General features: G+C 39.8%; 2 protein-coding genes across 2 annotated transcripts in view; one reads left to right on the top strand and one right to left on the bottom strand.

Moving 5' to 3' along the window:
* The window catches only part of IRAK1BP1 (interleukin 1 receptor associated kinase 1 binding protein 1), a 14514-nt gene extending 13700 nt beyond the window's left edge, over positions 1 to 814 (top strand). Inside the window, exon 4 of the mRNA XM_084262463.1 lies at positions 404 to 814. Within this exon, the coding sequence (XP_084118589.1) occupies positions 404 to 674 (271 nt within the window). The 3' untranslated portion in view covers positions 675 to 814. The remainder of the gene's footprint in view (positions 1 to 403) is intronic.
* A 25506-nt stretch (positions 815 to 26320) lies between these two features.
* PHIP (PHIP subunit of CUL4-Ring ligase complex) lies at positions 26321 to 132997 on the bottom strand. Its single transcript, XM_084261968.1, has 40 exons — positions 132772 to 132997; positions 132568 to 132626; positions 132351 to 132380; positions 132133 to 132192; positions 122021 to 122171; positions 121811 to 121909; positions 112793 to 112953; positions 103676 to 103897; positions 102974 to 103074; positions 95980 to 96050; positions 95079 to 95179; positions 94924 to 94964; positions 93666 to 93764; positions 90899 to 91052; positions 89701 to 89835; positions 75052 to 75180; positions 69885 to 70110; positions 66786 to 66923; positions 65521 to 65704; positions 64734 to 64857; positions 55701 to 55841; positions 54754 to 54830; positions 53843 to 54074; positions 51162 to 51281; positions 47493 to 47600; positions 46969 to 47093; positions 46683 to 46765; positions 42078 to 42189; positions 41803 to 41864; positions 40691 to 40846; positions 38943 to 39063; positions 36793 to 36918; positions 34868 to 34940; positions 34420 to 34470; positions 33971 to 34120; positions 32080 to 32232; positions 29800 to 29963; positions 29060 to 29340; positions 28724 to 28885; positions 26321 to 27005 (listed from the first exon to the last, which is right to left on the bottom strand). The coding sequence occupies exons 1-40, from the start codon at positions 132815 to 132817 to the stop codon at positions 26362 to 26364; spliced, it is 5472 nt and encodes a 1823-aa protein (XP_084118094.1). The 5' UTR covers positions 132818 to 132997; the 3' UTR covers positions 26321 to 26361.
* Positions 132998 to 144179: the final 11182 nt, after the last annotated feature.

Here is a 144179-nt window from a genome sequence, read left to right as displayed (position 1 = left end):
TGGTGCCATTGAGCAGGCAGAGGGAGGTTTAACCTTGCTTTGGGTTTGGCCTCTTTAAAGAAAAGAATCATGCCTGGTCCGATCACTGAGCTCAGGTAGCTGCTGCGAACTCTTTTGGAGATGTGCAAAGCATATCCCAAAGGTATCCACTCAGGAGCTGGGCAATCAGGCCAGTGAAGTTAAATAGGTGTTGGTGTGTCTGCAGGTGTTAGAAGCGTTTGATGACAGCTGATGAGGATGGTGACATCTTTTCCTCACATTCTCCCTCCAACTCCTAAACTATCACCCAGAAGCAGGGAGACTGCGATGTGCCTTACGTCTGTGCAGTTATGAAGGCTGAGGCAGGAGTATTTGTACATCTGTTGGACCTGCTTGTTACTGTGCTGCTTTTTCTACCTCTCAGCCGTCAGGTATGCGTTGCTGCTGTTGGAAACACACACCGGAAAGCTCAAGAAGTCTGTCGGCTCTTTGGCCAGTCATTGGGAAAACCTTTATTAATAAGAGAAGAGGAAACAAAAGAATGGGGAGGTCACACAGAGGGTCATCTATCGAACGCCTTAGATTCACTGACTCTGCAGGAAAGAATCCAGCATGCTACGGCCTATGCTTCTTGTAGAGTGTTTGCTGTGTTTGAGATAAGGGGAAAGGAAAACAAAAGAAACAAGTTGCTCTAAAACTTTGCAAATCCTACACGTTTTTTAAATAAACTTTTTTATGCTTTGACTTTTTTTTTTGTAGAGTTTGGTTTTTTTACTTTAATCTAGCAAGTAGAGTTAAAAGAGAAGATATTATGTACTGAGCCCAAGTAGATGGTTTCTTAACATATCTGTCCAGGTGCAAAAAGTGGGATGTACCAAAGTTTTATGTTGCTCAGAACTCTTCCTTTGGATGTATCATTTGAAAGCAGTACAAAACATGCTCTTGTAAAGAGAGTAAAGTATTGTTGGGTTTACTACCTAGGGCTCTTCCCCAGGAATATTTCTGTTCTGGGTGGCCTTTATTTAGCTCTATCCCCTAAAATTAAGGTGAGGGTTAATTCTGAAAGTACAGTTCTTACCTGTTTACTTTATTCCTCTGCACCCCTTCTAGAAGGGCAAGATTTTGGTGTTCAGAACCTTTGGTACTGCTAGCTGAAGGCTGAATACATGTAAACCTTTCCTCACACATTTGGAAGGAAACTAATCCCTGCCCAAACTCATGGTAAACTGAACATGCACTGTGTCCTCTTTTATGCTGAATGACTCATTTCATTAGAACATGTTTAGAAACGTTTTAATTCATGATAGGAAAAAATATACATGAGTTTTATCCTGGTGTCTGCTCAGATTTAAAAAGGAAGTGTATTGTAAGTACATCCAGACATGTCCAAACGCGTAAGTTCTTCAGTCATGAGGATAGATTTTTTTCAGCCATGGCTGCATAATGTATTTTGATCCATCATATCTGCTGAAATGGGCTTTCAGATCAGGGTGATGCACCTGAGAAAGTAATATTCAAGTTAAATAATTACTAGAATTAACAGTACTTGAAACCATTAAAGTTCCTATAGCTAACTTTTGGAAAACTCCTAATTAGTTTTTAATACTTACTGTACATAACACTTAAAAGAGTTCTTTCAGTGGGGTTTTCCACATACTTTACCCTAATGTCATCAGAAAGGTAGCTTCCTCAAATTGTAGCAGTACTCTATAAACATTGAGCATAACTTATGAGATACTATGTGTTAAATCTATGCCAGCACCAGTGTTTTAAGATCAAAACTGTTTCCTGTTGAAGTAGTCACCACACTTTGTTGCTGGTAGAGCCATTTCTTTTTTTTTCTTCCCTTCCCCAGTTGAATTAGTTCTCTAGTCCAGCCAGGGAGCAGGAACAGTCGTAGCAGTTGTACTTAGGGAAATGGGGAAGACACACTAGGTTGATGGCTTCAGGTACCACAACATCCAACTTGAAGATGCAATTCCACAAGGATCAATCCAAGTTACATGCTACGTCATGACACCCAAGCCTGCAGTGAGCTGGTTAGAACTGTCACGTGGGAAAGGCTTAGGACAAGTCTAAGCATTTTCTCAGTCTCAATTCTTCAGGCAATTACTCTGCCTTTTAGGGAAAATTAGCCTGTTGTGCAGGTGAATAAAGCAATCTGATCTCTTAAAAGGTAGTTTGCACAGGGTGTACATTTAAGGTAAGGTATCTGTTTCTCCCCACAGACTACAAAACTAAAGGCAGCCAGCTGACTGACATAACAAAAGGTGCATTTTTTTAGACAGAAAATTTAAGAGTGGTCAGAACCTAATTTTAAATAGTTGTGACACTTACCTGGGACAGCATAGTTCCTACCCCAAGTTCAGGCATGCTAGCACATTTTATGTTACTGTCAGTGGCTAAAACAGAAGAAAGGGCTGGAACTAAGCCTTTTCCCAAATAAGAGGTAACAGTGTCATACTGTTCAGGCCCAATGATTGAGGGGGGCCCTTTACATGTGGTGACACAGTTTGAAGAGAGAGCACAGAGAGTCTCTGGGCCAGCCTAAGTTAGACAATTCCTTTGAGGGGTTCTCCTGAAAACCAAAAGATGCCAATTTGAATCTCCTGACTGGACCACACATCTCCTGATAGGTGAACAGCTCAGCTACTTGCTGCTGCTTCAAACCCAGACGCTGTCATTATCCACAGCTTAAAAGAAGGCATCCACAGTAGCTCTGGGTCCCTTGCAATAAGATATTTGTATGCAGCATGCACGCCTGAGGGCTGTTTTCTGCATTAGAGTCTCCAACTCTGAATCAAGTGCACCTTGCATAAGCTAGAAATCAAAAGCTCCTAAAATCATGAGACACAAAACAGAATTTTCAGCTCCAGTTATGGTAGATGTTATTCAGTCTGGGTGGCAGCTGAGCAGGACTTGTTTGAAATGCAGGGTTTTTCAGGGTAGAATTGAGAAACCAACATATTTCACTAGACCCAGTAGAAAGCGATTAAATGACTCATCCAACTTTGGTAGGTCAGTGAAATCCTAAAACAGAAGTCTGTGTCAACAGTATGCACATAACAGAAGTCAAGTTGCTAGAACACTGACAAAATTAGGCAGATGGGTACTTTGAAGTAGGCAGCACCTGGGTTTTGTCATTGATCCCCTTCCAAAAAACACCAACAAATTACTGCAGTACCTTTGACTGTACCTGCTTTCTCTATAACTTTTCACTAACTTTGTGAAATAGATAGTATCTACTAAACCAGAGGTCAGACAAATTTTGAACCTACGGCATAACAAGCAAGTTGCAACTGAACAAAAAACAAATACTACCTCTAATCCCACAATAGTTGTTATCTCTTCCTCGGAAACGTAAGCTGTAGACTTGCCAAATCCGTTTACTTTGTTAATTAGAATTCGATAGTGGGGAGTCTCTTTTAGATCCTGTAAAAATATTAGGAAAATAAATAGCCTTAAGGGAAGATTTTTATGATGTCAGTTTGGAAAATTAACAATAAAGCAGTCAAAACTGTAACACATTAAATTCTTGGCAAGAGTCAAGATTTTAATTAACCTTTTCTCCCACAGACATTACAAGAAACATGACTTGACTATCCCCGATTTTTGTATGTAGGTCCCATAACAATTTGCTGGTTGCCCTTCCTCCTTCACAAGTGGCAACAGAGAACACCAGAAAGAGACAAATTCCGAACACCTCTGACTATCTTGGGTTTGGTCCTGGCTGGAGCTAAAGCAACTTCTGTACGTACGTACAAACTCTGCAGGTGAGAAAGGAAAAGCGTGGCTTACTATTATTTTTACAGTGCCTATGCAAACAAGCCGTGGGCCTGGGTCCTGCCACGCTCACTGCTGTCCAAAAACGTTCCTGCCCAAAATAACCCACCCTCAAAACACAAAAAAGTGGTGGATGAATACAGACTGATGGCTGGGGTGTGCGACGTAGTTACTGTCGGCCAATAGGACAGGCGGCAGCCTCTGCCCAACGATGTAGTAAAGAACTGACATTCAGAGAAAGGCAAAGAAAAAGTTGGGCTGAAAGCCTGGCTGACTTTTAGGGGGGATTTTGCAAGGACTAAGCTTAGCAGCTGCCTCGCAAAGGTCAGAAGGCATTTTTTGTAGCTGATCTATGTAATGTGAAAAGTCAAAGGCAAGTTAAAAAAAACCAAAAGCCAACCCAAAAGGTATGCACTTAAACCACATCCTCACTATTGAAATGAAAATGATAAAGGGGAGCACAAGGACACTGGGAGAACAGAACAATGTAAGGTACATAAAAAGAGCCGGAACACTTGATGGAAATTCATGGATGTTCAGTTGGTGACCACAACAGAGAGAGGAGGAAAGAAAGCAAGGATGCAGGCATTTCACAAGCCAAAGATGAGTGGATAAAAGTGGCAGGTGGATAAAATGACAGTGGGGAAGGAACAAAACATGCAAACCAGAACTGAATGTGTGCTCCCAGCTGAACATGAATTCTCTACTACAGGCAGTTTCTCATTTGCAGTCCTCTGTGACTCATGCTAAGTGCCTTCCTGCCACTTAAGCAGCACGTCCGTGGCCAACCCACAGAGTACGCAGCGCTGTATTACCAGAGTAGCACTGTCAAAGGTTTAGCATCTGGTTTTCAAATACAACAAGGACTTATGCTAGAAAATTTCAAAAGCTTTAAGAATTCTAACAAAATATCCTGATAAATAGATTTACATTCCAAGTGTCCAGATCCCCCAAAACCTTGCTTCCCAACTGAAATTGATCAAACACAGATTAGTCACATTTTTTTAGGTACAATGAAGATGTTACTAATTTTACCTAAGCTGGAATGAAAGATTTAGCAGCCTCTCACCTGGAGAAAACCCTTCAAATACTATAAAGCAGCAGTGTCAGCCAAAACACAACACTGTGTATTAAAAGTAATTTTAATTTGAGACATGCCCAGTACAACCCTAACTAGCAAAGCTTAAACTAACCAGTGATGCAAAAGCAAAGCCCTACTGGGACAACGGCACAGAAGCAGTGGTGATATCGCTCAGCTGCTCAGGTGATAAGGGACTCTCAGGTATTTCCCATTAGGTTGGCAGGAAGTCTGTCTGCAACAGTGTATTTTTTTTAACCTGCCTTATTCTGTGCATTTATTAATAAAGAAAGAGGTTAATACAATCAAACCTGTTTCCCTGGGGGATATTTGTGTTGTAGCCATTCTTCTGGAGCTTTAGCTTTTACGTCCCATCCAACAATGACTCCTGAATAGCCAAGTACTTTGTGAACTACTACCTGTCCCACACTGAACTGAATGTAGTCAGGCCTTGGACTGCGAACGTGAGTTGATTCTAATTTAACAGAGAAAGAGACTGAGTAAAGTTAAGCATTTAATCAAGTATACTAAACATTTAAACAAACATTCTCCTGACTCCTACCAGAAGAAAAATCAGATTAACAGGCAAAGTAAGAAAGGGAACAGGCACTTCCCCCCAGCTCCTCCTCCCCCCCCCCCCCCAGCTTTTACTATGGTATTTGACAAAGCAGCATCCACAAAGGAACATGTTTTTCTATCTATAAGCCTTTGCTATTACATATGGATCTTAACAGAGTTTGGAAAGCATAAACACATGTATGTATTGACAATTACTTTAGCCTTACATAAAATATTTTACGGTGCTTACACACGCCAAGTGATTTTGCCATTAGTTTTTTTTTTCCAGTTTAGGTCACGGGACACTTCAGTCTGACTGCAGGGAATTTCTTTCCAAGAGCAGACTGATCAACCGTTATGAAGTTGATCTAAATCAGTTCATCTGAATCAACTGAAAGCTATACCACTGTTTCATACATCAATATAAATTAGGCACGCTCAGATCTATTCAATAAGACAGATACATGCATATAGCACATCACACTGACACTGTTACACTGCAACAGGTAAAAAGGCCTTGGATTTTACATTTTCTGTTTTGTTTATTATCAATAACATTTAGGGAGAAAGAAAAGAAAAACACAAACCAAAACTACAATTTACAAAGCTAGCATAGAAATCCACTATAGAACACCTTATAGAAGACAGTTATCACAAGCAAAATCCAAAAGGATTGCAAAGACTCCAATACCTGCAAAATAAGAATGGGTTTCTGCTTCACTGTCACCAATTTTAGTTTTCTTTTCTCCATTGTACCAATTCCTAAAATGTAAAATTAATAACCCAACATTCAAACAAGTCCTTTAGAAACTGAGTTTTAGGATAATTTGCCTTCTGAATTATTATTATTAAGCATTTGTCTGAATAGAGGGATACTGCAAAGCCTTTGATGCAAAATTCTTCACAATTTGGTGCCCAAACAGAATGAGAGTTTTCCATTAAAACCATTCTTAAGGATTACAGAAGACAAAGGAATTTGTTCCAACAGGAGGAAAGTGTATGAGCCTAATTTCTTTGGACAGGTAACCCTGCAGTTGCATTACAATTCTTCTATAAGAGGAAACCCATTTATTTTCTGTAGATGAGCAAATGTTCTCTGTCTTTTGTAAGATCTGCTGTGAAACCTTTAAAGATTGGTTAACATTGGTATGGACAAGGTGTCCGCAAAGAGTCCCATCTTAAGCCTGCAATATGTATAACTTCTCCTTCTGCACTGGGCTGAGTTTCACGTGAATTTAAAAGGGTAGGAGCTCAGGGAGGGACATCTTTAAAAAGGGGAAATGGCTTATGGCTTCCATTGTGAAAAAGAGAAAGTGTAAAGAAACAATAAGCAAACTCAACCCTTGGGAAGGTGGAGCTCTCAAATATTCCTTCTTTTGGCAATGTAACAGGAGCAATTTGGGAATAAATGTATTTATTCCCAAACATGTTAACATTCTCCATCCATACCAGTCAGCAACCTGTTGGTGCAAAAGAACTACACATTGTCCTAGTCTCCTTCCTCTTTTATGGTGTTCTTGCAGTTTTACTCCCTTCACACTGCCTGGAAGAAAGTAAGAGTAGATTCCACAGCTGTGAAAACAGTACTTCTTTTGAAGAGTCTGGGTTTAGCTCAAATCTGTAGGAAGACTTAAGGTTGACAAACACCTTTCAGCAGGAACGGGCAAATACCTTGACTTGTCAGACTGCATTGTTGAAAACAGCAGCTAACAAACTTATTAGGTTTGCAAGGTCTCAAATGTCAATATATTTTTAGGATAACCAATTCTTTATAAGAAGCAGCTCCAAAAGATCATTTTGTCTTTGAAGGCTTTGTCTTTAGATGTGCCTGCAGGTTTCCACACAGCTGTAAAGGAATTTACGGTGAACCTAAGAAAAGTGCAGTTTCTGTTTCCATCCATCTACCTTTCCCTTTGGCTTTCCTGTGAGCAAAACAGGCTGAGTCTTCCACAGTTCAGAGCACTTGACACTCCTGACTATTGTACATGGATCTAATACAGGATCTTTCAAGGTCCAGACAAGGTAAAACCTTTGAACTGATTATACTGTACAAGAATTATATCTCACTATACAAGATCATCTCACAAAATAAGCCATTAAAACTCCCCAAATATGTCCAAGCAAGTGTCTTCTTAAATAATGGACATAATCTTATTTTTTCTTGACCAACTCATCATCATGTGTCAAATAATGAAGTTGCCCATTTTTTCCTAAACCCACAGATTTCCCATCCATATTTTCTAATTCAAGTTTTCTTGAACTACCATGCACAGCAGAAGATGTTCATGCCATGTGGTAGGTTCTGATTCTACAAAAATAGCTATTCACAATCATTAATATTTACTCTTCCTGACTTCACAGATACCTTTAAAGAAGAAGGTAACACATATAGAATTACTGCCATAATTTATATTTAGTTTTGCATGGAGTTCACATTGCATGTTTGTGTAGAACATCGGCAAAACGTTTTCTTAAAACTAGTAGAAAGTCCCAAATGAGTTTGAAGAAGAAAATAAGAGACATTTTCTCCTTGTTACCTATTTCACCCCTACAGTACCCCTTCCTGTTAACATGAGACCGTGTTTGAGGAGCAGCTGAGGGAACTGGGACTGTTTAGTCTAGAGAAGAGAAGGCTCAGGGGAGACCTTATTGCTCTCTACAACTACCTGAAAGAAGGTTGTGGTGAGCTGGGTATCAGCCTCTTCTCACAGGTAAGTAGCCATAGGACAAAGGGAATGGCTGCAGATCGTGCCAGGGGAGGTTCAGATTAGAAATTACAAGAAATTTCTTCTCAGAAAGAGTGGTCAGGCATTGGAACGGGTTGCCCAGGGAAGTGGTGGAGTCACCAGCCCTTGGGGTGTTTAAGGAAAGATGAAGTACTTAGGGACATGGTTTAGTTAGCAATATAGGTGGTAAGGGGACAGTTGGACTAGATGATCTTGGAAGTCTTTTCCAACCTTAATGATTCCCTGATTCTATGATTGATTTTTAAGGGCAGACAGAATGTGTCATCCTACCTTGTCTTTGATAGCCACAGCTTTAAACGATCAGCCCACGCATCCAGACTCAAGTAAGATTTTGTAAATCTGCTCCATGAAGCAATTATCCTGTAGTAGTAAAACAATGTGATAATGATTTTTTAAAACCCTTTGATAGTATTTGTGTGTATATATAAATGTATCTTTTAAATATATTTAAACTTTGCTTCTGTAGCAAACAGGAAAGAAGTCAGTGATCAGGAACAAGTTCTCCTTGAGATTAATATCTCAACTACAAATGAATAGTCTTTCAGTCATCACTTGTACCCGTAAAACATATGTAAATTTCAGAAAATTACATTTTTCATGACAAGGTTACTGGCATTCTGTACTCAGACCATAGGTGCTGCTAAGTTGCATCAGATTCTGCCGTTTCAACCGTTACTTAATGCCAAGCATGACACATGTGAAAAAAATGGTGCACATAATCACAGGACTATTAAAAAACAGCCTTAAAGATTTTTGCATAAGCATAAATGGTTAGTAGGTGACTCATGCCACGAAACCAGAAAGTTATTTAAATCTGGGTCTTTACACAGAAGGCCAGACTTGGCTCTTTTTTCCATCAGGCCAGCCTTTCGTTCTCATTACCTCATGTACTTGAGTTCTACAGATGAACCACACAGTCAGTGCACTACACAGGACATGCACTTGAAACTGAGTCCCACAAGTCTCTCTTCCTATGGCTCATCTTCAAGACACCAACATCCACCAGTGGTTACCACTTTCAACTATTTGGACCTGATAAAGTATTACCCACTTCACATTTGGAGATTGACGCGTGCGACCCCGTCAATACGTAACTCCTTAATTCACATACAAAATGACACCACTTACTTAATTCTATCATTAGGACCGCCTTAAGTAATTTACTAGGAGTAAGTTTTTGTTGGTTAAGACTCTGTACTGAGTCATATTATGCAAGAAAATGTTTTAATAGCAAGTGTCAAAAGGTAATGGAAAATTAGAAATTGTCTTCCTAATCAAACACTTCATTTACCCCCTTTAAGAAAGGGGACATAACCCATAGTAACCTATATCGGAATGAGATTAAGGCACAGTTGTGCACTCATGCAGATCATACAGAGATTTTTATGTGAAGAAAACAATGGCTGGCATTCAGATTTTGGAAGGACTAAATACAATCCTAAATAACAACTAAATACCATCACAATAAACCACAAAAATGCCTGAGGTATGATTTGAATGTTGCTTTCATACAGGAATGGCCAGTGCATTCCACCCACACTCTAATTTTCCAGGACAAAGCGTCATTGGGGATGAGAACGAAAATTCTCTTACAAATAAATGCAGTAGGGAAGGAGAGGCTTACAACCTTTCTGTTACTTGGGTGCGCTGAGCGGAGTTCGTCCCATACCACTGGGATATGAGATACTGTGCAGGAAGCGCGGACAGCAGCATGCAGATCTGCAGAGCTGCAGCTGCATTGATGTGAGGCATTCCAACAGGAAGCTTCTTCAAAGAGACTTCCCCGCTCTCTACTCTGAAAAGAGGAAGAAAAAGAAATACATAAATAAAGGTGAAAAACATAGCTGTCAGCTTTGCTGGCTGTGCAGAACTTAAAAGTTTCCTCCAGATTGGTGGGTTGTTTTTTTGTTGTTGTTGTTCACAAGGTAACATATAATCTGAACACGTGCATTTCAGCTACATCCAGAGCACACCTAAATTAGGTCAAACTGAACTAAATTTGAGGCTACATACAGAAACTAACAGAAGACTAAAGGACATGACTTCAAAAGATCTAGTTAAGAGTTATACAGATGTCTCTTTCATGTAGAAATAGAAAACAAGAAATAAAAAAAAAAAGAATCAGGAAATTGCATGGTTGTCCAGTTTGCTGTAAAAAGCTTCTCTCTGCAAACAAAATTCATTGCGCTGCTTTGCCATCCAGTTAAGTGAATTAAATGTGCCCGACACATCAGATGGATGACCTCAAGAATAATCTATTTAGATGCAGTGATTATTGCAAGTAAGCGATTTTTCTTTCAAATTGGAGGCATGCATAGCATCATACCAAGATGATAATGTGTGCCACAATCCTACTACTAGATTAGAAAAGGATTTGACATCACCATTCATTCCACAGGCACCTGCCACACCTTCCCAATGCATTATTATATTCACAGGTCTTCTATCCTTCCTCACCAAATTAAGAATTTCACCTTCAGCTGAGGAGCACACTTACTGCCTTTCTACATCTAGGAGGGTTTTTCAAATTGCCAAAATTTGAGAGGCAGACCTTTTACACAAGCGTCCTCAGCCTTTGACCTGCAACATTCAGAGTCATCTACAACCACTCTGTCTCATTAGCCTCTAGCAGCAGCTATTAAGCTCCTACTCTTCTCTAGCAGAGTGCTCAGCTTACAAGCACGTTGCTCCAGTCGTCTCTGCGTTGCTCCTGGTATCCTAATTTAGAATCACTGACAACGTAACAGGGGTTACCGTAAGGCATCTGACAGAGGTGTTTGTGGGAAGTTAGGTTGATGAGGAGCGCCTGGCAAGGGCAGCAGAGATCACAAAATAAAGCTGGAGGAGGCCTGAAGAGCACTGTGAGGGACCGGCACCTGTGATGAGCAGTGACCAGGAGCTGCGTGTTTCACTTCTGCATTACCTGCTGTAGAGCCGACAGCAAGTTACTAACAGCTGCTAGTTTGATACCGTGCGGGTAGTCCTACGTCTGGAGCACTTGTTCACGCGTGGGCGCTGGGCAGGGGGAGGGGGGACACGTCAGTTCAACATGTCAGCACCCAGCTGGCCCCGGCCCCCCGAGGAACGCTACCGCGGAGCCCACAGCCTGCGCCCCACGCAGCCGCACGACTCCCGTCCCCGCGGCCCTTCCATTCCGGACACCCGACAGAAAGGACGCGGTGCCGGAGAGAGAGGGACACAGGCCAAAGCTGGAGCCGCACACGAGATACTTTTGCGCGTATCGTGAAGTCCCCGAAAACGTGTCAGAGCGGAGCTGTGCCTCTAACCCCCGCTGAGGAGCGCCCAGGCGCACCCAGCCGGCAGCCGGGCGCACCAGGGAAGCCGGAGAGCCCCCGGCCGGCAGTCCTGCCACAAGCCCGGACCAGCTGCCCGCTCCCACGGGTGCCGCGGCCCGGGACAGCCTCGCGGCTCTCCCCACCCCCCCGGCGGCTGAGCTGAGCTGGCCCGGCGCTAGACGGTGGCGGCGGCAGCAAGGTGGCGGCGCCACCCGAAGACCCTCCCTTCCCTCCCCGGCTCCCCGCACGGCGCTCCGCCGCGCCCGCAGCCCCTCACCCGTCGGTGTCAGCAGCTCCGTGCGGTGGGTGCCAGTAGCCGTGCCGAGCCGGCTCCGTTGGGCTCCGCTGCCCGGGGAGGGGCTGAGCTCCCAGGTGGCGGGGAGGGGCGGGGCGGGCCGAGGCGGGAACTGCCGGCGGCAGGTAGCGGCGGTTAGGGGTCGGCGGACATCTTGTGCCGCTGAGGAGAGCCGCGGGACCGGCCCGCTCCGGGAGAGTTTTAAATGCTTAAGTTGAACGGAGGGCGGTGACCGCCGTTCCTGACGCCCGGGTAAGGTTTTCGGCGGGGGCTACCCCCTTTCCCCAGGCTGGCAGTTGTCTTCGCCTCCCCACAGGGATGGGATCAGGATTTCTCGTTGGCAAAACGCAACGAAACAAACACCTGGGTGGACTCTACATCCTCACAATTTTAAGGAGATTATAGAGAAAGAAAAAGGCTTTATTTATTTATGCAGGTCCATTTTAAGCACATGGTATTTTCAACTCCCTTGTTAAGTATTTTTTACGTGTGAAGGTGGACAAGGGCCTTTAACGTGCTATGAATAGGAGTCGGGGAAGTTCCCTAGTGCAAAGTTTATGCAAAAGGCACCACGTTTTAACAGAAACTTTCAACCCAGCCTCCCAGCGTGCCTCTAGCCACCCTGTTGGCAGTTCAGAGAGCACCTGGTGGTGCTGCCTGGGCCTGGCTTCGTCACAGATGGGTGAAGCTGCAGCTGAAACACGAGTCTCCTGCGTGGTTTCGATCCTGCACATGTCAGCCGCCAAGCAGAGCCGCCCTCTGGGCCTGTGACAGGCGGCTGAGCTGCTGCACGGCAGTCGAAGCCTGCTAATGAGTCTCTTCTTTGTCAGGGATTTCTTTGCTGTAAATTCAACAGTGATCAAATTGTTTAATTTGGGACCCAAATCAGGGTGGGAGTAACAGGAAGAGGATGGACTCCAACTAGAAATGACCCAGAGATTAGAGCAACAGGAACGTTGCAGACAACAGGGGAGATCCAGCAGCTGCAAACGGCGAGTCTCATCAAGGCAGAGGAAACGTTCTAGCCATCTCTTCTCACGTCCTGAGCACAACTCTGTAAAGGGTAGTACCAAAGAAAAAGGGGAAAATGCTACCGAACTGTTCCTAGTTCAATAACATCGCTTACTTTTTCCATTGTTTCCTCAGTAACATATCCACAGTTTCACTTTTCAAATGAAAACTTGAGAAACTTCTTTTTCCCCTACATACCTGTTAAGAACAGAAATCATCTCAGAAATGATCTGCAAAATGCAGGAACTACACCATGTGATGATACAGGCTGAAATACCTCCTGCTTTGGCTTGTGGGTAATATCAACAATGTATACTACAAATAGTGGCCCAAGATACAATATTACTAGACATGTAACAAGTCATTATATCGTCATTTAGCAGAATTTCTAGCAATAGGACAGGGGTAGTGATTTTAAACTAAAGGTGGGGAGATTCAGGCAAAGTATAAGGAAGAAATTCCTTACAATGAGGGTGGGGAAACAATGGAACAGATTGCCCGGAGAGGTGACAGATGCCCCATCACTGGAAATATTCAAGGCCAGGCTGGACGGGGCTCTGAGCAACCTGATGTAGCTGAAGATGTCCCTGTCCATAGCAAGGGGTTGGACTAGATGACCTTAAAGGTCACTTCCAACCCAAACCATTCTGTGATTCTACAGACAGGGAAAATCATGTAGCATCTCCTATGCTATGTTGGACAGAGCAGAGGAGTTACTTTTAAGTAAAGCTGGCTGGAAGAGTTTGAGTTGTTGCTTGGGCTTAACTGCGTTGTCTTGGCCAACAATTTTGAAACCAGCATCCATGAAAGACAATTAATAAAAGTGAGGGTGATATCAGGAGGCTTACAGGCAGCATCTTGGGGCATGTGGTCAAACAAGGAAAACCCATTTTTCTAGCACATAACATGCTTTAAATTCTTGTGCCTTAGCTGGGCTGGAAGCTAAAGAAAAAAAAAAAAAGCATCAGGATTTGGCATTCTGCTTTCCCTTCTCCAATGCTTGTGTTGCCTCTTGGTGTTCTTTCTTACTCCCATCATCTTACGATCTACCTTGCTTTGGGGACTGCCTGCATTTTGTCAGTTGTAAGGTTGGTACAAAGATGATGAAGGATTGGCTAAAAATAATGGTAGTGATTCCAGGTCAAGATTAGTGGAAAATACCTCATGTGGGAACTAAGTGGCCAGCCTTAGGGTTTTGTTTGTTGCTTGCCTTAAACCCGAGCAACATGGCCAGTACACCCAGTTGAAAACTTACATAAATACTGACCTAGACTAGAAATGCCAATTTCACCTAAGAAAAATAGGGTTTTGAAACATGAGCAATCAAGTTGTTCTTCTATAGACAAAATACAGTGGAAGCAGCTTCAGTTGGATAATTCAACCATTACTCTTCAAAAGCCAATTAATGTTTCATTATAGAGTAACATAACAGGTTAAATGTTCTTAAGATATTTATGAACAGCTTATCACACAGGTGTGATAGACCATGGCCGCTTCATCACAAGAGAAGAATCATAGAATCACAGAATCATAGGGGTTGGAAGGGACCTCGAGAGACCATCGGGTCCAACCCCCCTGCCAAAGCAGCTCCCTAGCTAGATGTCAGTTTATCCCCTGTATCACTACTGCAGTAACAGAAGAACAGGTTTAGGACCAACACAGGAACAACTGAAAGAACGTACTTCTAGGAGCCCCACTTGCCTCCCCGCCCAGTCAGCATCAAAAGGCAAAGCAGCTTTGAATAATGGGAAGGAAGAGAAACAGGGACAGAAGAGCACACTTGGCATCTGGAAAGCCGTTCTCCAAGAGGATGCTTGGCCTTCAGACTGCTGTGAATAGTGTTTCAAGCATTTAAGTGGGCTCGCTGGGTTTGAAGGTAGCAACTCTTTGAGGAAGAAGCGATAGGGAGATTGAGGTGATACGTTCGCTGTTACTTGAATAGAGACAATTTCCTGCAAGCCGGCGTATTCCTGCCTAGCGACAGAAAGATCAGCTGTGCAGTGGAAAAGCCTCTCCATACATGTGCAACAGGAAAAGAAATTAAAGTTAGATAAGTGAGCTGGTGAGGAAGTTCCTCAAAACATAGCATTTGCAATCCTTTTGCATGTCTCTCTGTCTCCTGTTAAGAGTTCTCTGCAGTCCTCATCTGGTCCAGCAGGGAAGAAGCAAGGCTTCCAATGTAAATATATATATATATATATATATATATATATGCTCATATACTTCTGTTTTCCTTTAAGAAACAGGCACATCACTTCATGTAGTGGGCTGAATTGTGTTTTATTGGCTTCCGCTGAAAAAAACCCCAGCTGGGACCTGACGGCATCTCTAGGGTGTCAGGAGGTTGGAAAGCAAACTAAATTCATGCTTTGTTGTGAATGAGAGATGGAGTGGTGAAGAGGTGCTGAACTGGGGTGGTGGTGGTGGGGGGTGTTCTCTCCCAGGATCAATTCTTCATTTGTTCTTGGCAACGATGTGATCTGAAGTTAAGGTTGCTAAAGTTGACCTTTCTATTGTCCCACATTAAATATGTCCCTTTTCAAAAGAGAAAACCTTGTCTTCCTTCCGCCCTGCAGCATGGGAACAAAACATATCCTGTACTGCCGCAAGGATCAGATGCTGTCTTGTGGGATTCTTGTACACAGAGAACATAAAGATCAAGGAAAATAACATGAGGATAACTTGCTTGGTACGATTCCCCCGCTTTTCCTGGGCCACACACCGAACTAGGGCAAGTAGGGTGCACTGAGAAAGGCAACAGACCAGGGCATTAGGGCACCTACTCAGCATGCTGGCTCGTGCTTCCCCTATGCTTGGCAACGGTAACGATGGACAGTCACCTCCTGACAGCCAGGTACATCTGTACCTGGGGAGCAACCCAAAAGGGGGAGACACCAGAAAAGTTCTTGCGTTAGTGCAACTGGTGGGCAGCACCAGAACATTTCACCGTCCAAGCTGGGCCAAAGTGGAGAAGTACCTGGGAAAAGTCAATTGTTTCAGACCCTATGAATAGTGATTCTAAGTGGAGCTCTTGTGGATGGCAGTACCCCCACCTAAGCTGAGACACCTCTTCAGGCATAACCTTCATGAGAATCATCTGCCAGGAGGAAGCTGGCCTTCACAAGTCCCAACTGTCGCCTGCTGTGGAATGTCGACGCATCGTGTTTACTCTAAACTCAGAGAGGGCAATTTTAACTGTAAGCTAGCTTTCTTCATTCACCTCTCCAGCTATATACATCTTCAAACATGTTAATTGCTGTGGCCCACAGCAATTTCCTATTTGTCCTGCACAGCCCATGCCAAGAACAGATTCTTTGAGGCCATCAGAGCTGTGTTTGCATCTCACCAGTCAGGGTTGCAGTAACCAGAGGGACCTAACCACTCCCTCAGGCAAAGCCTCAGGAGCCATCTGAGCTCACCACAGGGATGCAGAATGTCCCAAAGCCTGACTCAAGCAATTTACTCCCAAACTTTAAAGACATCTTCCAGAAACACAAAACAAATTGCAAGATGCTCCTGTTGGGAAGCAGGTTACTCCCCACGTCCTTGAGTGGGGAAGTTTGTGGTGCAAAAGCCAGACAGAAACCAACCCTGCGTGCTCTGTTGTGACTCAGAGGTGGGCAGAGAAGAGATGGAGCTCCCCCTCATCCACTGGAGGAGCATGAGGCCTTGGTACTGGTCTGACTAAAAGGATCTTCATGGTCTGGTTGCACTGGGGTTCTCCACAGTGGTTTCCCTTCTTACCAGGCAGTGGTTACCACAGGCGGAACTCCCCGACTTCCCTACCGCAGGCAGCCCGCTGTGCAGCCAGGCATGCAGGAGCCTGGGCAGAGCAAGCACGGGCAGAGGCAGCCCAACTGCCACCCTGGGATTCATACAAGCGTTTGGGAGGGTAGAGACCTCTTACCAAGCCACTTTGGGTTCACCCCAGAGAAGACAACCCAAAATACTTAAAGGAAGCTTTGAGCAACAGCTCTACCTCAGACAAACATCTCTGAGGGGGTGCAGGGTTAAATATTAAATGTCCCTCATTTTCCTTGGGAGCGTTCTTTCTTACAAATCCAAGGTGGAGAAGACTGTCCATTGCAGCCTTCATTAGACCTCCCTGTAGATAAATGCCAGAGGTTCATCAAGCTCAGGTTTTTCACTGTCACTGTGTCCATGAAGTACTTGAAAGTTCTGTGTAGCTGAGTATCACCAAGTTTAACCAGATATATTTGTGTACAACAGCACATACCAGCACCAGACATTTTGCAGTGTCTTATATGGACTCTTCTTTCCCCCAAAATAGAGGCACACACAACACAACACACAGAGAGCTGCTGCTGGCATGAGCAGACTCAAATTGAGCTCTCAGTCTTCCACAGAAGACTGCAGAAGTGGGGCTGTAACGGCCCTCAGAAGCGAGGGCAGTGTCACCCTGCCAAAGCAGGCCATGTCAGGGGTGTAAGAAATGATTATAAAAATGGTTGCACCCCATTTTTGCCTCTCAGAGTCCTGGACTTGGATGGGAAGAGCTGCAACACCGATGTACTATGATATCTTTTAGGAAGTAAAATTCCTTAAAGGACTTTTAGATCCTAAGGAGTTTAATTTATTAGAGTATTAGGGGCAAAATAAAAATCAGGAAAGTTTTCCTGATGTGCAAAGGGAACCCCAGACTAAATGCTCAGAAAGCAGATGGCTTCGGATGTTTTGAACAGCTGGAGGGAGTATGACACATCTCAAGAGCTATTATCCATTTGGGGTGCTCTGAGTTGGGGGAAGATCCCAAGTTTAGGAAGCTATTGCCTAAAGAGCTGTGTAAATTTTCTTGCATATGTAACATCTCACAGTTTCCAACTTTTTCTCCATGCAGAAGCAAGAACCTCCAGATGCACAGAACCACCAGACTCTTCTTGGCAAGACAGACATATTTTCAGAGCTGTGAAAAGGTGGCAATTACTGAGCTGTAGAAAAACCAGAAAAACTGTTTTTTGACCTGTAAAAATGCAAAACAGCCTCTTCTGTGAAGAGGGAGTTCTCCATAAACCCAACAGAATCAAATCACGTGCACAGGGGGATACTGGGATTCTCACCAGCTCTGTAAAACCTGGGTAAGGGAATGGTTACTTGGCAAACCATGTTTCTGCTATGAGTCTTCCCTGAAGATAACAATCCCCTAAGGAGGAGAGAGCAGGTTTAACAGGGAGTCACGGGCACCAGGACAAGTGCAAAAATAAGGTCCAAAGCTCTCAAGATGTTTTCTAAGAGTGTAAGTTTTGTAACAAGGCTAGACACAAGGCTAACACAGACTGGAGCTTCCCAAGCCAGAGGAAAATAACCATTTGCTAGATTAGCACGTAAGAGAAATAACAAACCCTGTGCACTAGACAATTCCAGATGATCCATCTGTCTTACAACAAAGCTTGTATGAATTTTCTAATAATTTCTCCAAATAAGCTAACCTCTCATGTCCCTCATAACTTACCTATCAGAAGAGTTTGATATTAACACACATTTAACAACCTCAAACCCTTTACAACCATTAGACATTTGGAACAACTGGTGTTGCTGAAAGGCAGCGATGGTGCAGAGCACACATAGACCCAGCTCTCCACACTCAGGCCCCAGTCAGGTAAAAATACAGGGTGTGTTGGAAGATGCTGGCACAATCACTAATTGAAGAGTTTGACTTAAGTGATTTTGTTCTGTAAATGTCCTCAACATAAAAACTTGGTGCATGGGAAGGTTTTGACAGCTGTATTCCCTTTCTCAGCAGCCCGCAGACGCTTACACCCCCCCAACAGAAAATTCTGATTTTGAATTGGGGTGCTCAAACATGAGAAAAACAACCCCACTAGAATTCTCTGCTGTAGAATGTAACTGAAGTCAGTCTTCCTGGTATTTCAGTCCTACTCTAACTAGCTTTGCATTTTAAGTTACAGTTTTAATTATTTCAAATATCCTTGATCAAAGCCAGAGAGAGACGTGAGGGAAAGCACAAATGAACAGCTAAGGCTGCCTGGCCCTTGAATACAAACTAACGCTCAGCTTGAAGTGGGTTATCCTCAGGAACACGCCTCTGCAGAAATCTGATGCTGTGTGCTCGTTTCCTCTTTGTTTCTTCACGGAGGTGCCTCCAGACTCAAGTAGAACGAGAGGCGGATGGGACCGTGTTTAGGTAAAACCTCCACATTTTGGAGACAAGGAAAGGAAGCATGGAGGAAATTTTTATGGCTGTTAGCAGATTAGAAACAGCATTCCTGGGTTCGCTACCCTGTCCTCCTGTCAGCACGCACACAGGTTTCAAAGTATGAGAGAGAATTCATAAATCTTTCCTGCACTCCTCTGTACGAGTCGATTGAGCTGGGCGTGAAGGTATCGAACACAAGATCTCCCTGAGCTGGAAAAACGACCCAGTAGTTTCCTGTCCACATTAGTGAGACCCACAAAAATTATATTTTACATGCTACTTCTGTGTCCAGATCCTCAGTTCAATGCTATTTAAATTCCAGTCACCTTCTGCATTGCTTGCTGGTTTTAGTTCTCTGGCACTTACTTTATTTTCACACGTGCTTCAAATAGAAACATTGATTCATTTTTAAAGCCATTACACTTTGCTCATTTGTCTTTGGGAAAAGCAACAAACACACCTTTTGTGCAAAGCTCATTGATCGCCAGAGCAGGAAAGGACACTCCTGGACACCTACCTGTGTGATCTATCCTAGGGCAACCTGCTTTATCAGGGGGTTGGACTTGGTCTCTGGAGGTCCCTTCCAACCCCTATGATTCTGTGACTTCTGTGACATGGGGTTTCATATGAGAATTTTTCGCTTTTGAAAACAGAATGCTCAACCTCAATGATCATACGTCATTTCCTTGGTTTAGTGAGCATTATGATCTCACAGGAGTAAATGGCATTAGCACAGTAATGGAGTGTTAGTACTGGGAGAGTCAGCATCTCGTTGTCAGGTACCAACATCTCACAGCATCTGAGGTGCTGCTGCATTTTCAGAATTGTACAATTATTTCTCTCTGACCAGCACAGGCCGGTTATCGAAACTCAGGCAGATACTTCAGACACCAGTATTTTCCTCGTGCACTGAAACAAGTCTTGCTTTTGCCACAGACCTGGGCGTGTCAGGGAAGCAAAAGGGAACAAACACCATTCGCCTGGCTGTGACCATTCCCCAGCAGTGCACATACCTGCATCGGTGAGGCTTCTTCTATCGCTTCCTTGTGATTTCACATAAGGAGGAAAAGATCATCTGATAAAGCAAACACCACGTGAAACTAAACAGTGCAGCGTTTGAGACACCAGACACCTCTACCGAGCAGGAGCGTGCGGACACAAACAGAACCAGAGCGCTGTGGAAACACGTCCTGTATTGGCTTTTCTGTGTGCCACCTGTCCAGGGCAGCTAGGCTGGAGAGCAGCACCCTCCATGCGGGGAGGCAGGGGGCTTCTCTCTGCTCAGCTGTTTCTAGCTTCTTCTAGAGATCTAGGGAAGCAGAGAGCAGACATAGCTCTGCACCACAGCTGTCACCTGAACGGGGGTGGTGGCTTCTTAGAGTGTGAAAGAAAGTGAGCTGAGAGGACTGGCCTTTGAGCGAAACCCCTACAAGATACCAAGTTTGGATCTCTACCAGAGAGTGGTTTGGTAGTGTTTCATCTGATCCCAAGTAACACACTACACACCACACTACCAAATACTGCAACACTGCTGCCCACAAGGAAGCAAAACCAGCTGATTTTGGGCTGGTTTGGAGAACACGCAGACAGTAAATCACGAGATAGAAACACACACTGTTGGACAGCTTAGAAAAACATGTTTTCTATTTATTTAAAAATAAGTTTGTAGTTACTACATTGCAGTGACAGTAATTCTTACACATACATTCTAGTTTGTATAAAAGGATTCAAAGTATTATGCATCAAAACTAACATAGAAAGTGTCCACATAACAGTAAAGAAATTTCCAATCCTTATGTACAAAAAGAAAGGGCACTGTTATCCTGGTGAGATACTTCAGGTTATAACATGATAATCCAGATTCCTGGAAGGAAAAAAAAACAAACCAACAAACCCAACCTTGATAAAGCTAAAGAATTATAGTTTTCAAAACTGTTACTCATTACATACAACAGATTTGTGTTTTACATAATCCTGTACAAAATAAGCGTAATTTTTAATCTGGAAATGTGTCAGTTTCAAAATTAACCTTTCTAGGTCGTTCCCGTGAAGTTGAGCTCCGTTCTATACATATTTAAACATCGTGATAGAATTTAACACACGCAAGATCATTAATTACCCAGTCGCCCGCCACACTTCTGTGGCTTTAGTATGGTCCAAAAATGTAACTTCTGTAGGGTCTCAATGCCTCAGCAAAACCAACACACGCAGTTGTGACCACAAAGCAGTGTGCGTACACCATACAAGCACGTGTACATGATAGGGACTTACACTCCTCATTTGCATGACCTCGTATTCTTTGTTCTCTCAGGGTAGAGACTCATAGCACAGTACCACCTTCCCTCCCCAGATTGTGTCGTTTGCATTATTTGAAGTGAATTTCCTGATGTATTTATCTGCATTAAAAAGGATCCAAATCACTACTCGTCTCACTACCTACCTCCTAAAAGCTAAATTTATTCACTGTTATTTTATTGCAGCATGTAAGGTTTCTCTCTCTCTCTCTCTCGTGCCTCGAGGCTGTTCTAACCTTGGGAAAAGGGGGAGAAAAGGAAAAAAAAATAAAGATAAAAGCACTAATCGCTTTTTCTGCCATTGAAGATGCCTTTTAATCTTGCTTTCCTGGCACAGCTCCTCCTCTAACACTGCAAACCCGACGCGGCAAGTCCCCGCGTTAAAACTAGCACAAACGCAAGAGCACCTAGAGGTCAGCCCCAGTTTAAAAGCTCCCCCCCGCCCCCCAGCCACAGTAGAAAGTACACAAAGCCGTGTTCCCCGGGTGAAAGCCGGGAAGCTCCCTAAGGCTGTCACTGCCAGACGTGTTTCCAACACGCTACCAAACCTGGATCAGTTTTACGAAGTTTAGTATGTTTCTCTCCTCTGCACACAGACAGATGTATATACAGAATTTACAGCAGACAACTAGCAGCCCTTTCACCAGTCGAATAACCAGGTCCCCCCCAGAAACCCATGTGTTACCAGGACTTCAGGGATAAAAGAAAATATATTAGATAGTAATTTTACACAGTTAAGCTTTCTTCATTAGGTAGTAAACAGAAAAGGAGCTTTTGCTGCTTCTAGGTGAGGTTTTAAAGCCCCCTACCTCTGGTATCACAGCACTACAGCAGAGCTGTATTTAAATTCTCATTAAACACTCAACTCTGTCCAAAAAAAAAAAAAAAAAAAAAAAAAAGAAGAAAAACCTTTGAAAAACTACTTAGGACAAAAGATAGTACTTTAGGGGATGGATGGTAAGGACTTGGGACACGCTGTAATTATTGTGGTATGGCTGTATCTTGATTGAGCAGCAAGGCGTTCAAATGAACTTGGCAAGATTTGCATGCTTCAAATTAAACGCGAACGCCGATGACAGCGAGCTCTTAAGAACCTCTAACCTCCGATCTACTACTATGTGAGGATGGGGTGAAAGGATCCCATCCAGTTAAGCCTATTGCTTTTATAGAACCAGTCAACCATTTAACATGTGCCTAAATTCAAATTACACACTAAAGCGTTTACTTGTAGTCCTTGATCCCACAAACTCAAGCAAAAGATTTAACAACGTGGTGTAAAAATTTTAACAAGCTTGAAGTTACTGAATGGACAGACAGACCTTTTGTGTTGTACGTAGCCTTTTTTTGGTAAGACAAAAGCCTCTGGCACAGAATCAGAATTGGTACTTGAGAAAGTATTTGTACAGCAATACAGTAAGTTGTCTCTATGCTACAATTTATTTGTTTAATAGATATTAATATATCCTACGTGCTGCATCAGGGTCCTTTGTCAATTAATAATTTTACAAATATTAAGCCATAGTAATATTTAACTCAACCAACTCAATCTTACAAGTCAATCAACAAACCGATCACATGTACAACTCAGACACTGTACAAATAAACATATGCAAATATATATCACAGCAGTCTAATCACGGGAGGAAGACGTCGTCTCTGTAAATGTGTGTCTCTACAGCTGCCGCCTGACACAGAGCTCTGGTTCAGCAGTGACAACGACGAGCACTAGAGTGGTAAAATCTAAGTTCAGTTCTCAGAGGACACACCAATAACAGAAATGCAAGGGATGAAGGGGGAAGTATGTAGGCATGGGTACGACGATGCCTGGTCAGCACTCAGAGCCCACCAGTACTGCAGAAACAAAGGGGATTTCCTTGCCTGCAGTGAGGAGAGCGCACGGACATTAAGCTGCCACTCCACAGGACATACTGGTTTTTAATGCCTCCCAGTCCAGAGTGGAAATACTGGAACGGTATCATCGTATCCATGTCAAACAAAGGAATTTAACAAGTAAAACTACGCTAACTGCTGCCAGGTCTGTAAGAGCGTTTGCGTGTATGTGACTACGGATCTCCTATGTCATATTTACAATGTGTACGTGAAACAAGCACATGAGATTTCCAAACTCCATTTTCAGAACTAGCTGTTAGGTACTCGAGATGGCATTATAAAACATGCATGTAACTATAGTTCTTAAATTATTTCAGAACACTGACCAATAGTTTATTGCTCACATTTCAAAACTTAAAAGACTCTGTAATCAAAAGCTCTTTCTCCGTGTCGATACAGTTATGTCACAACAACCTCAAACAATACATTTTTTTCCCTGACCAAAAATGCACAGTCTGGTGGTGACTAAAGGCTCATAAATAAAGTTTGCAACTTAGTGAAATTAAATTATAAAAATAGAACTTTTAAATAAATCTGGTAATAATTTCTAATAATTTTTTAGTGTAGCTTCTATTAAAAAAAAAAAGGACCCAAATTATCCACTATTTATTTTAAAAGGAAAAACATTAATAACGTGGCTAATATGAATAAAAAAAAAATCACTGGCTAAAGTCACCGGTATTAGCGGGTGGGCAGCAGTACCCATGTTCTGCAGGTAAGGCCTTCTACGCTCAGCAGTTGAGATGTACAGTTTCCTACCCTCAACAGAATGCGTATTATTTCAGTCTCCAAAACTTACATACAAGGTATTTCCGATATATAAATATATACAGCAACATGCAATATAAAACATTCTTACAAATGGCGTAAATACAGAAGTTGAATTTTAGATAGAATCTTTTCTCGTATGTTACAATGCAGATAACATCAGGAAATTACACATTTTCAGATGATTGCCTTCATCGGTGAGATGCGATAAAATTAACAAGCAGAATCAATTAGCTTTGAATTGTGAAGCTGTATTGCAACCCAATGCCCGTAGCTCGTCATCCTACCACGTGCTTAGCGACTCCAGTTCAAGTGAACGAGAAATAACTCGTTAGGAAAAAAATAAATATACCAACAAATGAAATGCAAACTAATCCCTGCTCCCCGAATTCACATCTGTAACAATTCAAAGAGGGTCTGGAAAATATTCTAGCCAGCTTTAGTTGCAAAATGAACTACGGGACACTGGGTACGGTGGATACCGATTCACCATCCCCAGCAGTGCATTTCTATTCCTTATTGGCGCCAGACACCAAATGCTCCTTGTTCAAACCATTTAGGCTTTTTTTTTTGTAACAGAAAATAGGGAGTGAAGAGTTTGGCCTCAGTACGTAGGCAGAATCTGTAAAAATTTAAGGTGTAAATTCTGTATGCCCCCCCTTCCAGATATTGTAGGTGATGTTTGTAAAAAAGAAAAAAAAAGTAATAAAAGGAGAATGGTTCCCAAGCAAGGGTAAGTACAGAATTGAGGTTTCACTTCAGGTTTATTTTTTTCAACTAAGTTAGGGTCACACACACAAAAAAAAAAGCCTTTCATACTACTCAAACTCCCAAAGTAACGTATAACCAGAAAATGTTGGTTACATTTTTGTACCATACCAGATCTCAGAAAATATGACTACGTTCTGTATTTTTTTTTCTTAAAACTGGACAACAATACTTTTAAGTGATAGAAAATGGTATTAAAGTTTGTTTGTAAAGGTATAAAATAACTAAATGTACCATAAACAAATAAATAACTGCTTTTCTTTTCCAGAGCAGTACATATAACAATACATTCCCCTAAGTCATATAGTTATCATTTACAATAGACAACTTAATTTTACTAAGGATGCAAGAAATAATAGAATACAAGGCACAATCATTAAATGGAATTTCTCTTTAGGGTGTATATTGACTTATGTCAGCGTGATATACCATAAAAAGTGCAGAAAAACACAATGTGCAATGAGACCACTGTATAAAACATGATTGCATAAAAAGTGATTTGGCCTTTTAACCTTAATAATTGAAAATAACCAATCTTCCCCTTAAAATTAAACTATAAAGTATGACATTTTAAAATTTATTTTCAATTCTAGTGCTATCTAAAAAATCCTGAAAAAAATTTATACCTGGGTAATATTTTATATGTATGTGTTTATGTATATATTAATATATACACATACACTCTTCTTTGTAGGTCATTTTAGCCTCTTAAGCATGTCTAAAGTCGTAGAAACAACAATCAATCTGGATCAGAAAGTAAACATCGTAATTCCATACCTGTCCTGTAATTTCCTTGAATCCTTTAACCAATTATACATTTTGACTAAAACATCTCTGTCAAAGGACCCCACCAGTGCATTATTTTCTACCAAAAGTACCAAAAAAAGGATACAGTTCGGAACAATGTTAACAACTTACGCTTTAAAACAATACACCGCTCCTATCACTGCAAATGGTATGCTGTACTGACACTCCAAAAGAAAAGAAAAAGGCTTTCCACTGCACTGATTCTCAGTCTTTGGCACAATAAACAGAGATTTAGTGATTGATACAAGAATCAAGGTCTGAAAAATTAGACATTAGTCAAACTTTTTCCAATGTGGATATATATATATATTTGTGATTACATTTTTGCTATGTTTGGCAGAACTTGGGTAAACCAACAGCCTGTGCTAGGCTTCTTTTGCAGCTGAACATTCCATCACTGCGGAAATTAAGCGTTTTCAGATTAGCAAAGTTTGGTACTGTTTGTATTTAATAGAAAGGTAAGCGAATTTACCGCCACTTTTTGCCAAAGTCTGCCTTCCCAGGCAACTTGACTTTACAACCAGAGTGTACCTTGCTCGGTCAAAAATAGACTTCTGTGTTGGGTGTGTGGCGGTACAAGTCCTGTCGCCTTTCTGCACTACGCACTACTCCAGCAGAGTAGCTCTCAACTCCGTACGCCAGTCAGGAATTGCTTCAACTGTTTTCAACTGTGAACAAAATGACTGTTGAAATGCATAACCTATTTGGAGGGCAATAAATAGCAAACGTTTAAAATATATATTTCTTTCAAAGAATGTTCTCTTTCAGTTTATTTTTTTTGCTAATTTTTTTCTCCCCAAATCAGAACGTATTCTTCTAACCCATAATAGCAGCAGGGAAGCAGAAGTCCGTTCTGCTGTTCCTTAACTGTACCTGCTTCATAGCATTCAGAAGTAAAACCCCTGGTAAAAATTACCAACCAATTAAATTAGCTTTTGCTTTTTCAGTCAACTTTCGGACTCTGCCTCTGCTAGATGTTCCAAAAGTTAAGGAGGTGTCTTCAAACAATAGCTGCCTTTGCTCTTCCTCAGAGTCATCTTCATTGTAAAAGGCTGTCCTCCTACCCTGGTTTCTAGTTCTCATGTGAGGTTCTGAATCTTTAAGCTCTTCAGACCCCTCCTCCATAGGCTCCTCTGTCTTTTTCCTCCTGCTTCTGGTTTGCATTTTAACATTTGCAGGAACTAAAAGGTCCGAGCCCGGCTGATGGGTCTTCATCTTCCTTTTTGGCTTTCTACCCCCACGGCCTTTTTTTTGTAACAAGTCTTCCTTCATATTATTTTCGGAAAGAGAGTTGCATGCAGTAGAAGCAGAGGCTTCGTCTGGTACATCCCTGGCGCTCTGGACCGTGTTCTGCTCTGCATCCTTTTGCTGTTCAACCATCAGTAGCTTTTTTGGTTTTCTGCCCCTCTTCTTGTGCACCACTTCACAGCTGCTGTTACTCGCCTCCACTTTCGGTTTCCGCCCGGGGCCCCTTTTCACTGGCGGCTTGGAAGGCTGCCCTCCGTGTCCGTTCACCTGAACGCTTCCCGACGCCAAAGCGTTATTCTTGCATTCCGCTGTAAAGAAAGGAGAGCACTTAGCACGAAACAGATCTGCATTTACAGCTGTTTCCACACAGACCTAATAAAAATCTTAGTGAAATACCTGAACGGACTCACAGCGATTGTCAAATCTGACAAAATCTGAGAAACTCAGAAGGAGAAAACAAAAAAAGAGAAAGTAAAAAAAAAAGAAAAAGGAGAAAAAGGAACAGCTCAAGTGGGGTTTTTTTTTTTGACTGCTAAACCACCCGCACACAAAAACTCCTATATGGTATCTGCAAAAAGCTGCTGAAGAAGCATTGCTTCAAGGATCAGAAATGCTGCCCAGCAGGTCATCTCTGGAGAAATGAAGGTTCCTTTCAGCCTGAGGTAGCACCTTTGCAGCCAGTTCACAGACCAGGGTTATTTGAGCAACAAGTAGAAACACAGAGACTGACCAAAAAAGAAAAGTCTGCAATTTTCAGCGATTTCTCACGTTAGCAGGCACAGGGCAGAATGTTTTTGCTTAGAGACTTTTATGGGCTGTGTGTTTTTCTTAGGTGAGCAGTACTGCCTCAGCAGGGCATGTCACAGGACCTCTTATGAAGTTCTGGTACCACAGCCCTGGCCTAAAACACAACCAGGAACACACTCATAGCCACCATGAGAGCTCATCCAGTCCTTCACTGGAACTGGAAGGTCCATGTACAGCTCCTGCTGGGTTCAAATGAAACACACAGGCCTCTCCAGTCCTGCAAGTGGATGTGTGAGAGAGAAAGGATCATGCCAACAACATTCAGATACCCCTGATGTGACCAAGCACCCGGTCGAGTACAATGGGTACATATTTAGCCATGCAGTAGGGTAACAGCTGAGGCATTTGTGAGAAAGCTTGCAGGGAACGGATAGATAATTTAACTCATGAGACCACAAACTGATTTTCAGAAGCACAGAAGAGTATAAACAGATAATCCTCAGAGAGAAGGGGACCACAAGGAGTAACTGGATTAATTAGCTGGGGCCCTATTTGCAGACTACTTCTGCTCCACTTTCATAGAAAAGATGTTTAGTGGATCTAGCTGCTTCACAGAAGCTTCACAATAGCTGAAAGCTCCTTCATAAACAGGAAAGTTTTTTATGACTACGTAATCAGTCCCTACAGAAGCTTTCTGTTTTAAGGTATCCAGATACCAAAACAGCAAGCAAGTTCCAAGAGAAGGCTACATAAAACTAGGTCTGATCAATCCATACAAATACACTCAACAGAAGCAGTAAATACTGCACAGTTCTATTCTGCCGTGGCAAAAAAATGGATGAAAAGATTTACAGCTGGGACGCTCTGGTCCTTATTGTTCATGGTTGTGGAGAGCGTCACCACAGCCTTACTGACCCAAATAATAGAACCCATGTAAGTTTGAAGGTTTGAACTCTGACCCTGCAGAAGTCTCCTTTGGAATCCAAGAACTTGTAACATGACCCTTGTCATAGTTTAATGAAGGTACAGATATGTCAACAGATCAAAACTGGTTCGGCAACACAGTTACCGTACCATGGAAGTGGTGCCAGGAGTAGCCAAAGCCAGGCTAATTTATCCAGACAGAAACTGTGACCAAGGTGTTCCGTTAAGCGTCCCAATTCTACTAAATCATAGCACACACTAATCTCCCCACCCCCAAGTTATCACAACTGAAGTGCAACTCTACAGCCATTACGCCAATAACTGGGGCAGAAAAAATTCCAAATGAACTCTGTACCTTGTTGATTAACAGTGGAAGATTTTACTTTGCGCTTGATCTGCTTCTCTTTGTCAGGGTTTTCTCTTGTGGAGTTATTCCTAGTGTTGTGACTGTAATCAGACTGACTAGGGACTGGTACAATATTCTGGTTCTTGGAATGTTTGGTTGAATTCTCCAGTACTAGAAAAAGAAAATAAATTATTCAAGTTAAGATTGAATGTGATTATAAATAGCTGATCTGGCTAAAAAGGGAGTCACATTCTACTACGAACAGTTTGAAACAGTGGTCCAGGCAGCAAGTTTTATGTTTGAAAACACTCACGGCTTAACAAAATAATCAAGGAAACAACTTGCCTGACTTTCCTGACCCTGCAGTAGTATTAGGCTTTGTAATTAAAGGCTTTATTGTTAAAGGCTTTGCTCCTGAAGAAGTAGATGGCTGCTCTGTAACAGCCACATCTGTTATCCCCCTATTGCTTCTAGTCCGCACAAGGGATGAGGTTTCAGCTGCTTTTCCATTCATCTGAGGTGGAGCATGTCTCAGTGCCGTTGACCGTGCAGGTGCAGAAGATGAAGAGGTGGCAGAAGTTTCTGCCTTCAGCTGAGGTTTTATCAATCTCCTCTTCCTTTCAGGGCTGCAAAAGGAGGAACAGTTTGTATCCTGGATGACCATTTTCTGATTTTGCAGGAATAAATAAAACTAAATTCTACTATCCAAGTTTCTCTCTAGGAAGTATGTTAAAAATACGGCATTTACTGTGGAAATTCATGTACTTGTGAGCCTCTGAGAAGTGAATCTTTGCAATACATGCTATAGTTATATGATAAAGCATGATGCCAGCACTGTCCTAACGATGCAGTTTCACTGTACACATTTAACATTTACTTGAATTTTAAACACTTACACTAGGATACCTCTAAGTAAAGTTTAAAAATCTTCCACATCATAGGGACTCGCTATCATTCTGCAATACAGGGAATAGTAAAATAGGGAAGCATTAAGAAAAAAAAACCAGCCCACATACTAAGTTCTTCTGTTTAGGTAAGTCAGACTTGTGCATCATTTCAGAAATGCTGCCAAGGAATTCACGTACCTGGATGCAACACTGCTGGAAACTGAGCTGCTTCGACTTCGTTTTTTCCTTCGTTTCTTTATTGTATTTCTTTTATGAAAGCGTAGGGCAGATTTATAGTCCGATAAAATGGAGCTTATGTGCTCTTCAAAGAAAGCAGAAAGGCGCAAACTCATGCTGTAAATCTGAAAAAAAGAAAAGCCAGTGAACAAGTAAGTTTTATACTTCTCCAAAACATCATTTTACTTATTTAGCATCAACCAATAGCTAGAAAAGTAGACTGATGAATATAGAAATACCTGAAGGAAATTTACAGTCTGTCTCAACAAATTTGCACTAATCCATGCGTACCCAAGCTTGCTTTACCTATTTTCATGCTTTTGAAAAGTGTATTACAACTGAAGATCACACACAAAAGGGAAAGTCAGAAAAGCTGCTTTTTCTGCTGCCCCTTTCCAACTGCCTTTCCAGAACACACCCCTTTCCAGCTTCAGCAGAAACCACAAGGAGAGATCCCTAATGGAAATTCACTGTTTCATACCTAGCATCAAGAAATCTCATTTTCTTCTGTATTGAGTTGCATGTGTATATCCTGCATTTGAACATCAGTCTATTCCTCTTATGGATGAATTGATACTACTAGTGAGTTATTTGCAACAGGAACAATAAATCTATTAAAATTAGGTAAGTGCATATTTTTCATCCTTTCCCCCCTCCCCCCCCCCTTTCTTTCGTTCACCTTGCTGATTTACATGGAGAGACCCAAACAAACTCAATTTAGGTCACAACTAATTATTGGAGCACAGTTGCTATTAATTCTGGAAACAAAAAAACACGGAAGTGAATAGGTCTAGATACTTCGAGAGGGGATGCAGCACCTTCACAGAATATGAAACACAAAATTAAACAGTCGCCTACTTAATGACACACCAAATAAGCTATCCAGGTGCAGATTAAATAGTGAGTGTGACAGATTCTGCATGCATTACCAGAGAGGACATCCACAGAAATTTCATAAGAAATATATAAAAATGTATGTCTGACACGCCAAGAAAAAAAATAAAACCTGATGGGTTTAAGTTTACTCTTCAAGGAAGCATCAGTAGTGCAAAGTAAGATGCTAAAAATATCAATGAGTGACAAGTCAGAGTAAAAACATCACCATTCAGCAGCTATGTGTTGCATGCACTGGAAATATTTTGGTTCTGAAACATTAAAATTCTTGACATCAGAACCTTCTACCTCTAACAAGCAAAACAAGAGAGAGATACAAGTTTGCTCCTATACCCGTCTGTTCGGAAGAAAAATGAGAAAATATGAAAATGACAGAACAATCTGTAAAACCACACGGAGCTAAGATAAGAGAATGCCTGACATTATCTTGGTTTGAGGAGATCAAGAAGAGAAAGAGAAAATACAAAAGAGTTCAGACTTAACCCTTTGGTACAACTGAGACACAGCAGCCCGGACAGCGAGCAGGATTAGTTTCTTACTAAGAGAGACCAGTCCTTCTTGCCAGTCACCAACTAAAGAATTTCTCCCTGTGTCTTAAGACAATAGAGTCCTGATGATTAATTTACTAGTTAGAAGAGCCAAACATAAAAGCTATTAGTAATTCTAGTCCAACATCTAGAGCGTATTAGGAGAAGAAAAGCTGTGCAGGTGCCTTGAACACACATAACTACACATTCATAGCTTTCCCTGCTAACAGATAATGCATCTACCTGCAAGTCAGATTGAGAGACAGTAACAACTATTCTGCCATGGGCAGGGCATTTCAGTATCTGCTCAGAAAGAACAGCTCTGTCAGCTCAAGCTTTATGTAAACAGCTGTTTCCCAGAAATCTTGAGTGCTTCACTACAAGCTCACTGCATACCGGTGAACAGCACGGAATTTCATTACCTTCTCCCGGATATTTCAGTCTGGGGTAACCTCCAAAGTGAAGGAGGAGTCTGGGGCCCCAGGGGTGTTTTGAAAATCTAGTTTCCTCCCCAAAATATCAGTTCAATTCCACTACTGTACCCACAACCATGTTTCTACACATCTTTCCATCAACATAACTCTCCCTCTAGATCCACTTTCAAGTATTCACTTTCAAAACATGCTTGCAGAATATCAGAACTTCAGGCATTTAAACAGCGTCCATTCATTTTCTTTAAAACATATAGCTATACTACTTCCCTAAAAATATCTACATTTGAGGACTAGAAATAATTACACTTGTTTTCAAAACAATCAATTACACTCTCACTTTTTCTGTCCTGGGTTTTTCACACAAAAAACCAGAAAGTAAACCTTACCCGTGATCTTTTACTTGGTGTATAGGCCTTGGAATTGCTGAAAATAAGTCTCACATCTTTACATAACTCCATCGGTGACTCATAGTTTCCAGCTTCCAGTGTTTCTCTAACAGTAGCAAAATCCATAGGAGTGTCAATAATATCTCTATAATCCTGTTAAGAATTAGCAGAGCAACGTATTACAATTTTTTAAAAAAGCCATAATGTATCATTTTCATTAGGATGCACCTGATAAACCTGTTTAAACCAAATGTCCTCTTTAAATAGCTACAGAAGACATTTTACTCCATTCTGCTCATACACAACGTAACTCCTCACAGATACACTCGATAGGATCTAAGTTAGAAAGTTAAACAATACAAGATTTAATTAGTTTTGTACACAGATTATTGAGATACAGGGCTCAAATTTGTGTGTCCTGAGGGTGATATTACTGACACATTGTCATGAAGATAACTGTGATATGAAAGTGTGACAACAAACTCTCTGGGGTGGCTTAACAGCTCCAACTTGGTACTAAGCCTAATACTGCTTTTACATATTAGCTTTAAAATATGAGGTTTGAATATTTGAACCTGAGCAGAGGCTTAGTACACCCCTGCTGAAACCTCAGCTGTTTCTCAAGCTGACCCCGACAACTCAGGAAATAACAGTAAAATAACGAGAACTTAAATAGGATCCTGTTCAAGACAGTGACAGACCTTTTTTCCTAGGCTATGGAAGAAACAGGAATATCCATACAACAAAAAGCTTAAATTCCAAATTTAATCACAAAGTTATCTCAATCCTGAGCTCACAAAACTTGCTGAGTGTCTCTGAATGTTCAAAAATGTTTGTGACACCTGGGAACAGTGTTTCACGCCTGAGCCTGAACGTACAGTGTTCTTTATCAGCCCATTTGAGGACCTCAAGTGCAAAGGGCAATGGGACACAGTTGAGGTAACTTCAAAAATTATGGTGCTCAGTGGCTTCACAACTGTTGAGACAAACCTACTAAAGACTTGTGTAAGAGAAGCATCTATTTTCTCTAAGTAGGATGATTATTTTCTCCCAAGTTTACTACCTCAGACTGATATTTTCAAGAAAAGCTAAAGATATACCAGAAGGAAAGAGTGTAAACCCTTTGCTTGCTTTCTTAACAACAGACTAGTCTAAAAGGCTAAAAGACATCCAAGGCAACAACAGTTTTGTGTTAAAATAATCTGTTGTTAAAGATGGCTGCTCATGGCTATCTGAACTCCAGAGTCATCACCCAAGCAGGCAGCGAGTCTGGCAAAACACATTGTTACTACAGCTAAAGGTTCACTACAGTTCTTCAGTGTGGACTTTCTCTGCATCGAGCCCAGGTGACTGTGATATCAAAGTTATTTTCAGTTTTTACACTTCTGAAATGAAAACAGAAAAACGATCCATGATGTCTGTCACATGCAACAACCAAACTCCCCCTCTTTCATGGGGAAGTGATGTCCAGTAGTGTGGAGAACAGCCCAGGCTAACTAAGCTCACCTGGGCTGGCTGCTTGGGGAGGTTAACTCTGGCCTGGCTGGAACCAGGACACATGTGCACTTCATATACAGCAATTTTTCATTCAGAAAAGGATGCATGTTAATTACAAAAGCTGTAATTTACTTAGCAACTTGGTTCAGTAGAATGGAAAATATTTTGCAATTGCAGTATTTAAGGGAGCAGAAATGTAAATTTCTTTTGAAATTACTTTAAACACATAAATGTTATTATCAGGTGACAACCAAGCACTGAAAAGGATTTCCACAGATAGTGCTGTCCGAGGTTTCAAGTGTTGGAAAAATGGTCACAGTTGGAGAAAACAAAAACCTCCAACAGTCATCTAACAACTGGATCCTAACCAGCCTTCCTGTTCTAAAATACTTACTGGATATTCAAGGAGATCCACTGGTTGTCGAAAGGGTTCAGAGTCTTCGCACTGAAAAATGAGATTCAGCAGCTCCTGGCATTGCTTCTTCCACGACTGAATGTCATACGACTGAGCTCTATTACGTAGCCGCCGCTTTGGCTGATGATCCTGAAATGACAATATTGTCAGGTATATATGAAATAAACTAACTGTTTTTTTTACAAAATCTAATAGAAAAGATACCCTGCAGGATATAAATTCTCAATTAATGAATTTGTAAAATGCAGCATCACAGGCAGAAATACTTTTACATTCCACAGCTCAGCAGCACACGTCATTGAGTTCAAAACTTTACAAAAGCTGACATTACACAGTAATAAAAATTTTTGGGTTTATATTCCTTTGTTTATAAATGCATTTCTAATTAGAGCATTATAAAACATTAGAAAGATGTATATATAAATTACCTTTCTTTTTCTAGTGGAAGTTCCTGGCACATTTGTATCTTTCTCTTCTTCCTTTGAGCAAGATAATGATTCGCATAAAAAGGTTAAAGAAATATAAGCATATATGAGTAGGTGAGTTCTTTTGTACTTCACTTTTGAGTCTTTTAGGACTATCCCTGTCCCTCTGGGAAGCATTTCATGTGAACGTCAGTTTTGAGAACGTCTCAGAAGTCTAAAGACGCCTCTAAATTCTCCAATAAACCATTAAAGCTCTCTGCACTGAAGGAGGAGAGGGAGCTGGATTGTTACCCAGTTACCCAGCAGACAAAAAAGATGAACTATTCAACAGAAAAGTACACCCCACTCCCCTGCAGTGACCAAAATCAGTACTTTCATATACAGTAGGACTGAGACAGTGGTCCCATTTCGCCAGTCTATCAAGGCCAATGTCTGAGACACAGCCACTTACCTCATCTGAGTCAGACAACACTTTCTTCTTCATTGCATTGTATAATGGAATTATGTCATAGCAACTCTGGTCTCTGTGTAAAAAGAAAGACACACTAACATTTATTTTCCATCTTCGACGACGAAATCAACTGTATTTTGCCTAGGATAAGGAAAATGTTTATGAAGCCATGCCCAAATAAACCGTAGAATGTTTAGCACTATATAAATACCAGGAGGACTGCAGTAATAAGCTAATATTCTGCTCAAAAAGCACTTAGAAGAGTCAATGTTTTAACATTAAAAATTATAATCCCTCACCATGAATTTATTAGCATTAGAAAAATCTAATGCTATATCACATATAGGGCTCTGGGGCCCACCTAGCTTTCTAAGAACCACTACAGTGCATTCAGTGTACAGAAGTGCCATTTAGTATGTTATCAGCCATAAAGTAAGACGTGTGAAATGTAAAGTTTGTTAGTGTAAGGACTGACACTGTTATGGTAGAAGCCCCCATAACTGAATTAGCAAAACAAACACCAGTTCTCAATTCCTGTATAACACAGCAAACTCCTAGGTGAAAGAAAGCCCAAACGTGTTCTGCTATGTAGCAGTACAAACCACCAGAAAAAAGGAGCAAGCACACAGCAACTCTAGACTGAAATAGTGATCTGTGATACAGGCTACTGCAATTATCTCTGGAACAGCTTTGCTGCTTTTTAGAAGATTTAAGAGACTAAGCCTTAGCTTCTCAGAGGCATCCAGGTATTTCACTCTCATCAGAACCATGGGGGTTGCCTTCCATGGCCTTCTACCCTACCCTAAAAAATAAAAAGAATCTGCACTTTATATGCATTGCTAGTTCACTTAAATGAGACACAAGCTATAGGCAGTTAAATAAGAATATCCACGTGTTGCACTAATTCAGCTAAGCCAATTAAAACCATACACTTTGAAAAACCCTGAGCTGCTTTCTTGATCAGAAAAAAGCCATGTAGGACAAAGATGTAAAGAACAAAACTAGTAAAAGAGAAGCCCTTCAGATACGTATCTGTTCCTAAAGGTGTATTTCAGTACAACATTTAACATCTGAAGCAGTTAAATATTTTTCACTCTCCAGCCAGTATGAGAAATCACAGACATTGAAGATACCAAAGGTTTACACAGGGAGTCAAAGTCCTTGCTTTCCAAATATGTAATGCAATCCTTAGGTTTTTAAGAGCACACGAAATAAAAAAAGAACAAGATTGAATTTAACAGCAAGAAACAAAATCACTAAAAATGTAATACTTTTGTTACACTAATGAAGTATCTCGCTGCTTCTACAGGGTGGGAACAGCAGCAATCACTGAGTACAAGCAAACGAAGGCAGCGGTCTCACTCAGTAAGCTGCTCTTACAAGCTTCAGCTCTGCAAATGTGTCAATTGACTGAGAAATCTAAAACATTTCTCATTGAATTTTTCTATAGACAATAACAAAAAAAAGAACATTTCAAAGACAACTATTTCTGTCAACTACAAAGCCTCCAATTTTTATTTTGCATATCAAACACCATTTTCAACCACATTATAAATTGTAAAGACTTTAGAATAAAATGCCCACAATTATGTTAACACAGGCAGTATTCAAACTCAAAATTAGAACTCCTAACTTACCTATAAATATATCTATCACTCCACAAAGAGGCTCAGACCCACTTTTATCATTTAGCAGAAAATCTCTTGAAATAAAATGTCGTGCCAATCTATGCCAATCATTGCATTGTACAATTTCATCTTGTTTTGCAAACTTATGTATTCTTTGTCAAGATAAGCTTTTTTCTTTTCTGCCCTAACAGCAGACAACAGGCTTATTCAAGTTGCAGAACTATTTCACTTTAGAATTCAGATCTGAAAAGGCTGAATACCTTGGGAAGAGACAGGAATAACAACTAAGCAACTCACTTTATGAAGTGTAGCAGAAGATCTGTGACAAATTTGGCAGATTTGACAATAGGACTTCCAGGCTCATTAAATGTGCGAGTATTATGCTCTATGTACCGGACTTCCCACATTAATGAAGAAAGGCGCCTGTGTATGAGAGGAGGGGAGAGGGGTTAAAATGGGGAGAGGGAATTTAAAAAAAAAAGAAAATAATAGACATTTCTAGCAACTTATATGAAACAGGAGAAAAAAACCCTGACATCCTTCAATCTATTACCCTATTTATTGGTAAACATGCCTGATTTGGTATGCTGCACCATGTGACCACCAGAAGGCAGCTTCCTTGGGCTTCCTGCTCTCATGTTACATCCCGTAGTAATTTATACAAATGGCTTTATGAATATGCAGCTGATGCTCCTCAGGAAAATTCAGCTGCGACACTTCAGCTTTTATTAGTCCTTTATGGTATACATAACCCGCCCTGTATCACCTTTTAAGTCACAGCTGAGGATTAACAAAATATTAATAAGTTTTTATTACAAGTATACATTTTTCTGACAGAGACAGTGATTAGAATTCCTCACATAGCTCTGATTTAATGACTGAGCTCTAGAATAGCCACATTCTGAAAAAATATGCACAAAACCAAGAATAACTGAAAAAGTAAATAAAGATCTAAAAAATACAGTAAAAAATCACATCCTACTTCAAATAAAAAACTCTGACAGCATAGAAGTTACAAAGACATACAATCTTCTATTTTCCTACTAGCAGTACATGATGAAAAGAAATGCTGCACAAGTGTTTTGTCAAGTGAAGCAGGGGATCATTTAACATGTTTAGCTTAGCATAAGCATTTAGATGCAATTTAATCCTGCTTATGGGTCCAACATTTCATTCTATACAACACCAGCAGCGATTGGGAAAGGTCATATTATTTTCCTGTTTTGTTCTGTGTTTTTTAAAAACATACAGGCATCCAAAGACTCCTGGCTCAGAAGGGAAAAGAAAGAACTGTTTTAAGGTAAGTCTCATAAAAGCTACCAAAATCATAAGAAGTGGTCTGAACAAGGCCTCCTGAAGAAGATAAAGAAAAAAAATTCCCAGGAAAGCACAAAACAAGGTAGTTGCTTATTATCAACCAGGCCTCGGCGATACTAAAAACTAATAGAAGCAGATTTACTGAAGAAGGTATGCTGAGGTCTAAAGAATAAGCACTTAGTTTTGGTCAAGAGAAACAAAATCCAGCAAAAAGTCCTCAACCACTTCTAACTGCAAAGCAGTGAAAGCTGGATTACCTTCTATCACGCAATAAACATGAAACAATAAATGTGCATTATAATGTAGAGAAAAAAAAACGGGGCTTTTTTTTGAAAATGAAGAAGTTATTTTAATTTACAGTTCAATTTTGAGTTAGTACTCATCAAGTACTACAGATTAACTCTGAAATTTTTCCCAAAGCAAAACTCTACCCATGTTTATACAAAGCAAGTATTAGAGGGACACTGATTTTCGAATCAGAAATATTCCAAGAACAAAACCAACCAGAAGGAATTAAAGTGCATATTCTTATATGGGTAACACTTACTGAAAAAAAAACCCAACCCAAAATTAAATAAAAAACCTCAACCCCACACAAAACGCAGCCCCTGCTATCACAGTTTAGGAAAACATAAAAAACGGTGTCAAAAAGTTAAAACTCATTTGTTGCTGTCCAACAATTTCAAGGCCAATAATTTAAGCAGCAATGTTCTGTGTGGTAATACAAGATTTATTCGGCTTTTAAAGTGCATTAGAACAAACCCCCTTTCTAAGGTCTTTCAAATCTGTTTCTAATAAAAGAGAAGTATTATTAAGTGGAAACTTAACCCTTTTGACTAAAAGTCATCTTACTGACGTAGTCTCTGGTCCTGCAATTTGAACCTCACATGCAACAAATAATTTGCATAAGCAGGAATCTGAAAGCCATGTAATTCTAAAACCCATTTTGAAGAAGAGATGTTCAATTTTTCCAGTTTTGTAAAACGGAAACCTAGATCAAGGATAGAAGATGGGAGGAACAGAAGACGCACACCTGTACCCATCTCCTAGTTGTGTATTACAAGACAAAGAGCTACCAAAAATACAGCTGGTGGCATTTCACACAGCAGGAACCCAGATATGTATCTGACCTGTAAAATCTGCTTTCGAGTCTTTGTTTAATGGTACTGAGGTCTGTGGGATATGCCACAACGGTGCAATACATTGGGTAAGCTTGAAGATCCACAGGTGCCACAAATGCAGAAGCAATATCTAGATGGAATGAAGAAAAAAAAAATTAAGTTTGAAATTATATACCATAGATGCACCATAGCAGTTTCAAGATTCACCCCCACCCCCCGCAACATATGCTATCTCTTCGTGTTGGAAATGCATAGCACTTTCCCAAAAATAACAGCAGTTAACTGCTCCAGACATCCTGAACAATTCAAATCACTGCATTATAAAAGCACTTGCTGAGGTGTTTGCTGTAAGTACAGTCACTGCAGTGACTACCTGCTCTGCTGTGCGTGAAGCACCACACTCCTCAGAGACATGGCACGCGTGTGCAAAATATAAACATTTGAAAAGCAGATTTAAATGTATAAATTAAATACCTATCAAGACATGCAATTTGGCATTGTTATGTACAACACAGGATGATTTCATTGAGTGTTGTATCACCTCCATTTTCAAGCAAAGCAATGCATTAAATTCTTACATAAAATTCACAGTACTGTTTCAATCTCGTTAAGATACGGGGAAAATCCATACTCCAAATAAACCAGAAACAATCTCCTGTCCCTACCTAACAGCAAAGCAGCCTTCTAAAACCAACCCACCATAAACTAGAAGACTGATGAGCAATTTAAGTCTGTGCACCTATAGGAACTTGGTTTTTTCCTCCTGCGCTTAAAAGCATCACGAGTGCTTAGACACATCATTCTAACATTTTACACCTCGAGGGAAAATACCATAATACAAACCCATAAAACCCACACTTTATAGTCTCTCTCAAAAAATCTTCAAAAATCAGAAAAATATGTTGTTGCTCCTCTTCTAAAAGCTGTTTACTTACTCTTACGGATGTTGAAGCAACTGCTACTTTGTGCCGATATGCACCACATATGCTATAGTTAAATCCCAAACTAAGCAGTATGCCATACCACATAACGTAGAACCGTTACTCTTAGACACCACCCTGGAAACAACTAACATTTAATTTGCTCAAGGTTTGTTCTTCTTAATGAATCTGGATTACTACACCATGAATATCTCCTTTCTTTTGGGAGCAAAGGGAAGGTTCTAATGCAGCATGTGACCAAAGCAGCCATAACGTGGGACACGTAAGTATCAGAATTATTTTGAGGGTTGAGAGTTTTCTGGCCTTTTTTGAAACATGCCTTACCTTGCTTCAAGTACTTCAAAAATGCTACAAAAAACTGATCTGTGACAACTCACATATGTCATTCATGACCACTGTTACGCCAAAACCTACTAAGACTGCTGACTTAATACTCATCACAAACACATAACAGACTTATGATTCAGCCAGTACTGCACTGACGGATCCTCCACCTCAGACACCCATCTCTGAGCGTGGAAATGTTGCAGCCATGTGTCAGGTATTTTCACAATTACCTTTCCAGAAGCTGCCAGTAAAGAATAATTTGCTCTGCAACTGAGCAGCAAGCTGCTTTTTCAAAGTTAATCAAACTACTGTTTCCTCAACATTTTGCACAACTAAAGAAATGTGGGGGAAAAAATGGGAATTAGAAAAGGCTAAGACATGCCAAATCTACACTTAAGTACCTATTTTTTAAGTACATAGGTAAATACACACAAGCATAGTCTGAAAAAACATAATACAAAAACATTTCCCATATTATACAGGATTTACCCAGAGTCATGAGTTGGTTTATCCCTGCGATAACTCTGTCGCACTCCTCATCTCGGGTCCTGGAACCCCACTCTCCATCCAGAGGTTTGTAGAGCAGAGTTCTACGTTCATCATCTGTTAAAGGAACACTAGTCCCCAGTTCTTCTGGAAATATAGCTAGAATGTAACATGAAAATTAAATGAAGTGTGCATCTTTGTATCTAGTATAACACATATACCTGTAATTCAAAGATACGTAACGTTATGGAACTAATCAAAACAAATGCGTAGTTCTTGATTTGCCCAAAGATATTTTGGATAAAACCAGGATTCTTTCTGTAAACTGTTGTAATGTTAAATTTAAATCTTACAGTGCAGTTTGGATTACAAGAAAGATTTCCATGAAACAAGATTTATCCTCTTCCAAAAGCTAACTGCAGAACTTATAAAGGAGTGTCTTAACTGTTTCTAAAATTACAGTTCAAATTTGTATTTTGCTTTGGTTTGTGGCTTTTTTCTAAATCCCCAAATTCTTAGCAATAACTGGTCAATGCATTATTTTCAGATTTTTAATAAAATCCAACCAAACCAAACAACCCCAGCTGAGGTGAGTAAAGAAGAAATACTACATTCCTTGTTTGTGACAAGTGCCCATGCTATGCTGTCCACCCAGCAGCATGTTTATCTGCCATGCATGCTGGGCCAGAGAGGGAGCAAACCCTACTATTTATCAGGCTTTCTCACAGGCACACGTTGCACCTGCAACGCACCGAATGTCTGCAGGCATGCTGGCATGTCTCAGAGCAGCCAGCTTCCTCAAAGATGACGTAGGATGCAGGATGCTCTTCAACCCCCCTTAGCTGTACCAAAAGTTAACCTTAACCATGCATTATGTGTTCTAAGCTTTGTAACAGTCCTATTTCCAGCACCCACTTAGTTTGTCTAACTACAGCTATATGTTTTATCACAGCTCATTTATCTCAATCCACTTTTAATAACTGATCTAAGGACGTTCTTCAAATGCAACGGGTTTCTGGGCCTTCAGATGCAACAGGATTATTTAAGTAAAACCATTTTTTTCCTCCTTCTTTAAATTAATTTTTAAACCAAATTATATTGTTAATGTACCATACCATTAGTCGGTATCAGCTCCATGTCCCAAGGGCTCATCTTCTCAGTATCCCCATTGTCCCAGCTAAAAAATAACAACATTTAAATTATCTACTAATATTGCTTCAGCAATGTAATTATTTAATGTTTGTTACATAAGTTATTTATATACCACAGAGTATTATAAAAAACCAGTACAGCGAGATGCATGACTGAACTTAATGAAAACAAGTTGCTCGGTCAGTACTTCAAATGAAGTAACTAATTAAAAGAAAAGATTGAAGATAAATTTGCTAACCAGACATTGTAGCACTGAAATAAGCTATCGGGATAATCAGGCTGAAGAGGTTCCTGGCTTTCAATTGTTCCAAACCACCAAGCATCATCTATCACTGACCTGAAACGATCACCTAGGCAAGAACACAAAATAATTTCATTAATAGGAGTCACCTTACTCTTCCCAAGAAAAACAGGTTTTGGATACCTTTGGCTTGAACTTGAATACAGAAATCCTTCCGAACTCTTGTAGCATCAACAGGTTTCAAAAGCATCACACTCAGTTTCAAAAAAATACTAAATTATTTCTGACAACTGATTTTAAACCAAAAAGAAAGGTAATATGGCATTAAAAATTAACGAGTTGCAAATTTATTTACATATTCTTTATCTATAAATTTATTTCTTAGTTTCATACAAAAAGGTGCAACACCGCAATGATATAATTTTAGGACTCAAATTTACTTGCATTAAACATGTCATCTTAAAATAAGTGAGCACTGTGACATTTTTGTATTGGAAACATTTTACATGCCGCTGAGCTCCTCCTCCTTGTTTTCTGAAGTGCTTTCTCAGCTACCCAAATGTAACTTAAGAGGTTCACTCCTTTTGCTATGCGGGCAATCTGACTGGTATAAGAATAAAAATTATTAAAGCTACTTAAAAAGCTTAGCAAAGTAATTCACTATAAGTTGAAATGGTTTCACTACTGCAAAGCATTCACCTAGCTGAGAAGTCAGCAGCAGCATTTAAAAAATAAAAACACCACACATGACTATATGTATTACATGCCATCATAAATTCTAACACTTTCTGTAACACATGCCACAGAATTTAGAAACAATTTTTAGTGAAGTATCCAGTTCTCTCAATAAAAGAACAAATGTAATTAAAGTCTGAGATTTCAAGAACTGCACATCTTTGTTTTTATGGGACTTGAACATACACACACTTTCAACTGATGTAATATTTGTTCTGTTTCAATACATCCACTCTCTGCCCAAATGCTTGCTGCAGTTGTCTGAATTAATAGGAAGCAAATATATTCTCAAAAACCATTCCGCTTTCTTTACTGCATTATTTTGTTAATTCAATGGATTGCAAGCACTTCTAGGACAATTACAAAGCTCCCTTTAATAGTCCTAATTGTACTCAATGGAATAGAACCGAGTACACCAGAAATATCTCAAATGCAAAATCAAAAATGTAAATAAGGGATGATGCTTTATTTTAAAGGAATAAGTTACTCTGAAGAGTTCTTTAAGTAAAGTCTCCCCGTGCAGTGTTCCCTTGTGCCCAGTTTTACAAAGAAACTGCACAGGTACAACTGTGAGTGCCCTCAGGGGTCTGTCTGAACACTACACAGATCAAAGGCACTTATAAGAGCGTATATGGGCAGCATCTTCTGATTTCTCAAGAGCCATGGCATTCCTATGGACACAATGTTAGAGAAGAAAACAACACGACTGCTAAAGCCCACAGAATAATCTCTTGAATCACTAATTTTCTAATGTCTTCTGTGTTACCTCACCAGCGTGGACAGCAGACTAAAACTTCTTAAGAAAAAGATTAGCATAATTTTTCAGAACTGTAAGGCACCAGGTAACGTTAGCTTGACGAAGATATAAAGTGGCTGCTACATAAGACAGGTATGCACACCTGTAAGACATACAGCTAAAGCTGCAGGAATCCCACTGGAACAGATTTTAGCCCAAGTATTAATCTTTTAGTTTAAAATATAAGACGACAAAGTTATGCAATAAATAGAATCTGAGTAAAAGTAAGAATCTCTCTTACTTACAAACTTACAAAACTGTATACACTTAATGTTTTGAAATGTCAGAGATAAGCAAATATTATTCCCTAAACCAAACAAAACACAAACAACAAAAGTACACCACATACAAAAAAAATCAACCACAAAAACCCCCAACACATCAATCCCCCCACCCCCAAACACTAAGGATTGCTCTTGGTGGGGTTAAAAGTGGAGTCAAAAAAGTTTAATATCCAGTGATTCTCCAAATAGTAGCTCTAAAAGTATCGATTTGTAGGCTGAGCGCCAGAGATCATAGAGGAATAAGAAAAGATAGAAAGAGCAGTCCTGAGAAGACAAAACAGCAACTGCCTGACATGAAAAAAAAATACAATTTTTTTGATGAAAAGCTATGGTGAAAGTTCAGAAGACCTGAGCATGCCCGATAAATCTTGGGGAATCCAGATTCACGTAGTTAAATAGTCAGGAACAGTTTCATGTAGTTCTAAGGGATTTCTCTTTATCTGGGTAGAAAATATGATCTACTTTCAAGGTACATTTTTATATCTTGTCCACACTGCACAACTTTTTAGTACATAAACAAACACTAGTAAAACATCCAAACTTACAATGCAGAGAGCAGGGTAGCATTCTGGAAGGCTCCTGACAAGCCCTAACAGATTTAAGAGCAGTGTTTTTGCTCTCTCTGCTTTGGTATTTCATATGGTCTCAAAGGAGGAGACTATTTTAGTACTGTTTTTACTTCCCGAAAAAGAAACTGAAGAATGAACTCTTTAACACACCCTTGTCAGAGTTACAAGATGGTATTAAATACTACTGGCCTGAAACTCCCATTATTTACATTGAAGGCTTAAATAAAGGTTCCGGCACTTTCAATACCTTTTGTGTAGCTGCAATTCTTACCACACTGCAAGTTTCTTGAAACACAGCTGCCAGCCCAGGAAGATGTTACCTGCACTCACAAAGTTGAGATGAGCACAGCTAATATTTCAGAGTCCCTCTACCACTCCTGGATTTCTATCACGACAGCTGAGAGGTGACTTCTGGCTAGGCTATTCATACGAGGTATGACACTAATTCTACTGCTGCCATGCATGGTGTGGCACAGGGCAACAGGACCAGAGATCCATAACCATTAGAAAAGCAGAAAGTTTGGTGACATATTAGTAGATGTTGACCAACTTTGTCTTTTTAAGGGATCTTTATAAAAGAAATCAAGGTTTACATTTGTTATTGAATCACCAGCCAGGGATCTTTACCAAATTCACTACAGAATTGAAGACTAGCTGTCTTTTTTAACAATGTAACAGAAAGTATGAGATGATATAGAAATTATAAGATATCATAATATAATTTATATATCTACTACTACGGTACACATGACGTACATCAAAAGACAGGAGATCATTTTTCCTGGCAAAAAAATCAGGTAAGAAAAGATAAAAAAGAGCTTTTAGCATCCATCTGTGACATTTCTTTGGGTTACTTTGCCACAAAGAACCTCGTCGAGAACACTACCTTTGAAACAGCTAATAGACTAAGGAAGCAGCTTATCTGCAAAAGCGCATCTCCCACCAGGTGCTTCTACCTATGTAATCAGACACGTCATCACACCGTTGCATTCTCCGACACGATACTTTGCCTGAAGGGGCAAGAAATGCTGCCAAGTCAAGCAGTGTACATGCTAGCCATGGCTCCTGAATGAAGAACCACAGGATTCACAGGATCTGAGCTGGTAGATATCACTGCTACTTTAGAGAAAAGGTATTTAACATTGAGACCTCCTTTAAAAAAACAGAAATAAAGGCAATCAACACTTCACTTTCAGAAGCACATCACAGACTACTCAGACACTGGAAAGGACTTAACAGTGCCTGTAATTTGGTAAACGTCGTATCATATAAACTTTTTCTCTTAGGGGAACAAAGCTCAACCTGAACTCTGAAAAATCAGTAATACTTGCACAATCTTTTACATTTCAGGGACAATATAAGGCTGTTCTTATGAATAAGAACATACATATTTCCTTACCTCTGAAAAACAAACAAATAAAAAAAAACCCTTAGAGGACCATTTTGTCATAATGTGGCATGCTTTCCCCTAGTTAAGATTTTTTTGGTGAAAGCTGATCTTTGTTATCATACAGAGAGGATGACTAGGAAATTCATCTGACTGGAGCACATGCCTGTCATGGATATTCTCCAGTATCCAACACTTTGAAATAACTAAGCACAGGCAAAGCAAAATGAATCGAAAAACATCCTCACATCACACAGCAGTGAATTACAATTATACACACTTCACTGGAGCTAAACCATACGGGGTTTAGAACAGAATTCAAACAAGTAAAGAGAGATAGGAAGGGCACTCTCTTTGTACAACGTAGAGATCAGACTTTTGAAATGTAGAGAAGGTATTTCTCTATTTCCAGCATAATTTCCAAAAATAATAAAAAGGAAAAAAAAATATTCTAGTAACAGTGTAGTACTAAGAGTGCCTTCAATTAATAAAAGCAATATATAGGTCACAGTAAGCTATCAGTTACTAATAAACGCTGTATTTCTAAAAAGTATTCTTAACTCCTCTCTGCAAACACCTTATTTGGTGACCATCTTTGCCCTTTTTTCTTTTTTTTTTTTTTTACACAGATCATACTCAGTAATTTGTTTGTTTGCTGTAGCTTTAAGTCAACAATAAAGTAGGACTCCACATCCAAATATGGGCAGACCTTATCCTCCTATTTCAGCACAGCATCAGGATTTATTTACCATAACCTACTGTTCAATAAACTATCATGAAAATAGGTAGACACTCAGAAAAACAAACAAAAAACCCTCTTCCACAACTCACCTATATTCCATCGCCTATGTTTTGCATCATCAAATTGCTGCCTCAAAACTAGGAAGTCTATGACATCTGGCATATCATGGTACCTAATTGCAACAGAACACACAACTATTAAGCGATAAGACAGCAAAAGCATGAAGTCAAGCACTTACATAACAATCCAACATTTGGAATTCAACACTTTAAATGCAAAAGCTCAAGTCACAACATTGTTGCTATCTCTTAACTTTCAACCCCACTCCCCACTGCAAGAAAGCCCACAATTTAAATACAATATTGCTTTCCTTACTTCATGGTGAATGATCCTCCAGTGAGTTTACCCGTATCAGGGTCAAGAAAAGCCAGTTTAAGACAGCAGAGAGTAGGCAATCCCACTTCATACTTAATCCCAACGATTTTCATCAGCTCTTGCTCCTGGAATAAACCAAGTATCATATGCCACCACTGAGGTTACTATAACAACTTTCTGAAACATGAAAATATGGGTATACTGAAAAGACCAGAATTTTGCCAGAATGTGTCAAACTCAAGTATCTGAAGTTTGGTCTTTCAAAACAAGTCATTATTTCACAATGTAACTTCACTGAAAAATATTTTGCTGTGAAACGTAACCACCTCATTCACCCAAACATATGCCAAAAAAAAAAAAAAAGTTATTTTAAGGTGGCATTTCACCTATTTAATAAATTAAATTTCCCCCCTTAAAATATTAAGACAACAACATTAGAAACAGCTGTATCAAGAATTTTCTTTCAGTTAGTTTTCTGCCTTTAATGTTAAGATACCAAAGACAAATTTAAAAAGAAGTCATACCCGTAATTCCATTTTATGCCATGGTTGTTTTTTGGGATTAATACTATATATTTTATTCTTCTTAGCCATTACAACATATGCTTCGTGACCTTGTCGGAAATAGTACACCTAAAAGTGAAATGTGACAGTTATCTAACAAAGATTTTAAAAATCTGAAACGCTAGCATATTGCTGCCATACAATGTATGTACTTTCTATTTTATCAACCATTTTTCCTCTGTTTTCCTGCAAAATTCACAGGTTCTCAAAAAATTAAGGGACGGACAACTAAAGCAGTACCATTGAAGCATTTACAGAAAAAGTAGTAAAGATTTAGAATATAACTTCTCCTACAAGCAAAATATCCTATATCACACGTGAGACCAAAACAACATCAGTAACAGAATCATCTATTTATCATTGTGCTATAGAACAATTCAAAGACAGTAACATGAATTCCACTATTCCACCTGGTTTTTTTAATTATCACTGTAGGCCAGCTCTAAGATGACAATCAAATATCACTACCTGGCTAATCGTATCTTTATAGAACAAAAATTATATTCTAGAAGGAAAATTCAGTGGATTGTTGTTATTCTGGTGAGATTTTGTCTTTAGATTCCATACCACTGAATAAATAACCTAAAAAAAAAGACATGAACAAACTGAAAATCGAGATTTTAAGTGCTTAATAATTTTTTTAAATCCTTCCACTATAAATTGCCACCTTTCAGACACCCAGAGTCTATTAGTTTTACTTTGATACTGCTGTATATGTTCCCATGTGGATGAACACTTTTGTTATAAACCAGCACTCCAAATGAAGCAGTAAGCTGAAAATCTTAAACATGTTCAAGGAATGTAACTGAAATGTGAAACAGGTTCTTCAAACTGATTAGAACAATCATCTGATAAGCAGCTGTATTCTAAGTATGATGCATCCCAAATAAAAAACAAATTAAAAAGAAATTCTTCTGTGAGGGCCCCAAGTCATAAACATAGTATTTCCATCACACAAGATGAGGGAACAATAGCTGAAGTCTAACTGCCTAAGACAAGGGAAAAAGCAGAGCAAAAATTCCTCAGTAAGCTTTAAAAAAAAAAGTATAAAAGACACTAACATTTGTATTTCCATGTTGCATCATAAAGCATTAGAAACAAGTGTCTGCCAAGTTTCTATATTAACAGCTCCTGAACTTGTGTTGCATGGCAATTGTTATTTTTTTTTAATGGAGAAGGACTCATCAGCTTCATTCCTCACCACAATTTGTTTTAAATGCTTGTTTGAGTATTTGACACGCACAATATACTCAGAGTGAAAAAATGCATAGTAGTTACAGAAGGCATGAAAGCTGTGAGAATCTCCTATAGACTGTCAGACTGACTGGCAGGCAAAGGAAGAGGCTACTGAGAAACAAATGTAAAATAATGCCAGTTTACAGGCCATTTTCAATGCTGTGACAATTGTTTCCTATACCTTCCAGTGAATAATAATAATAAAAAAAATTAAATAGTAAAAATCCACTTAGTGGCACAGGCTACAAACAATTCCTCCTACCCTTGCTGTTCCTGCTAAACCTCTCACAAATTCAATTCGCTGTTACAGAAGCAAAACATTTTTATTTTGTAAATGGCTCTAAGCATTGCACCTTCTATCAAAAGAAACTGGGTATCCGTGGAAAAAAGTATTTGTGCCTTTTCCCAGGAAATTGTATTTTTAATCTTGATAAATTCCTGCTTCTGCATGTTTACTGTAGCATCCAGACAGAAGCATTTTTACCACGTTAATGGCAGTATGCTACAAATAATATGCACCGTATTTTGATAATCAGGGAAATTGCAGTCCCATCTCTCTCTGGTGTGTTTCCATTGCTTCTCAAGACACCTGACAAAGGTTTGTGAATAGCAGTATTCAGAAAGGGAAAAGGGATGGGACATGCTATTCTTATGCAGTGAGTATAACTAAATATAGCACTACTGTTTTATTCTCACTTGTTTGTACAGCTGTAAGAGAATGAATTTGAAACATCTCTCCTCCCAAATCTTACAAAACATACTGACCATCCACCAGTGTTCCAAAGCCACACAAAACCTCTTCTGAACCAATCTTTTATTTCTATGGATCTCAAAATTAACTTTTAAAATGAAGAGCTTCTTTTCACATCTTACATTATGCTGAGGAGTCCAAGTGTCAGAGATGGAATTTTAGACAGAACAGCTTGATTACAAATGTGCTCTCAATCGGTGCAACTACTCCTACTTTCTAGGTACAGGAGAGGAAATTTCCTCTTCCCTAATACAAGGCATTTTTCAGCAAAAGAATGCAGCCTACTTAGATATTCCTAGTACACACTGCACATGCTATTCAGCAGGTGCCAAACCAAACACACCAGTTTATCTTACTGAACCGATACGATGTTCAAGTCTCCCAAGTAATATGGTACAGTTAAATCCTTGGCTCCTTCACTGTATCCAGATGGTATCAGGCACCAAATATATTTATTTGGACTTGATCTTTGGAATGGCACAGTCTCCAAAACATGTTTGCTGGAGGGTATAAATACATACGCATTTTCTCCAGTTGCAACTCTCAACTAAAAGTGCTCCTTCCCTCCCTCACTAGCGATGCCAATGTAGTTTTGGCATAGCTGTGCTATGAACTGCATCAGTGAAGTGACCCAGTGAAAACAAAACTGCACATGCAACTTCTGCTCCTGATTCAGTTTCTAAGGTGGTGCCCACCAACAGTACGAGCTCAGGACCAACGTTAAACAACTTTGCCACCATGTCAAGCATTTCTCTAACTGCATTCTGAAGAGGTGAGCTATACAAGCTCTTTAGCACCTCAGAACCGTCTCGCTCCCTGAAGGGCCAACAGCCTACACATTACTGCATAATCCAACTATTTCCTCTTATTTTCACCCGAGGGGATTTTACGAAACACACACAGACTCTGCTTTTCAAGACGGCTTTCTATCTGATACTACTTACTCATGCAATTCACTGTGATGTTCACATGCTATATATTCCAAAGTACAAACTGGTGGGTGTCCTTTTGCTACCGTTTTTTTGAGACATCTGGGCCATGTTTACAAAGTGTTTACAGGCTAGTTCCTATACAATACACATATACAAAATTTTTCATGGCTTTCTGCTGTTAAGACACCAGAACAAAATTTCTGATACCACAAACGCAAGTGAAAATGCCATTATCAGAGTTTTGGGGGGGTTTTAATCACTTATTCTGAAGAAAAAGAAATAGAAGAAACCACAAACACACTCCCCACCTCCAAGGCTTAAGCCCTGGTTTCAGTCCTAAACTGAAGTTTTCCAAACAGCTTAAATACTTATTTGACTTCCTACTGCTGTACAACTAAGGCCTAGTTTCACTAGATAAAGCATCTCACACAGCTTGTATACACATGTCATAAGGAAATTAACATCGAGAACACAGTACAAGAAGGAACATTCTTGCAACAGTATGGAATAATAAAGAAGTCAAAGCAACGCCGTTTTATGGGACAGACTAAAAGAAGTTAAACCAAATTTTAGCCAGATCAAAGCGTATTTAGAAGAAAACAAAACTCTTCTGATAACACATGCGTGGAAAAAATGCACATATTAAAGAATTTTTTTAAAAAGTAAAAACAAGCTGAAAGAAGCAAGAACACAGAGGAGAAACTGCAATACCTCATCCCCCATCTGCGGCACAAATGGGCACCGACGAGGAACAGTGTCTGTAATCCATGCTGAAGGCAGCCATTCTTCCAGTGTCAAACCATTTTCTGCCAGAACTCCTACGGCCAGCCTCTGAAGAGAATGCACACAGAACATCAGAATGAATAAACTGACATTTGAGGAAACCTTGTATTTGGGGAGTGTTTTACTAAAATCAACTGCTATTTCTTAAGTATATTTTAGTATAAAAAGAAAAATATTCCCAGTGTGAAGAGAAAGTTTACTTAACCACTCACACCAAGACCAAACCCATTAATATTCTGAAAAACTAAGTGGGGTTTTTTTAGGATTTGTTTTTTTTTTTTTAGTTTGTTGGTTTTGGAGGTAGTGGTAAGGCTTTTCTCAGAAAGGCCAACTTTATTAACACTCCAGTAACCACATATCTCTCATGTCCAAGAAGATAAAACCAAAACATGCCATTCTCTTTAACTGAATTGCCACAGTTGCCTTGGCCAAGTAAGACACAACTGTACAGCTGCCTCCAATGAAGGAACACCACAAAATGAGGGGGAGAAAGATGAACAGCAGTAAAGCGTGCAGAAATGACACCGACTAAGTGCATCCGTTACCTACTCAGATATTTACTGTAACACGCTGTGGAACTGCATTTTCAGATGGTGTATCTGAGTACCAAAGCCCACTGGGGTTACTGGTTGTAGGTGCACGCTGCGTGTCTGTAACAGGCCAGACAAAGCAGCTTTCTGCACAACCCTTCAAGCAGGGTTCCCTGAAGTTATTAACAGTCTTGCACGGGTACAGAAAGCAACCTTGGATAGTTGGACAGAAATCCACTCCATGCAGCCACCAATGGAAGGCTCTGCACCCTCAGACTGCAAATGTGATACTCCAAGTGTAACTTACTGCACAAATTGAGGTGTGTTTTCACCAGGATGGAACCTGCTTTGAGCCTACTAGGTGAATTACGGGAAGGTAATAAGAAAAATCCTTTAAACAGAAAACCTTCCATTGTTATAACTCCACACATAAATTGTCAGTTTAAGACCCTCTGGAAGCAAAGCCTGAACTCAGTTAATCATCAGGAAGAGACTAGTCCCAGTGAATTTGTCTGAAACTCTACTAAATCCTTTACAGTTCTACACCCTGATTACATGCTCAGGTGGTTTGGGGTTTTTGTTTGTTTCAGGAGGTGGAGGTGGAAGGGAGAAAGAGCTGTCTTTTTAAGCTTCATGTCTGTGTCATTGAGCATTACATCTCACTCTAACAAAATAAGGAAGCAAATAATTCCATATTTATTCATTCCTAAACCACTCATAGTTTTACAAAAGCTTTTTTATCATATCTAAACTCTCTCCCTTCTAAGAGTCACCCTCTTCCATGTCTGCCCTAAAGAAAAAGATATTCTACATCCTTCAATCTTCCTGTGTGTTCCTCTCTTGTCCTTCTTCACTGCTGTATTATTTTAAGATTGATTTTTGGTGAAGAGAGATTAGAAATGTAAGCATCATTCAAGATCTTAACAGCCTGTGCAATAACAGAGAAGAATGACATTCTTTCTCTATTCCTTTCTTAATTCACAAGATTCTGTGCCTGGCTACAAAGACACTCAAAACTCCCTTCCTCAACAGAACCCCCTAATTTTGATTCAGGTTTAGGTATCACGAAGAACTTTCCACCAACAAAGACTGTGCACTCTCTGCCCAGTAAGGAGGTAGAATTTCCACCACAAGAAACTTCAAAGACTGAAGACTGAATCTGTCAGAAAAGGCAGGTATAATTAATGCTACGAAGGGAAGAGGGAAGGGGGATGATTTTCTGATATTCCTTCCAGCTTAATATTTTCCTTGTGATTCAAGAAAAGAGTTATTTTAAAAAATCTGAAATATCCAAGTCTGGTGGTTTTGGAATCCAAAACTTCCTGCATCCCAGTAACTGGGACTAAAATGAATGCAAGATTCCCAAAACATTCAGTTCAGCTATAATCTAGGTTGACATACTAGGCTGTCAGTCTTACATTTTATAATAAAATGCTAAAGTAGATGTTTGAACCATTAAAAAAACCACCCAGCATCTATTTTCCTGACCTCATATCATCTTCTGGTTTCATACTGTGTAAATACCAAGATACTAGTAGTATTGACACTACAACTAATGACTGCATGCAATAAACAAGTAGCTGCCTAACAAGAAAGTGAAGACTACAACCTAGCACCCTGCATGCCACGCTGAAGATTCATGGCAAAGCTGGTATTATGCCAGCCTGCATATTAAAACAGCTGTTTTGTCAGTCTACCTTTAGCGAGGGCCAAAATGCTGAAATAAAGATCTTAAGGAATGCTGAAGCCTCCTCACCCCATAAACAAACAAAATACTGTTATTCAGTGACTTAGACACATGGTGTACCAATACCCAAATACATCCACAGAAAGGAAGTTTCTGGCCCGAGAAAAGAATGTGTTAAGGATGTGCAAAGTGTTTAAGTGAAACACATCCTATTTCGAAAGTGTATCTTTACAGCAATCATTTGTCTTACAAAAAAGTCAGTAATTACCACTTATTATAAGTAAAAGTCATGATGTGTTTTCAAATTAGACAGTATTAAGTTACATATCTTAACTGATCTTATTCTAAGAGAGTAGGAGTGAGCATCCAGTAATATACAAAGAACATCTGACCTTTTGTTTTCTCTCTTTGGGTTTCCTCTTCTTTGGTGATGTTGATGGTCCATCTTTCTCCTCAATCCCTTTTTTCCTCTCCTTTTTAATTTGCTTCTTTTGTTTTTCAGGTCCTTCTTCATCTTCTGAACTGCTTTCTGCTTTCTTTGTTTTAATTTTGGGAATTTTCTTTGGTGGTTGCAAATTGATTCCTGCATCAGCCGTCCAGTCAGAATAATCACTAGAGTAGTCACTGTATATGATATATATATAAGAAAAAAATCATAAAAAATTCCAAACCCAAAAGTTAAAAAATCAATTGAAGTACCAGTCTAGACAATGACAATAGTTAAACCCAGTTCATAACCCCCTATGTTCTATTTACAATTTAAAGGGTAGCAAACCAAAAACCTTGAGAGGAGGTTAACTTCCAGCATCACGAGAAGTAAATCCACTGGTAACTCGATCAATTCAAAATGATACATGTTAATGCCTGGCACTGTTCTCAGAACTTCTGGTTTTGAACAGCCTTGAACCTAATTTAACAAACCCAAACTTGCTAAAGAAGAAATAAAGGATGGGTTGAAGCTACGTCAGTCTTTGCTCTCTAACTCCAAACCAAGGGGCAGCAGCAGCAGTCACGCAGCTTAGATTGGCAGTCATAAGAAACTGCTACCACATGCCTGTATGCATGAACCTGCCAAGAATTCCCTCCTGCAAAATCATTAGAAACAATTCTGCCTCTGACAAACAAGGATGAAACCTTCCCTAAATTTCAGTTAGTAATACAGCTGAGAATTACATCCTGAAAGTTTTCAGTTTTTCATCTTTTCCTCTAAATGCACACAAGCTTCAGTTATTACTCATTAACTGGTTACAGAGATGGTGATAAAGTTTAAATAAGCAGGACTCTAAGGTATACTGTCACTTACCTAGAACTGCCATCACTGTGCCATGCTCTTTCATCATCTTCTGATGTTCCACCACTGGCAACAACTACCTCCCCTTCCTAAGGGAGGAAGGGGGTAGGTGCAGAGAGGAAGGCAGGAAAAAAACAATACATTTTTATTGGAACTCAAAAAAGTTATAATACATGACAACATGACTAAGACTCTTCTAAGCTTTCTATGTGTTACAAACATCTAGCATTATAAAATTTTTATTTCTTAAAAAAAAAACCTTAAAAAGTTGTTTTACATTGCAGATACGTTACTTTAATGGACTTAATTAAATGAAGTCAGAAAATATCTGTGTCTGCACAGACACACAGCGTGGAGTAGCTTTTTTCTTTTACAAACAGCCAGTGAGACCTGAATGCTTCCCCATCACAAGTTAGAAAGGCTAGCTTACCTTTTCGAAAATTACTTCCAGTTCTTTTAATGTATTTTTCCTATATATTTTCAATTAATACCAAACAAGAACCCAGTACAGATTTATATACTCTTATTACTAATTTCTCCACTGTAGCTACAGAGGCACAGGATGGTTGATGCTAGAAGGGACCTTAAGAGGTCATGTTGTCCTATCTCCCTGACCATGCTGGGCCACTTAAGGCCAGCAACTGTACGGAATAAACCGTACGGGCCATAGTAGTTAGGTTCACAAGTGGAAGAAAGACTTAACATTGCATACACATACTTTGCAAAATGCCTTAACAAATGAGCATTTCTTCCTTTTGTCAATTACATTTAGTGGAAACTACATAGATACAATATTTGAAAACCTAATTCAACATCATTTTTTAAAAAAAAGGTGAAAGAAAAAAACACAATGAAAAACATAGGGAGTTTCCACTAGAAATAATGTTTAATTAGCTGAAGCAGGATCCTAACATGTAGAAATGGAATATGTGAGATTGCCTGATTAAAAATGATCTTACATCTGAGGAACTATGTCCATTTTCTAACTCTTCAGCAGGCCTTGCAGTTTCTTCTACTGCGTATCTCGTACGGTAGTTGTGCTGATTAGCTTGCTGTTTCTTTGAGTCACTGGTGTCTAGCAAATGATCATGAGAATGGTTCTGTAAAGACACAGAAGTCAAAATACATAATTTCTGAGCACACATTTCATTATTACATGGCATTTTGTTTAACAATGGTATCCCAGGAAACAACTTCTGCAGTAGTAAAAAGTTTAAACATCACAAAACTCAAAACCAGGCAACAAATCCAAAAGTAAAGAGTTGCTAAGCAAACACTCCATACACGTAGTTGAATATAAGCACCAGGCAGTTCAGCATATTCTGGAAATAATTAAAATTTCTTCCTGCACATAATTGAAAATTCTTATCTTGAATTAACAATTTTTTTCATTCTCTACAAGGTACATATCAGTTAAATACTGACAGGCAGCTAAGAACTTGTAACAATTTAGAATTACACTAAAAATGGCTGTCAGAGGAAAGGGGACTCTTAAGGACAACTCCAAAGTGTGTCAGTTTGCAACTGAGGGATCGTATCTATTAGAAGAGAGACCCATACAGTAATACATCCCTTAACACAGACAGATGACTGTTACCAACTGAAGGCTTGTAAATGGTAAGATGACGCATGGAAGAGTTCAAATGAGTCAGTTGGAAAGAATCTCAGTTCTTTCAAAGCTCAGAAGAAATGAAATAAGGCTGTAATTAAGAAACACTCCACACTCCAGCATAAAGAGAATTTGTTCCTCCTGTAGCATATACATTACACAAACACTTGCTCTTAAGCAGCTTGCAATTCCTGTCTTAGTTCCAAACCCCCAACAAGAAAATCAAGAGTTACAATCTCATTTTCAGGAGTTTTGTGCTAATTTTTTTGGCACGCGTATCTGAACTTCAGCCTAGCTCAGACCAAACGAAATAGTTTCTGGATGCATTCCTCAATATCACAAAAGGAGGCACGTTTCCCCAGTGCTCTCTTCCTTCCATAAAGGAGAGATCACATAGCTAAACTATTAGTTGCTGATATGGCTGAAAAAGTCCCAGAGATGAAGAAAGCAGCACTGGAGTAAACCACAGAAAGGTTATCAGAGCCTACTTTTCAGTGAAAACTGCACAAAAACTTGGCTAACCAGCAGAAACTAAGACTTGGCTTTCCTTAGCCACAACAATTTTCTTCAAAATGCAGCACCCTGGTAGCTAGAGCTTTTATCCTACCCTCCCTGTTAAAGAGAGCACACCTTTATCAGGGTTAACTGAACAGTTCAGGAGTGTAGGCCAGCATGCTGCTCTGCACAACTGCATTACAGTCTTCCCCAAAGCACAGAGGACCAATGTGAGTGCTGTGCTTTATTCAGCAAGCACGGTATTTCTGTTGTTTTGCCCAGTGAATTCAAGTTGGGGAAGCTACCACCACAGCACTGCTACCAGACACTTTAGTGGGACTGCTCAGCACTTGGCATTTTAACTTTTGAGACCTGGGGCATTTGTTCTTCTGGATTCAAACTGCAGCATGTACCAGATCTCCTCAAGCTTGTCTGTCCTGACCCAGAAGAGCTCCGAGGCAGCCCTAAGGCTAGTGGCCGATTCCATCACACAGCCTTCTGTCCCTTAGCCTTCTGGGGCTGCTCACTTCTCGTCAAACTCTCAATATTCATTGCTGAAGCAGAGGTCACGAAAGCCAGCATTACAGCAACTCGTTTCTGCTTCTGAATTGCAACATTTTATGAATCACATCTGGGCCTTAGCATCATGAAACACTGTACAAGGAAGCACGGACAATCGAATGGACTCTCATGAGCCGAATGAAACAAATCAGTCACATCTCCTTTCCAATAACGAAGACATATTTTGCAGAAGCTACATTACAGCCTGACTGTAATGTTCGTGTCTTCTTTCTAGAAGGAAAAATTTACATTCCCTTTTCTATTCAGAAGTAAGATTTCTCAAATGGTTATCAGAAATATTGCTTTCCCCTACTTATGTTAGAACTATGGATCCTTGGAAAACTGAAGCCCTTTATATTACTCTGGTTTTGGAGAGTTCTCTTTTGGTAGTAAAATGCTTGAGGAAAAAGAAAGCCCACCCCAGCCTCCCTCCCCCAAATCATTACTTCATGGAAGCAAGTAACCACATTATATAAATACCAGGGCATAGCCATGACAGCAACAAACTGCTTCAACAAAATGACATTGAAAGGAACCTCTGGATATCACTTTATCCAACTCCCCTGCTCAAGCAGGGACCTGGAAAGAGGCTGGAAGGTATAAAACTTCCACATCACACCAAAAACGTATTTTACCATCACTTCTATTCAATACAGCTTTGCCAACATCTGATGAGAACCAGCAGTTCAGGAAGATATGTATTTATTTGGAGGAAGGGTGAGGTCAAGTGTAAAGGTTTCACTAAAAAGATAGGAGCATTACAAGGTCTTTGAAAAAAAAGATCTGATCTATCATCAATATTTTCAACAATGACTGTGGAAACACAGCCAATAGTCTTCCTTCCCCATATATATCCTAAAGAAAGAGCTTGAAATTGGACACTCAACTCTAACGGAAGGCTTGGAAATAAAGCCAAGATTACATATGATTTGAGGTTCAATCATCACTTTCTCCCTCTCTCTCAATACACTTTGATGAACAGTTGTAAATGCTGACAAGTACCTTGAATCATATCCAAGGCTTCAAGTCAATATCAGAGCACATCATAGACACATTAGAAATTACAGCTGCTGTCAGAGCAGCTTTTCTGCAAAATACAAATGGTGGCATTTCCTGTATTTGAGAGGGATAGATAAGAACATCTGGACACTGCTGAGGGTCTTTGTAACACTATTTGTCAAAGATACAGTGGAAACTCAGCGGCAGGTGTCCTGACAACTCAGACCACTGCATTCTACATACAGTCCTCACACCCCTGACTCCACCGAGTAGCACAGCTTTGTAGTGCTTTCCTACAAGGTCACAGAAATTTTAGAACACTTACACCATACTGCTTCCATAGTATTTCTTCACCAGCAGTAACTGTATTTTACCTGAAAATGATTCCTTCTTCCTTCAGGCAACAGGAATTAGCCTCTACTAGAAAGATATTCATGGGTAGGGCACTAGCATATGTCCAGCACCAGGACCCCAAGGTTAGATAGATACAGCCTCTTTAAGACAGTTTTTTTCAGCAGGAAATTCAAAGTGTAATGTTGCAAAAAGCACATGCAGACAAAAAAACCACTGTCAAGTAGCCTAAAAAGGTTCTAACTCTTGAATAGATACGCAGTGTCAATTTTTCAGCCCAACATTTACCTCTGAACTCACATGTGTCCTTATTGAATTTCAGCTGTTATTTTCTGGAGGGGAATACTTGTGCATTAGCTCTGTTGGGGCATAAAGCAATTTTTATTTCAAAGAATGGCTGAGGTCGGATCTCCAGAGCTCACCTTGTCCAAACCCCTTGCTCAAGTAGGAGTACCTAGAGCCACAGTTGCCCAGGACCATGTCCAGACAGCTTCTGAGTATCTCCAAAGTTGAAGACTCCATAGCCTGTCTGAGCAGCCTGTGCCTGTGCTCTGTCACAGTGAAGTGCTTCCTTCTGTTCAGGCAAAACCTCCTTTGTTTCACCAGTTTGTGCCCACAGCCTCTTGTCCTGTCACTTTCTCTTTGGCTAAAGAGCACTCTTCCATATTCCCCTGAAGTTGGGATCAGTGCTTGTAATTACCAAGTTTACCCTTACCACACCACATACATGCAGGAAATTAGTGAGAACTGTTCCAAAAGCTGTGAAGATAGCAGACACTAAGTGCTAAGTACTAGTCTCTTGGGTTTTAGATTATTCTCCTCTTAACATCTAGCAGATGGAAGTAGTGTTTAAATGACACATAAGTGGAAAATTACTTTTAAGGAACACAACTAAGCTACCTTCAGCAAAACATACACATTTCTCCTCACTGGTTTCACAATGGAGTCATCTGTACCTGTCACAACAGAGACCTATGCTTACTTTTGTGCATCTACAGTCTTCAATCTTAATTATTTGAAATTTCTGCTTTTAATTTCCACTTAATGGTAATTAGAAATATTTCCATTTTGTTTGTTTTTTTCCCTAGGACACACACCACATCAACCTTCTAGCATACAAAAATTTCATGCTCTTTAATATTTATTAAAATGCTCTGTAATCCCAGTAGGCTAATGAACTAATACTGTAATTAGTTGGACTGGGAACATTGACCTAAGCATGTTATTTAGCTCACTTCTCATATTTGTCATGCTCCTGAAAAAAAATAATTTGCAATGCAGTTCTACTTTGAAAATGCAAAAATCCCAAGATCACATTCTATTCTCCAATATTAAGCAGCTTTGTTTACATTTTAAAGTGGTTTTGTTCAATAATAACCAGGGAAAATCCTACTCCTCCCTTTGAGCTTTCATTTGATATGCAGATCAGTGATATGAAATACTATTCAGGTCAAAACACCCAAGCTTTTAGGTTCTCCCCCACAGCTCCATTAGTCCCTCAAGCAATCTTATATAAACACTTCTCAGTACCACCTGTGTCAAAGAAACACGGGTTTTCTAACTTTCTAAATCAGAATGTTTGTGTCACTTCCATCTAAATTGCAGATAGCGTTAAAGAAGAATGACTGAGCTACAACTCTACTACTTTTAAACACAACCTAGATTGACCCTGGAGTAAAAACTGGTTAATAGAACTTCGGAATCTCTTCAAAAAGTAATTACAGCTGCTCTGTGTTCTTCCTTACTGACCTACACTTTAGCTAGCATTTGTTCCTGCCCTCCTTTCCACTTCTGTATTTTAAGAGTCCTTTCCATTAGAAGGGAACAGAAGAAAATATTGTTTTCTCAGTATTTTGTGAGCAGAACTGACAAATTTCAAAAGTTGATATGAAAAATCAGCATTTCCTACTGGTATGAATACAAGTGCATTTGCACAAGGACAGTGTTTTAATACAAGCCCTGTCCAGACCAGCTTATAGTATGGTAGAATGACACCTTTTCTAGAATTCTTCAATGCTGCAATTCTTAGGTGTATGTATTACAATGAGACAACATTTCCCCATTATTTTGAGATGCTCCCCATCTCCTCTAGATCATGGTTCTATGGTACTGGACATAAGCCAACAATGTGCACTTGCAGCCCAGAAGGCCAATCACATCCTCAGCTGCAACAAAAGAAAAGTGGTCAGCATGTTGTGAGAAATGATTCCCCCTCTCTACTCTGCTCTGGTGAGATCTCACCTGGAATACTGCATCCACCTCTGGGCCCTCAGCAAAAAGAGGACACAGACCTCTTGGAGCAGGTCCAGAGGAGGGTCAAGAGGATGATCAAAGGGCTGGAGCACCTCTCCTATGAAGACAGGTTGAGAAATTTGGGCTTGTTCAGACTCGAGAAGAGAAGGCTCAGGGGAGAAGCGGTCTTCCAGTACCTGAAGTGGCCTACAGACACACTGGGAAGAGACTGTTTTTAAGGGTGTGTAGTGCTAGGACAAGGGGCGATGTTTTTAAACTAGAGCAGGGCAGGTTTAGGTTAGACATCAGGAAGACATGCTTTACTTTGAGGATGGTGAAGCACTGAAACAGGTTGCCCAGAGAGGTGATGGAGGCCCCATCCCTGGACGCATTCAAGGTCAGGCTTAATGAAACTCTGAGCAACCTGATCTAGTTGCAGGAGTCCCTGCTTACTGCAGAGGGGCTGGACTACATGACTTGTTAGGGTCCCTTCCAACTTAACACATTCTATGATTCTATATTTTCTCATTAAACCCTTAAGGATTCACTGCAACACAAAACGACTGTAGTCTCACAACACTACTATGACATAAATTAGAAGGTATCAGTATCAAAACCTACTTACGCATTCAAGGAAAAGGAAGATTTACACACTACTTTCCAGTTCTATCTTCCACCTAACACAACTTGTATTTAAAGCCACACAGTTACTGATAAGAACAACAGAAGAGCTGCTACAATTAAGTTACTAATTTCTATTAAACCCCCCCCCCTAAAATATGACACAACAGTTTTTGGATTGCAATCAGTCTTGCTTTTCTTCCCAGGAGTTTATTTGACTTCACCATTCCTATTGTTCAGACACTAGGGAGAGAAAGCATTGCTCATGCTAACATTAAGCTACAAGTCACTACATTTTGAGCAGTCTATTTAACTGGGACACTTAACTTGGGATCAAGCACCTTTTCTTCTTGTAAATTTGCTTATTTAAGGTCCATTTGATGCCTACTCATGTTGTAATCCCTCTGAGATTTATCTCAAGGGATTGAATTCATGTACTTCTCAAGAACACAAGTCCTCAAAAGAAACACATGATTCATGAAGATCAAACTGTGGATGACTATGAGGGGTTTTTGTCCCAAGATGCCATAAAACCCATCCTGTAGGGTTTAAGAAGGATTTACTTAAATGCCTGGAAAGTGTTACTGAATTAATTAATATATGTGTGTGTGTGTATATATATTTTTTTCATGTATATATATATATATATATATATATATAATGTCCTAACACCATAGCAGAAACCATGACTGCTTTTTGCTGTATTTCCTCAGGGTGAAGTTGGGTATTGACTGAAGGATTTAGGAAGTTCTCTCTTCTTTACCTTCTGGGCATCAGAATTCAGATCACAGACCCTCCTGGGACTGCAAAAACTTAAGGGCATGTTCTTTTTTGGGTAAATATATTAAACTGTAGAAAGTTTTCCTGAGGTAGCTTTGCTCTGAAGGATTTTAAGGCCAAAACTATCCCCAATGAAAATATGGGGCTCAAAAGGATCCAGTGCAATCTTTGAAGTTTTGAGACTAAAAAAAAATTCTCCTCTGAGAAAAGATTTTCAACATCCATATTAAGTTTCTTTGCTTCAAAGATGTAATAAAAGTAATTGCTGAAAATTGAAGAAACTGAAAATTATGAGGGGGCTGCTTGGGGATGGGGGAGTGTTCATCTCACTTCATTTGAAAGCTTTACTTCAGTTGAGTATGGGAAAAGAAACAAAACTGAACACTCAGATTTAGTATCAAGTAGAAACTTGCCCATCTCAAATTTACTCTTCTTAAAGCATGAAAATTAATTCATTGTTATTAATACAGAAGCACTACTAAGCATCTGAAATCTGCTTATTTTCAGAGTGATTTCAATCTCAGTCCCTTCCTCCCCAATAAACAGCAGAGGCATTAAGTGTGGTACACTGATAAACTTAAGAGCTGAACAGGCTTTGGCATACTTGTTCTTCATATTTCATGTCTTCATGTCTCCATTTGCACCACGTAAATGACTTTTAGTTTTTCATGGACAGTTTGCAGGTTTTCTCACAGGCCTGCATTTTACTGAATTTTTGAATAAGGGTCAAACAGTCTTGTCTAAAATAAGCGTGGTACAAAGCCCAAAGCATGGGTTCTCCTTTACAGTTGCTTAAACTTTGCTTCCTTTACTATAAGATATATTTGGTCATTTAGCTAGAAAATCACAGAAAAGTATGAGAGACCCATAGATAAAACTAATTTCTAACAAGATATGAAGAAATTTTTGTAAATATAGAACATACAGTCATCACATTTTCCTACCAGCTTGAAGGCATAAGATTTTTTTCACAGTCATAGGGAAACATCAATTACGACAATTTTATTTTCAATACAACCCATTCCTTTCTATTTTATCTATCCTGCTCCCCTCTTTTCTGAGACACGTACTCCAGCTCTAGCAATATGATAATTAGGGTACCATGAGAAAAAATAGCCAATTCTGTATTTGCAGATGTATTTAAATGTGGTAATCTTAAGAACCGTGACTTGAGTTTTAATTGAATCTTTCCACAGAACAGTATGTCAAACAGTAGACAACAATAGTGATTAACAGTGACAGACTCCCTACAGCAAATCCTGTCCCTAACACCAGATTTGCAGAGCTTCTCACTTAAGGAAGCTCTAAAATCAACCCCCATTGTTTATTCAGAAGGTAGCAAAACATCAATAGAGACATGCTTCTTCATTCTGGGGAGGTAAACAAATTCTTGTATCCCTGATTTCTAAACTTGAAGCCGAGAAGAGGAATTTAAGTTCATCACAGAATCACAGAATGATCAGGGTTGGAAGGGATCTCTGGAGATCATCTAGTCCAAGCCCCCTGCCAGAGCAGGATCACCAAGAGCAGGCTGCACTGGACAGCATCCAGGCAGGTTTTGAATGTCTCCAGAAATGGAGACTCCACAGCCTCTCTGTGCAGCCTGTGCCAGTGCTCTGCCACCCTCACAGTAAAGAAGTTCCTCTCATGTTTAGGTGGAGCTCCCTATATTCAAGTTTATGCCTATTGCTTCCTGTCCTGTTACTGGGCACCACTGAAAAGACTGACCCCATCCTCCTGACACCCACCCCTCAAATATTTATATGCACTGACAGGATCCCCTCTCAGTCTTCTCTAGGCTGAAAAGTTGCAAGTTCCTCAGTCTCTTCATAAGAGAGATGTTGTAGTCCCCTAATCATCTTTGCAGCCCTTTTATGTACCCTCTCCAGAAGCTCCCTGTTCTTCTTGAACCGGGGAGCCCAGAACTGCACAAAATATTCCAGATGAGTCCTCACCACTGCAGAGTAGAGGGGGGAGATAACTTCCCTTGATCTGCTGACCACACTTTCCTTGATATAGCCCAGGATGCCATTGGCTTTCTTGGCCACGAGGACACACTCCTGGCTCATGGTTAACACGTTGTCCACCAGGACTCCTGGGTCTTTTTCCACAGAGCTGCTTGTTGCACTTGTTGAATTTCTTAAGAATACTCTGCCCAACTCTCCAACCTGTCCAGATCTCACTGGATGGCAGCACAGCCTTCCAGAGCATCAACCACTCCTTCCAGTTTTGTATCATCAGTAAATATGACTATACATACAATATAATATAGTATTATGTAGCCTAACACACAAAGTCAGATTTTATGCTTCATACTGTGATAAGGTAACAAGTGACTATTTACCTTAGAGAAAGTAGGTATTTTATTTTCTCTTGGAATATGACTTGTGACATGTTTTCTTTTCTCTTCCGATCGATACACCCTTACTTCTTCTTCTCCCTTTGCTGTTCTCCATTCTTCCTGCCTACTGAAAAGAGAAATTGAGAAGCTAACTTTAAAGCAAAATCATACAACTGAAGGGATCTATTCCAAATCTTGGAATAAACATTTAATGCTTAAAACCTTATTTGAACAGTAGTTCTCTTTGCAGTCAGAGTATAGCTTCTAAATTAACCTTTCTAGACAAAATAAGATTTCAATCTTATTTCAAAAAGCTAGAGTGGTTTATGTTTGATTGTGGTTAATAGGGTTTTTTGACTTATCGATGTAAGTATTCACCACAAGAGCTAAGTACTGAATTAAATAAAGTTCAAGTTTGGAAATCAAAATTCATCTCAGGCACCTAACAGTTTAGGTCAACGTCCCAGCTATAAGAAGCCATGTAACAGCAGGAACAAATGGGGTTAAAACATACTGTAATCTTATGCTACAAGTCATCACATGTACAAATTAAATTACTCCGTCATCTGTTAAATGGCCAATTTTTATTCACAATACTTCTCTAATTCCAAGATTGTTCAAGTGATATGCAAACAACAACTGACTTGAAACAAACTGATTTAGAGAGATATGAGACCACAGAATAGATAAATACTACATAAATAGTTCTATGACAATGTGAATTCCAGAACTGTTCAACTTAATTAAGTTCACCAAACTAAATTTCTCTACAAACTTGGCCTGTGTTTACCTGGCCACACCAGAAGACAGTTCAGGCACTACAACCCTTCGGCTCCAAGCCACCAGGTCCCGTTCAGTGGCTATTTCGCTCCTTGGCGCGTTGCTGTGCATCTGGCGCACACCTTCAATTTGTCCACTACGCCTCAATCCTATATTTGGTGGTGAATGTACTTCTGAGGTAGAACTTACAGATCCTATGAAGTCAAAAAACGGTAGTTTTACTTGATCTGAGATTCTCAGTGGAGGATTTAAAAAGAAAATTTAAAAATGAATGGAAAAAAAAGATTTTTACTTAATCTATTCTTTCAAAAGAAATCAAATATTAACTGAATATAACTATTTCAGCAATTTCTACAGTCACCACAACACACACTTAAACAGCTACAGGGCTGCTGTACTCGGTTTAAAAATTCACATTGAAAAGGAGCAGATGTATAAACAATCTGAAATGAAGCAAATGTTTTGTTGGTTTGCTTTTCTTAAAAAATGCTTTTGAAAACATTTAGGCAAAGCTGACTATTGCTATGGCTCTCTAGATCCATACTATAAAACAGCGAACTATCTCACTGAATCAGTGTATTCCTTAAACAGTCTTCTACCTTCAAAAAAATGAAGCCACAACACTGGGAATTATTAGGAATCCAAGCTGTAAAATTTGCAGACAAGAAATTGAAATGGTCAAAAAATTAAAAAAAAAAACCCAAAAAACCCCACAAAAACAAACCACCCCAAAAAATCCCCAACCCCAACAAATTAAAACTACATATACACTGCAGCAATATGTCAGCATTTTTTCACACCTTTCCAGTCACAAGCTATTCTTGCTTACTCAGGTGGATTATCAGCCATGACTTTTTAAATGTTGAAAACCACCATGTAATGGAGTGCAAGACATTAAAACATGGAACAGCTGTACTGAGAAACAAGCAACTCCTTCCTCTTTTCTCCCTCCTATTTCCTTATGGAAGACAGTGCAGATTTCAGTATGGTCAATTCGAGATTAACCAGCAGGGTAGCAACTTCTAAGGGAACATAGTTGCTGCAAGTTCCCAAATGAGCAGACAGTAACATAGATTAATTTGTAACATTAAGAATCCTGAGAATGCAAAAAGGCCAAAAGAGATGGGAGAGCTGTATTATTTTCTGTGGCTCCATACCTCCTTCCTAGCAGTTCCACAAAATGCACAAATCATGCACAGTAAAATGTGATTTATGTTTTCCAGCTCTCAGCTGTTTTAACAATAAAACCACAGTACCAATCCCCCAGTAATCTACCTCTGCTTATCCGGCTGGTACTACTGGTTCCTGCCTCTCCAGAACGTCTCTGGTCCTGCTCTTGCTGAAGCCTCTGAATCATGCTATCCAATGGACTAACTTCTTGGTTTGCCTGCTGACTAAGAACTTGATTCAATCCTGTGAAGTAAAATGTATAAGAGAACACCACACAAATGTTGATATGAAGAACCAAATGTTACAAACAGCTCATCTTTGTTTTAACTTTGAAACTTACAAGCACTGTATGCAATCACATGTGTAACTATGTGTTAATACACAATTAAAAATAATTATGGGTTATTTTTCATCAGCCATTTTTAAAACAGGATTTTTTTTTCTTAATTTGAGAGCATTATATTTTCTGAAGCTGGGTAAAGATGATCATATGCCACTCCTAATAAAAGTTTAAATTTGATCAAGTGCCAGCAAGTCACAGAAGCTTAGTTCAACTGTTGTTTGTGAGCTTAGTCGATGTAAATTGTTCAAATGCGTTCTTAGCCTGCCCCAAATGCATTATAAAATACTTTAGTAAAAGCTTAAATGAAAGAACTACATCAAGAAGGTCTAACTGAATTAGAAAAGAATTATCTGTACTGCAGAACAGCAAGCAGTAAAAATGCTTGACTGAGCTCCACAAAGGCATAACGATGACACAGGTTAATGCTCATTTTCTTTGGCAAGTAAAACAGCGAGAAAACCACCTTTTGGGTAGGTCTCTTGTATAAAAGACAAGGAATAGTTCTCACAGAAGTGATTACAAGGTGACAGCACTGTTTCTGTGCAGCAAGCAAAAAATACAGCGTGTAAGCATAAACAATATAAACCCTCTTTCAATAATCACAGTGGCCACAAAAAGAAAAAAAATAAAAGAAAATAGAGCAGTATAGAGGAAAACACAAGGCTTACAGTACTGATCTGAAAAGGAACTCAGATACCTCCACACAGGTTAGATTGTGGAGCAGTGGGAAGCTCTGGTCAAGAGAAGCAGAACTTGCAAAACTTTCTAGTGAGGGATGACGATGGTCAAAGAACAAGCTACAGAAATTATGTTTTCAGCATGATTATAAAGAGAGATCATAGTATAAATGACACATTTTCCAGTAATTGCACTATGAAAAGAGCTTTGATTACATGGCTAGACAGATGATGGTATACAGAAAGAACATAAATATTTTAGACACTGGTCTCAGGGTTTCAAGGCTATTGTAGTCAACTTCACTAAAGGAGAAGCAGCTTGGAATCATGGAATGAGCTCTGGTAAAACCACAGCTGGATGTCTTCTGACTCATGTAGAGAAAGTCAGATTTATTTGGTGATCTCATGAGCAGACATACTGTCTACCGAAAACAAATGGTAAATACTACTAATAACCCAAGAATGATCTTAAGTAAGGAAACTGCTACCTAAACAAAAGTGATGTTTGTGTATCTAGTTTGTGAAATTTTGCCTTCACTAGTAACAGCAAGCTTTTTTTGAAAAAAAAAATGAAATGATAAAGACATTGGTATGTATTTGGGTTTTTTCCCAAACTTTCGGTTTAATGGACCTTCACGCACATCTAAGCAGTAAATCAAGCATGACTGTCTGAATTCTCCCTACTCTTATTACAGAAAACTTTACAAGAAATAAATTGTCAGTGCTGTAAGGGAGATCCATCAAATCCCACAAAGTTTCAGAAAGCAAGGAACATCCTCTGTGGAAGGGAACATAAAATACATGACTATAGTTTAACTCCGCACATAGTGTTGCTAAACTGTAAAGAGATAGAAAAATGTCTGTCCCTCAAAAATTTCTCTGGCTCTCTGTCAGCCTGGTCTGATGGTTTCCTGTTATTTAACAAAGTGCTGGGGGGGGGGGGGGTCATCTTCCTATAAGCATAGGCATTTGTGTGTCATGCAGCCACATCACTAAATTCACTATTTTTGGGTCTATGTGCAGGGTCCGACTTAGTTCAAGACTCTACATTGGAGAATGTGCCCAAAACATTTTCGAATTTGGAAAATTTGAGAACACCATGGCTCCATGCTGTCACTGTAACAATGAAGTAAAATTGCATCCTCCCTTGGAAACGAAATTTAGCTTCAAAGACACTAGCTGAAAAGCTAGAGATAAAACACAGCATATGTTCACCGGAAAGGGTTTTTTTCCCTTCTTACAGTTGCTTCTCAGGTAGCATTTCTTCCTGTAATTTTGTTGTAAGTGCAGAAATGTTCCTTAAGAATCACTATTTAGGTATTCAGCAGCTTATAATCCTCCAGTTTACAAGTGAGGATAAAGAGATCTTTTGGTATCAACACTGTCAGTTAACCTTCATGGAATGTCTGACGTACCACAGGCATAAGTAGGGTGTACTTATAAGCCATTATTTACAGGCAGAATCAGTTTTCCCATATTGTCAATAATAAGCACAGTGCTTATCTTGAAAACATTTAAAGCTACTTTCACCAGTCACTGTTTGCTCATTCATGCTGGTATAAAACTGGTGACAAATGACATGCAGGCATCCTTTTTACATCCCCACCTCTGTGGACCGTATTTAGGCAGTTTCCAACAACCAGTCATTGGCCCAAAATATGCATGTTCTCCCATGTTGAGTGCATGGAGAATGCAACTTTTAAGGAACTTCCTATCCTCATCTTCAGAATTCTCTAACCAAGCCACCCAAGTTTAAGTTGAATGACTGCCTGCATCTAATCAGGAAGAGGATTTTGCGTATTTCAGGCATCGTCTCATTCTTCTCTTTGTGTAGATGTCATTTGTTTCATCTAATCTGCAGAAGATCAGTCTATTTTCCTAGGTTTTCTCAAGTAGGAAATCTCACACCGAAAAGATCATCTGAAGTCTCATTCAGTATCACACACTGTTCCAGCTATGAAATGAGCTTCAAGCCAACTGGCATTGTAGTATCAATTAGTACTGACTTAATTGATGACAATACAGTAACTGAAATTGTCACAAGCCGAGGACATTGCAATTCTTCCACTCTACAAGAACTACTATGCCCAGAAATGAAGAAAAAGGACGAAGTGAAAGGGAAAGTGTAGAACACCTGGTGGTAACTAGATAGGCTACTGTGTACTGAAGTGAAATTTTCCATACCTGAAGATGTCACTCCCATCTGAGGAATAAGTTGTTCCTCCCTGCAGTTCTCACGACCAGGAACTAGTCTTTGATACCTTGCAGGGTGAGGGTTGCCATCCACATCAACCAAAAATGGGGGAGGCATAAGGTGTGGAGCCTGCTGTGTCTGTTCATCCAGGACAAAGTTGTTGGCATCACGGATAAGGGGCCGATAATCACTATGAAAGAACATCTGATCTGCTATCTGTAAACAAAGTCATTTCGTAATTTTTTTTTAAAGAACCTATTAAAAAAAGCATACAGAAGATAACTGCCAAAAGTATTTTTAACAATGTTACTTGTGGTCACTTTTGCAAAACCAAGGTTATAAGCTGACCTGTTTATCTCAGTTTAAAGAGGAAAATTTAATGACTCCATGATTTTTTCCCCCAGCACTCCTTTTCTCTATTGCAGCATAAAGAGAATAATCCACGTTTGAGGGTGGGGTGCATTTAAAGAACAGAGGAATGGGCAATATTTAACTACTTGAAGACATTTGACCAAACACAGCACGGACGTATTAAATAGCTTACAAGTTTTCTTCTACACTTGAATATATGAATACATCTTCTGATAAAGAAGCTGTGTCAAACTTATCAACTATGGTGTAGGAAGAAGAGAAATTGGAAAATATTTCATCATGTCATTGCCAAATATTATAACACCAGTAGCCAAATATACATATTCCTATTATAATGCTAGATATGCGAAAAAGTTCAGTAGATAAAGCTGAGTTGAATTCTTCAGGCTCAAAGTTTTCTATTTTATTTCAGTCCACCTGCTCACAATTTACTCTGGATGACTTTCCACAGACACTCAAGACTGAGGAATTCTTTTGTGCAAATAGTAGATAAAAAGGCTTAAGCTCCAACCCTCGCTGGCACACACATCTCAATCATGTAATCATAAAGATATTCATCCACAAGGAAAAAAGAGAAAGAGAACAGAAAACAAGCTGATGCATATACTACACATTCCAACACTACCCACTGGCACTCAATTTTCCTTGAACAAGGAAAAATAAAACCATGAAATCATAATTCTGGCCAATTAATTGGCAGTGCAGTAAGAGTCATTAAACAATCGACTGAAGGCATAGAGATCACAAAAAACCTTGTCCGAAGTGTTGGAAGACAGGTACTTCCAGACATGGACAGAGGAATGCCTACATTGTCATGAAATATAATCTGACTTCTGAAGTGCATGGTCTATCATGACCAAGCCATAACAGTTTCCAGTAAGCTGTTATGTAAAAATTAGTAAGGCCGAGGCTATAGCACCTACTCAGAGGTATGGTCTCTCAATGACAAAGGTCTCCTTTCCCGGATGTGAGAAGACCAGGAAGAAAAGACAACCACAGTTACAACATCAGTAAGGGCCTACATGCATCCACATGAGATGCATTTAAAAAAAATAAAAATAATAATTAAAAAAATAATCATAGGAATCGTGGGATCTGGACCCTGCAAAAATTCAGAAAATAACAGCAGGAAGAAGTTATGATGCTGCATGGAAAGGTGCAATGGCAAAAAATTTACTTCAAGGATTTGAAAGTTTACCCTGACGAAGTGCATATGGACAAGGTGACATCCCACTGCAGTAAGAGGCTCGGGCATTTTGTTGTCAGGTTCTCTGTTAAGATGCCAGTACTTTCATGTGCCCGACAGAATCAAGGGCTGTCTATTAACTTTGTTCCTTCAGCTCAAACAGCTCAGGTAAGATGCAGATCCTCTAGGATGACTTTGTTTTCCCTAGAATCTTAACAGTAGAGTATCCAGTACTCTTACTGCAAAATTTCCTATTCAGTAGGTCCCATGCTGAGAAAAAAAGAGATTCCAGTGGCATGATCTTGCAGCCTGAGAGTTCTAATGTGCTGTGATTTGGCTGTACAGTGTTTTCTGCAACCCTGGTTTTGTAAGCAAAGGGAAGCTCTGAAAATCCTTCCTGAGATTCAGCAACCTCTACCAAATAGTCTCTGGTGCAAGATCAGAAGGGACTTCTGTGTACTCTGTACTGCAAAAGGTAGTGTAAGAGAGAGTAAACAATTTTCTACTTCGTGAGACAAGAACGGCATTTCATGGAGAGCCCAGGCTCAGTCCAACTGTCACGTAGAAGACTGGAATGTCCCTACTGGAACTCCAGGCAACTCCCTTATCCGAGTGCTATTTTAAGGCCTGAGAAAAATCAGAAGAATTAAGACGTTTCAGAGAATCTTAAATGGCTGTATTCAGCAGAAAACCAGTCAAAACCACTAAAAACCAGGCCTACTTCTTTATATACTATTAGAGATCAAATCCATGACAATAAAATGATACTGCACCACCATGAGGACAGAAGAGTCTTCTGCACATATGAGTTCACAAATGCAGCTTAAATTTGAGTGTGAAAACCTTCCACAAGCCCTGAGCTCTACAAATAGGCTCTCCTTCAGAAGCTACACAACACATTTAGTTTCTCCAAATGGGCACACCTAAGCAAACGCAAAGAGGATTTTCCCCCCTACTTCCACCATACAGGAGCTGCCAACTTGCAACAAAGAACTGCAAGTTTGGCAGTCTACAGGAAGTGTAGAAAGTTCAAAGATCTTTTCTACTCTTAGAGTCTTAAAATCAACAGAAAGGTACCTTACACTTTAGGACAGTTAGGCATTCCTGGACAAGTTTCCACCCAAGCAAGAATTTCCCAAGTGCAGATAGATGTCCTGTTGTTCAGCTCATCTCTGATCACCTTAACATATTCAGAAATCTCACCTGAGATTGGCTCAAGGTTCCCCTAATTGGGTCAATAACCAAAGAGCCCTGAACAAGCAGCAAATGCATTCTTCCCCCTGCCTCTTTAAGAGCTGCTCCATAAAAAACACAGATCATCATAAAAAAGGGAAAAGAAAGAAAACAAAGCCAAACCACCCCGTTGCCTTTGCTGTAGCCAAGATCACACTGAGGGATGGGAAGGAGAAAAAAAAAAAAAGCCTGGACAATGGTTCCAGTCAACTAGAAAACACAGTTACTATCTGAACATAACATCAAAATAACCCCACAGGTAGGAAACCAAGAGTTTGCTCTCTCAGGAGCTATCACCATCTCAACTATAATAATTGTTCTGAGCACAACTCACAAATACAGAAATACAGGACAGGTTTATCAAATTCCTTCCTCCATTAAAAATTATTCCCCCAAAATGGATGAAAACAACTTTAAAGAAAGAAAGAGAAAAGAAATAATGTAGGACCTACCAGAGCATATTCTTGCAAGATGTCAAGTACTGGGACATGGGACACAGGGATGGGGGCAGAAAAAGGAGCACCTAATCTCCTCATCTCCAGCACCCACCTAGCTATAGTTATATTTTTATATATATCAGGTCAGTCAAAAATGAAAGAGGAGATGGAACAATATAAGAAAGATCAGAAACTTCCAAACCAAGTTTTCTGAGAGTTTAAGACTGAGATTAAAGAGGTAACAAATATAAGCACTATTTGGCCCAATTTCTTCTATGGTCATGAATGCCAAGACTACCACTGGCCCAGCAACAGCTGGAGAGGATCATTTTAAGTCACTCAGTAAGTGAAAAAAATTTAAACATATTCTTCCCTCAGAGGCTGCAACAAAAACTCCAAGAGAACACAGGGTCTGTAGAATTCAAGAAATGAAAAGCGACTCGTTTTCACTCTTCAAACAGATCCAATCTCTCACAAGGTAAATTCTCAAATAGCAGCATAAAGGAAACTCCTGGTCTATCACAGCAAAAGACAAAAAGGCTTGCTGTTTCAATTTAACTTCCAACATTTTGAGTAGCAGAGGACTTCAAATATCACTGGAGAGAAAAGTAAACCCAGAACAATCCATGAACATGGTAAGAAAAATGTTTCTATTTCATCAGGCTTTTAAGTTTAGAAGAGTAAGAACTCTGAAAGAGAAAGACCTTGAAAATCATCTGATAATCCCACTTTTTCTTGCTTGTGCTGTTTCTGCTCATTTGTTTTCCTTGGAATGGAAGGAGAAATGCACAGCTAGTAATAGCTGAGGGATAGCAAGAGCAGCCAACTACTGAGTACTTCAAATCATAGTGGAGAGACAAGGAGGAAAAAAAATCCACAATATGCAAATGCTGCTGTATCCAGCATCCAAATAAGAACTGGAAGACTGCAGAAAGAAATGCAGTGGCTTACGAGACAAAGATTAAAATTCCTTTTGCTCTCCCTCCTTCAAAACCCTCTGTGTTGCTGTTTGCCAAAATGCTTTCAAGGCCAGCCTGAGTTCCGAGATCCAGAAGCAGCACTTCATCAACAACCTCCAAGTATCAGCTACCAGAAGTAGAGATGAAAATCCTGGAGCAGATAACATCTCCATCTTTTGAAGACTTAATGAGAAGAGACACACCTCACGTCTTTCCTGGGTGGTAAAAGAAGAACTAAGACCTTGTGGGTACTCCAAACAAGGTAACCTGTATGGTTTGCAGGGCACGTTATCCACAGAGAAAAAAAAAGCAACACCATGTATCTTTACAGTCATGAGGGTCTGTGGCAAGACACCCACACTTAGAATACACAATGTAGACTGTGACATTAGACATAGTATTTTAATCACACAGTAACATTGCTGCATAAGCACCAAGGCATCCACAACAGCAGAACTTCATTAGAAGATATAAAGTTGTATCACTAGAACACTTAGTGCATTAACTGTAAATAATTGTCTCCCAGGCTATGAAATCCTTAAATACGGAAACCAGGAATTAGTTCTATTACACATCCCCTTTCTTTTTTGGGGTCTTAGCAACCAAAAACATGCTTAAAGCAAAATGTTTAACTATTATCAATTCCACTGCAGTTTATCACATTATCCAGGTGAATCCATTGTAACCTCATCGCTTAAAAGTCTGGACAGTGACTAGGTAACTTATTTTTTATAATTTTAAAAATTATCTTAAACTTCAGATGTAAACAGTAGGTTAACAGCATGCTTCTATAGTTTAAAAAAAAAAGACAGTGAAAGAAAGCTTAATGTCAACAACAGGAATCTGAATCATCCCATATTAATGGATCAGAACTGCATTGATACACCCTCTTGAAATGAAGCTCTGAAGGAAAGTTTGCACAAATGCATTCAACACAAACAAACATTTTGATTTTCATCTTGCACTGTACCTTGTCATACTTGCTACTGGAACCAAAGCCAAAAATCAGAAGGTGACCGTGAGAATCAGTACATGCAAAATGCTGTCCATCAGGAGAGCACTTGCAGTCAAAAACTGCACCATGTCCTTGTCCTTCAATCTGAAATACATCAACATACAAAATAATTAAGTTACCATAAATAAATAATTTTCAATTATGATTTTCAAATCTGTGGTGCTGATGTTGAAATTTATTATAGAATCTGTAAGACAGTATACTGCTAAATGGAAGTTACTTTAAAACATTTTTAGCTATTCACTTTTCAGTGAATTTTGTAACAATGCTCATGAAAGATGCCAAATTGATAGTAGTAGAAACTGACAGACTTTATCCACAAAGCAGGCACAGTATAGGAAGTGAAAATAAAAGCTTCCCCTTGAACGTCCTGCTAATGAGCCTAACGAGAGAGCTGGGTCCAGTTCAGGGATCAGTCACTACACCCTTTCCATCCTCTGCCTTTCTGCTAAGCTAGCCTGGCGGCATCGCCTGCTGCGGTGTTTCAGAACACCTGCCCGCTCCAAAACGCACTGACATAGACAACCCACATTACACAACTTAGCAGCTGCCTGTTTCTGTGACTCCTGCCCCTAATTTATTGGAGTGGGGGAGGTACAGATTTGTGTAAAAACTCCACTTTTTAAAGGAGAACTGCAAAGATTTTAAAAAAGGAATTTTTACCTGATACTCATTTTCTGTTTTCCAGTTCCATTAAGCCAGAACAAATGGGTTTTTGTTTTTCCCTGCAACCTGTCAATCAAGCAGAGGTGACCAATCACCACTCTGAATTTTCATGTCTTCAGCACCTCTTCAGAAAGCCCCTTTCTATTCTCCCCAGCAAAGCACTTTTGCATTTTCTTTAAAGAGACACCAAACAAAATTCTTTCCCTAACTGTGGCAGGCCTATATACTGCCAGAAAAAACATTGGTATTCAGCCTGCAGGCAATAACACCAGTGTAGCACCTTCCAGAGGCCATCAGCGTTATTTTGAAGCATTAACCAACCAAGCCTCAAAAACCCTGTGTGGTAGGTACTGTTCTCACTATCTCACAGGCTGAGACAAAGGCAAGAAGTCTAAATCTTATGCCCAAGGTCTTCCAACACACATCCACACCCACACCCCTGCACACCCCCCAGTGGTAGAGGCTGCTACATCTATTGCCAGCACTTTCAGGTATTTGATTGATAAAGGTCTTCCCTTGCTACAGCTACTTTCCATAGAAGTCAAACAAGTTTCTGGATTAGCAAAAGAGGAACATAAACCAATAGGAGTTTTATGTTCTATTTTTCCCATTATTCCAGAAGAAATGAACAGAAGTAGCTTATAGAAAGAGGTGGAAAATAAAAACAGAGCTTCAAGCAAGTGACACTAACATCACAACAGCTAGGAATGCAGAATTAATTCAGGTCAAGCAAGATCCAACAACCAAGGCAAAGTCACAACTTTGTGCTGTTTTTTGTGCATAGAAAGATCACTGCATTAAAGGGAGACAGTCTGGGGAGGAAGGTGGAAAGGGGAAGGAACTTCAGCCCAAGAATAAGCTTTGCTGATGATGTATAGTGAAAACCTGGAAAAGGAGTTTTCTGTTCCCTTTCCCTTCCTTCAAACTATAAAGCTTCCTAGCATTCAAGCCTTTCATAAATAGAATTTCAAGGTTCTGCTGGAGCCAAAGATTTCAAGACTTTTTGTTCTATAAGGAAAACAAGGCATGTTGTGGGAAGAACTATTTAGTAACCATGGTGAGGAGAAAAATAAGAAATAGAAGGGGAAAAAACCCAACTCAGGCTATTAAGATGATGGGAGTTTTTTAACCTTTCCCAGCAAGAAATGGTTCCAATGGACCATTGTCAAGAAATCGCAGGGAATTAAATGTGAGCTGGAAGACACTCTCTTCTTGATCTATGGTTCAACAATTAATGCACTGCGTTAATCTAAATGTGGTGATAATCTGTTTTAAAAAGTGCTTCTGGAAAGGACAACAGTAAGACCTTTTGGTACAACCCCTCAAGTCTGACATAGAATTACTTAGAAATAGGGATCCTTAATACTGTAAGAACAAAAATGATTGGAGATAAGATTCCAAGCTATTATTACAAATTAAAGAGCAAAGCCTGCTGGAGTGTGCTACCCAGTAGATTTTTTTATTATTATTTTGGCATTAATAAATGACAATTTACAATGGATTTTCTTTAATAATAAAGCTAAGACAGAGAAGCTGGTCACTTAGAACAGAACTAGCTAAACAACTAAACGTTAAGTTGCAGGGGGGGAAGCTGTAGTAAATCGGTGAAGCTGTAACTTCAGGAAGTTAGATGAAGGACTTCAGCAAGGAAGCTGCTTTCCCCATCCCGTCCCTTTTAAATCAAAGGCACAAGAACATATATATGAAAACTGTATCCCAAAAAAAGAGAAACCATTTATTCTGTCTGGAACTTTCCCTTACTGAATAAAAGGATAACAAAGGTGAATGGAGAAAATAAAATTGCTCACAAGAACAGAAAAAGCACTGGTCAATGAAGAGCTGTCCAAACAAAGGGCTGCTAAGAACGAATACATTAAGACACAGCTTGTAGCAAAGCAGGTAGCAAGGACCCTTCAGCCATAGAGAACCAGTGATGCTATACAATGAGGACTAAGCTAAGATACTTTCAGTCTCTATCCCAAGAATTAAAGTATTTGCCCGTATTTTCACTAGCAAGGAAACAGATAGACATTTGTACCTCACAAAAGAAGGAATGTTGATGAAGTAAGAGAATAAAAAGAAGGGAAGTTACTTTTTTCCTCTTAGTTTTGAAGACAGCTGTTTTCTCCCAAACCAGGCAGAATAGAGCTGTAAAACTACCAAAGTAACATGTCTTTGATCCATAAAAATAATTCGTTGCATAAAGACAGTAGCACCACCTGAAGAAAATGAGCTCAATAATAAACCTGACACGTTATCAGCAGATACTATTAAAGACTTAAAGCTTAACTTTTAAGAACAGTAAAAGACACAGGAGGGAAAAAAAAGAAGAAAGGGAGAAAAAAATTGAGTAAAATAAAAATTAATCAAGAGTAGAGTACTGATAAACTTAGGAGATTTTCTTCTATAAAATAACTGGGGTTTTTTATACCAAGAAAACGTACTTCATTTAACCTAGCAAGATTTCACAGCCACGATATTGCACTTAATTCAAATGGAACAGGTTGTGCTTAGTAGGAGAAATGCAGAGTAAGTAAACTTGCTAAGGAAATGATAACAGGTTTTGGAAAGATGCACAGGGCTAAAAGGATGTTATCAGGGAAGTTCCTCAAGCCAAGCCTTTCTGCTAGTGACTACAGAAAAAGTAAGAGCCCATGATGAAATTAACATTAGGAAATCATCCCCTGAGAACAGATTTGGGACACAGCACAAACAATATCAACTGAAGCTATTAGAAGCCAACAGGACAAAAATACAATAGGCCATGAACCTAGCAAGATTATTAGAAATAACTTACTAACACACTTACTGCCAGAAAAAATAATGGAACTCCGCCCACACAATAACACTATGCATTTCTACCACACCTTCCAACACAAACCATCATCACTGTTTAAAAAGTCAGTGGTTTAAGCCTCTGCTAGCCTGCAGTAGGTAACACTGTCTCCCGTCCCTCACACCAACGGACTGAGGCAACTAGTTGGGAACACCAGGAGAAGTATCACTGTGCATCTACTGAGATGCATCACATAATAATGCAACAACAAAAACTACAGTCCTAAAATATACCAGAAGCATATCCAGAAGAGAAAGTGCACTGCATACATGCCAGACAAACGGACAATGGTAAGAACAAACTCTTCCCAAGGAATACACGTAATTTTTTGCTTCCCAGGTTCAGGGTAAGTAAATTCCAAGTGGCACAGCCAGAGAAATGTTTCCACTTGTCAAGACAATGGAAAATCTAAGAGTTTGGCTTCTTCACACAGACATTAAGTAAAGAGAACTATTTTGCATGTCTAACCAAAAAGGCCTTTAGCAGGTCTAAGGAAAGAGAACTATTCTGCTTAAATGCACAGAACAAATGAAAATTAGTTACAAGCAACATTAAAAGTTGGAAACTGAAATTTGGATTCTAAATATTGTAACTTTCTTAAACTAGGAAAAAAAAGGAGCAAATTTAGCTGTCATTAAAGCATATAATTTCTTTCATAAGTGATGAAATTACATCATAGCTGCTCAAGTCAGTCCAAGTATTCTGAAGTTCCTTTGCCAGGTTTATGTTCTCCATTGCTCTAACTAACAAGGACCAATACGAATTACAGCATACTTCCATGGCAAGCCAAAAAATATCTACAGACTTCCTGCAAAGTTAGGAGAGGATGCTGCAGATTGGGAAGAGTGGAAAGAACATCTTTTTAAAGATGGCTTAAAAATTAAGTAATAAAAAAAATAATCAACAGGACTTCTACACTGCTTCCAAAACAGTAACAAGGGATCAAACAGTAGGACAAGGACAATTAGTAATTAAGAGAAAATGTTTACTAAAAATGTTTCTATCTTCCTACCACCAAGTCAGTTAAACATTCATGAATGCTGTATTTGCCTTGAAAGATAAACATATCAATTAAAGATCTGTCAGATCACCCCCCACCATGGGTGCCTAAGTTATATAAAGGCTATATAAAAAGCATTTACAGCAGGTTTTTTTCTTGTTGAAGAAATTTTTTCTTAATAATCATCCTACAAACTCAGTACTGGCTTCTACTCAGGCAACTAGAGCATTATACTGGGTTTGCTCTTCAGGATATTCTCTTACATACTATTCAAAGGTGGAACCTCTTGAAAAGTTCAAAATCATTTCAGTAGGACTGCACGTGCATTCAAAAATAATGCATCTACAATCTTAAGTCATTCTGTATTTCAGATGACCTGACCTAAAAATATAATCCCATGTGATCCCAGCAAAACTGGAAGTCTCTTCAGACATTGAAGGCCACAACATAAGAAAGCCATTTTAAATCTCAAGGTAACACTGGAGATCACAATACATTGTCCTTATGAGCAAGCAGTATGCCTTTTGGACATTAGTCCAAATAAATCACCTCATTTGGTAGAACATCCATGCACAGAGCACTCTGCTGAGCTGCTTTAGATGGAATCCAATCTTCTTCCTTGCTCTTTTGACAAGGGCTCCAATTTTTGATATGTCATTTAGGCTAAAACTAATCAACTAGTTGTCAATAAAGACCTAGGGAGGCCATGCAGGTTTACTGATTAACAAAAAGGAAACAATGTTGTACGCAATATGATAATTCTATTAGGGTTTTAGAGTTTACCAGGCTGCAGTGAAAGTAAAAGTAGCATTTGAAAGTAAAGAACACTATTGTAGAGATCAGTGAAAGATCAGACCTCAGAAGACGGGGTATGAAAAACATCAGGATACAGAGACATAAGGAGGCATAGTATAGGAATGGTCTGTAATGAAGTGTATGCTCAAAGCTAAAAATAAAAGGACAGCGTCAACAACCAGCTCTCTGAAGGAGCAGGAACACATAGAAATATCCAGCTCTAACTCAATAGCCTCTGCTTGATTGACACTTTGCAGGAAGAAACCCTTTTGACCTGAATCAGGTGATATAACACTGACAGTAAATTCTAAGCAAAACAAAGATTAAACTGTACTAAAAACATTCAGTCATTAACAGGGGATGTGTGTGTTCGGATTCACAAAAGTCTGCATCGTGGCCGTTATGAAATGCGTTACTACTACCACCTCCCTTGGGGTTCCCAAATTTTCTCTCTGATTTATATAAAAACATAAGACATGTGGGAAGCAGGCAGAGACTGGGGGGAGGGGGGGGGGAGGGCACAACCAACATATCACTTCATCCAGATGGTCTGATTCTTCAACCGCAGTGCACACTCTCCATTAACTTCAGCAGACAGGGTCAAAATTACACCCTCTCCAATTGCCATTGTAAAAATCGGGAAAATTCTTACGGGTGCTTGAACCTGACCTTTTTATGGTCAAGTTTTGCATATGACAAGTTTCAGTCGCTACTTATGCTGACAGCTTCAAATAAACCTACAACACATCCGAAGCTCCCAAAGCCAGGAAAGTGTTTCTATTAAAAACTTTCAAAAGATACATTAAGTGTCAGAAAGTTGGGGGAAACACATAAGCTTGAAAAAGGACCATGCAATGCAACTACCATACATCCTATAAAAGGAATTAAGGACCCAGTTGGAAAAAAACACCACACGGAACCAAGAATAGTACCAGACAATTTTACATTAATTAAACAACCAGCTAGCTACAGACTTGAGGACACGAAACTCAAACATTAGCTTCAGCAAGCTTGTCCCAATTTCTTAATGTCTATATGGCTGGAAATGTCAACCTTCAAATCAACGTGTGGGTTATTTTTATTTTATTAAAGTTTAAAACATTTATCTGCATTTACACATATCTGTCTATGAAAAGGCATTTATTCACCGTGGTAACTTCACACACTGAAGGTAAAGCAAAACTGATATGAATGTATCCACTTACTTCAAACTTCCTCACTGGATGGTGACAGTATACATTTTCAATTTCAAAAATAAGTTTAATGTTTTAAATACAACCACTGTTCTGACACGTACCTCACTACATTTCCCGATTTTGTGCCAGGATTTTTAAGAAGCATAACATGTTTCATTAAGACACCGTTTGAAATTGCAGCAGCACTTTAAAGCTATAGACATAACCAGAAGAGTGGCCTTCTAGGTAGCTTAAGAGTACCTGCTTTCTGACTCTACTACTCCATGTTTTCAAAGGCAATCAAATGAAATAAAGGAATTTCAGAGATCACCTTCAAAGAAGCATATCAAATCCATTTTTGTTTCTTCACCCCAAGGCTTCTCAAGAAAGAAGCAACCTGAAAACTAAGGACCAAAAAGTCACTTTTTTTTCCTTTATCCCCTTTACTATAGCACAGTCCTAAGAGCTCAGGTTTGAACATTAAGGCTAGTCAGGAAATCAAGGGGCCTAAAAATAAGTTTGTGAGTATTCAACAAACAAGTTCTATTGCCTTGATCCTATAAAGCCATTCCATACTTCATTAATGAAAGCTACCACAGCAGATGAGTAAATAACGTTTCTGTGAGCAGTCCTGCATCATCACAAGATCCATCCAACACACCTTTTCTTCTCCCTAACTGTTCCAGTGGTAACTGTTGGAAACACAGTCATGTTGTGAACCTTTTTAAGTGTGAAAATTAGACGCTGGAGTCCTCAATTATACAGACAGATTTTTCTAGCAGGGTAAAACTTTTGTTCTTCACAACTATTGCTTCAGGAATACCTGGACATAGTTCTTCCGCATGTTGGTGCGGAACTTCCTGTGATCCAACTTGAGGCCATTGCCCCTTGTCCTGTCTCCACAGACAACTGAAAAGCGGCTGGCTATTTCCCCCTGTGTCCCACTCTTAAGGTATTTATAAACATTAATAAGATCCCCTCTTAGCCTTCTTTTCTCAAGGCTGAACAGCCCCAGTTCATTCAGCCTTTCCTTGTAGGGGAGATGCTCCAGGCCCTTAATCATCTTTGTAGCCCTCCTTTGGACTTTCTCCAGGAGATCCCTGTCTTTTTTATACCAGGGAGCCCAGAACTGGATACGGTAACAAGATAAGAAGCACTATCCCAGCAAGCTTGAGACTTTATTAGATAAGTCAACCCAAGCTTCTGGTCAACTTAGTAAGACAGTGCAAGACATTCAATGCTGTGCAAAAGAAGTCAAAACCCAAACAATTCTAGAGCTAAACTTTGTGGTTTCATTTAAGGTTTTGCCCTGCAGCAAAACTTCAAGCTCTTCTGGTTTTGTTTGTTGGGGGTTTTTCGGTTGCAGTAACAGAAACAAAGAAAAAGGAAATACAACTTTGCTTATGCAGTTGAGTCCCGACTTCATCCTCAAGTAATTTGCTTCTGGGATGACAATTTCAAATGAAGTTTGACAAAACCATAGAATCAGAGTAGTACTAAATTAATATTAAAATTGCAACTGCAAAAATTAAAAATTGTTAGAAAATTGACACTTTTCAATTCAGCCACTTGCACTGTATCTGTTTTAATGTATGGTGTTTAACAGAGATGTTAGAAGCCATGCTCACACTAGCCAAATCTCTGGCTATACCAATTAACATTTTGTGAAATAAACACAAAGTGTTTAAGCCCTTACTGCATTTTAAAAATGTTCATATGTAAGGTTTAAGTTTCATCATCTGTTGCTAATTAATAAGCATATTGGAAAGAACACATGCAAGTCACAAGCTTCCTAGTTCTGGATACAATGTCTGTTTACATAAAATCTAAGTAATGCATTTTACATGAAAGTGTGGGACTATTCATCATGAGCTTCCAACAGAGAAGTACCTAGAATGGAAGCAACAGCTAGATCTAGATGAAAATATGCCCTAGTTAAATCACTTGATTTTTTTCTAGGACACCTGAAAAACCTCTAAGAAGCATCATCCTACCTTACAGCAACTGCAGTTATTGAAGACGTTACTGTCCTCCCAGGTCTTAATGAAAAAACGTCTTAGTCCCAGGATCAGTTTTTCAAAAACAGTCACGAGATGCAACTGTACCCTGTGTCTTCCCCAATGCTGATGCAACAGGCAGGCCAGCCTCCCTGTCAGGCTTTGCAATTGTAAAGGTGCTTTATTCTTCTTTCTTTCTGATTGTTTCCATACAAGTGGTACAGAGGGCGTAAGAACAACAAACACCAATTCAAGCAGTAAGCCATAAGAAATCATCCACTGTTCCTGAAGTACCAATCTGGTTCCAGGGCAAGCAGCATTTACTTAGTGATGCAGAGGAGAACAATGGTGTTTCTGGGAGAGATTAAAGCTTTATGTACAGAGTTAGTTGTCATTTCAAAGGAGTTAAATGTGGGAGAGAGGGAAAACAGGTTTGGTGAGGATTTTTTATTTTTTTTTTTACTTTATTTCTCAAAAAGTATCAGAAGGTTGCTTCACATCACTAGTTTACAGAGCTCAAGTTGCAATGCGTTTCTAAAAAAAATACTCTTGGTATTTCTATATGCTCTGTTAAAATGCACTTTGGCATTCAGGAAAAAACCCATCAAATTTGCAACAAGTAGAGATATAAAGTGTGACCTTTAAGTGTAAAAGGCTAAGGTAGCTTAGCCTTTCAACAAGTCAGATAAGTCTAAGGGGTTTTTGAAGTATTCAAAAATACTAAAAATCTAAGGGATTTTGAAGTATTTGCATCTGTGAATTTAATACAAGATTATAAAAACATTCTGCTTGTATCAGTATTTCAAAGCACTCTTCAGAATGTGATGGAAGGACTAAGGCCACCTTTGTGCTGAGTTCAAAATGGGTGTCAGGACTACAATTGCCCAGAATGTGTAGCAAAGAACACCATAAACATACGACATGCTCAGAAAGACTGTCTAAACACTAAGGTAACTTAACAAGAATCGGTCCAAATAAACTCTTCACAACCACTAAAGGAACATATTAAGACTACATGTAAGCAGAAGCCTGACCTTAATAGCAAAGCCTAGTACCAGCTTCAACGAAGCCTGACTTCTCAAAGATGCAACTCGCAATGGGTCAATCCAGTCAGATTAAAGAGCGATACCTAGCCGGGAAAGTTCTTTTGTTGTTGATTTTGTTTGGAGCTGCTGGGTTTTTCAGGGGGTTTTTTGTGATTGCTTTTTAAAATTGGTTGACCAAGAGAATATTTATTATTTTACTAATTGAAAGGCATTTGTAATCCTACTTGATTAACTTTTACATTACACAAGGCTTTCTTAAAAACCCTAAGGTTAGTCTTTACCAACTAACACACAAGCTTCCCAGTGGCGTAACTGCAATGCCTCCTTATAAAATCTGCTGAGTCAGCTGTCAGATTCAGACAGAGCAATTACATTCAAAGATACCACACAAAAATTCAATATTCTACAGTGACAAAGATCGTAAAAATGCCCGCTCCCCCCATGTCTTTCATTCTTGCTATTGTAGTACGGTTTTAATACTTTCAGCGCTATACTTTTAAGTAACTGCAGTCACCATATGTTCCTGCAACTGTTCCTCAAGCTATGCTGTAAAACAAATTATTTAAAAAAAAAAGAAAAAAGAGAGAAAAAACCCCAGAGGACAGAGCTACAGCCCTGCACGTTTCCTTAAACCTTTTAGGCAGCTATTTAAAATTTTCTTGTACAAGGCAGCCCACTCACAGGACAAGAACCATCAAACCATCAGCTTTACTATAGGGGAAACCTGTACTCTGAGGCACCAGACAGAATGCGTTTTGCAAGCAGTTCGACCCATCAGAGCTCAGCCCTGAGAGGGACTGCTTCAGGAAAAGCATGCATGCAGGAAACTATGGAAGACCAAAAAATAGCCTTAACTCCACAAACCTGTTTGGGGTCAGATTCAAGGAATGCCAGTACTTAAATGTATAAATTGCAACACCAGCAAAACTCAATCAATAACCAGACAACTTGTGCACCCACCTAGCGTTACTAGACACCACATCCTTTTTGATCTGGAAGATTCTGAAGTCCCTATAGTTTCCTTTCCCTGCCTTGTCAGAACAGATAAACTTCCACTTAAAGCCTACAGGAGCTACTAGTATAAGGCTAAACTGCAGCTCACACCATCCAAGCGCCAACCCTGGCATTCCAGACAAACCAACAGTGTTAGATCTATTGAGAAGTAACTTAGAACACTTGAATGAAAACAGATCCTATGACAGCTACTGAGCTGTGTACAGCTTTTATTTATGACCTAACAGACAAGTTCAAGGGCTTGCCGGAAGCTTGAAGCCAAAGGCAATTTCTACCACTTCTTAATTTACCTAGAATGTGATTTCCATACCATCAAAACAAGCCCAGCAGAAGTACCTAAAGCCACAGACTATAGATTCACACCTCTCCAGGGTGGCACAACTTCAAGGAGAAGACATGTATAGCTGAGATCCCCTCCTGGATAAGTGACAGATGTTGAATTAAACAGTTTGCCACTGAGGAAAGAACAGAATCTTGATCTTTCATTTCTTATCTCAACAGTTTAACATTACCTAAGGTTAATGTTCCTTCAGTGTCTTTAAGGCTAATGACAAGTGCCACCTGCTCCTACACATCCTTGTTTTAGGAGAGCAGGAACCTCCCTCTGTGCTTTACTACACAAGGGATCCAGATGTCTCACTGCAGCTTTGAGTAAGCAGCAGCATTTCAAATATAGTTTTATGTACATTATCACACAGTGGATTTCACTTGACACTCCACCATTCAGTGCACTTTTTGTTCCTGGATCATCCACTAAAACACCTAATTTTCATACACTGCTGAATAAAACTAAGGATTTTGCATTCCACTTTGGAAATCAAGGACCTTGATCCCAAATAACTTAGGTGCCACAACAGGCAAAGTGAATCTACACCCTGGGGAATAAGACACAATTTAAACATTTACAAGGGTTTGTGTTATCCTTCTGTAATATAAACACTATTTTTGTTAAAATACATAGGCTCTGAAACAGTTGGCTGCAGCAACCACTTAAGTTTCATTACCCTGTTTCTTTAGAAGTCTAATAAATGCTAATTTGTACTTGGGAAATACAGCATGTGAAAATGTCATAATACTACAACTCCAAAGCCACAACCTCATTGATTCCTTGGAAAAATGACAAAAATACACAGAGAATACATTATTCATCAACAGTTGTATTAAGTCAGGACTGGCAGGGGTATTACACAGACCACAAAACAAGTATCATCTGTATTTGCACGTGCAATTTAAAACTATCCCTGGACTTACTTGCTGCATCTCAAAATTGCTTAAAACGATTGAACGCTCTCACACTCTTGATATTTCCATGGCTAATTTTACTCTCTGGGGGAGTGAACACATTCCCAGAGTCTGGATGCCACGTTACTGCATTAAGCATGTTCTGAATGCCCATGAACTCTGACACCGACTTATGTGATACTTGCAGAACTAGATCAAATGAAGACTACAGGTAAAAACATAATATATAAAATATAGTCATACTTACTGAAAGCAAGCACTTGTCTGTAGAGAATCATTTATGGGACTGAGTTTACTGTCAATTAAAAGACCAAAATCTGGCAAACAGACTAAAGGTGCTTCAAACTAACGGTAACTGTGCCAATTTAATAGCAAATCTTAAATTTAAATTGAATATTCTGTAGGACAACCAAGATCTCCTACTCCTACCTATATGTAGCCAAAGCACAAATAAACCGGTTCCCCAAATTAAGCTCAATGCAAAACAGGAAGTGTATTTGGTTACTACAGCTTTGCAATGTCACATTCACCAATTGGATAAAAGGAATTAAGTTTCCAACTGACTGACACGCCTTCCATTCCTTGAATTATGTCTGGTTTTAAAGCTAACAATCAAGGATTTTGGCGGGGGGAAACACTTAAAAATATCTGACTCAACGAGGGACTTGCCTAGGCAAACCCTTCAGATGTACCAAGCAATTCATCTAGGATGGGAATCTCTGACTGGACTGTCATTAAGCTCACAGTCATCTAAGATTTTGCCAATTCAACCAACACACCCAAGGCCCGCAATTAATTTTTTTGTTGTAACAAAAGCTCCTTGAAAAAAACTCATCCAATACTAGTTCTGGTACCACAGACACTGCTTTGTCAGCAATCATGATAAGCTCTTGAATGGTAAAGCAGATCTCATGCCATTCAACTCGCAGTTTTGGTTCCTCCAGATGATATTCCCCATCTGATCCAAAAGAACCTAAACTATAAAAACTTCCCATTCCCTGAATACAAATAGTATTTTTCAAAGTATGAGATAATATATTAGGCAAGCCAATGACTCTAACAGTGGTTATCAGAATAATTTAACAGTGGCTAATCTAATTATGTCCCCAGGTGATATGGCAGTTAGGAAACTGGGAGAAGACTGTCAGGTCTGCATGTATTCAGGCCTCCCTTAGTAAGCCAGAACACTTAACATTTGCAGCTCTGCAGAGATGACTATTCAATCAAGTCTCAGGATTGAGAAGCATCTTCGCCCCTCTACCCCCCAATCATCTAAGAAAAGCTCTGATTTCCACCCATGCCTTTTGAAGCATCACACATGGAAGACTGGCTGGACAAATATTCAGAGATGCCTCTCTTGCATACCTGGCTCATATGACTTATTCATTGGTTTGAGACAAACTGATTGCCAGACTCACAATTCCCCTCACCTCACACAGCAGGGAGACTCACTCACATGCATTTCTAGCATGGAGCACAGATTACCAGCTGCTGAGATCTTCTGATTGTCTACACATTTCTCTGACTCCAAAGATCTTAAAATGTATGTGATTTTTTACCCTTTTTAGGTGTTTGCATTGCACTGCACCCTTGAAATAAATCTTTCGGTCTTTCAGGTGGTTGCCTAATATCAGAGGCATCTGTAATTTAGATTCTGATAGCTCTTAAATGGACCCGTCCTATAAAAAAAGTAGATGAGCTCAACCTCTTCTGACCTTAAATTCCATGAAAGCTATCACACATCCATTCTAAGTAATAGTGGAAAAGCAACCTAACCATGCAATAAGAACTGGTAACAGTTAATAGCACTGAGTAACGAGGTTCTGTAGTCAATAGTTCCAAGATGACTGTCTCAGATCTTTCATAAGTTCAGTTACAGAAATCATTGCAGAGGGAACAATGTGGAACCTGGGTCAGTATTGAAGGGAGTCTAAGGCTGTTCTCTCTCCCATTAGGCTTGGCAGAATTTCCTCAGAGATGTTGTGAACTGTACATCTCAATCTTCCTTTAGGTTCAGAGTAACCCTCCTGACCTGACTTCACTTCTAAATGCCCTTTTTTCTGGTGAGTACATCTATGACAGCTCTGTTGTTTAGATGATCTTTATGCTGTTCTCCAAGACTGCCATTCCACCATGGCTGAAGCCCATTTGCCTACTCTCAGCATTCTCACTGACTCTCCGTATTTGACAAAGACTTTTATATTTTTCTCCAGGAGATAAAAGTCCAAATTACACCACACATTACCCTTTTGAGGAAAAAGATATACAGAGATCCATTTAGTATCAAGAAACAGATGGAAATACCTGCTGTATCCATCTTCCAGAAGAATTAGTTTAGTGCAGAACAGCCCAAATTTGAAACCTGCATGTGGAGGAGCTCTACACAGAAAGGCTGACACAGTATTCGGGCCAATGAGCCAAGGCAGCGTGCAACATTGTATGAGATCAGGTGACTCCTGAAGAGCTTTAGCCAGATTAATTTATTAAATTTATTTAGCAATGCAAAAATAAACCAAGGTCCACCTTCGTTCCCCAGGCAGGAAACAAAGCACTAAAGGATGGTCTTTTATGCATGATCTCTGACAATGTAAACTAACACTCCAATTGCATGTGGATGAAGCATATAGAAAGAAGACAATATGGAATACAGGCACATTTTACTGATTCAATCTTTGCCCTGCTAAACCAAATAGGAATTTCTCTTGGGCTTCACTGGATGCAAGATCTTGCCCTATACACAAATGCATGCTTCAAGATGGCCTACATAAGAATGTACCAAAAGCAAAGTTTAGAGAAGTTGCTTTGGTGAATCTCCATAAAGCAGAATAATTACCATGTTGAAGTAAGACCGGATTTTGACCCCTCTTGCCAAATCCCAAACTATGACATTTCCATCATGCCCAGCGGAGAAGAGAACTCTTGGATCAAACGGATGAGGTTCAAGTACAAACACTTCATCTTCGTGCCCCTGAAATTAAAGATACAGCAAAATGAACAGGAGGATTGTCTCAAATACTTACCCAGGAGTTCAATATGGTAACACCAGCAACTGCAACATTAACCTATGAGAATGTCCAGCAAAAACTCCTTTGAGCACAAATTATTATTTTTTGAACAGTGTTTTATACTCTTCTCTTTACAGTTGCAATTTTAGCTTCCTAAGTAGTATGTCCCAATACTTTCACTATGATTTTAAAAGATTAGGGTCCCCAAGATTCAGTATTTTTAGTCTTAATGCTTCACAGATTTCAAATTGTTTGGGCAGAGTAGCAGTTTGAAATTTGAGACCCATAAAAAATCAAATATATAACTAAGAGTTAGAGAACAACATCTCCAAAACTAATACTTCATTTTAATGCTTTGCATTAACTATTTCCATCTCTAGCAGAGCATCCAGTTACCTAGAGTTAGGTATAGTCTTAGTTAAAAAAACCCCTATCAGACAATTGGCAGAGCACTGGCACAAGCTGCCCAGAGAGGTTGTGGAGTATCTTTCTCTGGAGATACTCAAAACCCACCTGGACACAATGCTGTGCAACCCACTCTAAGTCATCCTGCTTTAGCAGGGGAGCTAGCCTAAATGCTCTCCAGAGGGGCCTTCCAGCTCCTACCATTCTGTGGTTCTGTGAATAGTAAAAATGTTGTTTGATTTATTCAAGCCAGAATACAGTGGGGTTTTTGTACTAATTGAAGAAGAATCTCTGTTTAAACAGGGCAAATTTCAAAACACGTATCACATTAAATAAAGGTAAACAACTGTTTCCTTCCCTCCTTCAAGATAGTACTTTAGATGGGAAAAAAAGTTCCAAAATGAGTTTCAGATATCTATAACAATAATGGTTATTTGAGACTTTAAAGCTTTAATTTCTAATAGGCAGCTGACAGATGTCTCTATTACATTTCAATTATCTGGAAACATTTGTTAAGGGAGTTTTCATTCAGGAAAAAAACCAAACACATAAGGAAGAATTTTGATGACATATACCTAACTTTCACATTCAGGACTGATACATCCAGATGAAACACCTTACCATGAGAATATGAATGAGTTGGCCAGTGAAAGAATTCCAAACTTTCAGAGTCATGTTATTTACTGCAGTAATAACAGAGTTGTCATGGCGGTCCCACGCCACCATGGTCACTTTCAGCTTTGTGATTTTATCTTCAACTCCTTGTAAACTTTGTCTAAAACAGAAGAGAAAAATGTTTCAAGGCAATCCTAGTTTGCCAAACTATTTTTACATCCCTAAAAAGGGAAAATACTTCTGGATTTTGCTTTATTATTAAGAACAGAAGCATTAATTTTTCAAGAAACTTGAAAAATTAAGAGGTGCTTTCCATTATGTAGCACATAAACCCACAAAATAATAAGAGTCACTATAGTGTCATCTTAATACCTTAAAGAATATGTTGATCTCTTTTTACAGAAAATGACCTCCAATATTAATTAATTTAACCCAGTTAAATTTGATGGCTACAGTACTTATTGTGACATTTGAAGAGTTAAAATCCAAACTAGTCAACCAGTGAACAGTGATTTGTGCTGAAGAGTATTTGTAATATGCAGTTATAAATATGTAGAGAGGTATTCTGACACCTTTGAATGAGTTAAATTTGCAGGCTATACTTGGTACTATACCACCATCATTACATCACTTTATTATCAGTAATAATGGCGCTTAAGCTTGTATGCATTTCCTTTTTATCCCTATGAAAACCACACACTAGACATCTGTAATATAATCAATCAGAACACTCCAAAATTGCATTTTTGTCAGTGTGATTTAAAGATGAATCACCACTGAATTCTCTAGCACATTAATTTCTGGGAAAACATCAACCAAATGCAACAATACCGTGTTACCACCAAGCAGGCAGACAAAATACAGAATCTTCAATATACAAGCTCTACAATACATTACACAATAATATATACTGTACAACTCAGTAACAGAAAAAGTAGTTATAGCCAGATTTCTTTCTATGATTCAATGCAGAACCCAGGAGGCTTTAGAAGCTGAATTCACTGTTTCCTTTCAATGAAGCAATTTCGTTTTCTTTGATAAAACTGTGCTCATGCAGAAAAGATCAAATCTGGAACTGCACTTATCCCTCTAGTCAAAAGGGCAAACCAAAATTCAGCTAAAGGTGCTTTACTGAAATGAGCAGTTCAGTTTCTCAAAGTAGTTCAGCATTTGTGACCACAATGAAGAAGAAACCATTCCTGATTTTTCCAGGATCAGTTAAAATGAAGAATTTTTAAAATTTGCATTTTCAAGACTAGCTCAGTCTGTTCTCTAAGTACCTGTGCTTTATACACTCTTGTCCAACAGTTCAATATTCATTCGCACAACTGACAAGATACTCTGATCTAAACACATAACAAAATTATAGCTTATTTAGCCATCTCTTCCCTCTGTCCCCTTGGTCTTTAAGGCATCTTTCCACAGAATTACTCTTGAAATCATTTAATATTTTTTTCTATTAAATATCATCCTTCACTCTGCTCAGTACGATCAGTAAGGAGAAAAGGGTCTACCCCTTAAATCCGTTATAAATCTTTCTAATGTATGTTAGCTGGAAAATACCTTCTCCATGCCAAAATAAAAAGGTGCAGGCCACAATGCCTACTAAATATCCTTCTCCATCTCCAAGCCTCTTTTGTTGCTTGCTCTAGCATACAAAAGTTTCTGCTATCTACAAAGTCTCGTAAATTCTCATAGAATCACAGAATCACAAGGTTGGAAAAGACCTTTGAAGATCATCAAGTCCAACCATTCCCATCCTATGCTAAACCATATCCCCAAGTACCTCATCAACCCTTTTTTTGAACACATCCAGGGAAGGTGACTCAACCACATCCCTGGGCAGCCTGTTCCAGGCCATTACAACTCTTTCAGTAAAAATTTTTTTTCTAATATCCAATCTAAACCTGCCCTGGCACAGCTTCATGCCATTTCCCCTTGTCCTATCACCTGTCACCAGGCTGAAAAGACCATCGCCCACCTCTCTACAACCTCCCTTCAGGTAGTTGTAGGTGGTGATAAGGTCTCCCTTCAGCCTCCTCTTCTCCAAGCTAAACATCCCCAGCTCCCTCAGCCGTTCCTCATATGATTTGCCCTCCAGCCCCTTCCCCAGCCTGGTTGCCCTTCTCTGGACGCGCTTGAGGACCTCAATGTCCTTTTTATGGTGGGGAGGCCAGGACTGCACACAGTACTCGAGGTGTGGCCTCACCAATGCTGAATACAGGGGCACTGTTTTACCACTGTTTTAACAAATGAGAACATGTTACAGATTTATTACAAGAGAACATGTTACAGATTTATTACAAGAGATTTATTGCTCTGGCACGTGGTATAGAAGAACTCAACATGGCTTTTCTGGGCCTGCAGATTCCACCCTAACGTTAAGTATTACTAAAATGCAAGCAGTCTCACGAACAGATCTGATCTGGTTATCTTGCTCCAAAAATAAATGTTTACATAAAAACACACTTAAATTTGACCATTTTTTGTATCTTTATTCTTTTAATAAAAATACTAGTGGAGTTATCAGGACAAGCTAGTTTCTACAACTGAATACGTAGTCAAATATGTGTTTTCACAGGAGCTCAGGAGTTAGACAAGCACATTCTGTATCTAAGCAATAATAATTTAAGGTCTCTGCCCCCCACCCCCTTGGTTTTTTTGATGGGGTTTTTTTATGGGGGGGGTGGTGGGCAGGATGGAGGCAAAATCAGCAAATTCTATCAATGGCCTTCAAGTATCTATCTGATAGCAGACACTTTACATCACTTACCCTGCAGGGCGAGTAGCCATATCTAACAAAATGCTTTTCCATTCCCTTCGCTTAAATTGCCAGATTCGTGCTGTTCCATCACGGCTTCCACTCACAAATCTAACAAAAGGGGGAAAAAATTACTCAGAGATCAAAGGCAGATCCGAATAGAAAAGACACTTGAAAACTGAAGTTCCAGAATTTAGAATTCAAAACAGGAAGCTCTAAGCAGGAAATCCTAACCAGTGTTAGAATGCTGTACAACTGGTTTGAGGAGAAAAACACTTCCCATACCAGTGTAAAAAAACCCAAAAAATAAGAAAAAAAGCAGGTCTGCAGAAAAGGAGAACCTGCTTCCTGAACCTGAGCACCTTCCAAATTAACTTTACTTTAGCCTTTTAGGAGCACCTTAATGAATTATGACGCTCCTCTGGCACAGGGACACCACAACCCAATGAGCACCCTAAGTAAGTAGCCCTTATCATCCCATGTATAGCTAAGGAAGAAGTTTAAGGGGTAAACAGGGCCAGGAGAGTACTGAAAAAAAGTAGAAATATGATTTAAAACAAACAAAACCTCCTCCTAATGAGCTAGCACTGTATGTTATGTATTATGATACTTATCTGAAGAAGTGTTTCCCAGATTGAGTTTCTCCCCCACATTTTTCCTTCCCCCAATTTGGGGTGCAAAAGTAGAAGGAAGAAAAGGGGTGGGCAGAGCATAATAAAGCTCAGTTTACAACTATTTGTGTCATAGTAAAAGCATACATTAGAACATCACCTAAATGAAGTGTCATAAACTTCATAAAAAACTGTTTCCTTTAGCATCCTTCACATCACACACCCAGAATTGAAAATGAAACATTAAAATACATTAGATCAAGTTGGCATTTTCCTGTATCCATCAGTTACTTAACTGAAAAAAAGGTTTAAGTAATTTAAATATAAAATACATGCATTTTTAGATATATGTGAATATACATACACATGCATTCCTTAAGAAGAAATTTCAAGGAGTATAAAAATACTCCTTAATTGCAGCAAGTTCAAAATACTTGAATCATTCATTACAATGAAAACAACTGAAAAACTGAAAGGGTATTACTAAAACAAACCAGGGAGAATTCAACAGTTCTAGATGATTTTACTGGATGAACCTCAAAATAGAAAGCATTGTTGATTTTTTTTTTTTTTTTTTAATAACTACTTCTGGAAGCTGGTATTTACAGATGTCCACAAGGTCCAAAAACTGTATCTGTATAAATAAACTGTGTGCTTACCTGCTACTACTGTTTGAAAACTGAATGCTGTCAACTTTGTCCTATATAAAAAAGAGTACAAAAAGAAAAAAAATCAAGTATTATTCCAAATAATGAAAAATTATCCAAATTATTATTTTAATCAAACACATATGTAATTTTTAAAAAGTATTTACAGTATGAAACTCCAACTCTGATATCTTCTCTGGCTGACCTGATCCAAAGAAATAAACCCTAATGATGTGATCTGTACTCCCAGTGGCCAAAAACATTCCACCTGAGAAAAACAAACAGATAAGTCTGAGAAAAAAGGGCAATCTAATGTTGTTATTACAATATTTTCAAATGGCTGTAACATCAAATACCTAAATTCATAGCTGTGTATCATTTCAGCTATGCCTATATCATATCTGACCTTTAAGAACAGAACAAGGTTTAGAAACTAAAAAGAGTGAAACCGGAGTTGAATTACCTCACATTTACTGTGAGAGAAATACACATCTGCAAACAGACATATCTGAAAGATTAGCTAACTACAGTAATTTGTTTGCAACTAAGATTTTAGAAGCCTCAGTCGTAATAAGAACTGAACGGAACAAGAGCTCCAGTACTTAAAAATAAGTTTCTGTCATTTTGCTATTTTATCCAATTACTTGTGCTGCATTCTTCAATTGCCAACTCTGGAATCAATAACATGCAGGCGTGAGAACCTGGCAACCAACACCTTCCCGTCCCAGTCCCTCTAAATTCTATCTCAGATAAAGCCAACTCTCAGAATCACTCTGAGAAAAAAGGCATACATTGTGCTTTAAGAGAAGCATAGTGATAAGAGAGACTTACTTTCAACATTCTATATTTAACTATTATGAAGATTTTCCATATCATCAAACATTAATGCATTGATTCTGAATTTCTATTTTAAGTATTTGGGGGAGAGGGGAGGGCTAATAGCTACTTTAACTCAATTCCCCCTTATTAACTAGAAAGATTCTCAGTAACTACGCTAATTTTACTCTCCAAATGGCTCTTATATTGATACAGGGGAGGGTGGGGGAGAAAAAGAAAAAAGTCTTTTACCAGCACTAAAAGAAGAACAGATCATTTGGACTCCGGGCCGAGGGCGTTCTGTAAACTTTGTTGGCCTTGGGCTACAAATAAAGAAACAGTTAAATAATTTCCTAATAGGGCTTTAAAAAATAAGCCAGTATCTTAGAAATAAGCACAGAAGGACAAAATTAAATATGAAGGAACAGATGGCTGCCCATCTATAAACAATTTTGTGTGACTATGCTTCATGATCTGATCTTTAGGAAGCTAAGACATCCAGATGGACTAAGTAATCCATGTATCAAGGAGAGTTGTATCATAAGCTAAATTCCATTCCCCTCTAATATTGCTACACAAAACACTCTCCTTAAGTCACTGGCAAAGCAGAATAGAAGGCACTAGAGCCAGTTGCCCACGATGTTCAGTTTTAAACCACTTGGTGTACTGGAACTCTGGTTTTCTCCTGCAGCACACGTCTGCTTTTAGGAGAGAGAAACAGAGCTTTGGGCTCTTCATAGCAAAGAATACAAAAGTGTTTTTCACAGCACTAGAATATACAAATTTCTTCAGAGGACACATGTTCTTTGTGGGCCAGTTTCAAATAGTGCCCAAAGAATGTCGAGACAATGGCTAGAAGTTCGTAAGGAATTTTACTTCACGGCCTGTGCTTTCTTTGACACATTCAGAACCTGATGTGCAAGCAAAATTAAAGCTTCAATGGATCTGGCACTTTAAGAGTGTATAAAACCAAAACAAATCTGATCTGGTTCTTTAATCATTACTTCAATTCTGCTCATGCACTGCAGCAACCTCAAATCAGTAGGTGGTCTTGCATAGTATGCCATCTGCAATCTTTGCTCAAAGAATAAACTTACTAGAGAACAGCAGCATTACACCCACAAGTGTCATCACTAAAGATTTCTTTTAATATACAAGAATGCATATTCATAACACCCAAAATTTTCTCTTTAAAAGTACAATAGTCCATAGAATTCATTTCAGCTGAAGTCAGACACCTAAGAGACCTTCCTCCATTAATCAACTACTGCCATCTCAAAGAAAGGAATAAGCATAAACCTTAGTGGTGCCCTTGCATAAAACAAAGTAACAAACACCCGGAATACCAGTTAAGAAATCTTTCTCCAAAGTGCCCACTCGGTACAGGCTGTTCTGTGCTGATTCCTCTAGGGATTTTAAGACAGATTCATGACAAAGAAACTTCACAAGGGCATACACTAAACAAGACAAAATGCTATTCTACAAAACAGTTGAAACTCTCCTTAACTGAGATACTGACATAAAAAGAACTATCAAATGGTTCAATATGCAGTTTACATAATTTGAAGCAAGTGTAAACAGATAAATAGACTGCTGTTTTCTTCCACTGTGGTTTGTGAACTCTGCCTTTGCAGCTAGGAAAGCTGCAAAACGGAGCAAGTATGTGCTTACGGTCTAGCTTGGACAACCAAGTTAAATTCTCCAACTTCTGCCTCTCAGTGTGTGTTATTTTAGGCATTAGGAGACAAGAGATTACACCATTCTTTTAGAATAGAGCAGACCATGTTCTTTGCAAAATGAGCTGGACAATATTTTGGGGAAGGGGACAAAAACATAACTTCTATAAACAAACTAATTGTTTTTACAAACATTCTCAATCCAACTATTACGCAACTGGAAGGCACTAAAATACCTTCACAAACATTTCATAGACAAGTCCAGAAAAGCCCTGACAAACCATTTGCCTCCTAGAAGAGACTTGCATTAAGTTCAACTCAAGCCCAGAAATGAGAGGGGCTGTAGTCCAAATTTAATAATCTGCCCTGAAAGCACCAAAGAAACATCTGGGCTTATGTACCTCAACTAAGGGACATGCTCACCCATATCAAAATCTCAAGGTTAACTTCAAAAAGCAGCAGGAATGGTTACATAACCCAAACCCTACAGACTAACCCCACTCTGGACACACAGTGGTTCAAGCAAAGCTTCTTCCCAGATAACAGCTATGTGAGATAGCTTCTAAACAAAGACTTAATTTGAAGAGGTTAACAAACATGGTTCAGCACATCTGAGTTCTGATGTATGATCAGCCCCTTTAACACCAGGTGCCTTCTGTTTAAGACAGCGGATGAGAAGCCTCACACCACACTGATGACAATTGAGAAATCAACATCTTGTCCAAAACTGGAATGTCAAAATCATCAGCATGTGTTTTTCCTAAGTTTTTTTTCCCTTTCTAAAATTATGGGGGGTGGGGGTTGGAAATAGAGAAGAAAAGTAGCGCAGTAAGCTCCTCTACCCCACCCTGTTAGACAGTTCTCCTGCCCTGGTTCATATGGTCTGACAGTAACAAACCAACCCTGGCAACTTGTGATCCAAACAGGATTAAAAAAGAAAACTCAGCATTTTTCTTGGGGGGGTGGGGTGGGGAGGAGGGAGGCGGGAGCGCACATGTGGTGGTGCAGGAATCACTGGACGATACATACACAAGTATTTGCAGTGTAATTAATTTAATTTTGATACAATAACGTAGCTGATCCTGCTGTAGGCGGTGGGGGTTGGACTAGATAATCTTTCAGGTCCCTTCCAACCCCTAACATTCTGTGATTCTGAGACCAATTCCACTAATTCTCCTTTAAATCTGAGGTACATTATTCTTCAATTTCTGACAGGAGGCCAATTTTCTCTCTTCTTACAGTCAACTGATGCAGGATCCAACTCTTGTGTTTACTATCACCCTCCAAAATACGAACAGGAGATTTAAGTCCACTGGATCAATATGGGCAAAGTCTCAGCTGCCTAATTTTTTAATTGTTTTCCCATCTTGTTTAGGCCACATTCCTTGACTTCCTTACCTGCAGCAGCCATCAACTTCACCATGCCTCCATCTGGAGACCAAAGTAGTCTCCCTGGAATATTACTGCTTTTAGGCATACATGGTTAACTTCCTGGTCAGAAATCTCTTCACTGAAAGAAAAAGAGCACATGGGAGGCTCTGTAATACTGAAGAACGTTCATCCACACTAGTCCCAGAAGCACGTGAACAAGGCTGGTCAGTCTCCTTCAAATAACATGAGAATTTTATTGTCAGCTGTTTCATCCCATGGCATCAAGTCTACTATACTGTGCCCTTTTATGATAAGAACAGAGCTCTTGTCATCAAGCGTCTCCTGTCTGTGCCATATGTGTGACCTGGATACTGAACATACCTCAATTAAATGAGGTTATAAAAAAATTGGGAGACCAACATGGGAAGCCTCTAATTTCAGAGACATTATTAATACTGCAGCAGAGGTACCAGCAAAGCTGAATACAAGGATTTTTGTGATCTAATGAAACAAAACAAACATTTGCAGATAAAAACAAACAAAAAAACCCAGAAAACAGAACTGGGATAGGGCACTCACTAGACATTAGACAGCTTCAAGGATGTCAAAGTCCATTTCAGTGGCAAACCCTACAGTTTAAGTTAATGAGTTTTCCAGGTTTTCAGGATCTGTTAAGATACACAATTGCTCCGTAATATTTTGATCTTATGAAGTAAGTGGGAAATAAAGAACAATTCTGAGTTTTCTCATCTCCTGAAGAAGCTGTTATGGAAGGATTCCCTTCAGAGTTATTCTCAGGAGGCACAAAGTCAAATTTTCAGCTAAAGACAGGGAATTGATCCAGTAGACTTAACCATCCAAGCTGGGTTTCACTGAAACAGTTTTCAGTATAGTTAATAAGAGAACTGATTTTTAATTCGAGAGCACACTGAACACAGTAGTGTATCCAAATACTGTCTTTCCCTTATTTCATGAAAACGTTCAGCAAAGTACTGCTGGCACTGCCAATCATCTTGAAATTACACTCAACCTCATGATCATCATGAGGCTGCCCAACAGCTCATACTCTTAACTCACTGCCAGATGATTCAAGTAGTGCTGAGTATAAAAAGCAGGGGGTGGGGGGGGAGAAATGTGTGCATGTGTATATATATTTTTTTTCCCTTTTAAGCAGCTAAAATTTCAATACTTCACCACCAATTCAACTTTAAAGTTTTAGACAGCTTAGCAACATGCTTTCATCACTGATAACAACTGTATTCTTGAAGGACAGGCTGCAGTCAAGCTCAGGAGGAGCATAAAAAGCAAGTCCTGACTTAAGCACGTGACAACACCCTTCACCTGCACTCTTCAGATTTTTCGGTCTGTCTTGAAAGCTCCCATTTCTCCTGTCTGGGATGGGAATGATACTGGAACAGAGATAGAAGGCAGCATGCTCAGAGCCTGAATAACTGGGGGAAGAGATCTTCTTTTCTCTGCCTCCTTTTTAGAGATCCTGAACTGAAGCAAGCCTGTATTTCTTACTAGTACGATACTAGGAAGGACAAACGTCCCACCCCACCAGTTATTCTCTCCTCCAGGTAGCCTACTTATCATGGTTTTTTTTAAAACACAAACCTCACAAAGGGCCTTGTGAAAAAATTAACCAGAATCTCTCTTCTTTTGATGCTTTTGCATTGCTGGCACTTGTTTTCACCCAGCTCATTACTGAATGGATGGGAAGGGAACCTGCCATGTTTCTGCAGTTCTGGAAGCAGATCCAGATCCAAAGGTATAAGGAAGTACAATCACCTCATCAAGAACTGTTATGACAATGTACACCCATTACTGAGATGCACTGTCCAAACAATGCGGTCTCCTTGTGGAAAATGACACCGAGTCAGCTTCCTAGTATCATTTATTTTGGTTTATTGCAATAAGCATGACAACCACAGTTAGAAAAGTTTAGAGGAAGTTTTGCTTTATGTGCAAAGCTGTAAATAACATTCCTCTGAACTGTTTGATTCAGGAAGAGCTAAATTAAGTTCCAGTCTCAAAAGACGTATCTGTTTCTTTTTATACTTCACCATATTTTTATCAAGTTTTAGCTTGGAACAAAAAGCATCAATTACTTCCAATACATAACAGCTCTAAGTAACCTGCCTCCAAAGCAGCCAAAAAAGGAGCTATAAGAGCAGAAAAAGCACAGTGATGCCTTTTAATATCTTAATATAATGCATAAAACCCTGAAGCAAGGAGTTTCATAACTTGACTGAAAATTTTGTAAGGAGCCATCTCCTTCCAATTTACAATTGTCTACTTTCACTTAATACCCTCTAGTACAGTAAGGGCCAGCAAGCGCTCCTCAAGACACTCATGACTGTATGTGTCTTGTCTTCTGGCATTCATCATTTCCCCAACTGAAGAAACACACCTGAAAGGGTTACCCTGTCTTCTCAAACACAACTTATAAAATACTTCCAGAACAGAAGGTAAGGATGGCACAAATTCCAGTCTCAAAATTGACTCTGCACTCTGTCGTCAAGCAACATGAATCACTGGCATGACTTGGGTTACCAGACCACTTCCTTGCTCTGCACCGCATGAGACAGCCAACTAATCTGCTTTCTCAATGCCACCGTCTGATCACATCTACTGCGAGTCCTTACACATGAAAGCACTGCTCAAAAATCTTCTATTCTTTTCATATTTGAGGAGTGCATCTCACTGAAATTTTTTATTCTATACTCATATATTACCATGGAAAGGAATCAATTGAGAATCGTCTACCATAACTGACACCAGCTTTCTCACTCCATAACTTTTACTTCAAGACAAATCACATCCAACTCCATGATTCATCCATTCATAATTTCTAAACATTCATCTCCAAGTTCATATAGTATAACCCACTGAAGTCTCATTAATTCCATTATAATCTAATGTCAAAATTTGTTTCAAAATTCAATTCCACAGACTCAAAATTTACTTAAGGAAAAATTGTAAGGGAAACACGTGGGCTCAAAAGGTTTACATATCAGTCAGATTAACATTTCACCTTGTCAACAAGAGCTCAAGCTTTAAGAGACCTTAAGACAAATAATATGTTGGCAACTGCTCTCCTTCACATGTTAAAAATAAGCATGTAAGCCATCTCCTCCTCTCCTCTGTATGGAGAGTCTTACTTCGATTACAGCATGCACCAGGCAGCAGAGGATTAACAGTTAGAGAAGCAGGTTCATCTACAGTACCAAAAGAGCCAAAACACCCAGAGAACATCAAAATAGTTATGGTTCAAACAACTAGGCAAACATACCTACAAGCCCTGCATAACCCTGGAACACTGCAAAATAAATTCTAACAGCAATTACAAAAACTACAAGAAAATGGAACCTACCTACCTACCAGGAGAACACATCCATAAGAACATACCTCACCCCCAAAGCTAAACCACTACTGATTACTAAAACAACTATTTCCAATTTTAAGCTATACATTTTATGTGATAATTGAAAGGAAGAAACAAAGAGCATTTGAAAGCCACTGAAGAAGTTAATTTTAAAAGGAATTATCTCTATTTGAGGGTCTTGACAAAAGTTTTAGCATCTTCAAGGCATAAACATCAGGCTCAATTTCAGCCACCAATACCCAGCTGTCCAAGAATTGTACTATAACATGGCAGAAGTCAAAGAGAAACTTTTAAAAGGTAGCACAGGTACAGAAGTAACAGACAAAGAAATACACCATCCTAATTTATACTAGGACATTCTGACCTCCTAAAAAAAAATTACAAAGGGGAGGGTGTTTTCAAGTATAATCATTTTATCAACATAATTTTCATTTCATTTGAGATTAAAAGATAACAGAAGAAAAGAGCGCCATCTTTGACATATAGCAAGCACACCCAAACAACCTCACCCACGTTACTGGTTTTTTTGTTTTAACTATTTTAGCTATTTTTTGTTTTAACTATTTTTTAACTCTGTTTTAATCAACAGAGATACAGCAAAATTGGGTATACAGTTACTTGCTTCACTCCACAAAATGCGTTATTATCAACTTAGTCCTTAAAAGAAAAAGAAATGCATCATACCCAACAATCACAGTGAAACAGCCAGTAACAAGTTTTGGTTTAGTCAAACTTTAGTCAGATTTAGTAATTTTTTTTCCAACATTTGTACATCATTCTTGATTAGGTTAAAAAAAAAAAAGCAACTAACTTTATTTTAAGGGTGCCAGCATCCCACAGCCAAAAGCATATTGTTCCATCTGCCCCGGTTGAAGATAAGTATCGCTTTGAGCCACTGCACAGTGGAGAGAACTGGAGGGAAAAGGGGGAACAAAAAAGAAAAGGTCTTCTGTTAATCTGTTCCAGATGTGCTAAGAAGTTCCTCAAGTCATTGACTTCTCAAAAAAACCCCAAACAACACAACAAAACAGGAAAATAAATTGCAATGAACACCAAAACAACAAACACAATGCTACTCGCAGTCACTCTCTTCCTTCAGAGCAACCCTTCTGTGGCACTCACCAAAAGACGCTGGGTTCTCCCTCCCCACAACCCCAGTTGTGCAACAGCATGCAACAGAAACAAACCCAAGTACTGAGCAGTAACTGCAATTCCTACTCAATGCACCCGCACTCGGAATCACAGCCTGCAGAGGAACGATACTTCAATACAGAACTGCTCACATGCATCATGCAATATATTTCAACAAGGATTACGGCTGGCATTCTTCAAGGGTCAGGCATTTTGACAATAAACACTTTATTTCACAATGTGTACCAAGAAAATTCCTTCTCACTTCACGGCTTAGTTGCCAGGTATGCATCTTTACTACACAGAACATTCCCAGGTGGCTCCTTTTTCAGTCTAAGGATGCATTTTATTGCTCAGGTGAGTTTGCAAAGCAAAAACCTACCTGCAATGATGTTATAGATGCACTGTGGCCCTGTAGAACTGCTAAGGGTGCACAAGTTCGAAGGCACCAAACTCTGATCATTTTATCACAGCTTCCAGCAGCTATCATGGTGTTTTCATAGTTCACTGCCATATCAGATATTTCAGCTGCATGCCCTCTCAGGGTAGCCAACAACCTTCCATCATCTGTTGCCCAGATTTTTACAAGGCAATCATCTGATCCCTAAAAGTAAAGTAGAAATCACTTCAGCCATACCATTAGCTGTTTTCATGTTGCAGTTAACTAACACAATGAACTGAAGCACAGAAGTAGCAACATACATAGATAAATATCCCCCCTGCCCTTTAACAGTTTTCCAGGCTGCATTCAAAACACAACATGGGATTACAGTAATTCCCAACAGTATATACAAAGCATGATGCATTTATAATACAGATCACAAATCCTACAGCAAGATAGGTTTATTCTTTTCAGTAAGAGACTTCTTCCAAAACTCCAGAACAAAAAGTTGTTTCAATAAACTAAAATAAAAATTTACACTAAACATGAAAATGAATTCTGAATTGGTGCAGGTGTTCATCATTTAGCATTAATACCACTTATGTTCCTTATCTTTGTAGTTCACCTTCATGCCCTAGCACAATTAGTAGCATACTTACCACAGTAACAGTGAGGTACAGAGCCTGTTTGAACAGCTATTCCATTATGAAGTACCATAAGCTTGCTCTGATATTCACACCTACACACACTGAAATGACCACTCTCTCAACAAACTTCAGAGGCTTCATCTACCTGTTCACACTTAACTGACATTTCACTGGTCTTACAAGGTATTTATAACAGCTGCTTGCCTGTATACAACAACTTCATAGCCCTACCAAAAAATTTTTGTAACTCAGCCCTTCATTTTTTCATTGCATTCCTGTGCCTCCCTGGAAGTCTCAATTATCACTGCATCTTGCTCAACAAATGACATTTGAACATTGCACACAGACATTGACAGAGAAGATTTGCTATATACATTTCATTCATTTGGTTTGCTTCAGGAGGAATACAAAGCTGGGTGTTGGCTTTTAACTCCTGGAGCACTGGGCACATAAGCACCACAGCAAGTTACAATATGACACCGTTATTATAAAAACAATTCACCTGACTTTTTCCTCTTCCATCTATTTACAGTGCCCCTGCACAAGTTTATCTAGCATTTATTCTTTAAAGAAGCCAGAAGGTAGAGCAATGCTATCATCCACCTTTTATTAAAAAAATGTAAAAGAAAAAAATAATCCTAAGTACAGGGACCAAAGGGCAGATTGTTAAAAGACTGGTAAGCATTCAGTGCATGTAAGTGCCTAACAACCAGAAGTCTCAAAAGATATTGAGGCTACTTGATAGCATTTTCAACATTACAGCTTTTGTAAACAGGTAAATGGCATATATTTTGCTTGTTTAGCACAGTCTTTAGTTTACGTTCACCTAACTTTAATAGTAACTTCATGTTACTATTTAAAAACACCAAAACATTCTCTACTTGAAAAGGTAGCAAAATTTTAGCCATTACATTAGTTCAGATCCAAAATTACTGTCTGGGAACACCACACCTGCAGTTTCCTAACAATTATACACCCATTCTCATTTGTAGCAATACCCTGCAAACTGGACAATTGCCTCAGGCCTACGTTTTGTACAGTGAACAAGAAGCTGTTTCTGACTCACAAGCAGTTACCCTCTTTGATGCAACCATAAATGCAAAGATATGGGCATAGAACGTCTCCCAAACCTCTGCCCTAGTTATTTTTGGCATAAACTTCTGAGCCTCCAATTAAGGCTGTCAAACAAATTCTGTGTTACTGCATACTCACTTTCAATGACTGGAGATTTGAGATTTCTCTTTGGTCTTTAAAGGATACTGAGGTTGAGCAATCTGTATCACAGAAGATCAGCACTCTGAACATTTAATCTCACCACTCAACCAAGGACCGTTCCTTTCTGTGGTCTTGGTTAGTTACTTGTCACAGTTTTGCGTAGCTAGGTACTGGTAGAGAAGGGGGGCTGCAGAGATGGCTCCTGCAAGAAGCAGCTAGAAGCTCTCTGTAGGCCCCACACATTGCACAATTAACAGCCAGTTTCTACTTTTAAAAACTTTCTCATAAGAGGGACTGTTACAGGGACACATCTATTTGACAAAGGAGGTAAGGGACACTTGATAATTACATTTTTTGCCTCTTGGGTAAGAAGAACAATGGTACAAGCCTGTACTGTTTCTACTTATGCACAGAACTTCCCATGATGAGATTCTGTGGTCCACACTTGCCTTATCTGACTGCTACACTGCCACAGTGCCAGCCCAGGGAAAACAGCCACGGTCTGAAAAGTTGAACAAATGGATGGACAGAATCACAGAATCACTGGTGGGGGGACGGATGGGGGCGGGGACAGAGGCATTGGAGATTGTCTAGTCCAGCTGTCCTGCTCAAATAGGGTCAGTGCAAGTTTCCCAGGATGATGTATCAACTATTCCTCTTTTGTTCTCTTCTACGTATTTACTGATCCTGTCCTTGTCCCATCACTCAGGTCCTTAAAGAAAATATTCAAAAGTACTAGCCTTGTAGCAACTGTGGTGGTACACCCTTAGGGACTGGCATTCAGCTGGACTTTGGGTCGCTACACACAACCCTTTGAATTTGGCAGTTCAGGCTATTTTCAATCATGCTGCCCACTTATTTAGCCTGTACTTGATCAGCCTGTCAGTAAGCATGCTGTGGGAGACCACGCTGAAAGCCTCAGGAAAAACAACCATCCATTCCTGTTCTTTAATCAGCTTAGTCACTTCATCATATAAGGTCATCAGTTTGGATCATCATCATTTCCCCTTCACAGATCTATGCTGATCACCTTCTTACTGCTCTTATGTTTGGAAACGGATTTAAGGAGAACTTGCTCTCAGGTGATACAGATAAAGATGAATGGTCTGCAGTGCCCTGGAACAACCTGTTTGCCCTTCCTGAAGAGAGGAGTGACATACACTCTTTTCCAGTCCTCAGAAACCTCTCCTGATCACCATGGCCTTTCAAAGGCAACCACAAATAGCTTCACAAGGACATTGGCCAGTGCCCTCAGCATCTGCCAGGGTCTCCCATCAGGTCTTACAGGCTTGTATATGGCCAGTTCACTTAAACATTTCCTAGCCATTCCTCCTCAACCAAAGAGAAGTCCTACTTGCTCCACACTTTCAGTCTTGTCTCAAAGACTTGGTACTCCTTAAGACAAGTCTTGCCACTAAAGGCAAAGGTGACAGTCAAGCGTTTTGCCTTTTTCCCGGTTCCATCACCAATTCTCCTGCCCCATTCATCAGTAGAACTGTATTTTCCATGGTCTTCCCTCTTCGTTACTGATATACTTAAAGAAACCACTTTTGTTGCTCTTCACATCCCTTGCCAGATTCAACTCCAGGCTGTCTTCAGCTTTCCTAAACTCATCACTGAACTTTCTGAGAGTGGCTCTGTATTTCTCTGAAGTCACCTGTCCCTGCTCCCACCTCTTGGCACACTTCCTTTTTGTGTCTGAGTTTTGTGTTTGAGCTCCTTGCTTATCCATGCAGGCCTACTGTCACCTTTGCTTGCTGTCCTGCACATCAGGGTGGACCATTCTTCAGTCTGAAAGAGACTATCCCTAAAAACCAACCAGTTCTCCTGGTCCCCTCCTCTCTTGTCCTCACCATATCCCACAGGATTCTTCATAGGAGAAAAAGCTTTTTGTCCTCAGACTGGTCAGTCTTCTCTTATGAAGTCAAGGGTCATGATCCTGCTTTTTGCTTTATTCCCCCCTCACATGATTCTGAACTCCATCACTTGATGGTCACTGCAGACAAGACTGCCCCTAACTTTCATATTAACAAACAGTTCTTCACTGTTCTTAACTATCAGACCCAGCAGAGCATCTTTTGTTGTCAGCTCCCCAGTGACCTGTGCCAGGAACCTGTCATCAGTGCACTACTGCAGAAATTGCCTGGATTGCCTGCATGATGCTGTGTTCTTCCTCTAGCAGACACCAGGGTGGTTCAAGTCCACCATGAGGACCAGGTGAGGCTTCTTCCAGTTGCCTCAAGAAGGCCTCATCTACCTTTCTCTGATCAGGCAGCCTGTAGCAGACACCCACACCAATATCACCCGCTTTGGCCTGCCCTTTAACCTTCAACCCATGAGCTCTCAGCCGTCCCCAGAGAGAACTCCATGCATTCTTGATGCTTTCACACATAAAGGGCAACTCCCACACCTTGTCATTGTGGTCTGCCCTACCAGAAGCCTTGCTCCAACTCCCTTTGCTCTTCTCCATAGTGCATGCATTAGCATATAGGCACTTCAGATGAGCACCTAGTCAGACCAATTTCTCAAAGCATGAAAGCTTTCCCCATAATGCATTTCCTGATCTGTATGCATACACTCCGGGTGGGTCCCCTTCAACCCTTTCTGTTGATTTCAGGGTTTCTTCTGCCTACATCACCCCACATGCTTTGCTTACACACTAAGTCTACAACTTCTGGTTTGTCATCTCCTCCTGCATCACTCCTATTGTAACACACTCAACAGATTGGCCACCCTATTAAGAAAGATGCTTCTGGCCTATATTCACCTCTTATGCTCCTTTTCACATTCCTCAATATACGTAACAAAAAGCTTCCTCTCCCGTGAAAAAGGGCTCCTTTTTTTCCTCTAAACTCTGCTTGTAAGTCTCTAAGCAGATTGTTTTAATCCCCTTGCTTCCTTTAAACAAACATACAAGCACTCTAAAAGCACTGGTATTGTGGGTTTCTTCTTTCCCACACTACTCAGTAAATTCTGATAACTCTTCCTGTGTTTCCAGATTCAAATTTGCACACCTGTCTCTAACACTTCAAAAGATTCAAAGTCTACACCTGCATGATGCAATGATTATCTGAATAACAGTATCTGAATGATTATCCAAATATCAGTTCATTCTGTTCTGCTGTCATCATGATGTGAGCTTCATGAAGAAGCTTCATATTCTTCTCGAAAGTGCAGTCACCACCAAAAAATCCCCAAGAAGCAGAAGAGACAAGACATGTGTGCACGTGTGACAAATAATAGTCTCGCTGCTTAAGAGAGACCTGAACAGAGAATAAGGAAATAAGGAACACAAAACTTCCAAAACACTCCAGGGGGCAGAAATTGCTCACATGTGGATTAATCTCTTTCTCAAAGCAGTGCATGCACAAGAACAGAACCAAGCCATTAATATTAATTGCATCATACTCCAGAAATCTCAAAACACCAGCCCTGTTTTTCCTGGAGCTGCGCAAATTAAAAAAACAAAAAACCTCTGTCTACAGAACTATACATATTACATAAAACATATTTCTGCAATTCTCACATTGTACAGATCCATATTATGAATAAGCTACTGAATTCACAGTAAGCTTACAGCCTGTAGTCATTTTCCTGGATGAACAGATTGTTCAAAACAAAGTATGAAAAATATTATCAACTGATAAACCAAACCCTGCATTATGAGACCCCTAAAATGCTGTGTGCAGAATGCAGCTGACGGAGAGCAACCTACATAGCACAACTTAATGATGTAAAAAACAAGAAAAGGAAAGCTAGTTCTGGGACCTAATGCAACCTGGAGAGTTCTCAGAAGTCTATGTAATAACAGCCAACCAAGGGAACATGATCAGCATAAAACCAGCCTGGTCTCTACCATCTGGCTATAGGTTAGCTATGGAAACATGTGTTGTGTATCTTCACTAGAGAGAAAAATGAAATGAGTGTTAGCAAGTCTCATCAAAAAAAAAAAAAGGGGGGGGGAAGGAGGAAAAAAAAACAGAGGAAAAAGAAAAATGATTGCTAAGGTAAATGGTAAATTCTGTATCATCTTGGCAAGATAAGAGCACCGTTAGAGTTCAAATAAACTCAGTGGATTCTACCTGAACTGAATGGGACAATTCAGAACTCAAAATACTGTTGCAGTTCCACTAGCAAGGGCATTGGCTTACACCACAGCTCATGTTTCCACGGTTACAGCTACAACTGCTACAAATTCTATGCCTATTAAAAAGCATTTGTCAAAAATAAAGCCTAGAACAAGTTCAGCACCAAGGGAGAGCTGATGACAGCACTGCCAAGGTATGGGGTAGAACAGGTCTGTGTAATGGTAGGAAAGTCAACCAGCGGGCTGAAGTGAAACTTCAAAGAACATACAAATTAATACAGGGTTGGAAATCTTACACAGCCTATTCACACAATGCTGTTTATTATTCCCTAGAAAGAGTGATCTCAGAGGAGAAAGGAAAATCAAGGTGGGGGAAAAAAAGATGGTCATCCTTCTTTACAGTCAGAAAATTAGGTAGTGCAGGAACCAGAGAAGATAACACTTGTTTCTTTACCCTGCTGAGTTCTGCAAGTCACACTTTCCAAGAGATCTAGAACACAGAGTCTCAGAAATAGAGACTGTGGTTTTCTTCACCGATGGCTGATGTGTCTTTTAGCTGTGGTATTGCAAGTAAAGGTGCCGTAAATGCAATTTATTTTCAAATTTTACTAAGTTACCACGACAACACAATTCTATATTAAGAATATTTTTGTGTATTCAGAAGAAAAAACCCAAAACAAAATAAGAGGTGAATCTTCAGAAATCTCTTGTAAAATCCATAAAAGAATATAAATAGAAACAGTCACAACCTACTAGCTAGCAGGAATACTGCATAACGTCCTGCTTTCTCTGCCTTTAGGCAAACTAAGAGCATCTTCTTCCTAGCAAAGATAACATCTCCCAGAAGAGTATGACTCAAAAGTGTGCTGAGATCACTTTCTTTTCCTTTTAATTTGAAGCAAAACATAATGTGATTTTAGAGGCTTGCAATCCTTCAGAGGTCAGGACGAGGAAAAAGGAAACTGTTACAATGAATCTTCTAGAACCAATTATAAATCTAAACCAACCTCTTATCTAGCTAGTGTCACACTGAATGTTGGAGGTTGTAGACTAACAATGTACAGCTAGGGCGACTCCCTGTTGATGCATGCAAATTTCCATGCTGGCAGCAGACATGCCTGGAATGAAGTTTGGCTCACTTGTTATTATAAATTACTATTTCTACTTACTGCACTAGAGACTTTAGAAAGTGTAGTGGTCTAGATTGAAAAGAATTGGCACCATTTCATTATACAGATGCAATTACAAGAAGATAGTTCATGACTGTTTATTTACTGGCTGCATCATGCCAGATACACCAACTTGGATTTTAATGGACTGCAGAATACAATCCCACTGATGGGAATCACTTTCACACCCCCACAGAAAATACTGGATTTACCTGAGAACACAAGGGTAAGAAATTTTGTCCCAGGCCCTTCAGTATGAAAATTTACCAACACAATTAATTTCTACAGGCACTTTATTCAACACTACATTGAAGTAATCATAATCTCAACTGGGAGCTTTTTCAAGCAGTCATACGAGGACACAGGCGTATCTGTCAGCAAAGAACTGCCAGCAAAGCTCTTGGGCTGCAGAAGCAATATTGCTCCCTCCGTTTTATTTCAGGTTCTACTTTTCTTTTGGAAACAAATTGCTCATACAGCCAAGGGAACTCCCTCTCAATCACTTCTACATCAGCGTGCAAAACAGAAGGGAACGTGCAACAAAGAAGGATCATTGCAGAGGCACCCAAGGGAAAGTTTAGTATATGTCTAGAAGAGGAAAGATTTTTAGGAACATGGCAAGTTTTAGGAAAATGAAGAATCAGAAGACCTTAAGGAGTTTTATGCAATTCATCTAGGAAGCACAAGCAGAAGTTTTTAGAGGTGAACAAGATGAACATAGTGTACCAAGTATACCAATCTCCTAAAGCTCTAATCCATTCTACCATGTCAGATGTAAAATAAAAACACATCAGAGTGCCCTTTTCCTAATAAGTTAATCATGCATAAACTACAGGACATAAGAATTTAATGCCTCTGACCGCTGAGGGACTTAGCTTGCTGATGAAAGCTAAATAAATATGAAAAAAGTCTCTGCTATGCCTTAAGTAACAAGCAAACAAATAAACAAATCTGTTCAAAAAATACTACAGGTGTCCCATCCGTGCAGCCACACATCCCTCCACACAACGAAGCAAAACATACGTGGGTGAAAAGGTGAATTATATTTACAACTGCCTTGAGAGAATCTTAGAAGTTAGGACTGCAATACATGAAGTAGGAGAACTGAACTGTACTCCCACCTGCACTGTTTGAGTTTTCTGCCATGAGGTTAGAAAGGACATGATGAGCTCCTGCATCCACAAACCTATCAGTTACATCCAGTGTTTGTGAGAAAGGTAATAAATGCAGCTAAAGCATCCTAGACTGGCATGGGGTGTGTGTTCATGAGATCTTTCGGCCTACTAAAACTTACCAAGACGTGACACCTATCTGTTTGCACAATTTCCCTTCCTTGGGAAACTTCCAATTTCAGTACTGATTTCAGACATCTAACAAATATTTATTTTTTACCAACAACAAAAACACTCAAAGTAATTAAAAATACTAAGAACACAGCTACAAAAATAATCATCCTGGGATCTCATAAAGACAATTCCTTGTGAAGTAACATTTTTTACAACACACTATGTGAATTTTCAGCTTTCCAGTTTCCTTCACCATCGTGTACCAAACCTAAAGTATATTCCCAAACTGTTATACTTAATAATCATGCTTTGAATTCAAAAGATGTTATAAAAGAATAAAAATAATCTTTAATTACATAATGATTCTCCACTCAGACTTGAAATTCTATGGTGGTTAGTCCATTCTCTTGCTTATAATTTTTTTGCTAGGGAAAATAGGGCCAGAGGAAAGAATCTACATAGAGTAATTCCTTTCCACTGAAAATAACCTGCTTTCTGACTGAAGTACACAGATCACTGTGACATCTAGCCTTAAGAAATACATGCCACAACTATTTCAACATGCACATTATTAAAAGCTTGTACGAGAGTAAAGCACATATCTGCTCTTGACACACAACATCCGTACATTTAGCTTATAGAAACAAGCAGGTGACTTGCTATCTGTACTTCTAAAAAAACCAATCTACAAAAATAAAGATTTTTGTACTTACAGTAAATATTCGCCTGCCAGTCCGATCAAAAGTGACACAGTATACAGAAGATAAGTGTCCTAAAATTCGTTTGTGCATCTTCATGTGTTGATAGACTGCAGTTGGAACAAGGCGCTCAAGTCTGTATTTTCCATTTAGTTTTCTTGAAAACAGGGTATCCACTACCAAATGGGGAAAGAAAAAGAAGAGACAGCATTTATATTGGGTTCATAAACTAAAACACTTCACCAGGATGATAAAGAATTCTTTTGATACTGGACCACTTGGCATATGAATAGCTTACTCTAGTTATTCTCTCATTTTACCACAGTTGGGGAAAAATGCATACAGAAGTAGCCTGTGGTGCAGGTGTGCAAAAAAAGCACCAAACCACAAGGCTGAGCATAAAGACATAACAAAACTTCCATCTTTAAGTGCTCAAACATACACATTTCACTTTATACCTTGTGTGAGAAATTTAGGAGGACTCAGGCAGCCTATGCAAGACCACCTTTTTTTTTTTTCTTTTTAAGAATATTGCTACTCATCACAGCTAAGCAAACCAAAGAGCCCCCAAACAAAATGTTTATATAAATTTACCAAAACCTTACAGAAAATTCTGATCTTGACTAACAGAACTTCATTCAAAGAGTTTGGGATTATTTTCAAGTATAAAAGTGAAGGCGACCAAGGAGTGAGAATCTACTCTGTTTTAACAAACCTGAAATCTTCCATCAAAAACTTTAGCAAAGGAGATAAATCTCAATGTTACGAATTTAAAAGTGCTACTCATCCAATGATAAAGCAACATAGTATAATGCTCATATGCATAGATACACAGATATTAATCAAATGGCTCCCCATGCCATCATTAGACCAAAGAATGGCAATACACTGTGATAATGTAGGTAATATATTCAGATCTCCAGCTTCTGAATACATGAGAAGTAAAAACATCAATGCCCAACCACATCCACAGCACTATACACTGATGAAAACCAAGACCTATCAGTGCCAAGAGAGGTAGCTGATACTTTCACTGCTACTCTGCTTAGTCACTCTTTATATGTGACCTGTACTAGAGAACTGATCAGGACCAGGACAGAGGTCTGGTCATGGACTGCCAAACAGCCACAAACCTCTCGCACTGCTTGGTTTTGGCCCAGGCCAACCAGACAGTAGTTCACGAGTCAGCATAGGTCAAACTACATTAAATATGCAAACTGGATTGTAGCTAGTCTATAACAAGCAAAAGCACTTAGTGGTATGGACAAGTGCCAAGCCCGCTGGCCTCATGCCAGAAGAACAGCCCTGAAACATCTTAGTTAACTGCCTACATAGCCCAAGGATTCAAGGAAGTTTTCAGGATGCTTTGTGAAGGAGCAGGATCATTAGCTGTGGAGCAAGGCATTTCTAGTCAATACACCACTACTGCTTTAAGACTCTACTACATCTTCTTCACCATCTCCTTATACAAGAAAAAGATGCATTTGCGTTTACTTTATGACAAAGCTTTTCCTTGCCAACAGTCTACTTCAGAACAGCAGGAAACCAAGATTAGTTCAGTCACAAGACAAATCTAGTTTTGGTTTCTGACAAATCTTCCTACAGTTACAAAAAACCCAATCCAAACAACAACAACAACAACAAAACCACACACCAAAGAAAACCAAGCCCCAAACAAAAACAGAAAATCCAACCAACACCACAAACATAAACAGAATAAGGAAGGTCTCTGTCACAACAATAGAGTGAGCTTGCACAATAATCTCGACCTACTCAGAAGTTACCTTTTGTTCGCTCTTAATGTAAGATGGAAATGGCTGCTGGAAATCAGCTCCTAAGAACACCTTCCAATGAAACCATAGCTCATAAAAAAGGAAAAAAAAAGCTTAACTAAAAGTTTCATTTGCAAACATGTTCTGTCTGTAAAACTGCAGACTCTGTAGGATAAAACTACCAGTGACTTCATAAGTATGTAATTTTTAATACACATCTTAAAGTTTTACGAAAAACTTTAAGAAGTACCTGTGAAATTTCAGGTTTGGTTTTTGTTTTGTTTTTAAAATCACTGAAGAAGATTAAGTTTAACAGAACCTAAGCCAGTAGTTTATATATCCCTGGGAAACTCAATAGGTGAAGTGACCGTTGTTCAGTAACCATCAACCTACTGCAGGAAATAAGAGGCAACACTGTGATAACTTGAAACAAGAAAATTGGGATCTATCTCACTTTTTGGTCTTGAACAAAATTTAAAACATTAAAAAAAGAAAACCCAAACGGGTAAAAAATGAAGTGAATTTAAAAGTTGTTTGACATGCAGAAAACCCTCCAGTGTTATGAACTTATATTCTGCGGGAAGAAAATTTTTTGCCAAAATCATGCAACTGGGGGGCTGGAGGAAGAATCAATCTCCTGCACGTTTGAACACTGTCCATAGCCTTCTCAAACTGTGTTTCTGTTGTTGTAAATGAAGTCCTCCCATCCACTGTGGTCTTCAATACAGCCTTCCATCTAACCACACTTACATTTACTCTCACTTTGGCACATGATCCATTCTGTAAGTGACCTATTCCCACCCTTTATTCCAAACACTGCTGACTCTAGTGTGTCACCTGTACACTTTGCTAGAACACCAGCATTTATTTTTTCCCCCTCTAGAGGGGGAAACAATAATTTTCTAGTGGAAGCCAAACTGAGAAAGGCTACCAACTATTAATAATAATAATGCCTTTGGAATAATTACAGATCTTGTTTTACAGTGACTATTATCCATATCTAGCATCAAAACCTATCAGGCCTTATGTGGTCCCTAATCTAGTTTAGCTTGATCTTAAAATCATTTCAAAAAAAGTTATTTTAGAAACCATGTGACACCAAGTCTGTTATCTCTCTTGTTTTAGCCATATTAGCAATCTTCTGCCTTGGTTAAATTTTGCTTGGCCTCACAGAAATGAGTCAGTACGAACCAAGGTGTTAATCACAGGAAGAGTGATAAGGTACACACAGTTACACAGCTACAGAGGGAGCCACAAACCATACATAACCAGGGAGGGAAGAAAGATGAAGCTACCCCAGGAAGGGTTAGAGAGCACTGGTTGGGACTTACAGCAAGTCACCAACAGGAAGAAAACAACACCTGCCCTTTGCTGGAAGAGCACTGTGAAGTGGATACTTCACAGAAGAATGCCGGTCCAATGCCTGGCCAGCTAAGAAAATGAAGATTACTACTTACACGTAAGAACCTGTTTCAAAAATAAATAAATAAAACTTAAAACAAACCAAAAAAGCAGATGTTACTAACTGGTGGTTGTGCAACACAGGATGACAGTAGACCACTTCTAAATGACATTTGGTTTCAAAATCAGGATTCTTCAGTAATGAAGCCAACTGATCAGTTCATCGGTGGCCTGAGAAAGCCATGTATTTTGCTGATGTTTTGATCATGTAAAAAACACCCTGCCACAAATTTTATTATTCAAGCTGCTATCAGTTGTTTATTAATTGGTTCAAAATAAAATTGGCTTCTAGTTTTTAGGTAACTGGGCTCATCTTTGCAAAAGGTCACTAGCCTCAAGGTGTGAAATTTTCTGGTATCAAAGAGCCACAGAATGGTTGAGATGAAAGGAACCTCTAGAGATGACCTAGTCCAGCTGCTCTGCTCAGGCACGGTCACAGCTTGAGCAGGATGCCCATGGTTGTGTTCAGCCAGGCTTTGAGTATCTCCAAGGATGGAGATTGAGGAACCTGTGTCAGAGCTCTGATTATTCCCAAAAAGTGTTTTCTTACGTTTAAATAGAAGTTCCTCTAATTTAGTTTGTGTCCATAGCCTCTGTTCTCTATGTCTTTTTTAAAGTACAGTTGCTGTTACTTTCCTCTTCCTTTGCTGTCCTAGTAAGCTGTCCTTACCCCAACCCATTAGCTTTCCTTTTTAGTCCCAACTGTCCTCCCCGTCCCACTGGGGTTGGGGGTAGGGGAGTGTGGGGATTTGGGGAGGGAAGTGAGTGAGTGAGCATCTGCGTGGTACTCTGCTGTTGGCTGGGGCTAAACCACAACAACTGCAAGGAGAGCTGTGCTCCTAAAACAACTTCATAAAATGGAAATTTTTAAAGATCTCACTTCTACTGTTAAAATTCACAGCTGCCAACAACCTTAATCTGAAGCCCACATCACCTCAAAGACTCAAGATCACCTTATTTGTTTGGTTTCCCTCAGAACAATTTAAAAATTGAACATGAAGGTTAAGTGGTGAGAGTTTTCAGGGGAACTTATCAAAGAGTAAGGATCTTCTCACAGTTAATATGCAGCCAACAGTCACCAATAAAGTTGCCATCAAAGTTTTAGAATGCCTCTAACTCACTCCCTGGCAAGACAGAACAAGCAACTCAGAGACAGGCAGAAATCTGCAAAAGAAGATAAATTTGAGTGTCTTTAAGATACGGCAGTGTTATCTCTAACAATATCCACCCCCACCTTTCTTAGTTTAGCTTCATCAAAGTGACCACTTCCATCACCATATTTACGTGGGCTTATCCTGGAATGTCAAATACGTCCAAAAGATGGGGGATAGTAATCTGCATTATCCACTTATCAGTGATAAACCTAATTTAATCTTGTATGAAGTGTAAGTTAGATTTTTAAAAGTACACACAAAAATCATTATGCCTTATCTTTCCTCTTCCTCCCTTCTGGAGTTATATTTAATTAACAAAAGTTCTGTTCTGAAGAACAGGAACCACCTTCGTTCCCCTTCTATTCACACAAAAATAGAAACAGATTCAGAAGAAACCTGGAAGGACATTTTAGGAATATACTCCACTTAAAACTCTTACCCATATCGAATCACAATTCATAACTTGAGACATACCTCTAATGAATAGCAAGGCATTCAGAGTTGTTAAAAATAATAATAGAGAGACATCTAGACTCCTCCTTTCACTCTTCAAGCCAGTAAGACTAAATGTATCAAGCTCTCAGTTTTGGGTTGTTTCTGTAAAGATGTCCAAGATCAAAAAAGCAGCTTGAATTGACTTTTATCTTCCTATCATTTTCCTGTTCAACTTCTAAACTCTTTATAGTACTCCAAGTCTCCTGGCTTAAAGATGACTGTCAACCAAGTAAAGCAGTTAAGCTAGCAGTTTCATCAAGCCAGAGCTTGTCTCTGGGCATTTCACAAAGGTAGAAGTATACCAACTCCCCACTGGAACATTTCTGAAAATATAAAAAATTCTATATACATCTGAAGCTTTAATTAAGCAAATTAATGTTATATGTAAAATAACTGTTAACCCTTATTACTTCAGAGAGGTGGGAGGGGAGATGTTTGGAAGGACAAAGTAAAAAGAAATTAAAGCCCTACAAACTGTGGCATTTCCAAACTCTTCCCTGACTTCAATGGAATCCCACTTCTTTCACTATATATATATATTCAGTTCTTATTTTCTCAAAATGTAAGAACCATAAGAATTCTACAGCTCATTTCTTCTTGCATAACAAGTAGTAATTTACTTCAGTATAATTTACTTGAGACATGAATAAACCTGTGCAACAAGATATTAAGTTTACACAGAACCTTTAACACAAGGACTTTTCTTTTAGTTTTTTTGGGAGGGTTGGGGTTTGGCTTTTGGGTTTTTTTAAGGTTGCTTGGGGGTTTTGGGATTTTTTTTTTTTTTTTTTACTACCATTAACAGAATAATGTAGTTACACAAAGTACTCTCAGGTTAATTTTCAGGTCTAAAAATAGACATCTACACTACTTTCAGAATCTCACATTCTCTTTACAGCCAAAACTGCAGCATCCTTTAACAAAGAAACTGTAAGAAGAGTGCAAAATGTATCTGAACGTTTCTTGAAGTGGACTATTCAGCAAGACCACAAAATACTATTCTTGAAAAGCGGATATAGCCATTGGTCAAATGGCTATAACATTTTTTGTTGTCTTGGGTGAACAGCCAGTCTCATTCACGTCTTCACACCTAAGCAACCTACTTCCCCAAGAGCTCTGAGCTCAAAGCTCTCAAAGCTTTCCTTTGGTTCTGTGCTTTTTCAATAGTTCCTGAAAACTACTTGGGAGGAGTGGGGGACGGGTGGGGGGGGGGGGGAAGTTCTTTTTGTGTTTCTGCATCCAAGAAGATAGGACATTTGACACAGCTATTTTTATTCTTAATTACAAAAAAGATGCTGCAGTGCTTAAGATAGTTTGCACAAGTGATAGCAACTGGACAAAAATTATTCCACAGTGAAGTTTTGTTTGTCCTTACGTTCTACAGATATTCTGTAGTTCTCTGGAAAAGTATGTATTTGTACAGATGTATTTTAATTTCATGTAAACCAGCTACCTACAAGGCAGCTGGCACAGCATACACAAAAATTTAATTCTAAAGAATATCCCATCAGCATCATAATTGCACTTGTTTGTCAGGCTAGGAAAGAAGTAAATATTTCTGTATGTTCAGCGAAACATAAATTAGGTTTTCCCTGCACAAGACAAACACAGTATCTTTTATATCTTTTCCTCTAGCATTAGTGTGTTCTCCACCTGAAATACGTACAGCCTGAAGAATAATAGGTTCCCATTGTTCCGTTTGTTAGGCAAATACATAAAATACAGCCTTCCCAGGGGAAAACAGAAGTTATTTAAGGAACCAGAACAAAATTTTTTAGTTCAGTTTATAAAGGAAATGTCATTCCACTTCATGATTTCATTGATAGGATCAGACTAGAATAGGATAAATCAAAACCAAATGCTTTAACACACAGCTCCGAACAAGATATCCAAAAAATCCAAATACACTTCACAATTCAAAACATTCAGTTACCAGCACTTATCTCAATGTTTGGAAAAGGAAATTATTGGTCAGGAAAAAAAAGCACTATGTTGAAATAACGGTAATTTTGCAAATATTCAGTGGTCTGCAAAAGATTCAATAAAAATAACATTTATTTAGAAAGCCTCACTTGTTCTTCCTTAAAAAGAATCTTAAAGCTGGTGGGGTTTTTTAACATTTAATTCCTCTACCCATGGCAACTCTACAACTTTCTTTGAACTCCAGCTGTCACGTATTTCACACACCAGCCTTTCTCCCTTTAACAACTAGGAACCTTGGAGCAAGCTAAAGCACAATGCAAAACAGTACCTTCCACTCCGATGTCGCCAACGTGTTTTAAAATGTATTCCCAAAGGGAAGGAAAAGGTAAGGCAACCACCAGAGAAATCAGCGCTGTTAAAAAGCTCAGTCTTCCAGCCACCTTGCAGAAATAGCTGCTGATCCAGCCCAAGACTTTCCAAGTTTACAATCTTCAAGCCAACGCACAGCCACTCAAGAGGGGAATTATTCCACTCAACAACAAGCGTTTTCTCCTCCACATCTAGAGCACAACACAGAAAAAGCTCTCTACATAAATACCAAAATAAGAGCTCTAGACAAAACCACACTGAATGGATGCAGGTGCTACGTGAGGACTTCAGTAAACTACCTCTGGCCAATACACATACTATCTCTGAACATACTAGGCTCTGAAAACTCAGCTCTAGACATCCAGCAAAACCATGTTTTCTTCCTATATTCCAAGCATCTACAGAAATACCATGGAAAGCACACAACCTGTGCTTCAAAAAAGGAATAGCTACTAGGACCCCAAACACTCTGCCACTTGACCAAGTCAAAATTGGCTGTGTTCATCCAAAGAGCTTTTGAGTTGCAGCATGTTTCTGCTTCAGCCGTTAAGAGAAAACTGCAATTCTCCTGGCGAGGTATAAAGGTATGCTTTTTGACAATTGATTTTGAATTTTTTCAACAACAGAAATAACAAACAGCTCAAATCAAGGTCTCAATTACTTCTGTATATTTCCAGGAATCGGCTACCAGTAGCCTCCTTATGGATTTCAGATTGCAAAATCCTAATGGCAAGTTACAAGGTTAAAAATGCCTCCCTTCCAAAAACCACCTGGCTCCATATTTGTACATTGTTACTTGATAGTTCTCACAACACATCTTCAGTCTTCTTTTTTTTGGCAAGACAGAAACCTTTGTCTCTGCTGCAGCTGCACCTGACCAGGAACCAATCAATTAGATACTCTGTGCCGATACTCCGTGCCCATTCTATTCCAACATTTGCACATTTATCTACAACTATGGTTTTGCTAAAAACCACTACTGTTTTGGTCCAATCCACATTGGCAATTTCATCTTAAGCATACTCTGATCCTGCACATGAGCAGAGAAAGATGAAAAAACACAAGTAATTTTGTACATTTTTCTAGAAAGAAAAATCATGCTCCTTAAAGAATCTCCTAAAATATCACACATCTTTATTCTTCTTGCAATTGAAAAACATGTATCTTCTTGTTAAAAGGTTGAAAACTAATGAACACATCTTAGTGACCATATGTGAGTTTAAAAATAACTAGAAAAGAATAATAAAAAAATTACAAAACAACTCCACCAAAAAAACCCCCTGGCCTCCAGCTTTTCAACAGCACAGAGAGCACACGCACGCTTCATGATACAGCACAGCAAACTGCAGCACAGGCACAAAATTACCGAGGGGACCAGGGAGCGGAAAGAGTAACTTCTACAAGACACTCAAAACTTTCTGAAGAAAGCCATTACCAGTCTCCATGACTTATTCTTTGTAACAATGGGTGCAGGCCACGCTGCCCTGATTATAAGCTGTTACATAGTACTAATTATTCATCCACTGACACCTTTACTTCATATGTAACAATAAGAGTTGTATTTGTATGGATTCACTGTTGAAATATATATCTTACTCCATTTATGTCCATACTCAAGGACAAAATTAGCTTCAGAGCAGAACTAGTATATGAATTTACAATACCAAATCTTTTCTCCACATACAAATGGCTAAATATGGTAGCACAAAGTCTTAATAAAAGCAATACTAAAGGTAAGGTATATGACACAAAGGAAGACAAATATAAAGAGAACTACTATTTAGCTCTTATCATCACAATGATCAATCACCCCAGAAATGAGGCATTACAATGTCAATGCAAAAATAAAATTGACTTACCTATACTAGGTGGACTGCCATAATTTACAGGGGACTCTGGAGGCCTCCCACAATGTAGTGCAGCAAGAGCAGATCCCTTCCATACAACGTGTTTGCAACCTGTTTTAAAGGAATCACACGCACGAAAAAGTAGGCAAGTGGGTTTTATGTAAAAACACAGAAAGACATAAAATATCAAGAAGTCTCAAAACTCTCATAAAATTTTCATACTTTTGTTTGTACGAAGCAAAGACTGTCTGCCAGCTCCTAATAACGTCTGCACTCCAGGGACACTTTGGGGAATTTCTTGCTCTAGAAGTGGTCCAAGTCGATGGCATATTTGAAGCAAGTGATCGGGTGCCAAGTGTCTGTAATATTTCACCTATAATAGGAAAGAGCAAACAAAACATTTGATCAAGAACATAATATTTCTGAAGAATTACTGGCTTAATATTTTCCCCCAGATTGTTACACAAACTCATAAGAAATTTATAGTATATTAAGGATAAAAACAAATAATGACCTTTAAGTACAATAATTCATTCCAGCTGGTCCTAATTAATTCTTCTATTCAGCACATATCACTTTGTACAGAGAACCACTGGTATTTACTACCTTCTGAATTTAAGGCACAGTTGGTCATAGACTAATAAGCTCCTTTTTATCACAGCAAAAAATGTGAAGTATATATTCAAAACTATAAACAGCGATCTGGTAAATTTAAGTTGCTGTAAGATAAAGATGTGGCAAAAACTGCATGGACAGCAACATTTACAGAATTCTTGGAAGATTCACATACACCAAATAAATAACACAGCTTTGTAGAAGACAATGCAAAAACATTCTCTGCCTCCACTCACCCCTTGAGTGTAGTGATGCTGAACCACTATTAATGACTGCCCAGACCAAAGCAGTTCATTCTTTTGAACTACAGTAATTGTAAATCATAATGCCATCTTACATAACAAGAAAAAAAGCTTTGAAATGTATGTGACAACAGTAAAACCCTATTAACATAAAGCTTTCAGTTAAGAAACAGCATTTTTAAAGTGCATAAGCTATTGTCAGCTTAGACTATAACAAAGAACACTTAAAACAATAAATTAAAAGGGAGGGTAGAAACTCAAGTTTTCTTCAGTTCTTGTACAAGATTTGGCATGTAGTAGTTTTATCCTTCATACAGCCTGAAATATGTCTTCACAGTTTCACTTTGCAGGGGGAAAAAAAAAATACTGCAGTAAAAGCTTGTGATGTTATTCTGCAACTAGAGAAGGCCATGACTGACATTTTAGGCAGACTGATGCTTCTGTATTACATCCAATTAACGGGAATAAACTCACTCTTCATCAGATGTTCTCCTATCTTGCTGACACACTGTAATCACTTGATATATTCTAGCAGTTTGTTAACATACAGAGTGCTGATGTCTGAATCCGAGGCTCTGGAAAAGCCTTGCTTACACCAGTAATTCCCACCACCAACACAGCAACATTCTGGAGGGGGACAAGTTTTTTCTCTTTTGCTCCTGCTGTGGTTTAACCCCAGCTGGCAGCTCAGCCCCACGCAGCCGCTCGCTCACTCCCAGCAGGATGGGGGAGAAGATCATAAGAGTAAAGGAGAGGAAACTTGAGCGTTGAGATAAGGACAGTTTAATAGGTAAAACGAAAGCTGCACGAGAAGCAAAACAAAATAGGGAACCTTTTCACTACTTCCCATCAGCAGGCAAAGGTCTAGCTGTTTCAAGGGAAGTAGAGCTTTCCTTCTGTGACTTGCATTACATTTGTAAAAGGCCTCGCAAGCTGTCTGAATTTGACTGCGTATAAATTGACTTACAGAATTCACAGAAGTTAAAAAAAGGCTTTTATTTAAAAAAAATAGAAATTGTAAATTTTTTTATAAAGTTACAGTTGATTGCTCAGACTAGTTCATTCAAAATTACTAGATTTAATGCCATCAGACAGGCACCCCCTCTTACACGAGTGGCAACACCAATCCGCTGAATTCAGAACTTGCTACTTGGATTTGTTGTTCAGATCAGTAACATGCCAATAAAATTTGCTTCTTTTACTACTTAAAGGAAGAATCAGTCAAAATACGTGCTTGAGAATTCCAAAACGCTGGAATAGCTTTAAGCAGGAAAAAAGTGCCATGTACATCAACAGCCCCGACCCATTTCCTTAGCTTTTGTTCTCCTTGGGCCCCACACCAAAAGGAAAGCAAACACTTAACAAATACAGCATAACTCTATCTGAAACCAGACTTCACCTCTGCAGAATCTGAACTCTGAAAGAGTAAAAATTACTGATTTTTTTTGTTTTTGTTTAACAACAAAAAATAGAATTACACATGCAATACAGTTGTAATTTTATCCTGCTTAAGACCCTCCGGTTTTACACATGCTCACAAATGCACAAAATCTAAAGCAAACGAAGCAAGTTGGCTTTAACACGTTCCAAAACTACAGCTAGCTAACATCTTGAGTCATCCTTCTCATGATTTGTCATAAGCCATGTGTTCACTTTTTTATTTTAGCAGAAACTAGGTAAGCTCAATTCATCGTGCAGCTTTAAAAGCAAATGTTTTGAAAAGGGGGGGATCTATTTGTATTATTCTTGATCATACAAGATCTTAAGATGTAACTCTACACCCACGCTATAGTATCTCCTCATTTAAGTCCATTTGTGTGAAAAGAGCTATTTAGGCCACTTATGAATAGTTCTGTGGTGCTCCTACACAGCATTTGTCCAATAATCATTGTTCATTACCAAACAGCATTTGCAACCAGCTCGTTAACAGTCAACAATGCTAAGTGAGCCATATGCTTAAAAAAAGAAGTGACACTGGCCACCTAAACACTTCTCCCTTCCAGAAAGTTTTTAAAACTATTTCATGAACCATACACAGTCAACATTTAGCTCTCATTTTCCTATGTAAAACTAAAGCACACACAAGAAACTTTTAAAAATAAAAGGAAGCAGATTTTACAGTGAAATGAAGCTAGGGAAAAATCCTCTTACTTCATTACAAGTTTTGTTTAGATTTAATTCTTTCTATATAGGAGGAAATGGTGTAACTCGAATTATTTATTAAACACTGGCTATTAACTAAGCTTTCTCCAGGTGAAGTACGTACTTGTCCATCAGGGGGAAAAAAACCCAGAACTTCTTTAAACAATACTAATAGAATATTTTAGCTAAAAGGAACCTACAGTAATCATCTCATCTAACTGCCTGACCACTTCAGGGCTGCCCAAAAGTTAGAGCACATTATTAAGGGCACTATCCAAATGACTCTGACAGGCTTGGGGCATTGACCATCTCTCTAGGAAGCCTGGTCCAGTGCCCATTTGTATGTGTGACTATTGGCATTATCAGCATGAAGTCACAAATGAAAAAAGCACATGACAGTAACTCACCTTAGCCCTGATTCCTCCCTTTTCAAAAAGGGGGAAAAAATTACAAAAATTAAAGAGAACCACAATGTGGTAGCAACAACCCCAGAAAGTACAAGGTAAAAAATTTTATTTAATACATTAAACAACAAAGAGTGGCTTGAAAGCTAAAATTATTCAGACTGTTCTAAGGTACAGCCTACCAGGACACAATTCTTGCACTGACAAACTGTAAAAAGAAGCTAGGAACAACAGAAAATATGCCTACCACCCTATGTCCTCCTCTGGAAAAAAAACAACAAAAAAGCTTGTCAAGTGTACTTTCAAGTCAGATTTAAGTAACAAAAAAAGAAATAAAATTATTTTCTAAAAGGACACTTTAAAAGCTTTGTCAAATGGAAAAGCTTGTGACAGCTCAATAGAGCAACGGAAATTTGTCTTGATCTCAATCTCTGACTGTGAGACGAGAAAGTAAAAGCAAAAAGAAAAAAGCCACAGATGTACAAGTATTTAAAATTCATACAGCTCTAAATGAAAAGTGAAAACCGGGCTCCACAAAACGTATTTTAGAATTTTATGCCAAAACTATGCCACAGACTTTTTCCCCTGCCAGTCCCACCTAGCTGAGATTGTAGTTGGTTTCTTTCCTCTTCCCATTAGGCTTTCTGTAACATCTAATTCTGCTCTTCCAACAGAAGATGCACCTTTTAAAGTATAACATTGTGCTCTCTTTTTGTTTGAATAGACTTTTCGTGTAACTTAAAATTTCTTAAGCATTACTGTTAGAAAAACTCAGAACTCCATTAATAAGATTTTCAGCACAAATAATATTTTGTGGAATATAAGCAGAACATTACCCTCAACTTCACGCCATACCTACTACCCCCAACTCTACTTATTCTGAACAAACAGCACGGGAATACACAAAATTGCAGCTACACAGCTATCTGCACTAACATTCAGATCTTTACTACCTCTGAAAAAGACCTAAGTGTTTCTATTTTCATTCTGCATGACTCTGCAGAATAATTCAGAATCACAATGAATGCATCACCAGAATCAGGATTTAACCTAGACTTTTTAGTTAAATTTGAAATGCGTAACGCAGTTATTCGCTGCCGGTGTTTTAAACATGACCCTGTTCTGGATTCTGCTCTAAGCACTGTGCATACACACACACCGTCTGAAGTATCGTGGTTGGATTTTTCCAGTTAACATGCTTAACTACAAGTTTCACTGTAACTATCTTTCAGAAAAACACATTTGCACACAAGGACATTTAAGAACAAAATCTAAGTCAGTCAGCTATCTATATTTCAAGATGTGAGAGGTCAATCTGATTAATACCAGCAGCTATCTCAGCTTTAACTATTCTGCCATGTAACTTATTACCCCAAACAAGCTCCACATTGAATTACAGTAATTGTTGTACTATATCAGACCATCAATCTAATTAAGAGTACCCTGTACCACCAGCTACTGCCTTATCATTTCAAGGAAAAGGAACTGTGCTTTATAGCAATTCCTAATTTAAAGCATTTGTTGTGGGGTGGACAGACAATGATGACGTAGAGGTGATGAGGGGAGAATTGGAGAACTGACTATTTTCCCCAAAGTGTGTTTATTTCTTGTGTACTTTCTAATTATGCTAGAGATGTAAGTATATCGATACTTAGACACTACTTCCCGTAGAAATATCTATTATTTGATGTGACATTACTTTTTATCTAATGAAAGACCTATATGAAACCAGCCATCACAAAAGCATACTAGTTTTTCAACTATTTAATGTTTTATTAGGTGTATGGCCAGAGCAGATAGAAGCCTCGAACCTCAGTATAAACAGACTGCTGCAGGCTTGCTACTTACCACACAGGAAGGTACAAAGAGTAGTAGCATTTTTCATCCTTATGGGCTATGACATCCAAATATACGTATTGCTGTTAGATTACCTGCACCTATTTGCCTGTCTTCAGCTCATTCATAATGTTTTGTGGGGTTTGGAACTTTTTTTAAAATAAAAGGTACCCCTTCAAAACCTGGTATTCCTCTTGAGCCCAGCTCTCATCAACATTTCTTAGTCTGAGTTTGAAAGAACTAGCACAAAACAGCTGACTTCTCCAGTCCTCTTGGGTATCTTTGGAACACACAAACGTAGTTCACACAACAAACCAGGATCCTCCTCACCAAAATGTAACAGGTGGGACAGAGAGGCTCTAACCTCACCTAAATTCCCAGCTATGGGAACAATCTGAGAACAGAAATGCTTGTCTTTTAGAACTAAAAGGAGATAATTCAAGTTGATGTCCAACAGAAGCACTACTAATGAGACCATTTCGCAGGCTTCCTTGCCTCCAGTGCCAAGTCTTTCAGATCACCTTCCAAAACACTGCATACTTCCCCCCAAATACTGGTGTTAATAAAAACTTGATGAAGCAGCTCTCTGAGTCAATCCAGGTTTTATTTTCGCTCCCTATTTCTTTGAGAACCTTTACAGCACAACATTTCCTGAAGAAGCAAACCTCTTATTATCTGGTTACTTATTAAGAAACAGAATTATTAAACAGTGACCACAACACTGCCAAAAAGACCTCACTAATGTCAGGTGTTACACAAACAATGAAATACAGTGTCAATGTACTTAGTGTCCCAGACCCAGAGATATTCTTTGTAACTTCACGTGCCTTTACATAAGCCATAACCACCCCCTCAAAAAAGCCATAAACAGTGGAATGGCCTGAATATAGAATTATGTCATTTTTGCATTTAATAATTGTGGACATAGGAAGAGACAAATGTTAGGAACTGTTAATTACTATTTTGCTGACAAGAACAAGGCATACTGCCTGCTAAACCCATGGCACAGTCTTCCTATTTGATGTGAATTTCCCACCTTCTCCCTCCTCCTCAACCTTTAACACAAATGACAGTACCAAGAGTACTTCAGATACGAAAGTCAACACAACGGTTCTGATCATACACACTATGATTCTTTTATCTTAGAAGACTTAAAAAACCCCAAACAAAACAACAAACAACAGCCACCAAACAACATCCACAAACCCTACCCTCTCCAAAATCAACCAAACAACAAAAACCCAACCACCCACTACAGTAAGTTTAACTTGTTGGCAGTGAATCTTAACAGTCTGCTTCATCCACCTTAAGTTCATTTGGCTCCCCAAAGAAGCAATGCCCCCTCACCCCCCATACACTCCCCAGGCCCTCCACCTGCACTCCTACCATCTCCACACAGTAGTGGTAGGATTCATTAGCTGAACTGCCTGAAAATTATTTTTTTTATTGTTCATTTTTCAGAGAGTTCAGCTCCCTCATCCAACTGACCGCACGTTCAGATGAGCACTCCTGCCTACACAAAGGATGCAGCAGAAATGCACAGCTTTCATCCAAGGTGTACAATTAAAGCAGCTACACCCACAGTGAAATTGCAACATGAAAAAACAATTACCCTGGAGTCAAGCGATGCACCATTGCTCCTTCATGTGTCAACACCCCAACAAAAGTGTTTTAAAGCCTAACTGCACAGCACTTAAACATCATCTTTAACCACAATCTTATAAACAATGCACAAGGCTGCTTGCTCTGCTGAAGTGAGTTGCTAACCCTTACAACTCCCAAATTTCTGTTCCCCGTGACAAGAGCACCTGCCTTTCAAACAGGAGAAAAATAGCTGCCTTACCATTGCTAAATTTTCCACAACTAATGCAAGGAAATACAAAGTATCTTGAGATCTGTTACTGAAGAGTCCCACCATCCCTGGTACACCTAGGTTGAAAATGTCCTACCAGGGACTCAACTCTCAGGAAGTCTTTGGTTACAGCACAAATAAAATCTTAAATCTGATGACATAAAAATGAGATTGGCATTCAAATAAGAAACTACACTCTCAAAACAAGATTCAAGTGGTTTATACCACAAATGGTGACTGTAGAAAGATATAATATAGAAATATTAGAATTCCAGAAAAATCACTTAATAATACAAAGCACAGTAAAATGGTATTTCTAAACACATGTATTTTCTTGTAGCATTGCAAGCCTGCACAGCATGGTGGTAGCTTATAAGAAAATGAAACATTTACTTTCACTGACCAAACAGAAAAATGAGAGTAATTTACAAGATGAAAATTGCATCGGATCTGACATTATTTGCACAAATTAAGTTACAGAAATAAAATAGCTAAGGCTGTGAATTTAAATCTAATAACAGAAAGTTAACTCTTGTAAGAATTCATAAATAAATGTTTTCAAAATGAGGACAAAACCAAGAACAATATGATCTCTTAAAGGATATCCATTTAACAGATATGTAATAAAAGGCACGATTTCGCAAACAACGAAACAGAAGCCTGGGATTAAGCAGCATCCCCCGTTGCACACAGCCTTTATTCCCTCCTAAAGTCAAGCTATCTAACACTACATTTATTGGTATTTTTATTTCTTGCTCTTTCTTCACTGCAGCCCTTTCTATGAAGATTAGTGAAAACTCGAGGTACTCAAGTCAGAGAAGCAGTACCAAAGAATGACAAAACATCCCTTCTTCAGAAAGAAGTCAGCATCTTAAAGCTGGAAATTTGTTTTTAATTAAAAAACAATAACGAAGAAACAGAAGGTTAACCCATCATCAGCCTGTAACTTAAAAGCTAAAGATTCCGTGGTTTGAGCTAAAGCCCATTTGGTTTAATGCAACATTGTGAAAAACACTTCCCTAGGAAACCTAACTGTCAGGCTGCAAACACACTTCCACATCAGCTCTCCCAAACATAAAATGCCAAGGAATACAAAGTTCACACATCTCTGACAACTGAAACAAGGTCAGACAGGATGGAGAGAAGCCTCAAGAACAAAGTAACAAATTTCTTCTCTCCGCCCTACAAATCTAGGTAGATACAAGGTAGAAAAGGGCATGTGAATGTTTATCAGGAAGTAAAAAAAAAAAACAACCCAAACTTTTCTAGGAACTGAGCACTAGGAAGAGAAGAAGGTCCTAGCCAGCATCACATTTCCAAATACATGTACCCAGGATCAAGTCTAAATTTTCAGGAAGTACATCTTACATCATTACATACATTCCAACTAAGTTGGTATTTACCCACATTCCAAGAAACAAAAGATATTTCTTGGAAAGAAGGGTCTGAATGAACTTACTTCTCATCACATTTGCTTACTTCAACCTTTAAAATGTCTGTTTCCTTTCTCTTTCTTCACATCCTTTAATATTCTGACTGTACAGAAGAAGCCCAATCCAAGATTACACCTCCAATTCTTTATAAGATAGGAGAAAAATTCTGGGTAAGTTTCACCAAGCAACTTCTGACCACTGTTCTAAATGCATGATGTGACCTTGTGGTCTGGCAACTTAATAAAAAATAGCAGAATCTATCATGCAGAAGTTTGAAATTCCTAGTTCAAATCTTGGATTTCTGGATAATTTAAAAAGTATTGTTATGGATGAAAATGTTTTCAACAAGTCAACTGCTATCAGCTCTTCCACACCACGTGCATTAAAAATGCCTGGGACAACCCATCCCTTGCTCCAGAGAAAGTCAATGCAGCAAGCAAGCCCGTTCCAAACACAATAAATACTCGTGATTCATGCTGTAACGTTCCCAATATAACTAACACAACATTTACGCCAGCAGCCTTTATCGGATGCGTTACAGATGGGAACTGTTCTGCCTTCTTTTGTCTGAGCTCTCAGGTCCTCCACACGCCTAAGTCTCGGAGGCACCGGGGTTCAGAACTGCTGTAACTAACTAGAAAGCCTGAAGGGAAAACTCACATTGACGAGCATGGCAAGCGGGGCTCAGTCTTCCTCTGAAATCCTATTCAGAAATTCAGAAACTAAATTATACAACAGTGCACCTGCGGTGGAAACAATACCAGCAACAAGTCGCTAACAGACACAATTCAGACATCTTAATTGCTGTTTTCCCAACTACTGTAGTTCATAACGTACTATAGGAAAAAGAAAACACATCCAGGCCCCTCTCTGCTAGCAGAGCTACACCCCTGCAAGTACAACCTTTTCTTTAAACCACGGATCTACGCCCGGTATGAAAAGCACACAGGGGAAGATTAAACAAGAAAAGGAACAACAGGACAAAACAAGAACACCACTGAAGTGATGATGCCCGTGATATGACCCTGTGATATGACCCTGGCGAGCCCCACACACCAGATACACTGTATATCAAGTCGGCAAAGCCAAAGGATGCACCGCACCGGCACACGCGGGCACCACACTCCCCCAACCAAGGCAGAACGCCCCAAACCGGCCCAATCCGCGAGGTCGACCCCCGACCCAAAAGTTCACGGAACAGCTCGGGTAAAACCGCCTCAGCGCCGCGACACGGGGACCCCATCTCCCCCCCACTCAACCTCGCTCGCTGCCCCACGGCCCGTCCGGCGGAGGGAGCCGCCGCCGAGCCATTGTGTGCGCGGGCGGCGCGGCGGCAGCGGCGGAGAGCGCCCCCGCCCGCCCGCCCGGCTCCGGCAGCCGCCTGCTGCTGCTGCTGCTGCCGCTGCCCGCCCGCCCGCCCGCGCTGGCCCCGCCCCGCGCTGCTCCCGCCTGCCCGCACCACGTCCATGACGTACCTCTATTTCCAGCCCGGCGAGGCCGGGGCTCTCGCATTAGGGCGCTTGTTGTTATTTATTTGCCCCGCACCGCCGGCCCCGCTACAGCGCTCCGCGTCTCCCGTCGGGGCCGAGAGGGAGAGGAGCAGGGGACCGAGGTGTTGTAAAAAAAAAAAAAGAAAAAGAAAGAAAAAGAAAAGAAAAAAAAAAATTCTCCTCCAAAGTTTTTTTTTTTTAAAGGGTTTTTTTTTTTTTTTGCGGGAAATTCAATTTTTTTATTGGGCTGCTCAGGGAGAGTGAGGGGGGAAAAAAACTTTGCCTGCCGCACCGCGATCGGCCCCGGCCGCTCCTCTTACCAGGTTCTCGTAGCTCCGGGGATGCTCCTTGCCCGTCCAGTCCGTACGCTTGGGCAGCAGCTAGGGGAGGCAAGAGAGGACACCCCGTAAGCGTCCCCCTCCCCCGAGATTCCCCCCTCGGCAGTGCCCGGGATGGGGCGGGGGAAGCGGGAGAGAGCGAGAGAAAGGGGGAGGGAGGCCGCAGGCGGGGCGAGCGCTGGGTGCGCGGCGCCGCTTACCTCTTTCTCCGCCACTTCTCGGATCAGGACCTGCGGCAACAACAAAAGGGGGGGTGTAAGAAAAGGCGGCCGGTTCCAGTTAAAGAAAAAAGGGAGGAAGAGGACGAGGCTGTGAGCCCACCGTCCGATCCGCCGCCCTGCCCGGCCGCCCCCTCCCCGCCAGGCCCGGCGGCGCCATCCATCCATCTATCCACGCATCCATCCATCCATCCCCTACCTGAGCCGCTTGCTGGCAGGGTCCGTCCTCCAAAAAGCGAGCGATGAGGAAGTAGAGCTCTGAGGGGAGAGGGGAGGTGGTGAGGGCTGGAGGTCGCCCCTTCCCCCGCGGGCTTTTCTTTCTTCCCCCCCCCTTCCCCGCCGCCCCTCTCCTGACTCCCGCTCGGTTCCCGCCGCCTCGCACGGCGGCTCCCACGGCACTCACCCGCTCGCAGCTCCGCCGTGTGCCTGCTGCCGCCGTCCCCGGACATGGCGAGGCGAAAACCGGGAAGGGGAGGGGGGGAAGTAGGGGAGGGGGGGGGGAGCTCGGGCCGCGCTCCCGCGGCAGCGTCGGGGCCCAGCGAAACGCGTCCGCCCGCCCGGTAGCTGTCACTGTTCGTTCACCAGGAAGAGTCTCGGCTCCACCATTCAACCCACGGGCAGGAGGAGGAAACAACAACTCACAGCAACCCGCCGCCAACGCCGCCGCTGCTGCCGCCGCCAGCCAGCTCGAACGAGCGCGATCCCTCCGCCCGGAGAAAGAGTCCCCTCCTCCTCCTTCTCCGCGCCCCCCTCCTCAGCCCTCCCGGCCCCTCACTCCGCGCCGTCCCTTTCTCCCCCCCCCCGCGCCCCTCAGTCCCCGGCGCCCGGTGGCGGGGGCGACCAGGCGGGAAAGGGGGGGAGCTCGGTCCTCCTGCCCCCTCTCCCGCCCCGCCGCAGCCGCCGCGGCGGCCCCCCCCCACCCGGCGCTGCCCGGCTGAGGGGAGAAGGGGCGAGGGCGAGCACTACGTGTTTATTAGCGGACGGGCGGGCTCAGGCAGAAGATGTCGGAGCGGCAGAGGCGGGGTGGGCGGGAAGGCGGCGGGCTGGCGGCTGAAAGGCGCTTTCTCTGCGAGGTGCGGGCGGCCGGAGCGCGGAGGGATACGACGCACGGGGAGGAGGGGCCGCGGCGGGGCAGCGGCTATTCGCGGCGGCGGCGGGGAGGCTGGAAGTTACCGAGTTTCAGTGTCGCAGAAATGGGAAGCGAGCGCAGCCAAAATGCCCCCGGGGAGCGCGGCCCCGTTGGGGAGGCGGGCTGAGGAAGCCCGGCCCTCCCCTCCCCACCGCCTTCCCCCTTCGCTCGCCGCGGCTTTCCCCCATCCCCCGTAGCCCCTCCCGGGCGCGGGGCTTCGGCGGCCCCGGGCTCCCTCAGAGCCCGTTAGGGGCCTCGGGGCGCCGCGGGTTTGGCATCTGCGCGTAAGTGCCGGTGTCACGCGTCGGCGTTTCTTGTTCTTGCAACATTGTGGCCGGGGCTGGGGCCGTGCCTTGGGCTTGGGGTGGGGGTCGGGGAAACCCCGGCTGAACCCCCAACGACCAGGAGCGCGCTTTTCGCCGCGGTTCGCGCTGCCCGCCTCGGCTCCGGGTGCCCGCCTGTGGCCGTCGCCGCGGGGGCGGGCGGGGGGTGAAGGGCTCGCAGGCTGCTCGGTTTGAGAACTTTACAAGGAAAGAAAGAAAGAAAGAAAGAAAGAGAAAAAAAAAAAAACCCAAACAAACAAACAAAAAACCCCACCAAAAATCCAAGCAAACCCAAACCACCTAAACAGCTAATAACGCTTTTATATTCATTGTTCTTGCCGCCAACCAAATCAGACACGCAGGACTGACGAATCTTCTGGCTTCTGGGAGCGATGGCGAGAGGAGGAGTGTTGTCAGCGCGGAGACGGGCGAGGGATGGCGATGCCTGCAACCTATGGCTGAACTGGAGGTAATTCGCTAGCGGATCAATAGCGTACCGAAGGTTCCTGAACGGCTGCGGTGCTGTACCGGGGGCCTGATTAGCGATTATATCGTTTATTTGTTTCCACGCTTTGCTAGATTGACCACACCGAATAAACGTCCCGATTTGTGCTTGCCCGCTGCTCACAGTCAAAGAGGGAAAGGAAATAAAAACAAAGCAAACGTCCACTGATAGTTACCTTAAACAAAAAGAAGAAAAAGAAAAAAAAAATCTGTATCCGATGAGGAAGGGGGTTTTAAAGGAGCGTAATTGCCTGTCTTTGTGGTTTGCAATGCATCTGTGCGTTTTGCAGGTCGAGCTGGGGCCTTGCGAGAAGGAGCGTGTTTGTGGACAATAAGAATGAATTTAGCAGGGATCGATATAAACAGGGGAAGCTGTCGGGGTTTAATACCTATTTTGCCCCGATTTTTAACTAATGTAACTTGCGAGGCGAAGCCCGGAGTGTGTTTGAAAGGGGACAGAAACTAGACAAAGAGTATTCTGTGCGTAAGGACCCTGAAGCTCTCAACTCTGTAACTTTTAACAAAACTCAATTTAAACCGTATTCTGTGCAACCGAGGGCAGGCTGAGCTGAGCGTTTTTATCTCTATAACATGTTTCCAGGGCCTGTGAGCTCGGTGCACAAGCCTACTGCCCGAGCTTTGTGCTTGGCACGGCAAGAAACCTTGCTGCAGCCACCCTTCTGCTTTATTGCACAAGCGTAATCGTGGAAGGTTAGAGAACGGAGGCTAAAATGTCACCTACTTCCATAAAGTGATGGCATAAAAAGTGGTAAGAATTAGATTCATACAGCAGATGCCTAGTTGCCGTGCATTTTGACACTCAATTATCACCGTGTGCTAAAAAAATCGTTAAAATCATAACCTAGCATGCAGTCTGTAACCATCAGGGCAAACGTGTTTTGTAGCACAGGTTATTTTTTTTTTAAGAAGTAAAAAATTGTACATGCTTGATTTGATCAGTTTAGCTACGCTCAGTTTATATATTCAACAACGTACTGGTGTCTCCCTTTCCCCAGCTCTTGTAACAATAACCACTCTGCGTTTCAGCTTTATTTTAAATCCACGCTTCAGATAATTGAAATGGCAGCGAAATCATATTTACCATTTAATAAAGATTTAAAAAAAATAAAGTGACTTGAGTCTTTTCTAAGCGATGTAAAATATCTATTGTAATCTCTCTCATAGGTGGTTCTTACAACAAAGGGCTACGTGAATAATGTGATTAACATTTTAATTTCCCCCGATGCTTAAATAAAAGAAAATATACTTGCATGGGACACCACTGAAACTATAAACTGAGAAGGAATAGAGAAATTTTAAGTGTTAAAAAACCTTGAAAGCAGAGCAAAAAGTGTCCTGGATGTATCGAACTTCTCTGTTCTTTTGGCAACTAGTAACTTTTCCTGATGCAGTTTCAAATACACCCCACAGAATCAAAACGTTCTTGGTGTTTTGACAGTAAAATAAGGACTATATTTAATTTTTCAGAGCACTGAGCGAAATGGAATCCCTGTCCCCGACTTAGGCCCGAGCACCACAGTGCTGTAAATAATATTTACTAAACAGTGTTTACAAGCACACATTACACTTCTTTTTACAGATGAAAGCCGGTGGGGTTTTTTTGTTGTTTATTTGTGGCTTAACGTGGAAGTTACACCGGCCACAAGAGAAGATGCAGGATTATTGTTGTTCGGTGATGCACGTTAGAATGAGTTTTAAGATTTTTTGCAGCAGTAACATATTCCATTAGTTTTCAGATATATTTTAAAAGGGCTTTCTACCCCCCCCCCCCAACTTGCAGTTACATTGAGGATGTTTGTGTTTTGTAAAGAAAAATATCCTCATCTCTGAGTTTTTACTCTTAATTGTTTTGCTTTCAAATAATTCCTTTCCTTTTGTGTGATCTTGGCACCTTACGTTATCCTTAAGTAAAAGTACATCAGTTCTGCTTTGTCAGTGAGATTTAACGGGTTTTATGAGATATTTCTCCTCTGAAAGGTTTGCATTTAAAAAAAAATAGTAGCAGTAATGGAATTATTTTCCTTTTTCTGCTGTAACAATTGTTGGAGTTAAAAAGAAAATCTCAAATCGTTTTAATCTAGTAATTGGGCTGGTTTAACATCTGATAGCTTCACATATTCTTCATGCAAATGTTGTGTCCTGTTGTTTTATTGTGTGACTTTCTAATGTGAATATTTATATACGTTCACTATAATAATTTTACAAAAAAAGCAGAAATAAAGCTTATGAGATTTTACTGTTACTAAAGTTGATATGTAAAAGTTATGGACTGGTCCCAAGGTTTTTGAGGAGGGGGGGTGTGTTCCCCCCCCTTTTTTTTTAAACTTTTATTTTTTTACCCCCCGAAAAGTGCTATAAGTACTATAGGTATCCAAATACAGATATGTTAGAATTGTCTTGAATTACTGGTTACTCCGGAGAGATAAGAATGTAGCATCTTTGCTTTCCTCTGAATTTTTCTATATCTGCATAGTTTTGGTTCTTTTCATGCTGATATTTTCCCTCCCCCCCGCCATGTAAATGTTTATACTGAGTTATCAGTATGGTTTAATAGTTTGCAACCATAGTATGCATTGCTTGAAGCTTAACGGTGGCAGTTGTTATGAGAATCCTTTCTGTTTCTGTGAAATTCACTCTTTTATTTATAGACAAAGGAAAGTATTTAGGGTTTGTAAATTGCACAGCCAAGCAGTGTAGTAAATATTTGAAGCACAATATTTGTTGGGGGGGGAAGAGGTCAGTTGAGAGCAACATAAAGCAGGGACTAAGCTTTCCTGGGAGTTGGTTGGTTATTTTTTTGATGGGATTTTTTTCCACCTCAGGTAAGAATTATCACCACCAGTTGCTTGCATTTTTGTGACTCTTGATTTTTACTCTTCACACCGACCATTAATCTTACGAGGGCAAGAAGTGAGTGATGCTACTTATGAGGCCAGCCAGCTCTTTTATTATTATCATGTATATTAAATATCTGCAGAAAAGACCCAACCTTGCCAAAATACACTACTACGAGTAAATTCCTTCTGCATTTTAAAGAAATAACCTAGAATTTAGTTTCACATCAAAGTTCTTTTAACTACTCACTTCTTTATGCCTTGTACCAAGATTAGATTCTCTCTGCACCCTGGGTTGGGTAACCTACCCAAACTTTCAGCTCTGGAGCTCCTTACAGAGTGCTTAGTTGCTGTGTATTCTGCCCATATCAGATATGAAATAGTGAAGTGTATGTTTCCATTCCTTACCTTGACACACCCCTTTCACCTTTCATTTCCTTCTCCCTGTTGGTGAAGAGAAGCACCGAACTGGGTATCTGTACTACCAAACCACTACCAGTGTTGGCAAATTAACATTTCATACAGGCACACAAATAGACAAGCATGTTTCTAGGTATTCTTCTCATGTGGAGCTAGAAGAGTAAAGCAAAATCGAGCAACTTACACAAACATCATTATTTTCTGTGTAATGATAAACTGTGAGTCTACTATCAAGCTACTGAAACTAGATCTATATGCCATTTACATTCTGAGCAGCAAATGAGTCTGGTTGAAATTCATCCAATGACCCTAAAAACCTCTTTAGTCTGTTGTTACCCAAATAAATATGAATTGCTCCAGCCATGACATTCTTTCAGTTTCACTATTACATCTTTGAATACAAAAAAACTTCCCTCACAAAGAGAAACTTAAGAATTGGAGCTATGTAATTCCTACTGAATAAAGGAGTTGTTCGGGTTTATGACGGGGGTTTTTTTGTTTTGTTTTGTTTTAAAGCAGTTTAATTTGTGCTCCTGTGTTTTGCAAGAGACCTGGGATGAAAGTTACTGGATTAGTTTGACAGTACAACTTTCTATGCTGAATACATTCCCTAATTATCCAGAGGATTTTGAGAAAATGATTAAACTGCTGTACTTAATTGTTCACTATTGGGCTTTTCTTCACAGAGAATCTTGGATATTTGCCATGTTCAGTTTCGCGTCCATTTGATGTCTCCAAAGTTTTCTGAGTATTATTAAGGATTATGTGGGAGTTTTTAAGTGGAACTTTAAAAAAAAAAAACCAACCAAACCCCCCAAAACCCCCACAGGGTATATTTTGGAGGACAGCTGCTCCATAGTGAATACAGGAGCAGGGGGAAAAAAGAATGTTTGCGAACTTGCTTTTTATATTGATAGTAATTCTCTTAGATTATTACTTCTAGAAAGCTTCTGAAAACTTTGGCTATTACTATACTTTCCAGTAAGGTATTCCAGTACACAAAGACAGTATTTGCTGAGCAAAAGGTTCTCAAAATAAGATTCATCATTGATTTGTTTCACGGGTTTCATATTAGAGTTCTAAGTCTACAAAGACATTTTAAGTGACAGATTTTATTTATATTGATAAATAATAAAGTTTATGAAGACACATTTTAAGTTTCCTTCAGTGGATATTTATCATTTCCATTCTCCAAATGAAAAATCTAGATTTCTGTTTAACCAACTTTGAGGGCTGTTTGTCACTAATGATTTGGATTTGATTTTTTTCAATTACAGTAGTAGCCTGTCAGAAGTTTAACTTTTTAAAATACAGGGGGAGGGGGTGTTATTTTTCTGACTCTTCAGAATGGGACTGGTTATCAGTAGCTTTGGTGTTGACTTGAAATTTTCCTGAAGTGAATACAGTGGGCTGTTACAGATTTACATCTATGTAATAACTTGAGAGATTCCGTGATATTGTTACCAGAGTTACATATTAACAAGTATATCAGACTGTAATTACAGGAAAGGGCGAAGGAAAAATATTTGTGTTTGGAGATACTCCTTGTGCAATTTAGATAAAACCAGAGGAGGCCATAGAAATACCAGAGGGATCGACCCAGAGAAGCGATCAGCAGAACAATGTAGGTAAAATTTCATGATGTTACATTCAAAATGAAGAAATGATGAATCTGTCATACTCCTGTGGGCTCCTGAACCAAGAAAAAAAGTTCTATTCAATACTCAGTAGTAGTGTTTCTAAAAGTCCTTTCTATTTATTGCATATTAAACACTGGGAATATTGCAATTATGGTAATTTTTTCTGGAACTCTTAATATGAAACCAGTGGGGAAAAAAACAATGACACATCTTCTGTTGGAATACTGTGTTGAATCTTTCACCTCATCTTCAAAGAACTGGAGTTCGGGGTTATAGTTAGGATCAAGAAAAAATACTCCAGGAATAGGATTAAAGACCAAGGAAAAGGATTGACTATGGCATGCAAAACTTCTATTTCAGAGAAGATAAAGCAAGATCTTCTGTAAACTGTAGGACATAGTTCAAGAACTGAAATCATAGAATCACAGACTGGTTTGGATTGGAAGGGTCCTCAAAGACTGTATCATTCCAATCCCCCTGCCATGGGCAGGGACATCCTCCACTAGACCAAGATGCCCAAAGCCCCATCCAACCTGGCTTTGAACACTGACAGGGAGGGGGCTGCCACAGCTTCTCTGGGAAACCCGTGCCAGTGCCTCACTGCCCTCACAGGGAAGAATTTCTTCCTAATATCTCATCTTAATGTTACCTCTTTTAGTTTAAACCCATGATCCCTTGTCCTGTCACTACCTGCTCTTGTAAACAGTCCCTCTCCAGCTTTCCTGAAGGCCCCTTCAAGGTACTGGAAGGATGCTATGCAGCTGAAAGATTTTGAATTAGATACGATGGGCCTTTTTTTCCCACCCTGTCTTTACTTTTGCCTCAAAAATTGCTAAAGAAAGGATTTTGGCCATCTTCAGAAGAACTGACACTTCTCTAAGTAAGAACATCCAGTGACAGTCCACGTACATAATTAGAAAATCAGCAGTCTGATCCAACACACCCTCGTTATGTTGCTAGCTTGAAGACAATCCTTAGTTTTTCCTGACTGATTTCTTCTAGCGTTATTTTATTTCCTTTAGAGCTGCAAAGTATTCTTATTTCTATGCAGTTGAAATATCTGCTATCCCCAAAATAGTAATGATGTAGTGCGAGTCGTACCAATATTTGCACTTACAGTAAAGATTTCAGTGCTGTTAGCATTGAACCATTTGGCTGACAGTGCCTACTGTGTGTAGCATATGTGATTTGTCAGTCATCCATGAAATACACATCACCGAGATTCTGATCTCCGTTTATTGTTCAGTCTTCTGAGAAAATACTGGGCTGCTGATACGGATTTCTCTGTATTTTGCATTCCTCTATAGCATCTACTTAGTCCCTCAAAAGGAGTATTCTATATTTTTCAGCTTGCCCAGGTAAACTGGAGGAGAGTTTTGGTGTGCCAGGTAGGCATGGTGTACTAATTGAGACCTACCTTGCGTAAGGTAGGCGCTGATTTAGAATCACTGAATCAATCTCTTGATTTTACAGGTTTTAGACTACCAGAGGGAGCAAAAGTGATTAGACCATAAATTACCCTTGCCACATGATGGTGAAGTTTTTTGTTCGCTTCCTTGTTTTTAATGTGGTGCTAATGTAAGATGGAGACTGGCACACGTGCCTCCCTTTTCCCAGGTGAGGACCCACCGCGAGGCTGGCCGAGTCACCATCCCAGCAGGTATTTAAAAGACATGTAGACATGGTGCTTAGGGACATGGTTTAGTGCTGGACCTGGCAGTGCTCGCTTAATGACTGGACTTGATGATCTTAAAGGTCTTCTCCAACCAAACCAATTCTGTGATTCTATGATTAAAAGATTCTGCTCACTCTACTTCAACTAATGTGGAGTTTTTGCGTTCAAAGTGGAGCAGCTATTTAACAGGGGCAAACCCTCTTTCAAGTGTATTTGCCTGGGTGGCTAGCTCCGTCTCTTTGGAAGCACAAAACACTGTTTTGTCTTCTCTGTGGAAGAATTTGAACTGCAGCTGGATCCCCCCATGCACCAGAGTGGATGAAAAGTACCAAATTGCTGGATGAAAGGCACAGCTGACACTTTGGTTGGGACCTAGTTTGGTAAGCATGCTCTGGAAACGCTCCACGAATGGGGTGTGCAAATGCCACAAGGAGATTTGTGGATCATGAGCTAGTCAGAACAGGCAGCTTTGGGCACACACAGCAGTATTTTAGGCACCCGGAAGCTTTTGCTGCTGGAGAATTAAGTGTCTACATTTTAAATGGCAAAATAACGCAAAGATTATCTAACGGTTAGGCTGTTACACACGTTTTCACCCAGCTCTGGGTCAGCTCATCACCGATGGGTATTCTTGCAGCAAGCTCTGGAGCATTAGCACACTGCTAGTTTCTGCACGTGTGCGTTTTATTAGAGCTCAGTCTTCCAAGATCAAATAAAAAAGGAATTGAACTTGATGTTTCAGCATCAAGTTTGACTACTACTAATTGCCTCTCGGCAGGCCCTTGTAAGTAAAGCACTGAATAACACTAAAACTCAATCAACTCCTGTAAAGAAACATGATCCCTTACAAAGAGCAGACTGAGCATTTAAAGAAATACACAACTACTTGTTTTTAACATAGTTCTAATTTTGGAGTTGGTTATTTGGGTTATAATGAAGCTACCTTTATTTAGTCCATGTTCCAGGTTTTTTGTATCTATGTTTGCAAGTGCTTTTAAAGAGAAGTAACCATCTAGGATTCATTGACGCACCTAAATACAACTCAAGTTTGATTCCGAAGTGTTACCAAACCTGCATGCAAGCGTTTGAGGAGTTGGGATCCTCCAAAATCCTTATCTAGAACCAGGGAGGTTCTGTCTGTTTGCGTGCAAGGTGTTTTGGTTCTCAAGAAGCATGTTTTAAGATTTATCTGATAGAAATGAAAGCTGAGGTTTTCAGAGTTTGCTTTCTTCTAGATCTGACCAATAAGCTAAAATACCAAATTCCCACAATTCAAGAAATAAAAATAAAAACACATAATTTCTCCCATGCAGTCTAATCCAATTCATAAAAGTCACAAAGTTTGAGAACAAGGGAGGGTGTTCTGTTGAGCTGTGAAAGGAACTACCCATTTGAAACCTAGAAAACACTGAGAATAATATACATTTTATAGAAAGTATCACATGGATCCTGTTAATCACAGCTCCATCAAAGCTTAATCTTTATGTCTCTAAAGCTTGAATTTCAAGTCATAGTTAAATTTCAGAGATGCTGGGTTATTTTTTTTTGTACAAACAGAAAAGAGAGCTGTCTAATAAATTACCAAAAAAGCTTCCTTCAGAGCCTGTTAGTGGTTAGGTTTTTCTGGTTTTGGTTTTGCTGTTGTTATGGGATGAACAAGAAGCATAAAGAGAAAGTGGGAGAGCAGCAGATTAACCATCAGAAGTCTGGGGTAAGTCACTTGTGCTATAGGAAGACTTTCCATCCTTCAGGTAAAAGCCCAAGTTAAGGAAGAAATTATTTATCACAGAATCATAGGGGTTGGAAGGGACCTTGAGAGTCCATCGGGTCCAACCCTCCTGCCAAAGCAGCTCCCTAGGACATATCACTCAGATAGGCGTCCAGACGGGTCTTGAATATCTCCAGGGATGGAGATTCCACCACCTCCCTGGGCAGCCTGTCCCAGGGCTCTGTCACCCTCACTGTGAAAAAGTTCTCCCACATGTTGGTGCGGAACGTGCTCCAACTTGAGCCGTTGCCCCTTGTCCTGTCTCCACAGACCACTGAAAAGGGGCTGGCCAATTCCCCCTGCATCCCATACTTAAGATATTTATAAACATTAGTAAGGTCACCCCTTAGTCTTCTCAAGGCTGAACTGTCCCTGCTCACTCAGCCTTTCCTCATAGGGGAGATGCTCCAGGCCCTTAATCATCTTTGTAGCCCTTCTCTGGACTCTCTCCAGGAAATCCCTGTCTTTTTTATACCAGGGAGCCCAGAACTGGACACAATAATCCAGGTGGGGCCTGACCAGGGCAGAGTATGCCAGAGTTCATAGTCAGTAACCTAAATCACAGTTTTCCCCCTGAGCTTCTAGTACTGACATGTCTGGTTACTGAGAGTTAAGAATTACAGTAAGTTCTCAAATGGCAGGAGGTACAACAGATGAGAAGTCTGAGGAGCTCGACACATTTTTCGTCTCAGTGCTCACTGGCAGTCTCTCTTCCCACAACTCTCAAGTGGATAGACAACAAGACGGGAGGAGCAAAGTCCATCCCACTGTAAGAGTATCACAGAACAGTCAGAGTTGGAAGGGACCTCTGGAGATCATCTTATCCATCCCCTCTGCTAACGCAGGATCACATCCAGGCAGGTTTTCAATATCTCCAGAGGGTGAGACTCCACAACCTCTCTGGGCAACCTGTGCCAGTGCTCTGCCACCCTCAAAGTGAAGTTTTTCCACATTAGATGGAGCTTTTGCCTGGTAACCCCCCAAGGAACTTTAACATACAGTAGTCTATAGGACCTGATGAGATACATCTCAGAATCCTGAAAGAATTGGCTGATGTAGTTGCAAAGCCACTCTCCATATTTGAAAAGTTGTAGTGGTCAGGCGTAGTCCCTGGTGACTGGAAGAGAGGAAACATCACAGCCATTTTTAAAAAGGGTAGGAAGGAGGACCCTGGGAACTACCAACCTGTCAGTCTCACCTCTGTGCCTGGGAAGATCATGGAACAGATCCTCCCAGAAGCTGTGCTGAGACACATGGAGGGCAGGGAGGTGATTCGAGACACACAGCATGGCTTCACCAAGGGTAAGTCCTGCCTGACCAAGTGGCTTTCTACAATAGTGTGACTATGTCAGTGGACAAGGGAAGAGCTACAGATCTCATTGTCTATCTGGACTTCTGTAAGACCTTTGACATGGTCCCCCACACCATCCTTCTCTCTGAATGGAGTAATATGGATTTGATGTGTGGACCATTCAGTAGATGAGGACTTGATTGGAT

This window comes from Gallinula chloropus, assembly GCF_964237585.1.
Source record: "Gallinula chloropus genome assembly, chromosome: 3".
Taxonomy (NCBI): Eukaryota; Metazoa; Chordata; class Aves; order Gruiformes; family Rallidae; genus Gallinula; species Gallinula chloropus.
Note: the sequence above shows the minus strand (reverse complement) of the source record. Positions and strands in the feature narration are given on the sequence as shown.

Coding starts and splice junctions, on each gene's coding strand:
- PHIP (XM_084261968.1), bottom strand. CDS start 132,817: ATGTCCGGGGACGGCGGCAGCAGGCACACGGCGGAGCTGCGAGCGG. Junction 51,282..53,842: donor CCAAAGAGAGAAAACAAAAG/GTCAGATGTTCT, acceptor CATTCTCTTCAG/AGGCTGGCCGTAGGAGTTCT. Junction 28,886..29,059: donor TGCAGGGTCAGGAAAGTCAG/GCAAGTTGTTTC, acceptor TTCTTTTTCTAG/TACTGGAGAATTCAACCAAA.